This window comes from Malaclemys terrapin, chromosome 1 (genome assembly GCF_027887155.1).
Source record: "Malaclemys terrapin pileata isolate rMalTer1 chromosome 1, rMalTer1.hap1, whole genome shotgun sequence".
Taxonomy (NCBI): domain Eukaryota; kingdom Metazoa; phylum Chordata; order Testudines; family Emydidae; genus Malaclemys; species Malaclemys terrapin.
This window is the reverse complement of record NC_071505.1, coordinates 6,313,256-6,440,799: the sequence shown is the minus strand read 5'-3', so window position 1 is coordinate 6,440,799 and position 127,544 is coordinate 6,313,256. Positions and strand designations below refer to the sequence as shown.

The following is a 127,544-nucleotide window of genomic DNA, read 5'->3' as shown; positions in this document are numbered from 1 at the left end:
GTTCAGTATACATTCATAAATGTTACGCTGTGAGTTGCACTGAACCTATGGATTCTGCAATGCTGGCTGTACCTGTACACATATGCCTGAGTGTTTTCTTGAACCCATGAGTTCTGTGGTGCTGGACACTTACAAGTACTTGGTGCTTTGAGTAACTGCTCTGCAATATGTGTTGAAAACTAATAAAGATGAATTTATTTAAAAAAAAAGAAATGTATTGAGTGGCAAAAACAATGCAAAGAAACAGTGTGCAAATAAAAAAGACAATACAATACAAACTTCTAACATAAGTTAACAGAGCTTTAAAATTAGAAAGGCAGCAAACATTTCTGTCCATTTCAGTGCACAAATGCAGCCCATTGTGGCTGCACGTACACGGACCGTAGCAATCATGGGTCAGTGTATGTGAAGCTGCGGTTGTCCTCACTGTCCCCCAACATGGAGTGGTAGGGAAGGGACGTGGAATGTTGGCTACTACAGTGGAGTTCTCCAGAGACAGCATAGGGAAGCAAGGCCATTGATTGTTGGACCTATAGATCAACCAGAGTCTGCTGCATTTCTGTTTGCTGCCTGAGAAGCCCCATTATGTCCTGGTGCATCTCTCACTCCCTCTCTTTGTCCTACTGGGATTCCTGAGTTTTCTCCATTTTCTCCTGTCCTCTTCTGTCCCTCTCCATGTCTGCCATGCAAGGGCAGCTCTAGGCACCAGCAAAGCAAGCACATGGTTGGGGCAGCCCATTTGCAGGGGCGGCAGGGATCCAGCCTGGGAGCTGAGAACCAACAGGGGGCCCTGGGAGCTGTAGTTCCTTGGTTAGCTCCCTGCCTATAGAGCCAGCCCTGGAGCAGGGAAAGAACTACATTTCCCAGCATTCCCTTGGCTGCTACCAACAGGAAAATGTGGAGGGAGTGAGGAAGCTGAGACCTCATGCTGCTGTGAATGGAGAGCTGCGCTGGGAAGGGCAGGGATACCATATTTTAACATTCAAAAAATAGGACACTCCACAGGCAGGGAGGGTAGCCCCACCCTGCCCCCATCCACTCCCTCCGACTGCCCCCCACAGAAACCCCAACCCATCCAACCCCCCTGCTCCCTGTCCCCTGATCACCCCTTCCCGGGACCCCTGCCCCAACTGCCCCCCAGGATCCCACCCCCTATCTAAGCCCCACTGGTCCTTGTCCCCTACTGCCCCCTCCTGAGACCCCCACCAACTTCCCTCCTAGGACCCCACCCCCTACCTGTCCCCTGACAAACCCCTGGGACTCCCATGCCTATCCAACTGCTGTCTGTCCCCTGACTGCCCCCCCAACCCCTGACCCATCTAATCCCCCCCTTCTCCCTGCCCCTGAGAGCCCCCCCGAACCTCCGCCCCATCCAACCCCCCCTGCTCCCTGTCCCTTGACTGCCCCCCCAAACCTCCGCCCCATCCAACCCCCCCGCTCCCTGTCCCTTGACTGCCCCCCCAGAATTCCCTACCCCTTCTCCAAGCCCCCAGCCCCCTTACCGTGCCACTCAGACCAGCGTGTCTGGCTTCGTGCAGCGCCAGACACACTGCTGCATACATGCTGCCGTGCTCCCCTGCGGAGCCACAGCCCCTGCCCCCTCCCCCCCCCCAGCACCTGCCTTCCAGATTTGAACACCTCAAAATTCAGGAGTGCTCAAGCTCAGTTTGGGGAGCTGTTACTTCATTTCTCCCAAATCAAATATACTGATCCACTGTAACCTGCTATAGAAAAAGTAGGATAAAATTGAGCAAGAAATGCTTCCCAGTGGTTATTAGGACTGGAATTGCTATTTTCAACAGCCATTGCCTTTTTTCTGTTGGTTTGTTTAAAAGGAAGACAGTGATATTGCATTGGCAAATTCCCCATAGAAAGAAAGAGTGGAACAAAATAATAATAAAGACACCTCAACTTTTCTTCATTTATTTAGGACAGTCTTATAATATGCACCCAGATATCCTCCAATCACACAAGCTGAAAATTGTTCCACTTTACTGCAGTTCTGTAACCATATGGGAACCGATCCTGTCTGTGTTCTGTGCACATCTAAAATTCCTGCTGAATGACCTGCCCTGGGAGTGAGTTACCAGTGACCCGGGGCTGCGGTGGAAGGAGGGTGCAGGTTGGGGGGGGGGGTGAGCCCAGGGCTGGGGCGGCAGGAGATGTGTGTGTGGGGCAATGGTGGGGGGTAGGGGGAATCCAGAGCTGGGGCAGCAGGGCGTGTGTGTGGGTGAGAGCCCAGGGCTGGGGCAGAAGGGGGTGCGGTTGGGGGGGGTGAGAGCCCAGGGCTGGGGCAGCAGGGAGGTGTGGGTCGGGGGGGTGAGAGCCGAGGGCTGGAGCAGCAGGGGGGTGCGAGTGGTGGGGGAGAGCCCAGGGCTGGGGCGGCATGGGGGTGCGGCGAGGAGCCCAGGACTGGGACAGGGGGCAGCCAAAATTTTTTTTTCTTGGGGCGGCAAAAAACCTAGAGCCGGCCCTGCTGCCATGTTGGCCTTTTGTTCATGGTCTGAGGCAACACTGACTTGCAAGATCTCAGTGAACGTATCCTCCCTAGTTCTCTTCTTTCTCCTCCTTATCAGGGCCAGGCGTTCTGCGGCTGTGAAGGGGCCCTCAAGGCCACAACGGCAGCAGCTACAGATAAAACAGGCAGACGTATCATTGGATTTGCAGTCACAATGATAAGGGAAAGATACGTCCCTTCCCCTATTCCCGAAAATGTTTTAGTAAGACATGCTTATTGACACTTCAGCTTTGGAGTGCCTCTGCACAGCATCACTGTGTCCCAGCCAGGGTGAGTGGTGTGGCCCACCAGGGGCGAGTGAGGGGCGGAAAGAGGAAGACATTAAGATTCTCGGCTGCATGAAACAATAAGATTTCAGCCCCTATTTCCAGGGGTATGAGTATAGGGCTATGGCACAGGATACTGGCACAATTCTCGGCTGGTGGGGGTTACTGTAGTGGATATCTCACTCATGAGGGTAACAAAGGCACAGAGAACACAGCTGCTGCTGGCATCCTGAAGCCGCAAAGGCCCGTATGCCACTAGCCTGTTGACTGCAATGGCGCCAGCCGAAGTCATCGTGGAGTGGCATGGGAAAGTGTCCTTCTGCAGAAGAAGAAATAAGGCAGCCATCCCTAGAAACCTTCAGGAGAGGATTGCAGAGTCTCGCCATGAAAGTTTCATTGAGATCTTTCAGGATATAAGAGACATCCCTATGTACATAATATTACTCCGGGGGGAATTCTGCACCACTGCGCATGCACAGAATTTATGTTCCCAGCAGATTTCTTTGCTTCCCCACAGAAAAATGACTTTCTGACGGGGAAGCAAAGGCAAGCCACAAGAGCGGTCATGCGACCCTCCACAGCAGTATGTTTCAGGGGGCCCAGGGCAGCCGGCAGAGTGGTAAATCACTGTGGGGCAGGAGGTGGGACTGAGGAAGACTCCTGTGCATCCAGATTCTCCCCCCCCCCGCCCCTGGATCCTGCCTGGCTGAGCCTGCTGCCCACACCTGATGCACCTTGCACACAGGGGCAGGGTCCTGGGGTGTTTCTGGGGCAGGCCCAGTCCTTGCACTGTGTCAGGGTTGGGTGCAGCCTCACCGCTGAGTCCGTGTCCCGGGGGGAGCTGCACAGTGATCTCCCCCCCTCTGTGCAGCCAGTGGCCTGTGCTCCCCAATGCCATGCTGGAGCCTCCACATTGATTTGACAAATAAAATGCACAGAATTTTGCAGAATTTTAAAATATTGTGCTCAGAATTTTTATTTTTTTGGCACAGAATGCCCTCAGGAGTAACAGAAACAAACTGCTCTGCATGTCCCCCAGCCCCCCAGCCTGACCCTCAGGAGAATGAACAGCAGATGTCAACTCTACCACTGTTTGTTGTACCAATACTACTTCTCATACGAGTAAAACAACTGAAAGTCGATACCTGTGGCTTGTTAACTTGGGGCTGAGCTGGGCACCATGTTTACATTTGAACATTATAAGGAAAAATGCACACATACTCTCACCTGAGGTCTCTTCCCCTTCTTCAGGCTCGTCTGTACTCGCTGGCTACACTGTGGTGGAGTCTTAAAATCATAGAATCATAGGACTGGAAGGGACCTCAAGAGGTCATCTAGTCCAGTCCCCTGCACACATGGCAGGACTATATAATAACTAAACCATTCCCGATAGGTGTTTCTCCAACCTGTTCTTAAAAACCTCCAATGACAGAGATTCCACAACCTCCCTAGGCAATTTATTCCAGTGCTTAACTACTCTGACAGGAAATTTTTCATAAGGTCCAACCTAAACCGTCCATGCTGCAATTTAAGTCCGTTGCTTCTTGTCCTATCCTCAGAGATTAAGGAGAACAATATTTCTCCCTCCTCCTTGTAACAATACTGGAAAACTGTTATCATGTCCCCTCTCAGTCTTCTCTTCTCCAGACTAAACAAACTCAATTTTTTTCAATCTTTCCTCATTGGTCATGTTTTCTAAATCTTTAATCATTTGTGTTACTCTCCTCTGGACTTTCTCCAATTTGTCCACATCTTTCGTCAAATGTGGCACCCAGAACTGGACACAATACTCCAGCTGAGGCCTTATCAGTGCAGTATGAGTGGAAGAATTCCTTCTCATGTCTTGCTTACAACAATCCTGCTAATACATTCCAGGATGATGTTTGCTTTTTTTGCAACAATGTCACACTGTTGACTCATATTTAGCTTGCGATGCACTATGACCCCCAGATCCTTTTCCGCAGTACTCCTTCCTAGGCAGTCATTTCCCCTTTTGTATGTGTGCAACTGATTGTTCCTTTCTAACTAGAGTACTTTGCATTTGTCCTTATTGAATTTCATCCTCTTTACGTCAGACCATTTCGACAGTTTGTCCAGATCATTCTGAATTTTAATTCTATCCTTCTAAGCACTTGCAACACCTCCCAGCTTGGTACGGTCCACAAACTTTATAAGTGTACTCTCTGTGCCATTATCTAAATGAGTTATTGAACAGATCCTGGCTTGTGACATAGCTGGACCCCGCCACCCCGCCGCATCTCCCCCCACCCCTTCTCTTCCTCGCCTCACTGTTTACAACAAAGGTCTGTGTCTCGGGCTCCTTGAAGGTATCTATGGTGGTTTGTGGGGTGCTAGTGGGGTCTCCACCGAGTATGGGATGCAGCTCGTTGCAAAAGCACCAGGTCTACGGCTCAACACCAGATCGATTGTTGGCCTCCCTGACCTTGTGGCTGCCTTCCAGAGTGCCTTCACTTTCACACAGCACTGGTGCTGATCCCTGTCCTACCCCATTGCCTGCATCCCCTATGCAAACTTTTCATAGATGTACACGTTTCTGTGGCTGGCCCGTGGCTGTCCTCTCCTCATAGGCCCAGGAGATCCAAAACCTCCTGTCGACTCCAGGCAGGAGTAGCATGTAGTGCATGAAACCAGCATGGGCAGCTGCATGGCAGAAGGAAGAGCTGCTGGTTGTGCTTGCCAACGTGGGCAATCTGGAAAAAGCATTTCAGGAATACGTAGGGTGTATTAAGGGGGAGGATGTGGCTTCCAGTCTCCGTGATCCCTGGGCAGTGGAGTTCACAATTGAGATCCGAGCAGTCACTGTCGCGGGGCGTGGGGCATTGTAGGACAGCCACCAGAGGACTGCTAGGGTTGACACAAGTCACACAGTGTCTACACTAGCACTGCGTCAACCCCAGTAGGTCAACCAGGGCTCAACACTGTTCAGAGAGGTGGTTTTACTGAGTCACTGGAACTGGGTCTTACATCAGCCAGAGACAAATTTGAGCATAGACACATGCACAAACAGGTCGATCTAACTCTGTAATGCAGACCAGGCCAGTCTAGGAACAACAGCTCCCTGAACGATAGTATCTCCATCAATGGAAGCATTCTTACATTGACCTAGCTGCTTGTGAGGGGTTGGATCACAAAACTCCCCTTGGGAGCTGCCACCTGATGTGCCAAGACTACTTCTACCCCTGCCTTCCCTGCCAGCTCGGGACCCCAGCACCCTGTCCTGCTGAGCCAGACACTCTCATCTGCTCCAACACAGACCCAAGGTCTGAATTGCTTGCCCCAAAGCTGCAGGTTTACCTGAAAGCAGCTAGCAGAAGTGTTCCTGTCTTTAACACTCAGATGCCCTACTCCCAATGGGGTCTAAACCCAAATAAATCTGTTTTACTCTGTATAAAGCTTATACAGGGTAAACTCATAAATTGTTCGCCCTCTATAACACTGATAGAGAGATATGCACAGTTGTTTGCTCCTGCAGGTATTAATACATACTCTGAGTTAATTACTAAGTAAAAAGTGATTTTATTAAATACAGACAGTAGGATTTAAGTGAGTCCACGTAGTAACAGACAGAACAAAGTAAGTCACCAAGCAAAATAAAATAAAATGTGCAAATCTATGTCTAATCAAACTGAATACAGATAAGTTCCCCACCAGTTCCAGAATGCTCCCTTTTACAGGCTTATCTCCTTTTAGCCTGGGTCCAGCAATCACTCACACCCCCTGTAGTTACTGTCGTTTGTTCCAGTTCCCTTCAAGTATCCTGGGGGGGTGGAGAGTCTCCTTCCTTAGCCAGCTGAAGACCAAATGGAGGGGTCTCCCACGGGTTTAAATAGACTCTCTCTTGTGGGTGGAGACCCCCCTCCTCCCTCCTATGCAAAGTCCAGCTCCAAGATGGAGTTCTGGAGTTACCTGGGCAAGTCACATGTCCCTGCATGACTCAGTGTTTACAGGCCGAAGCCATTGTCCACATGGTATCTTGCATGTCTCCAGGAAGACTTCTTACGTGGATTGGAGCATTCCTAGATGCATTGTTCCCCAAGTGTTTCCTGATCAGGTACTTAACCTGGCGAATTCCTTCCTAAAGAAGCTGACCAAATGCCTCCCAAAGCTTACTTAGAAACCAAGCAAGCATACAGCCCATATTCTTAACCTCGAGTAGAAAATGATCTATATGTACAAAGAGGATGACTAGATATAGTAGACCAGAACCTTTACAGAGATATGTTACATGGCACAGGCAGCACAAAACATATTCCAGTTATGTCATATTCCCATAAAGCCTTATGGGAGGTACCGTCACACTGCTTTTAAACTAGGGGGTGGGTCAGTGTAGCTATGCCATTGAGGGAGGGAGATTTTTCACACTAATTAACTAACATATTGACCTAAATTTTAGGTCCAAGGACCAAGCCTGATATTAGTGAGTTTTTTGGGACAGGTACCACAAGCCCTATATAGGTACTGTCTAGAATAGGCTATCTATTGCAACATCTATAAGGGGCTCTGTTACCTCAGTCTTCAAATGTACTCCCCAGATAGATAGATAGCATTTCAGTAAATAATTATGAACCTTACCCCAACTATAGTTATTCACTGGAGCAAACACAAGATAGGCGTCCACAGGTACCATGAGCGGCTCAGTAAAGCAAGACCTCCCTGCCCAGTGTATTTTGCCAGGCCCATTCCAGGCACAGAGGAGCAATGAAATCTGCTAATTAAATGTAAAGGGATGGAGAAAGTGGGGGTCAGAGCCAAACCATCCTCCCTGATTGAATTAACCTCGTTATCGCTAGACTGATTCTTGCCTGCATATTTATACCTGCCTCTGGATGAAGTGAGTGTTCACCCACGAAAGCTTATGCTCTAAAACGTCTGTTAGTCTATAAGGTGCCACAGGACTCTGTCGCTTTTTACAGATCCAGACTAACACGGCTACCCCTCTGATACTAGGTCCTACTTCACTCCACTCTCTTTTTATAAGATAAGCAGCTACAAAAATAACCACTCAACTCCAACATGGACTGATACAAGCCGGCTCTTGGTGGTAGAGGGAAATACATGTATTATTTATCTACTGTTTTTCATTTTCACTCAGCAGTCTTACTAGGACAGAATTTGGCTTGATAGAGGTGAATGATGTTATTTATCTGTATTTCTTCATTTAAATATACTTCCCTGGAAGAAGGGCAGCTGAAAGCGGGGGTGAGGGATTGATGATAATTTTCTTTTGAACAGGGAAAAAAATAATTGTGGGCCATTGTATGCTTGATTTCAGCCTACTTCAAGTCTTAGATTTGGCCCAGATCTTCAAAGGTAATAACTTCCATTGATTTCAAGAGAGGTAGGCATCTATAGACCTTTGAGGATCCGGGCCTTTGATCCTAACTTTTAATAGCAGTATATGTAGGGCTGGCAGAATTTGATTTTTATTTTTTTATAATTCAGTCCAATAATATCAACGTTTATTTTTAAGTATTTTTTTTTCAATTTTGATCTATTTAAATGTTCACACTTGCAGGAAGTTGTGAGGGGTCGAACAATTATTTAATTACAGTAGACGCCGAGATTCAAAAAAGTTAAAGCTTTATAAACTGTTCAAACACAAGGTGTCAACATCACATGGCAAAATATACACAGTAAATATGCTTAAATCAATAAATCACACCTGGTTTTGGTATCTATTCAGTAGACCATTTGTAACAAGCCTAATTCAAAAGTCTAGTAAATTCTCAAACAGCAGTTTTCTTACTTTGCCAATTTGTAATGTCAATGATTATCAGTGGAAATATATTTTGTTTGGTTTGTGGGTGTGCACTGAAATCCATGTTTACTGACATTTATAAAAATCTAATCTTTCCCAGCCTAAATATATGCATGTTTTCAACGGGGACATGTAAAATTAAGTGATTCCCTATGATACCTTGACCAAATGTACAGCATTGATTTTCAAAATACACCTTTTTAATAGTCATGTTTCCTGCCTTTCCCCTTTAAACTCTCCTATTCTCTTAAAATGTTAATCCTGACGCGCAGGCCGAAGACTTTAATTTAGATGGAGACTCTAGACTTCGGATTAATGTTATTCATTTACTGTGAAAAGAAGAACAGGAGTACTTGTGGCACCTTAGAGACTAACAAATTTATGCATATATATATATGCATCCGAAGAAGTGGGCTGTAGTCCACGAAAGCTTATGCTCTAATAAATTTGTTAGTCTCTAAGGTGCCACAAGTACTCCTGTTCTTCTTTTTGCGGATACAGACTAACACGGCTGTTACTCTGAAACTTGGCATTTACTGTGCTCACCCACGCCACGGGCTGGGTGGGTTTACAGAGCTGGATGCACCATTCCTTCTAACGAGGCAGGCTTTTCCTGAAACGTGCCAGCTCTCTCTCTTCCCTCCCAATCCCCTCCAGGCTGCCTGGGAAGGCGAAGTGCGGATTCGAGTGTGTATTCAAAGCCTGCGACAACGAAAACCCCGTTCACACGGTAACACCTCTTTCTGATGATCAACTTTTGTGGCGCATGATTTTTTAAGCTCAGCCAACGGGTTGGCTCCCTGCTCCTGCGTGGGGGGAGAAGGGGGGAAACCCCAATCCCTCCACTCCTCAGCATAGATGATGGCCACGGGGATAAACTAAAGGCTTCGTGGCACTAAGGCGCATCAACTCCCCCCCTTGCTGGTTTGCAAGCGCAGCTCCTGGGCGGATTGCGCGGTGACCTTGCGGGAAGTATAACGCGTTAGCTTTCCGGTTCAGTTTTCACTTTCTCTCTCTCCTTTTTTTTTTTTTTCCCCTTCCTTCTCCTGCCTCCTTTTCCTCCCCAGCTCCGTTTTACTTCCTGGGGCTGGCGGATGGTGTGGGCAACCTCCCCGCGTCGGACATGTTTCCCTTTGCTTAGCGATGTAGCTTCGCCTGCCCAGGGCAGGTGATGGAAGAGGAGACCGGGCATCCGGATCAGAGAGGGGGGGAAAAAACCAACCACCTCCCAGTCATCCCTGGCCCTTGCGCCCCGCTTCCCTGGCAGCGTGTGGCAATCCTAGCGCCAGCCTGAACGCCAGGGAAACCCCGGACACCCCCTTTGCCCCGCAATTGCATGAGTGGTTTCCCCAGTCCCCCCCCCCATCATCCCTGGATCTGAGCCCCGGGACGGGAAAAGACCCCCCTGGTTTTTCACTGCCCGGGAAGGCGCAGGTCCAAGCCCCCCCAAAGGCAGCGGAGGCCGGGCACTGCGCTGCAGCGATGCGGAGCGGCGCGGAAGGGCTGCCCGGTGGGCGGCTGCCCAAGTGAGGGTCCGGGAGCGGGTGGGTGGCAGCGAGAAGACGCCCCCTGCCATGGGAGAGCCGCGGGACCGTGGCACCGCACCGGCTGGCACAGGTGAGCTGTTCGGGAGGGCGAGGGGGTTCTGGGCAGGGTCTTGTCTTCCCTTTAGGCCGATCTAGGCAACAGGGCAGGCTACTCCCTGCACAAGGGGGTCAGCGTGGGGGTCATTTGGGTGGGGGGGGGTCAAAGTGTGGAGGGTGGGGGGTCTTTTTTTTTTTTTTTTAATAATATCAAACCATCCACCCAGCTTGGCTGGACTGTTTAACCCTCTGGAGTGCCCAAGGGAGGCAGTCACGTGGGCATGTGGATTTGTTCCCTTCAGAGATAATTATCCTGGTTTGGGGGAGTTTTTTTTTTTGCAGATTGCAGGCCGCCTTAGCCATGGGCACAGTCCAGTCTCCTTGCAGGGGTGGTTTTATCCTAAAATCTGCATTGGTGTATTAAGGAGCCTGTACTATGTGATGCCTAACTCAGAACTATTGCGTGTAAAGGGATTGAAGAGGGAAGAGATTTTTTATTTTTTTTTACGTAAAGCAAGGGCTGTGTGCTCGATGCTGTATTAACCATGCCAAGGAGCCGATCCCCAAGAGGCTATCCTTTAAACAGGCAAACAACGTGGTCATTGTATAAAGAAAGAGAATGGCACTGAGCTACCTGTTGATAATGCAATGCAAGAAAAGGGCAAATATAAACAAACCAAAAAATCTGTGCAAAGGTCACAAACCAGTGTGACCTCTTGAAAAATACACACGTGAAAAAGAAATTGTGTAGCTTCACTTTTTCCATGGAGGAATTGCTCCTTTACTTGAATTATTATAATGTATAGCATTTCCAAACAGACATTTCTCATCTGGAGACGAACAGCAAAATCTTCGTACCGCCCTGCTGTCTCAGGAAGGTTTTTTGTGTGAAGAAAGTTACCTGGTTGTGATAAGTGAGTGGGTTTTGGGGAGAGAGCTCGGAGGTCAGCTTATTTGTGTATTGGACACTTATTATTTAGGTCCCGAATCTGCAATGTGCATTGGCTGACTCCCCCTGCTCCTGCGCTTATTCTCTGCCTCTGGAGAGGCCTGTTGTGTGGATCATGTTGCAGGATGAAGGCCTGAGTTATTTATTAATTTTGCACAATGGCTTCAGATTCTTTTATTATTGCCAGTGCCACTTCCGAGGCAGTAAGACTCAGCCAGCATTTCATAAGAGGTGCTTATAAATTGACATTAAACCAGAAAAAATTGTAAAAGGTCCAATTTACACACAACTCAAGTCTGAAAAATCCATTCTTTGTTTATCATTTGTCACTTCAGTGTTCTGCTTAGGGATGGATTATTTGTTCAGTGCTATAAAGGTACGGGACAGCCAAAGGAGAGTGTTGCGGCCCTAAAGAGTGTGTAATTTGTTATACAGGGGTCAAGTGAGTTTGTACCCGGGTGGCTAGTCCTTGCCACCGTGGCCACACTGCCTATTTTAGTGTGCTAGCTAAAGCACCTACCCAATTAGGGAAATGCACCGCCCAGCTCCTGGGTAGACGTACCTTTTAGAGTCCATATTCGCTCAACCTGATCCTGCAATGTTATATAATGTTTGGTCTGTTTTCCTCTTCAGTTAGGCATGAGATTCCCATTACTCTTAGGACTTCTCTCAATACTCAGGCACATCTAATATATTCAATTGAAAAAAAATTAAAGAGGAAACCGAGTTCCTTACACATCCAAATGACATGGTTTTCTGCAGGTAGGCACAACAGATATGGATTACTTCAGCTACCACCGGAATACCACATCTGGGTTGAAACACAACAGCTGTTTGGTCAGCGAACAGCAGGTTTGGAGGGAAGGTGAAGAATATTTTATCAAATATACACTGTATGTGATAGGTGGAATAAATTACCAGCACTGCAACTGGACGCTGCCGTTAGGAAGGGTTTTCTGCTACTTCACAGCTTGGGTTTTCTGCCTACTTGAAGCTGTAAGTATGACTCAATGATAGCAAAGTAATTTCCTCTGAGGACTTTTAAGCACATGATTATATCTTCACTGTTGAGTCAAGCAGGAAGAGAAGCTGGGCTGTGTGGGAGAAACACTTGGGCCTAGTCTATGCTTAAAAATTAGATCCAGCCAGCTGCGTTGTCGCTCAGCCTTGTGAAAAATTTCACACCCTGAGCTCCATAGTTAGGTCAGCCTGATCCATGGTGCCCACAGTGGAACAGCTTCAAGAGGAGAGAGTGGGGGAGCCCCCACATCAGAATATTCCATAGCTCGGTGATTAGAGGCAGTAGCCTGAGAAGTGGGAGATTTCAGTGCGAATCCTTTCCTCTGTCCGCCCTTCAGGGGAATTGAAACTAGGGGCTGGTCTACACTGGGGAGGGGGGGGGATCGATCTAAGATACGCAACTTCAGCTACGAGAATAGCGTAGCTGAAGTCGACGTATCTTAGATTGACTTACCTCGCGTCCTCATGGCGCAGGATCGATGGCCACGGCTCCCCCATCGACTCCACTTCTGCCTCTCGCCCTGGTGGAGTTCCGGAGTCGACGGGGAGCGCGTTCGGGGATCGATTTATCACGTCTAGACGAGACACGCTAAATCGATTCCCGATAGATCGATTACTACCCACCGATCCGGCAGGTAGTGAAGACGTACCCTATGTCTCTCACATCCCCGGGGAGTGCTCTAACCACTGAGGTAAAAGCTATGAGGTGGCCACCTCCACTACAACCTCCCTCTGCCAGATTGTAAATGGGACCCGTTCTAGTAGGTGGCCCTTAAGCACGCCCGCTGGATTGGGCCCCTCTCACCTCCTGGTTCGTGAATCACTAGGGCTTAGGAGGGAGATAGGTGCCTAGAAGGAGGCAGGAATGCACATGCCCAGAAGCAGAAACTGAGACACTGAGGCAACTGCTATCCTGAAAATGTAGGGACCAAGTGTGTTTAGGCGCCTACGGGGTTCACCAGGAATTTTGTGTGTTGCAGTGAGGCCTAAAACTGGGACTTAGGTGCCTAAACCCCAGACTGAGACACCTAAGGACCTTTGTGAGCCTCACCCAACATGTTCAGATGTGGGTGGCTAAATCAAAGGACTGATTTTTAGGGGTGCTAAGCACACTAGCTCCTATTTAAATTGACAGGGCCACATGGGTACTTGGCACACCTGAATATCAGCCCGCATGTGAATGCCTAACTTTAGGCACCCAAGTTTGAAATATCTGGTGTAAAGACTTGCCTAACGTCACAAAGGATGTCAGTTTCTGAGCCAGGACTAGAATCCAGGACTTTAGACTCCCTATCCTCTGCTCTTACCACAAGAAAATGCTGTTTCATGTTTAATTCAGGTATAAATATTGCATTTTCCCCCTAGTATCAATTCCCCTCTTACATTAATAGGAAGTATAGGCCCCAAGTTTGGGTTTTGTTGTGGTTTTTTTTAATGCAAAATCTATCCAAAATATTTCTTTAAAATATCCTTCTATTGGGCTTAACCTTCCCCTGGCTTCCCTGGATACCCAAATTCTTCATCATTGTGCTTCTGCAGGTGAATCAGAAAGTGAAACTGATTAGACACAAAAATGAAAGGGAATACAATAGAACCTCAGATTTATGAAAACCGGAGTTGTGAACTGTCTGGTTAACCACACATCTCATTTGGAACCAGAAGTATGCAATCAGGCTGCAGCACAGACCAAAAAAAAAAAAAAAGCAAATACTCTTAAGTATAAAACTACTAAAAAAAAAAGGGAAAGTTAAAAAAAATATTTGACAAGGTAAGGAACCTGTTTCTGTGCTTATTTCATTTAAATTAAGATGGTTAAAAGCAGTATTTTTCTTCTGCATAATAAAGTTTCAGAGCTGTATTAAGTCAATGTTCAGTTGTAAACTTTTGAAAGAACAACCATAATGTTTTGTTCAGTGTTACGAACATTTCTGAGTTATGAACAACCTCCATTCCCTAGGAGTTCATAACTCTGAGGTTCTACTGTACTCTAACTTGTTTAACACTGTACCCACATGATTTGGAGGACAGAAAACTGGAGGCTGCTAAAAGTGGTGACTGGATTTTGGTGAGCCATAATCTTAGAAGTGTAGGGCTAGTCCATCTGCCCGCACTGAGACAGGACCAAGTATACCTAGACCATCCCTGACAGATGTTTATCTAACCTCTTCTTAAAAACCTCCAATATCAAATAACTTGTTCCAGTGCTTAACTATCCTTATATTTAGGAAGTTTTTCCTAATATCTAACTTAAATCTACATTGGTGTGATTCAGAAAAATCAGGAGGGCTATATGAAATAGTTTTGTTTTGTTGGAGGAAGATCATAGAGGAGGGGTAGGCAACCTATGGCATGCATGCCAAAGGCGGCATGCAAGCTGATTTTCAGTGGCACTCACACTGCCCGGGTCCTGGCCGCCAGTCCGGGGGGGCTTTTCATTTTAATTTAATTTTAAATGAAGCTTCTTAAACATTTTAAAAACCTTATTTACTTTACATACAACAACAGTTTAGTTAGATATTATAGACTTATAGAAAGAGACCTTCTAAAAACATTAAAATGTATTACTGGCAAGCGAAACCTTAAATTAGAGTGAATAAATGAAGACTCGGCACACCATTTCTGAAAGGTTGCCGACCCATGTCATAGAAGAACCAGAAGGGAGAAAGCTAAATCATGCCCTAAGACATCCAATACAGAGAGCAAGGAACAGGGAAACATTTAAAGTGAATCAGGTGAACCAGAGCAAAAGAGAAACATGAGGCCTGAAAAAGAGTTAGAAATAAGAAATGTGGCATGTTATTTGAGGATCAGAAGATTGTGAGCATACTCTTCTAGATGTGTAGGCTGCAAGGAAAAGTATCACTAATTTCCTAAGTGCCTAAAAGGTCTTTAAGACCTGGTGAAAGTGTGGTAGATTTGGGAATACTCAATCGGATAAGTATTTGCAGTTAAGTGAATCCACAACAGGATAGCAACCAATTACTGGACCATCAAAGGAGATTATCTCCTTATTCCAGCTACAAAAGAATAAGTGAAGCCACCCAGGGAGGTATTTGAGAATAAGGAACTAAAATTCTCCAGGAGTGTTTACTGATTTTGGGTTCCTGACTTGAGACACCTTTCTGCCTGAGCTTCCCAAGTGGTAAAGACCTGCAGCTCCCCTCGATTTGGGTAGTATGGGTGCTCATACATCTGGGTAAAAATAGCCCAAGGAATATCAAAGCTTGGCAATCTAGACCAAAGCCATCCTCTAGCTTCCTAGGGTTATAAAGAAACTGCCCCTATGGACAGGTTAGTTTGTAATTGTTACAGGAATTTGCTAGTGCTATCGGTTGTTGTCAGATGGGATACTGGACTACTGGTCTGACTCATTAAGGCTTTTTTCCATCTTAGAATAGGAGATACCTTCATGCCACAATCACGCCAATGTGATAATTACATATTCTTTTAAAATGCGCCTCACCATGGGCCTGACTCAGGGCACAGTGAGGTAAATGGAAAGACTCCTGTTGCTCAGTGCTTTGCGCATTGGCCTGCTAAACCCAGGGTTATGAGTTCAATCCTTAAGGGGGCCATTTAGGTATCTGGGGCAAAAATCTGTCTGGGGATTGGTCCTGCTTTGAGCAGGGGGTTGGATTAGAAGAAGACCTGAGTTCCCTTCCCACCCTGATATTCTATGATTCTTTAATGGAGGTTGGAATAGGCCTAGGAAAATGTGAAATATAAAAAGACTGTTGGAATCCTCTTCCTTTCCTTCAAAACATCCAGGTGGCTGCAACTACCCTGGCTTCTTCCAGAAATTATAAATGCTGATCTCACAGGCAAGGGCGATTACTCAGGCACGCCCTTGCTCCAGGATCGGAACATACAGCCTTGCAAGTACTCCCATCCCCAGGGTTCACCTCAAGCGGCATGACTGTCTCCTAGGCATACCCTCAATCTCTTATGTCATGTTTATCCCCCTGGCCCTACAGCTGTGATCACTAGGCACTTTAAACCCTACTCAGTGCTACCTGTGTCTGAAATACAATACTAGCACTGTTGCCAGTGTCTCATAGTGGAGAGCTCAGGGAGAGAAGGGGGGGAGGGGTAATGGCCAAGGGAGAGAGAATAGGTCAGGTAACAAGGGAGGAGATGACAAAGGGGAGCTGTAGAGAAAAGAAGAGAGACAGTGGTATTGTCCAATTTGTAGGAAGGAACAATGTTGGAATAGGAACTTTGCTCTCAAAAATCTGTCTCACTCTTGTAAGGGTGGGACTCTGTACCACTCAAGCAAATTTCTTGAAATGAATCCTGCCTGCCTTGGAAAAGAGGGCCTGCGTATGACAAGGCAAGTGCCCCAACTATTGGAGATGCTTGGAGCTTTATCCATCTTGCTTGCTGAAACATTCTGGTGCCACCGAGCTGCATATACAGACTCATCAAAGAAGATTCTATTTTTTTCCCCTATACTGTGATTTGCTGATTCCCTGGCAAGAATCTAACCATGCAGAGCTGTACTTAGAGGTAGTAGACAGTCAATATCGATATGAATCTAGGCTGAAATCATTTGCCTTCCCTGTAATTATAGTGTTTTGTTCTACAGGTAGAGATTCTGACATACAGCAAAGGAATTAATTTCTAAGCATCTGTTCTTTGCAGTGCAGTAAGTGTTTGTTCCAAAACACTGCACTATATGCTTTATAAAAGTAATAACATGTCACCTGATCCATGAAATGATTGGTAGACTACGTCCTGGGTTAGCCTCTGGTGGCCAATTTCCAAGTACCCATAATAACAATTAACCATGTAACAGTCTGTTAATTCTACGCGTATTACTACTCTTGGAGCAATGACCTAAATGAATTTTACATTATCTTACTAATTAGGAATACTTTGTCGTAGTCAGATGATAAAAAGTAGCATCTTTCATATTAACATATCTCAATGCCTTACAGACTTAATATATTTATAAATGGAAGCGCCAGCCCTGCAAACTTTGATGCCTAAGAGTAACTTTACACATGTGAATAACCCCACAGATACCCATAGGAGTAGGTGGGTGAGTAAAGTTACTCACCTGCATAGGTGTTTCCAGGATTGGCCCTTAAATAGCGAAGTATGATTACAGAATATAGCTAGAGACTCAAAGTTAAAAGGATTTAATCAAGTATGTAAGACTACTTACTCATTTTATGCTGCAGAATTCAAGGAACTCTCAGTACAACTTGTATAATAACTGAATGCCTGGGATTACTAAAACAATTAGCGTTACAAATCTAATTTCCTTTTCACCATTTATGCGGTTACTTTTCTTTCTCTTATTATACTCAGCTAAGATCGTGGCAAATAGACAGTTTCACTTTTGTTTCTATTCTTCTCTGTTTCACTTTCAGCTTCTCAGTACAGTGCAGACACTACAGGAGAATGCTTAAAGCTGAAACGGCTGTTTACATTAACATGAAAAAAGCTTTCAATTTTTTAAGTTTTGCAACCTTTTTTCAATGCAGAGTCTAAATTCGGGCCTAAATATGGTTGAAAGTGCCCCTTTAGCCTTAAAGAGAACCTGAGAATTTTACTGAATTTCCAGATTTGTTGCATTTTCTGTAATTGTTTCCTCTGATACATATCTACATACTAACTTTTTAAATTTTCCCCAGTTTTTACTGAATAGCTTATGCTTTAGGTAACATAACTCCTTGTTTCTAGTCAACTATAAATGTTCTGTTTCTGTCACATTTCAGAAAGCTTCCCAGGCTCTTGTGAGGTTGCCTTGTTGAACCTGATCCTCAAAGATGCCAACCACTTAAAATTCTCATTGATTTCAGTCCATCAGGCCCTTAAAATGCATTCATCTGTTCGTACAGGTTTATGACCCTATATTATCTCTCTTTAGGCTCAGTGTGTCATTCACCTGCTGCTTAGTTTATATATAAGGACCACCAGCTAGGTACGGTCTAAGGTTCTCAATGCTGCAAGTACTAACACATACAAGTAACTTTACTAATGCAGCCAGTCTGGTCAAACTCTGATGCTACGCTCAGTAGTAAGCACCGTGCCTGGTAATATTTGCAGGATTGAGACTTATGAGAAGGACACGCAAGGCCCAGTGGCAAACTTGTAGCTTAGGGTTTTTAATAATGAAAAATATCACTCAAAATTCCTTAAACGATTATTAAAGCAATAGTGATTCAAGAATAAATCCACCAACAGGCTAGTAGTGATTGCAGCATATCATTTAAACAGTCATGTGTTTAAGGACAAGGTCTGCCATCAGTTTCACTCTGGTTTATGTGGTTCCTTAGGCCACATGAGGCATTTACCTGGGCGTTGCCACCTCCCCCTCAACACATAAAAGCCTCTCACCTGAGTTTAGTGGTGCTTTCAGCCGGGGCTAGCTGGCTCAGCCAGGGGGTGGGTTAGAGCCTGAATTCTGCTTTTACTTAGGCAGGTAACCTGCCCACTTTGCAGTATAGACACAAGCTAAACCACTTGAGTTCTCAGTCCTCCAGTGCCATCCCATAATTCCCCCCGTGTACCCAGAAGGACGGACACATTCTCCCACAATTCAGTGGGAGCTCAGCTTACTGCTGCACAAAGAACCGTGGGATGTGCCCCCAGAAGTCTGGGGGAGCGCAGCACCAGTGCGGACGCAGTCACTCGGGTAGGGCGTTGCGGGGCGGCTGCTCGCACCAGGGCTAAGCTAACCTGGGTGCTGATCACCTGAGCTAATTCTGCAGCTAAAAGAAGCCAGTGGAGTCTGAACTCAGTGTCTTCACTGTTCACTTGAGTTCTGCTGTCTGCCAAATTGTGTCTTCCAAGCCACAAATAGCCCACATGGGATGTAGCATTTGGCCACAAAAACTAAAAGGCTTGAATTAGCTGCATGCTGCTGCCTTTCCTCCACGCAGACAGTGGAGCTAGTTTTGGACACCAGGGAAAACGTACTGCTGAAGGAATATGTTAATAATTCTGCAAACCTGGGTGATGAGAGAGACAGGCTGAGGTGTTAATGCACCATTCCTCTGGCTCTTTTTTTTACTTAAAAGACAGGTCGTGTTGCAGAGGAATGGTGGGAGGCTCCCCATAAATGTGCAGGGTTTTATTTGGAAGTACGGCAAGAAAGAGGGGATTGAATCTTCAAGCCATAAAGGGGCCCATGATGTTTTTTAGCAGATTAACTCAATTATGTTTCTGAAGTTAGCCAGGAAAAGTCATTCATGGCAGATGCTGTTATCAGTCGTGTAATGAGGTGAGACCAGACCTGGGTGAAGCCTGCAGTTCATCCTCTTACCATCAGCTCCTTTTCCGGCCAAAGACACAACAGTACACGAGGCCCAATTGCTCTCTGGTGAACCTTAGGAGAAGATCTGTTTCTCAGAGAAAAGCCAAACGCCAGGCTGTAGCCACTTGCAGGGCCCAATCCAGCCCCCTTTGAAGTAAGTAGGAAGACGGGCACTGACTTCAGTGGGAGTTGGCGCAGAGGGACTTGTTGGACACGCCCAGTAGTCTCCTGATGTCATTGCTCGAAGTCTGAGGCCTGGTCCACACACTGCTTTTGTATGAGTATAACTGTCAGTTAGGGGGGTGAATCTTTTTGGCTGGTACAGTTAAAGCAATTCAATCGCCCAGGGTGGCTGCAGTTATATATAAGTGTGTCTCACACTACGAGCTCTGGTCTATGCTTAATATTTAGGTCGACATAGATATGTGGTCAGGAGTGTGAAAAGTTCCCACTTCTGAGGGCTGTAACTGTGCCGACCTAAGTCCCACCCCCCAGTAAATGCAGCTAGGGCAACAGAAGAACGCTACCGTCACTGGGGGGGAAGGTGTTCCTATAGCAACGGAAAACCTGTTCCAATGGTGTAGGCTGCGCCTACACCATGGGGTGATGCTGGCATGGCCCCCGATCCCTTCCCTGTGAAAACTGCCTCCACCTCCTGAAAACTGCCCCACTGACCCCAAATCCCACCCCCTGTAAAAATTGCCCCCTTTCTCCCAAAACTGCCCCCCAGATCACCCTCCCCCCACAAGTGGCCCCACTCTAGCCAGTCTCCGTCGCTAGGGGCATGCACTGCTGGCACCTCTCCCAGCACTTAGCGTCGCCGGTGTCACCTGCTCACTCGGGATTGCTGCCCACAGACAGGCCAGGCTACTCAGAGAGAGGTAAATTTAATTTAAATTTAAGCATCCTCGGCTGGGCCTGAGTGGGAGAGGAATCAGCCTCCGGGGAGTCAGCCAGGCCTGCAGTTGAGGGGAAGGGGAAACCCCCTGCCCCACTGCCTTATCGCCTCCAGTCTCACCCTTCTCCTTCCTTCAGTGCCCTCACAACCAGCCTCCCTCAACGCCCTCTGCCCCCTCAGCCCTACCCCCAAATCCCAGGCTCCACCCACACACTCAGTCCTGAGCCCCTTGACCCTACTCCCAACCCTCCTAGCCCCCATCTTCTCCAAACTCAGCCCCCTCGTGCCCCCAACCCTACCTCATCCATCCTATCTTCCCTCACCCCACCTTTCAACCCTACCCCAAACCCCCTAGTCCCCATGCCTCCACACCAAAACCACTTAGCACCCCATGTGCCCTGCTCCCAGTCCCAGCCTCCCCCACCCACAACCATAGCTCTCCATCTCCCCTCCACACTCTGTCCCCAGCCTCCCCCACCCTAGGACTCCATCTCTCCCCCCCCACCCCAACTACCTCCCACACCCTTCTTCTTTTGCCCACCCAGCCCCACATACCTATCTTCCCAACCCCCCTTTCAGACCTCGTTCCCTCAATTTATTTCCCCTGCCCCCACCTTGTCCGATGAACCCCTACATCCAGTCCCCAGCCCCAAACAGACATCTTTCCAATTCATGGGCATTGGAAGCCATCTTCCCAGTCTTCTTTCACACACAGTCCCAACCCTGCCTCTGCCCTGTTTTACAGATGGGAAACTGAGGCCCGGGTTGACTTTTGCTTGGCCTATGTCACTCCGGAAGGTTGTAGCAGAGTTGGGGACCACCCTATCAGAAGGAAGGGGGAGGAGAGCACGGATATGCTCTGCGGCTAGAACTTTTATGGCTTTGTGGCATTTCTGTGCTTTGTTTAGTTTGAGAGAGCTGGACCTACGCAGGTGCTCAGAGGATAGAGCTAAACCTCCCCCCCACTTGCCCCCTTGTCCACAGACACACCAGAGAGAAAGTCCAGTAGGGAGTAGAGTGCAGGCAGCCCAGAGGATTCAGAGGACCTGGGGGCTTCGGCGGCGGGTCCCGGGGCGGAAGAATCCCCCGCCTTGGGTCTTCAGGGCACTTCAGCGCCGGGTCCTGGAGTGGAAGGACCCCCTGCCGCCGAAGACCCGGAGTGGAAGGAGCTCCGGGGGGGCCGGGTCCCACGAGAGTTTCCAGGGCCCCCGGAGCGAGTGAAGAACCCCGCTCCAGGGGCCTCGAAAAACTCTCGTGGGGGCCCCTGCAGGGCCTGGGGCAAATTGCCCCACTTGCCCCCCCCTCTGGGCGGCCCTGGTAGAGTGCACACACACTCCTATCCCACGGATCCAACATGGGAAAGCAGAGTCTCATGGGAGTTTGGGGTTGAGCATTGGGAGCAGGGATAGCTCAGTGGTTTGAGCATTGGCTTGCTAAACCCAGGGTTGTGAGTTCAATCCTTGAGGGGGTGATTTGGGGATTTAGTTGGGGATTGGTCCTGCTTTGAGCAGGGGGTTAAACTAGATAACCTCCTGAGGTCCCTTCCAACCCTGTTATTCTATTCTATGATTTAGAAAGCCACATTCCTGAAGATTAACCCCTCAGTTGACTTGCCCCTCAAATTCTCTTCCACTGCCCCCCAACCTCTTTATGGGGTCTCTGGGCCCAGTTGACCCCCCATCTCTTGCAAAGCACTGTACAAGGCTTCTCACCCCTAATGGGCTTATTTTCACTAGACTTGTGGTGAAATACAAATGGCTGCATTTCCCCCTGTGAATTTCAGTATTGAGTCCCGTAGGCTTATGCCAACGACCCCCCCTTTAATGCCCACCACCTCTGTTGATTAGGTTCTGAGAATTATAGGAGCTTCCTGCAAGTGGCTACCGCTGGTCCTGAAACCAGGTGTAAATCCAAAGTGTTTAAATGAGAATTAGAGAAAACGCGAGAAATATAATTACAAAATGTGGCATTCAAAAGAGATTGTTTTACAGGCAGACAGAGAAATGCCATCGAGTTGAGTGTAAGGTCTAGCTTCCCTCAGCGAGTAATACCTGAGTATCTGACATTTTAATAGTGCTTTCTATTCCAAAGGATCCCGAGGCATTAGACAAACACAGGTCCCAATACTGTAATTGGATCTATGCAAGCAGACTCTTAGATCCGTGTGGAGTCTCACTGAAGCCCCAACACCCCAATCTTACAAACGCATAGGTGAGTGACTCTTGTGAGTAGAATCATAGGACTGGAAGGGACCTCGAGAGGTCATCTAGTCCAGTCCCCTGCACTCATGGCTGGACTATCCCTGACAGGTGTTTATCTAACCTGCTCTTAAAAATCTCCAATGATGGAGATTCCACCACCTTCCTAGGCAATTTATTCCAGTGCTTAATCACTCTGACAGTTAGGAAGCTTTCCCTAATATCCAACCTAAATTGCCCTTGCTGCAATTTAAGCCCATTGCTTCTTGTCCTATCCTCAGAAGTTAAGGGGAACAATCTGTCTCCTTCCTCCTTGTAACAACTTTTTATGGACTTGAAAACTATTATCATGTCCCACCTCAGTCTTCTCTTCTCCAGACCAGAACCCCAATTTTTTCAATCTTCCCTCATAGGTCATGTTCTCTAGACCTTGAATCATTTTTGTTGCTCTCCTCTGGACTTTCTCCAATTTGTCCATATCTTTCCTCAAATGCAGTGCCCAGAACTGGGGGGGAGGGATAGCTCAGTGGTTTGAGCATTGGCCTGCTAAACCTAGGATTGTGAGTTCAATCCTTGAGGGGGCCACCTAGGGATCTGGGGCAAAATCAGTACTTGGTCCTGCTAGTGAAGGCAGGGGGCTGGACTTGATGACCTTTCAAGGTCCCTTCCAGTTCTAGGCAATAGGATATCTCCATTTATTTATTTATTTATAACTGGACACAATTCTCAGTTGAGGCTTAATCAGCGCGGAGTAGAGAAGAAGAATTACTTCTCATGTCTTGCTTACAACACTCCTGCTAATACATCCCAGAATGGTGTTTGCTTTTTTTGCAACAGTGTTACACTGTTGACTCATATTTAGCTTGTGATTCACTATGACCCCCAGTTCCCTTTCCGCAGTATTCCTTCCTAGGCAGTCATTTCCTATTTTGTATGCGTGTAACTGATTGTTCCTTCCTAAGTGGAGTTATTTGCATTTGTCCTTATTGAATTTCATCCTATTTACTTCAGACCATTTCTTTAGTTTGTCCAGATCATTTTGAATTTTAATTCTATCCTTCAAAGTACTTGCAACTCCTCCCAGCATGGTATAATTTGCAAACTTTATAACTGTACTTTCTATGCCATTATCTAAATCATTGATGAAGATATTGAACAGAACTGGACCCAGAACTGATCCCTGCAGGACTCCACTCGATATGCCCTTCCAGCTTGACTGTGAACCACTGATAACTATTCTCTGGGAACGGTTTTCCAACCAGTTATGCACCCATCTTATAGTAGCTCCATCTAGGCTGTATTTCCCTAGTTTGTTTATGAGAAAGTCATGTGAGACAGTATCAAAAGCCTTATTAAACTCAAGATATACCACATCTACCAGTTCCCCCCATCCACAAGCCTTGTTACTCTGTCAAAGAAAGCTATTAGGTTGGTTTGACATGATTTGCTCTTGAGAAATCCATGCTGACTGTTACTTATCACATTATTATCTTCTAGGTTTCTTCAAATCGATAGCTTAATTATTTGCTCCATTATCTTTCCAGGTACTGAAGTTAAGCTGACTGGTCTGTAATTCCCCAGGTTGCCTTTATTCCCCATTTTATAGATTGTCACTATATTTGCCCTTTTCCAATCTCACCCATCTTCCATGACTTTTCAGAGATAATCGCTAATGGCTCAGACATCTCCTCAGTCAGCTCCTTGAGTATTTTAGGATGTATTTCATCAGGCCCTGGTGATTTGAAAACATCTAACTTGTCTAAGTAATTTTTAACTTGTTCTTTCCATATTTTAGCCTCTGATCCTATCTTATTTTCACTGGCATTCATTAAGCTAGATGTTCAATTGCTACTAAATTTGTTGGTGAAAATTGAAACAAAAAATGTCATTTAGCACTTCTGCCATTTCCACATTTTCTGTTATTGTTTCCCCCCTCTCATTGAGTAATGGGCCTACCCTGTCCTTGGTCTTCCTCTTGCTTCTAATGTATTTGTAGAATGTTTTCTTGTTACTCTTTGTGTCTCTAGCCAGTTTAATCTTGTTTTGTGCCTCGGCGCCATTAAAATCACAGGGACGACCTGTGTGAGTAAAATGATTTACGAGCTTACTTCCTTCACCAATGAAATTCAGCCATCACTGAGGTGGAATGTAAAATTTTGGACAGGAAGGGAAGAAAGCTAGTGTATTTCAATTGAAACCACTGAGGAATTTTATATAGGTAGAATAAAATTACCTCATCTGATTTACAGAAATAAGTCTGACCTCCCATGTTATCTTTTTAATATCTTCAAGATGTGAGAGGAAAAGCTATAGACAAAGCAAAATAAAGAGGGGGCAGGAAAAAACAAACTAATATATTCCTCTTTATCATCATCATTAGGTTCAATAAGAGAAAATACATTTAATATCTTTCAGATGTTTTTCTTTAAGCTGTTTATATTTTTCATCTTTGTGTGTTTAGGAAAAATAGTTCTGCTTCTTACTTTTTTACTTCTACTTTTTAAATAATAATCCCAAGAAGAAGTGAGGTTTATACTCACGAAAGCTTATGCCCAAATAAATCTGTTAGTCTTTAAGGTGCCACCAGACTCTTTGTTGTTTTTGTAGATACAGACTAACACGGCTACCCCCTGATACTTAATCCCAACAGAGTGATTAGTACAATACAGGATAGATAAAGGGCAAATGTGAGCAGGGAAAAAAGAGGTAACTTTCCCACAGGAAGGTTAAAAGAGAAAAAGGCAGTTCCGAATAATTAATTTCCATAATTATACACCTGATGTCCATTCTTGTCTGTCCTCTAAATGCATTTATTACAACAATTATTTAACTCTGGTTTTCTACTGATATAATTGCCTTTCTTCATACCTTTCATTTGATTCACATAAAACTAGAGTTTATCTCCCTTTTATTGTTGTAAATCATATGCTGCAGAAATGCAAAATCAAATAACTCAGAGGCTATAGACAACATTGCCCATGCTAAATAAATTAAAAACTTGCCAGTTTGGAAGTGTTGGGCTATTATTTTCCTTATGTTAGATCTTTTTGGATCTGAGTAATTGACAGGGATAATGGGATTTGAGGACTAGGGAGGTTTTTTATTGCAAAGAAGCAAAAAAGAAAAACCGTCAAACTCACTTGAAAAAAAACGAGATCATAAAAGTGAAAAATGTGGTGTGACAGAGACTAATTATCTCTTACTTAGTCATAGCTATGATGAAGATAATACTTTTCACGTGAGATCTAACCCCTTGTCTTTACAGATCTCCTGGTATCTTTCTTAAAGCAGCACTGTACACTGAAAAATTACTCTCAAAATGGCATTGTGAGCTTTCAGTGACTTCGAGCTCATGTTCTATTTTCAGTTCACAAGTCAAAAACGTCTTTTCTAATTTGTCTGTACTGCAAACTAAATCTGTGAACTGAAGCCCCCGGCTTGTGCACCCTCACCGGTAATAAAGATTTGTAAAGTCTTAGGACCTTAATTCAGGATTTCCTGTCTGTTAAGTGTTTGTGTTTTCTCTGAATGGATTTTAGCAACTATAGCTCTATAATAATACACTGTTTTTTCCTAGTCAAATATATTTACGTATAGTTTGTAAAGTTTGGGATCTGTTATGGCATGAATCACCAGTTGCTACTGTTACACCTGGGTTTGCAAGGGCCTTTTCTTAGCAGGTGAGCAGTATACAGTCTGAAGAAACTGTATTAATGTTAGTTTTGTGACTGGCTGTTTACCACAGTTCTTTTGGGGGAGCTGTGGTAAACAATGCGTTTTTCTGCTTTAATCATTCTCTCTAACTAGAATTAATTCTTACTGCTGAAGAGTGGCTTCCTGGGAATGGGCAGTGGTGTTTGGCCTGAGATTTCTTGAAGGGGGATTGGGATTGCCTGCGTGTGGTTAGTGACCTTTGTTCAATGACTGGTGTATATAATGTAAATAAACAAGTTACACAGAGAAAATACCCTGACTCCACATCGTTGATTTCTCTTCCAAGACAAAGCCGACCCCCAAGGTCCAAACATACACTGCTGCTCAGCAGAGGGACAACAGATCTAAGAGATTATTTGTAATATTATGATCAAATCTGGCATTATTAGGAATCACAAACATAATTTGCTGTAAGGTCTCATTTGTCCCTATTATTTAAATGTTATTCTCTTTGGTTTTGCATTTATATAATTTGCACACAAAAAACCAAACAAACAGGGCTGTGAAAAGGAATTTGAAGGTGTGCCTGGTTGGAATAAAATAAGTCTTCCTCAGCTTCATGTCTCTTTAGAGAGGATTGAGAGAAGGGGTCCTGTGAGAAAAGTGTGAGGCCTGAACTCAGTAGTCATTAGAGATTATTAATGTAGCTAGAGGAGATCAGTGAACTCATGTTCTTCCTGTTTGATAGTAGTTTAAACTGCAGCTACAAAGTATTGTAGATTGCATGAATTTGAGGGTAGTTGCTACCAAGAGACTTCCCAATTCAAATAGAAACTAGAGAGAGATTGATATACAAGTCCGACGTAGAACTGAGTTGCATGCACCAGGGAAATGAGTTGAGACCTCACTTCCCCATGGACTCAATTTTATTTTTCATTTTTAATTGTAATTTAATGTCAATTTAATGTATTTATCAATACATTAGAAGCAAGAGGAAGACCAAAGACAGGGTAGGCCCACTGCTTAGTGAAGAGGGAGAAACAGTAACAGGAAACTTGGAAATGGCAGAGATGCTTAATGACTTCTTTGTTTCGGTCTTCACCGAGAAGTCTGAAGGAATGCCTAACATAGTGAATGCTAATGGGAAGGGGGTAGGTTTAGCGGATAAAATAAAAAAAGAACAAGTTAAACATCACTTAGAAAAGTTAGATGCCTGCAAGTCACCCGGGCCTGATGAAATGCATCCTAGAATACTCAAGGAGCTAATAGAGGAGGTATCTGAGCCTCTAGCTATTATCTTTGGAAAGTCATGGGAGACGGGAGAGATTCCAGAAGACTGGAAAAGGGCAAATATAGTGCCCATCTATAAAAAGGGAAATAAAAACAACCCAGGTAACTACAGACCAGTTAGTTTAACTTCTGTGCCAGGGAAAGGGTGTCATAAGGAGGAGGGAGAGAACTTGTTCACCTTAGCCTCTAAGGATAGAACCAGAAACAATGGGTTTAAACTGCAGCAAGGGAGGTCTAGATTGGACATTAGGAAAAAGTTCCTAACTGTCAGGGTGGTTAAACACTGGAACAAATTGCCTAGGGAGGTTGTGGAATCTCCGTCTCTGGAGATATTTAAGAGTAGGTTAGATAAATGTCTATTAGGGATGGTCTAGGCAGTATTTGGTCCTGCCATGCGGGCAGGGGACTGGACTCGATGACCTCTCGAGGTCCCTTCCAGTCCTATAATCTATGAATCTATGAATCTATGAGTCAGGGTTTGTTGAATTATCAATAAGTTTAGCAATGTTTGTTATTGTTTTGCTCAGCTGCTACCAAAATCAGAAGAGACTCTTGTGGTGATCTGTATCAGAGGGGTAGCCGTGTTAGTCTGAGTCTGTAAAAAGCAACAGAGGGTCCTGTGGCACCTTTAAGACTAACAGAAGTATTGGGAGCATAAGCTTTCGTGGGTAAGAACCTCACTTCTTCAGATGCAACCTCACTTCTTGCATCTGAAGAAGTAAGCTTATGCTCCCAATACTTCTGTTAGTCTTAAAGGTGCCACAGGACCCTCTGTTGCTTTTTGTGGTGATCTGTGTACACATATTGTCTTCATGAATATTTTCACTTCTTTATTGTTTTACTTACAGCTTTTCACCAAATGCCAGTGGATTCAAGTTCCCTTTACCAGACAGCAGTTTCAGTGCTGCATAACTCATATCTGGATTCCACATCTCGGAATGGCTTTCAGTACAGTCGAGTGACTTTGGTGAATAATGATGTCTTTTTAAAGGAGGTAAGTTTCGTGGGCGAGGGGTTTAGTTAAAGGTTTTGCAAAGGAGGGAATTCCTTCCATGTCTTCCAGGGTTCTGTTATGTTCCATTGTTTTTTTGCCTGCCATTTGTGGCAGATGTTGGATTCTTTCGTTTCCAGCGTTAAGTTAATTTATACATCCCATTGTGACCTTTGCCCAATTTACAATTCCTAAATGAGTCGAGCAGTTTCTTTCTTTTCTCTTCTTGACCCTTCTGCTCCCCACCCCGCTCCTTCCTTTGACTGTGGAATAAAGGCTGCCAAACCTGCAGCTGCAGGGCCTCCTCTACAAGTCATGGGGGGCCCTCAGGACTGGTTGAAATGCTAATGCGATGCTTGCTGCTTCTAGGGCTTTTCGTATGGAGCGTGAGCTGTTTCCCGCTGACTTGAGCCCCAAGTTAAATCAGGATGTCTTTCCTGGCCCTGGCTTTCCAGTACCATCTTCATTTGTATTGTGCTTGAGGCTGTATTCTTTGAAGACTGCAGATGACTCTTTTTTCTGAGCCCCCAGGAACCAGGGCTTCTGTTGTCATTCACTAAAAATAGAGCTGAAAACTTAGTCAGCACGTCACAGGGCAGGGTTCCCTCACCCTGGATTCCTCTCTGCAAGCAGTGCTCATGTACCCCAGTGGCAAGTTCAACACCAAGTGCTTTATTTACGGTAGACAAGTCCTTGTCCCTCCAACAACATAAAACTTTTACATTCCCTCTAAGCAGGGGGATGGAGGGGAAGGAAGAGACCTCACCTCCCTGAGATCCTGGGCTTCACTGGCTCTTCCTTCCTGTCTACCCCTCCCTGCTCTTTCCTCTTCCTGTCTCTCTTTTAACTGTCCTCAGCTGAGGAGCTGAATCGCCTTGTTAACTGGTTAAACATCCTGTCCTTAGCCAGTTATCTCCTCAACTGGACGCGCATGGGGATGATTGCCAAATCAGGCTTAGGCCGCTCTCATGCTGTCACACTGCATTACAGTGGCACAGCTACGCTGTAGAGTGCAGACGTTTCCTATATCGATGGAAGGGGTTTTCCATTGATGTAGGTAGTCCAAGGCTCTGAGAGGCCTGCTCTACACCTAAATCTTAGGTCAACCTGGCCATATGGCTCAGGGTTGTGAAAAAATATCTGTTTGCCAGAAATGGGACTGAGCGACAGGGGATGGATCACTTGATGATTACCTGTTCTGTTCATTCCCTCTGGGGCACCTGGCATTGGCCACTGTCTGAACACAGGATACTGGGCTAGCTGGAACTTTGGTCTGACCCAGTAGGGCCATTCTTATGGCCTTATGCCCTCTGTGACATAGTTAGATCGACCTAGCCCCCACCGTAGGTGCAGCTAGGTTGCCGGCAGAATTCTTTTGTCAACCTAACAACAGTTTTCTCTTTTAGATGAATATTATTATTTATATTATTGTAGCCTGGGAATCCCAGTCATGGCCTCCTAAACTAGAAATCAGTTCATTTGCTATTTAACAATAATTTAGCAAACATCCACGTTTGTTTTAAAATCAGATCAAACCGTCTTCAATGCTGCAGTCACACTTGGGCGTAAGTACAAAAACGAAAGCGTGCTATTCAGCCTACTGCTTTTCTAACTTGCAATCTCATCTTAAATCTTTTCTCTCCTCCCACAATTTTTAAGGAGATCTAATAAATCAATTCCATGAGAAGAGAAAAGCAATGTGAAAAAATTAGCTCCCTGCCTGATCACTTAGGCTCTGGTACCATTTTCTGTAGCATGGGGCTCAATTTAAAGCATCCTGTGTTGGAGTTATACAAATACTAAATCACTGGAAAAAAGGAAGAGCCTGAAATAGGGCTTTGGAGCGGAGCCTGGAGTGCAGAGCAGCTCCGGAGCAGTGGAGCTGCAGGTTTTTGTCTGGAGCTGGAGCGGAGCCGGAGCACAGCTCCAAAGCCCTGGCACTGAAATAAATTTGTTTTAAAAGAATAATATATGAAGATCAAATCTATATAATCAAACTATAAACACCCATAATTGCATTTGGCCAGTAGAAAGAATCATAGAATATCAGGGTTGGAAGGGACCTCAGGAGGTCATTTAGTCCAACCCCCTGCTCAAAGCAGGACCAATCCCCAGACAGATTTTTGCCCCAGAGCCCTAAATGGCCCCCTCAAGGATTGAACTCACAAGGCCAATGCTCAAATCACTGAGCTATCCTTCCCCCGATGCAATGCTGAACAAGTCCCTTTGTACACCTGGACCAGGGTTCTCACAAGCCTTGACAAACACACTCCTGTGCTTTCTACTGGGGAGTCAAACCATGCTTTCAAACGAAGTGTTGGCTCAGATGCCAGTGAAGAAATCCTTCCAGATGTGAACAGATGCAGCACCGTTTTCCTTGTTCTCTAATGGTAGGAGAGTCCTGTCGACTGGGCACCAGCATTTAACTATCCTGTCACCTAAACCTTCTCCGAGAATAAACAGATGAGACAGTGGTAAAAATAACTGTTCCTTGCCTCCTGCTACTGATACCACCAATGGTAATGCACCGCTAGGAGATTTTGAGAAAATCGCTAGAGTAGGCACAGCCACGCTTGTCTAGGGTGACCAGATGCCAAAGATGAAATATCGGGACGCCGGGTGGCGGAGCAAAAAAAAAAGAAAGCCGCTCGGCTGCTCCTCTGCCCTAAAAGCCAGCCTCCCTCCTGGCACAGGCTTGTCCCTCCTCCGCACGGAAAGCTGGTGCAGGAGGCAAAGTCCCGGGGGTTGGGGCCGGGAAGGCCGCAGGAGCAGGGGGCAGCGAGAACGCACCCGGGGCTGGGAGTGTGTGTGGGACTGCCGAGCCGAGCTGCTTCCTTCTTCCCTCGCCGCCTCCGCTCCACTCACGGGCGGGAGGTTTCAGGTTACAGCGCCCGCACCCCGGACCCCCCACAGCCGCCGCGCCAAGAGAAAGGCGCGGACTCGGAGCAACTGCCCAACCCTCTTCTCTCCATCCCTCCTCCGCTGGCCTCCAGGCGCTGTTGCTGCATCGCACCACCTTCTTAATCTTCATGGCGGCCGCGCCACACATGCTGGAGTCCGGCCTCCCTCCAGTGCTTGCGCCGCCGCCATACAGCTGATCGGCGTGCAAGCCGCATGCGTGGGGAAGAGGCGGGGCCAGGGCAGGGATTTGGGGAGTTATCCGATGGGGGAAGAAAGGGGCGGAGTCGGGGTGGGGGGGCGCGTGAGCCGGAGCAGAGGGCAAAAATTGCTTCTTTGTCCAGTGTCCCGACCAAACATCGGTCGGGACGCGGGACAAACAAGTAAATATCGGGACAGTCCCAATAAAATCGGGACGTCTGGTCACCCTACACTTGTCTGTTAAAACCACTCTCTCATAGTTTCACCCTTTAAAAGTGCTGTCAGTCTGGAACATCAGGGGGACTTCAACAATCCCCTGGATTTCCCTTCAAACCCTGCGCATACTTTGAGCGCTAAGAAGTGGGGTAGATCAGCTGATCTGCTGCATGATTCGTCCGTGATTACATGTCCAGATAGCGAGTCGTGAAAGAAATTTTAATACTGGATACAAAACCTTCACACCATTTCTGTAAAGGGGCAAGACTGAAGAATTCTTTGTTTTGGTTTGCTTAGACCTGGGAAATGTTTTAGTTTAAGCAGGTCAGTTTGAATTCTGTCCGTTTTAAATATGTTTTATGTCCTAGAGAGGGAGTATGTTTAGAGCAGGGGACCGGAAGCCAAGATTCCTAGGCTATACAGTATTCCAACTGCCCCATGCCTCAGTTTCCCCTTCTGTGAAACGGATATAGCATATGCCTACATCACATGGAAGTTGCGAGGGTAAAAAATGGACTGCTGCAATTCTTTTAATAATAATAAAAAAGGCCTCAAGCAATTAACAGACTATGATGAAGAGATGAACAAATAATACAAATACACTGCTGCTGGGTCTTGCCCACATGCTCAGGGTCTAACTGATCATCGTGTTTGGGGTCGGGAAGGAATTTTCTCCTGGGTCAGATTGGCAGAAACCCAGAGGGCTGTTTACCTTCCTCTGCAGCATGGGGCTCGAGTCACTTGCAGGTTTAAAATGGTGGATTCTCTGTAACTTGAAGTCTTTAAATCATGATTTGATGACTTCCATAACTCAGCCAGAGGTTATGGGTCTATTACAGGAATGGGTGGGCAAAGTTCTGTGGCCTTCCGTGTACAGGGGCAGGAGGTCAGACTAGATGATCATGATGGTCCCTTCTGGCCTTAAAGTCTTTGAGTCTATAAATACTTGTGTTGAAAGGCTTTTTAGGCATTCCATGATCTGTTTCCCCTGCACCAGCAGTTGTGCATCTTACTAGCATCTAAACAATGCAGGTAGATGTTTCCTTGCATTGCTTTGGGTGTTAGTGATGTCACTGATATTTGTAGGGAAATCACAGACCCTGAACTTGGGTCTTGCTACATAAATAAAGGAGGAACTAATTATTAACTACCATATTTTGATTTATAAAATATAATTGTTAATACATATTAAGTATGTATACTTTCAAGACTGTAAGACCTTAAATGCTTTTTTTTTTAATTAAAGAAAAAAGCATTTTAGTTACCTTTAGTTAATGTTTGTAAAGCACTTTAAGATCTTTAAATGAAATGTGCTATATAAATGCATAATATTCCCTGTGTCACAATATTAATATGAGTCTAGTACTTGGAATATATAAAAGAAGCAGCCTTTTTGTGTCTTCTGCAGTACAAAACTTTTAGCCAAGAAAAGGAAGCGAGTGGCTATACCAAGGAGGAACTTGACGAGACCTATGCATTTCTTCTGTTTGATAGTGAAAGAGAGGTAACGTGGAAAAGTTGTTCAGCATAACATATTGAGATGCTGCATCTTTGAGTACTTTCATTTTCAAAGAGGCTCCTCCCCAAGGAAGTCCATCAGAATTATTCTTAAATGGTTTAGTTTCTCTTTGTAATCTGCACTGCCTCTTCATTGTGATCATTGCTGTATAAATAACCCAGAGGAGAATTTATCTGATAAAAAGGATTTGACAGTGACTCCTGATTTTTTTTTTAAAACTCTGTTGTTGTTATTGTTTGAGTGCTGACAGACTGTGCAAACAGAGGGAAAGGCATTTTCTCTCCCCCAGTGAATTTACAGTCTAGTTTAGACATGAGCAAAACAGCTCAGATACATTTAGAATGAAAAAGAACCTCAGTGACAGAAAACAGGAGTTTACAAGCATCCTTTTGAAGAAACTCTGTAGGTTGTGGAAGTAAAGTGCTAGAAGATTAAGAAAGTGCAAGACGTCAGCCATCTGTCTGCCAAGACTTTTCTGAGGGGGTGGAATTTTCCAAAAACTTCCAAAGCATTGTGTGTTGCATGAATATAAAATGTTCATTAAATGTCATAGCCAGACCTGATAAGTGGCTCTCAGCATTTAGGGCCCTCTTTCCCCTGACTTCAATGAACATTGGATCTGTCCGTAATTATATTCAGATCATAAGTGTCTTGTGGATGTGAAAATAATTAACTTTTTTGCAATACTTAAATACATTTATTACCTGAAAGTATGTTTGCTAAGTGTTGTAATAGTGACATGATAGCTAAACATCTTATCTTTAAAATAAATAAATGAGGCTATAACTTATTTTGAAGGCAAAAGCGGTGTGTCAGAGTGGACTTCGTATAAACACCAGATCCCTTACCACGCTAGGTGATCCAGCGAAAGGTAAGATTTAAGTACAGAGGGGGAAAATATCTGACTTGTTATAATGAACTGCAAGCAGTTTCTTGAAAAGAAACATACAAATGAACTTTTATGACATTTTGTTCACTATGAAGTAAAATAGTACAAGCAAATCTAGATTATTAGGGTCACTGATATTTGTAACTTGTTTTACACACCCAACTGTATAGTTGATCAAATGCATAATTCAGAGGCTTACATCAATTTTACATTTTCAAGTTCAAACAAACAAACAAACAAAAACACGCTGAAAAAAGCAACATAGACTAACAGACGTATTAGAGCATAAGCTTTCGTGGGTGAATACCCACTTGGTCAGTCGCATGTGGTGGAAATTTCCAGAGGCAGGTATAAATATGCAGGCCAGAATCAGTCTGGAGATCTGATACTTGACACCCTGAGAAGTTGACTTAAAATTTTAAAATAAGGTGACATATTTGTTAGCATTATATCTTTTGTTTTAAACTACTTTTATTATTAGTATCAGGGAGGTGAAATAGATTTTTGGTTCCACCGAAAGTGATATTATTGTAACTACATCTCCTTGCTCAGGAATCGTACATTCTGGAATCAGTGGAATCAAACGGGCGTAAAACTGAAGTAGTGTGGCAGTGAATCACACACACATTTCTGAGAATTTAGACATGCATTTTTGTTTTTTTGCGGGAAGGGGGCTACATGAAAGCAATGCTAAAGTAGAAAGTGTCTGAAGTATTTTAATTTCTTAGTGTTTTTTCTCCTGCTTGACCTAATATTTTTGAACATAGCTCCTTCTATTGAAAGTAATTCAAGATATGTTGTGGTTTCATTTTTTTCTGATGTTTTGTACGCTAGCAGCTGCCAAGAAATTGTTGCCTATATGAACTGAAACACATAATCTCACTCCCTTCCCTTGCCACCCTTTTGTATATGGAAATCAAGGGATAAATGCAGCCAATGAACTGGAAGATATCATTTTTGACTGTTGCTGGTAGCTATCTGTGTTTTTGGTTGTAAGCACTGTTGGATTTTCCCCACAGAGAAAGGGGGTAGGAGGTGCTGACTTTCACATAAAGCTCCCTTGTATCATGAAATACTTTAGAGTTATTTCATCTGGAAGTTGAGGGGCATGTAGAGGTTACAGAGAAGGCGTAGGAAGGTGTGGTTGTAATCTGGTCTGAACCACAGACTGTCCCGCTTTAGTTAACCCAGGTGAAAGCTGAATACAAACAAGCCCTCAGAAAACACCACATATTACATCTGGTCTGAGCTCTCCTACTTATGTAAATTCCAAATTGATAACCCCAGCATCTATTAACCCTCTCAACGCTAGGCCAACATACGCAGCTCTTTCTGACCTTTCATCAGGTTTAATCCATAGAGCGTCCTGATCCTACAAATGCGTACTGTAAGTACTCCTACTAAGTCAATAGGACTACTCACAGGAGTAGGCCCTAAATTTGGTAGTGCATGAGGTGCATTGTAACCAGTCATATCTAAAATAAATCCATAGCCCTTAGTTTTAACTTTGAAATGTATTTAAACACTTCTGACTTGGAAAATCTTATAACATACACATCTTCTGTGAGGCTTGAGGGTCTTGGGAGGGGTGCGAAGTAATCGTGCGGTCTTAATGGTATGCTTGGGTATCATACAAACAATATAATGCAGAGCCCACAATCTACAATAGCAAACACTGAGCCGTCAGAGTTTCAGGCCTTTAAGGGACACTTTCAGGTAGCTTAGGCTCAAAATTAAGGTTTTACTCAAAAAACAAATCATACAGTATAATACTAAAATGTTTTTCATCGGGATTTTCTTATTTAGTCATTATTTATAATCCAGAATTCCAAAAAGAATATTAAATATATTTTTATTTTATTTTTTAAAGGGGCTTATGTTTCCAAGTACTCAGACTGCCTTCATCCAAGGCCCTGGTATCATGGAAAATCTGGCTGTATTGTAATTTTTAAACTAATTAAGGTAAAACTCAAATCTTTTTTTTTTCCCCACAGACTAGTTAATGAAAGTTCCCATACAGCAGCAGGCAAGACAAAAATGTTAATATTGGTGTGTTGTCTTAATATTGATATGATATAAAATCAATACTATATTGATATCTTTTTTTGGAATCCAGGTATTTAGTACATATTGATTAGGGGCACGGTGCACCATGAAAGTATGGTCAAAGGCCTACTTTCTCGAAAGGCGAGATCAAAAAGCGCCTTGATATTACTCCAGAAGCATGGATATCACTGAGGGTTTCATCTGAGAAAGGCTTTCAGTATTTGTTCCACGATGCATTATTTACTACTAGGGTTGCCAACTTTCTGTTGGAACAAAAGTGAACGCCCTAGCCCCGCCCTTCCCGGAGGCTCTGCCCCGCCCCTTCCCTGAGGACCCGCCCCCCCAGTCACTACATTCCCCCTCCCTCGGTGGCTCACTCTCCCCCACCCTCACTCACTTTCACTGGGCTGGGGTTGGGGTGCGGGAGGGGGTGAGGGCTCTGGGCTGGGGGTGCGGGCTCAGGGGTTGGCCCAGGGACGAGGTGTTTGGGGTGCAAGAGGGGGTTCCGGGTTTGGGAAGGAGCTCAGGGCTGGAGGTGCGGGCTTTGGGGTGGGGCCGGGGATGAGGGGTTTGGGGTGCAGGGGGGGCTCAGGGCTGAGGCAGGGAGTTGGGGCTCGGGGTTGGGGTGCAGGCTTACCTTGGGCGGCTCCCTCTCAGCGGTGCAGCGGGACTAAGGCAGGCTGCCTGCCTGTCCGGGGCACCACGCTGTGCCCCGGAAGTGGCCAGCAGGTCCGGCTCCTAGGCAGGGGGTGGGGGGCAGGAGTCTCCGTGGCGCGTGCTGTTCTCGCCCGCAAGCACCGCGCCCCCCCAACTCCCAAGTGCGGAGCTGGTGTATGGGGCGGGGGCAGCACGCGGAGCCCCGTAGCCCCCCTGCCTAGGAGTTGGATCTGGTGGCTGCTTCTGGGGCGCAGCGCAGTGCCCCAGGACAGGTAGGGACTAGCCTCTTGCCTCCCCTCTCTGTGGTTCTCCAGGTGGTGCTTGGCTCTGCAGCACCGCCGACTGGACTTTTAATGGCCCGGTCAGCGGTGCCGACCGGAGCCACCAGGGTCCCTTTTCGACCGGGTGCTCTGGTCGAAAACCAGTCACCTAGTCACCCTATTTACTACGCTGTTAGACTTAAATGACAAACTCAGCTTTTGGGTGCAAAGATGGGGCTTCCATGGAAGCTGATTGGAGCGGCACACATACTCCTATCCAAAGGCAGAATTACATCACTTCCAGATGTTAAGCATCTGGCGTGACACTGATCCCTCCGGCAGCCGTGTCACCATAGGTGCCAACTTTTCCCGGCACCAGTGGGTGCTCGCGCCCCCCGCCCCAGGCCTTGCCCCAACTCCACCGCTGCCCCGCCCCCATTCCAACCTCTTCCCCCAAAGTCCCTGCCCTAACTCTGCCCCCTCCCTGCCCCTATTGGACTTCTCCCCAAATCCCTGCCTCGGCCCCGCCTCTTCCCCCGCGCACTGTGTTCCCCCTCCCTCCCAGCGCTTGCCGTGCGAAACAGCTGTTTCGTGGTGCAAGTGCTGGGAGCTAGGGGGAAAAGGTGGGCACGAGGCACGCTCAGGAGAAGAGGCTGAGGCAGAGGTGAGCTGGGCGGGGGGGCGGGGAGCTGCCGGTGGGTGCAGAGCACCCAGCAATTTTTCCCCATGGGCGCTCCAGCCCCAGAGCACCCACGTGTCACGCAAGCTTGCAGCCCTGTTACAGTGTCACATATCTGGCTGTGCCTGCGGCACAGCACTTTGAAGTTTGTCTTCCTGGCCACTGGGCACTGCTGTGGTGCTGGATTTCAGGCATCCTCTCTTGCCTCCCCTCTCTGTGGTTCTCCAGGTGGTGCTTGGCCAGCATTCTCTGAGCCCTCCTGGCAGCAGGGAGGTGGTGGTGGCAGCGGTGGGGCATTGGTGGCAGAGCAGTGGTGGGGGGGGTATGGAAATAGGAGAGTAGAGTGGGAAAGGCAGCTCCAAGTTCCTTGCCACTCCCAAGGCTCCCAGCAATCCACCCACGCTTTGAGCCAGACTCTCTAATCCCAGCCCCCCTCCACCCCACACAGCCCCAGACTGCCTCCAGTCCCCTGTTTCTGGTTCTTCGCCCCTGCACTCACCGCAAGGAGTGTGCGGTGGAGGACATAGGCTCACTGTCTCCCCACCATCTGCTTGCCTTGCTCAGCAGGACCCCGATGTGGAGATCGATTTGTTGGTCTCCCTCTTTCAGGGAGTTGTGGAGGATGTGCATGCAACACCTTTTATAGAGAGCTTTGAGATTCTGGGAAGGATGGCAAAGTTATCTTCAAATTCGCGGGTGGTTTGCTTCTGTTTAAAGCATTTTTACCAGCGTTATTTTTTGGCAAATGTGTTTGTCACAGGGAAAGGTCAAGTTCATGCCAGAGAATTACACGGCGAATTACACCAATCCGACTCCTGGCTATGACTGCCACATCTCTGTGAATATAAACAATATTTCCTTGGAGACTAGTCATTTTCGGGCCTTCGAATTGAGTCAGGTACAGTGGCTGGCAACGAAGAAACGGCTTGAAGAAATATTTCTGAACTTAATGTGAGATGGGGGTGGGATGAAGGACGGCATTAAGGCACTGCTGAATGAAGTCATTCTCTTTCATCTCTTTTTCCTTTGTTTTCTTTCCAGTATTACGTATATGAATTTTCCAGTGACAGTGTTGTTGAACGCCCGAGACAGATCTGTCCCTATGTAATAATAGCCTTTCAGTACACGGAACCTAAAATAATGTCAACATTAAATCATAAAAGAATGTAAGCGACTTTACATTATTGTACAACATTCAGTCACGTGCCACTTTTCCTTGGCCATTTTTAAGTATTCTTCTTTTCTCCCTCCCTCCCCTGCCCTTTTTTCTCTAGAATTGAGCTTGAAAATAAAGGTAAGAGAACCTCTTGTTGGTTTGAAAAGTTGTATTTAACTGTAGCTTTATTTGCATTGTTTTCATTTTCACATGACAATTCTTTTTCTAATTTCATTTTTAGTATATTATTGCCCATGGAGAGGGCAGCTTTCTATCCAGGGGCACCTATTGTGTGATATAGCCCTCAGGTCCCCGTATAGTGCTGTGATTCCAGCACAACTGTAAGTATAAGTATATTTTCCCTTTTTTTTAATGCTTGGGGAGCCGCAGAGTGAAATGGAAAAAACCCCACAATTTGAGGCTTTATTGACACTGATGCTGGGAATCACAGATGTATCCTTTGGCACCTTAGCTAGAAAGGCAGTTTCCAGCAGATGTAAAAGCTAAAGGCTCAGTCATAAACTCAGCTTTCCCCCCTGCTTAGGGGGGTAAGGAGCCCCTCTTACTCCCTTACATTGGCTTAGGATGACCAGACATCCTGATATTATCAGGACTATCCCAATATTAGGGGCTTTGTCTTATATAGGCAACTATAAACCCCCACCCCAAAAAACTGTCCTGATTTTTCACACTTGCTATCGGGTCACCCTACATGGGCTCCCCTTAGAACATAAGAACGGCCGTACTGGGTCAGACCAAAGGTCCATCTAGTATCCAGTATCCTGTCTGCCGACAGTGACCAATGCCAGGTGCCCCAGAGGGAGTGAACCTAACAGGGAATGATCAGGAGTCTCTTTGTCCCTTATCACCTGAACTTTCGCAGGGGGCGTGTTAGGGGAGAGCAGCCACTAGCGTTTCTGAGCTGCCGCTCCTCCGACTTCCCTCCCATGCACTAGGGTGACCAGACGTCCCGATTTTATCGGGACTGTCCCGATATTTGCTTCTTTATCCCGTGTCCCGACCAATGTTTGGTCGGGACACGGGACAAAAAAGAAATTTTGCCCTCCCGGACGGACTCTCGCCCCTCCCCCTGGCTCCGTCCCCTCCTTCCCCCATTGGCTCCCTCCCCAAATTCCTGCCCTGGCCCCGCCTCTTCCCCAACCACGCAGCATTCCTCCTCCCTCCCAGGCTTGCAGCATGGCGGCGCAAGCCTGGAGAGAGGGGGTGGCGGCGGTGCCTGGAGCTGGTGAGTCAGCTCCGGCACCCAGGCACCAGGCGGGCAAAGGGGGGCTGGCAAGGGAGGGAGATGGGGGGGCTCAGCTGCACCAGTGGGCTCCTGCCCAGCCCCCGGGCCGCTGCACACTGGGGCCGGGAGCGCAGCCTGGAGGCTGCTCCAGCCCTGCAGCCCGCGGGGCAGCGCGGTGGGTCCGGGCGGGGGCAGCGTGGAGCGAGCAGGGGCCAGGTGGGCGGCGCGGGGGCGTGGGCCGAATCCCCACTGCTGCCGGGGAGCCCCGCGCCTCTCCCTCCCGCTTGCGGCTGCAGCTCCTTCCCGGCGGGACGCGCCCCCCAGCCCGCCCCGGGCACATGCGGCGCGCATCCAGCGGCTCCCTCCCAGCGGGAGGGAGACTAGGAGCGGGGGACGCGCGCCGCATGTGGCCAGGGCGGCGGGAGGTGCGTCCCGCCGGGAAGGGGCTGCAGCCATGAGCGGGAAGGAGAGGCGCGGGGCTCCCTGGCAGCAGCGGGGATTTGGCCCGCGCTGCCCACCCAGCCCCTGCCCACTCCGCGCTGCCCCCGCCCAGACCCACTGCGTGCCGCATATGCCCGTGGCGGGCCGGGGGGCGGGAGGCTCCACGGGGAGGGCAGCGCGTGCGGCCGGGGCCTGCTAATGCCCCCGACCCCTTTTAAACTCCCTTTTTTTTTTGGTCCCCCCCCCCTTTTTTTTTTTGCTCCCCCCCCCATCCCGATATTTTATACTGCTGATCTGGTCACCCTACCATGCACAGAGGTAGCAGTGGCTGCTCTTGCCCCCCTCTACCCTCCCTCCCTCTTCCTTCCTCTCCCTTCCCCAGGCTCTGCTGCCCCGCCCCCCTCCCCCCCCCCGCCAGATGAGCTGGCACAGCGAGGAAAATGAGCTGCATCAGGGAAAGGGCATATTTTGCTTGTGCTACATGAGGTGTCTAGTTTTGAGTATTGAGCCCAATACATTATTCCTGGTTTTTCCTTTTCTTTTTCCTATGGCAAATAGACTTTGTTGTTATACTAATAAAGTCAAACTGCTGAATTGTAGCTTGGGGAAATGGTGAATAAGATATTAAAGTAAGTGTTTAAAATATTTAATCAGAATTAGATAACAGTGAAGAATTTAACAAGTTAGAGGGTTTGTAGTCTGTTTGGTGCTAGGGATTAGCTAGTCACTCATTTTCTTCTGATCATACTTTCCTCCCAGTTTTGCTGTGGTTTTTATGAATTTCGTGGGGAGTGTGTGTTGGCCTCTAAGCTAAAAATATATTTTTAAAAAGTTTTAAAGTGGGAGAGAACAGAATAAATTGTCTTCTGCTTTACGTAGGTTCTTATCCAGTATCCAGACAGGAAGGATACTGGCTATAACTCTTCAGGTCAAAAGCTGTTTTTTCCAACATATGCCCTATGACTTGCAGTAACATGCCACTGTTTAAGGTCCCTTTGGGTCAGTAGAGACCACTTGATGCTGGTCCAGGCCAAAGTCTGGTACAGAACACACAATGCCAGCTTTCTGTTCCTGCAGTAGGCACCCATGTGGCTTTGTATACTAACCGTTTATACCTCACGAGGGACATGCTTTTATTTTTGAGACATCTGATTGGACACTTCACTATTAGGTGACATCACCTGTATCCAGGATTGTTAATTCTTTCTGATGTCTGCTTTGGTCTTTGGAGACTATTACTCATTTGGCATCATTGTCAAGCTAGTCAAAGAAGCCATAAATTGGTATTATTTTTAAAAAGTAATTTTTGGGAAGACTATTCTGTTTTGTCAACTGAAACTAATTAATTCCGTTAGGTCCACTTCAGTATTTTTTCTCTGGGAGCCAGTAATCAATAGGAGAGAGACAAGTGGGTGATGTAATATCTTTTTATTGGACCAGCTTCTGTTGGTGAAAGAGAGAAGTTGGTCCAATAAAAGACACTATCTCATCCACCTTGTCTCTCTCAGATCCTGGGACCAATACAGCTACCACACTGCAAACAATAAGCCATATGTCAGAGCTCGGTTCAGTGGAATGAGCAGTTGTCCACTTTTCAGTTTTACAATGGTATAATAACCTCAAATGAGGAATCTAAGTTAGAACTATACATATATTTCATCTTGACCACTTTTGCTCTTCTTTTGATAGGCCAGCCAAACTGGAAATGAAATATATCATAGGCGTGTCTGATTTGAAAAAAAAGCTACCGGAAGCTGCATTTGGAAAAAGTAATTACACAAAAAACGAAGGTACGTGTACAATCACTCACAGTATGAATGAGTAATTATTTCATAGTTTTTCATATGTGGCTTGTTTTCTTTTAAAGCAGCCCTTTTTATAGGGTGACAGAGGGTAGCACAAGATACTTCTGCAGTTGCTTATCCAAACTCGGAGCCTGAATCTGCCCAGTGTTGAGTATCCTCATCGATCGTTGATCTCAGGGTACTTTACATGCTGCCTGATCAAACCCATAGTCACTCGCTTCTGAGCCAGCAAGGGGCATTCAGCAGCCAAAGTGTAGGCCTCATGGCACAATCTAGCAACCTTCGGTAAGCCCAAAGAACACAGTCTGCAGGGAGCAGCATCCGGCTGTCTGCTAAGGGAGCGCTACCGTGACTTTGGCTGTCCGTGAGAGGGAGAAATTAAATGGGAAGATCTGCAGGGCTCTGGGAGAGGCTCGGAAGATACCATTTTAAGTCAAGTGTGAGGAAGCCTCATATCAGAGCAAATTTAGGAAGGGGCTAGAAAAGATATTGACTAGACTAGTAATTTATACTGCCCTTGTCACTGTGGTATAAAGTATACGCATAGGGATTTCTTCTTTTCTCTCTCCCTCTGCCCTAGTCAATGGGGTGGGTGGAGGGAGAACAAATGTGAAGAAGAAATGTGTTCCTGTTTTCAAGTTTGGGTCTGTTCGTTTATATTTCTTTTGGTATGGAATTTTGACCATTAGGATATGGTTTATGGAATCTTACGACCAATTTTTACCATGCCGAATGACAGATTTAAACATTAATTTGTAATGGGGAATTCTGCTATTGACCTCAGTAGCTGTTAGATAGTGTCCACTAGACCGCGTATGGAATCCAGGATATAAAATAGGTGTTGTTGATAGCATTCACGAGCATTTTATGACAACTTGTTGTATTTTATATTGCATCCTACATACCTCTGGACACCTCCGCAAAGCGCTGCAAAATCAATGAAAATACATTAAGTTGCTTTTGTCTGCTGCAGTGTTTCAACCGTGAACTTCTTCTTAAACTGGTGGATAGCAGTAGATTGCTCCTGTGATGTGAATTCATGCAACTGTTTAGAAAATCTCTGCAGTATTTACTCTTTTAAAACCCAGGATTTTCATTCTCTGAATACTAATCATGCTGGTCCATGTGTAGTACTACTTTTTTATTTCTGTTTTCTATGTCAGAGGTTCATTTAAGTCAGTTATTTAAATATAAAGTGCTCTTTGTTTCCTTCCCAGTCTGTTATCAAGATATTTACTTCAGTTTGTATGAAGTGGAAATTTCAAATAAAGACCAACATAAAATGGATCCATTATTAGAAAACCTAAAGGAAAAGGAGTTGGTAAGAATTATTTTAAGTGATTGTAGTCCAGGGAAAAATGGTCATATTTAATTTTTATGTTCAGATTCTTAGTTTTTAAAAGTGGTTTACAGGCCTCTTCCTAAATAATGCAAATTGGCATCTGAGTTACTTAACTTTGAAAAGTGGCATGTTGTATATTTTGAGGTGAGGGACTGCAATTTATGGAGTGTTGACAGAAGATTACAGGGTACAAGTTGTGACCTGATTGCTAGCATGAATTAAACACAGCACTGAATACAATGCATTTTTCAAGGCCTTTGAGTCTTCCTTTATGTCTTGCCGAGATGTTTTTTTTTTTTTTTTACTATTGCACACTAAATCATATAGTTAAAGGGCTCTTAATGCATTATATGTATTAAGCTGGTGGAGACTGATTGCTGCAGGGCAAGCAGAATGCCCACTTACTGAGCAAAGGATACCAGGTGCCCCACTCTCAGAGTTCTCCTGTATGGCTGATAGAGAGCCCCAATCTAACCAGATATTTGGCAGCTGCCCTCTAAAAGCTTCATAGGCTTCCTGAGTTGTGAAATTGTGGAGGCTATGCTCTGATCTGAAAAAGAATTTCTCCCCTGCAATTTCTCCTCCTGACTCAAAGCTAGGGGGCGAAATCCTCACCTGATGTAAACTGGCAAGGTTCTGTTGACTTCAGGTACGGTATGCTGATGTATACCAGCTGAGGCCTGGCCCAAGGTCTGCAGCCTTCTGCAGCTTCTCATTGTTCAGAAAGGCTGAAGAGGTTGATAGCTGGATTTCGATCTTGTGTGACATGGGTAGAATCAGTGCTTAATTTGTGCCGGGGTTTGCCAGGGCTGAGCCCTGGTACCTCTAGGCTTGGCAGTTCATAGCCCTGGTACCTCTAGGCTTGGCAGTTCATAGCCCTGGCACCTCTGGGCTTGCCGCATCAGTTTTGAATGTAAAAAAATTGCTTGAGCCCCGGCACCTCTTTCATTATAAATTAAGCACTGGGTAGAATGGAATCTCAGAGGAGCCTATGAAGTCAAGGTTTCACAGTGTCGGTGAATGGGGATTGGGTAGAATGGAATCTCAGAGGAGCCTATGAAGTCAAGGTTTCACAGTGTCGGTGAATGGGGATTGGGTAGAATGGAATCTCAGAGGAGCCTATGAAGTCAAGGTTTCACAGTGTCGGTGAATGGGGATTGGGTAGAATGGAATCTCAGAGGAGCCTATGAAGTCAAGGTTTCACAGTGTCGGTGAATGGGGATTGAGTAGAATGGAATCTCAGAGGAGCCTATGAAGTCAAGGTTTCACAGTGATGGTGAATGGGGATTTGGAATTGAGTGCAAATAAGAAGATTTCATAATTGTATTTAAAGTATCAAAAAATAGTCAAATTGGGCTGAAAAACCTCTTCTGTGTTTCAAGGAGGAGGCAGCAAGCATTGCCCCGCTCTGCTTTGTGGCTTTTTATTATATGATTGTTATTTACCATTTATTTATGTTAGTTAATTGCTGGTGATTTTACTTCACTGGCACCTAATTGAAAGTGAAACTAAAATGACCAGCATTATAGTTTCACTTTCAACTGTGTGTTTCTAGGGTACTCTTCTTGCAGTCTAAAAATGAAAGTGCCATTGGGGTAATTTGTGCTGCTTGAAATCAAACTGCACCTATTTTGTTCAATATAAATTTCTGAACTGTATTTTAAACTCTGATGTCTAATTAGAGTTTGGCTTTCCTCATCCTTCCTGCTTGCAGCCTTTAGACTGATAAGAAATGTCATTGTTTTATTTATTTGGACGTGCATTGTAATAACTTTGTGATTAACTTGGCTTTTATTCTTTTCCTGTACAACTATAAAATGTTTTAACATTAATTTGTTTAAACATTAAATAGTGAAATTATTTAATGTTTCTAAATTACTGTATTTTCATTGTGAATGTGGTTTTTTGACAGTTCCCATTTTATATTGCTGATATTAATAAGTCAAACGTATGTAATCTTTTATTTTCACTTTAGTTTGGTGATGTGGGTGGAACGGTTTATTGTATGCTAGTAGGATAGTGGAGTTTTATTTCGCTCTTACTCTTGGCTTTATTTGGACACGTTTTTTTAGTTGTGATATATTTACAACTATTTCTTGTTAAGGTGCTTAGAGGCTTGTGGACCTGAGAGCCTCAAACTATGATGTCTTTTTAATGATTACATGCCTTTTGGATAAATAATATGTTATTAAGAAATAAGGGGGAGTGGATGAATTTGGGGGATTGATAATAGACTATATGGAAGATTTCATCTATGGGTCACTAGCTCAAATTTGCACAGGCTGGTACTGACTGAAACGTTTTTACCATCTGACTGTGGTTCATTGACCTCATCTATAAGAAATGAGTTGATCGTGCTGGTCTATTTCTTTGAGCAGTGGTTCTCAAAGCCGGTCTGCCACTTGTTCAGGGAAAGCCCCTGGTGGGCAGGGCCGGTTTGTTTACCTGCCGATCCGCAGGTTCGGCCGATCGTGGCTCCCACTGGCCGCGGTTCGCGGCTCCAGGCCAATGGGGACTGCGGAAAGCGGTGCGGGCTGAGGGATGTGCTGGCCACCCTTCCCTCTGAACTGTTGCCTCATCTCTAGAGGTGGTACTGCTAAGATTTTGTTGAGACACATTGGTGGGGAAACCTGCAGTGCTGGTGACTATGCAGTATGTCTTTAGCGAGTAATGAATTTGCTTTAAAGGAAAAGAAAACACTCACTATAGTTTCATATGCACTTATTCTAGGCAATCATCAAATATTTACAAGATCAAGGGTTTCTTATTTTACTTTCATCCTCTGCGTTAACAGGGGACAAAGGTAAGAATTTATTAAGGTCTAAATAAATACTTCCCATTGTACGCCTTTTTTTAAATTATAGAACATTCTCTTTTTTATAAATAAACTGCATTTTCTTTTTTTACAGATTTTGACCTAGACGAGCCCATCAGTCTCCAAGCGTTGTTTTTATTCACTTCATCTAGATCAGTATGTTTGACAGGTAGGGTGTTCTGTTTGCATCTATTATCCGTGTGAAAATATTGAAGCAGTATAAAACATAGCATTTATATTTTGATTATATGATTCCCTTTAGGTCTCTTTGTCAGCAGATTCTAGAACTCTAATACTGATGGAATTATAAACAGTGGTTTACCTATTATAAATCTCTGAATGATATTCTCAGTAAGAACTAGAAGTTATCTAGGAGCTTTGTTGAGTAAAGCATTACTTACATTACTGCTGTTTGTGGTCTCTAAGATTTGCCTTTGAGGGATAGCTCAGTGGTTTGAGCATTGGTCTGCTTAAACCCAGGGTTGTGAGTTTAATCCTTGAAGGGGCCACTTAGGAATCTGGGGCAAAATCAGTACTTGGTCCTGCTAATGAAGGCAGGAGGCTGGACTCAATGACCTTTTGGGGTCCCTTCCAGTTCTAGGAGATAGGATATCTCCATATATTATATTATGTAAAAAAATCAAATGAATGGAAAATGAAGATTGCAAATTAAAACACACACAAATCTTGAAATATAATACAATTTCAACTTCTTCGATGTTATATTCACATAACATTTTATATCTGTATATTAATTTTATACCATGCCTTTTAGAAGGTGATGGCATTAATGTGTAAAGTTTATTTATTTAATCATGTGAAAAAATGGTTATTCACTTTTTACTGCCCCACCTGCATTCTTTTCACTAATTCACCTCATTAGGGAATACTTCTAATATTGCAAACCTCTGAACAGTACAAGGCAAGCAGCAAATGGGGGGACACATGACCGCACATCCCTCACACACACACACACACCCATATCCTCTCTGGTGGCTCATAAGATACTGGACTATAGATCTGTGTAATCCCAATGAACAGTAAAGCAATTTAAAGTCACGTGTTTAAAAATGTATTATAACTTTTCTCTTCCTCTGAGACCTGTAGAGTTCATTGCGTAGTAACGAACGGTATGTCTACACAGCAAAAAAAGACTCTGGCTCTCAGGACTCATCCTGCGGGGTTAAAAATAGCCAGGTAGATGCTTGGGCTACATCCCAGGCTGCAAGACCCTCCCCTGTCACCGGGTTTCAGAGCCCGGACTCCAGCCCAGGGCCAAACGTGTAAACTACTATTTTTACTGTTGCAGCACGAGCCCAAGTCAGGTGACCCAGGCTCTCAGACTCGTTGCCGTAGGCTTTTTTCTTGCTGTGACGATGTACCGTAACGCGACTAACTGGACTGTACAGTTGGAAGGATACAAAAAAATCGTAGCGCTAAAAACGTTGCAATTCTAAAATAGTTTCTGAAACGACTTTTTCTTTTAAACATAGGGAATGTAATACATGGTGCTGGTAGAAAAGTTGTATTTGCTTCTCCTTTTAAATGACCTGTATAACTTTTGGCTTTGTTTTTGGTGATTCATTCTAAACTCAAGCCAGTAAAACATTAGATCAACACACACTATCAGGTTTTTTATTCTGTTCTTGTTTTAGTGATTGTCAGCACAATTCAAATAATGTGCTTCAGTGCCATATAGCACACAAATAAAAATAAACCAGGCCTTAAAGAGCTCATAATTTAGAAAGTAGACAGGACCCAATTGGAAATCCAGACGTGGGGGGAGTTTAGCTTGTATTTATAATTTGAACTAAACTATAAACTCTCTTCCTTCAGGCAACTGTGGCAGAAATAGGCGTTTAAAAGTACACCTCTACCCCGATATAACATGAATTCGGATATAACGCGGTAAAGCAGTGCTTCGGGGGGAGGGGGGGCGGGGCTGCGCAGTCCGGCGGATCAAAGCAAGTTCGATATAACGCAGTTTCACCTATAACGCAGTAAGATTTTTGGCTCCTGAGGACAGCATTATATCGGGGTAGAGGTATAATTTGGATGAAAAGACGATTGTAGCTTGGCACACTGCTTTGGGAACGGCATTCCATGCATAGGGTGGGAGGAGACATACGGAGACGGATGTGAGAGAAGGAAATCACAGAAAATGGCAGAACAACAAGGGGGAAATGTGATCGCAGACAAGATCCAAGAGGTAGCCTGGGGCAGAATTATGGATAGCTTTGAAGATGAATGTGAGAATTTTAAACTTGATGTGTCTCCAAAGGGAAGCTACTGGAGGGATTCAGAATGGGGAGTGAGATGGTCAGTCTGTCAAGGAAGATCATTTTGATGGCCATATTTTGGAGAGACGGGAATGAGGATGATGTGTGTATCACTGAGGCCAGAGGGGAGGATTTTGCTGTAGTCAAGGCAGGAAATGATTGGAGCCCAGCGCTGCCCAGATGAACGGGGCAGAAAGGACAGAGATTTGATGTGTGGTGGAGAATGAAGTGGCAGGGTTTGAGCACAGCGTGGATGTGGGAAGGAGTTTGCCATTACTTCCTGGTTCCAAGCCAGGAAAAGAGGGAAGAGGAGAGGATAATGTACAGTAATTAGAGCAGGGGTAGGCAACCTATGGCCCGTGTGCGGAAGGCGGCGCACGAGCTGATTTTCAGTGGCACTCACACTTCCGGGTCCTGGTCACCGGTCCGGGGGCTCTGCATTTTAATTTAATTTTAAATGAAGCTTCTTAAACATTTTAAAAACCTTATTTACTGTACATACAACAATAGTTTAGTTATATATTATAGACTTATAGAAAGATACCTTCTAAAAACGTTAAAATGTATTACTGGCACGCGAAACCTTAAATTAGAGTGAATAAATGAAGACTTGGCACACCACTTCTGAAAGGTTGCCGACCCCTGAATTAGAGTATTAATTATATTACAGTTCTTAAATTATTTTGATGGTGTATTTTCAATTAGATTGCACTGTAGGATTTTAACATTTAGTAGCAGAGGGTCCTGTGGCACCTTTGAGACTAACAGAAGTATTGGGAGCATAAGCTTTCGTGGGTAAGAACCTCACTTCTTCAGATGCAAGAAGTGAGGTTCTTACCCACGAAAGCTTATGCTCCCAATACTTCTGTTAGTCTCAAAGGTGCCACAGGACCCTCTGTTGCTTTTTACAGATTCAGACTAACACAGCTACCCCTCTGATACTTAACATTTAGTAGCTTCCAGTTGTTGGTTTCAACAGGGCTCCTTTTTAGGTTGCTGTTTAATTTCAGTTTATCTGAATGAGCTATTGTAGACCTGTGTTAACCCAGTTCAAATCTTGCTTTCCTGCCAGAACTGGACTTTCTCCTTCCCAGTGTTCAAAATAATGTTGTTATAAACTCTCTCCTAGCTCTAAGGGGAAGAGTGCAGTGCCTTTTGGTTGGCTCTGTACTGGGGTTTTGTGAGACTATAAAGATAGCAAGATGGAAAAGGGGAAAAGCAGGAAGGGCAAAGGGAGAGGAGGAGAGAGGTGGGCACTGAATTTACTCAGTTGCTGTTTCTCACTTTAGAATTCTAAGAATTAATAGTCATGCCAACTATACACATACAATGTTGGGGGATAAATTGGTTATTACCACTCAAGAAAGAGATCTTGGGTTGTTCTCTGAAAACATCCACTCCATGTACAGCGGCTGTTAAAGCCGTGAACAGAATATTGGGAATCATTAAGAAAGGGGTAGATAATAAGACAGAAAATATCATATTGCCTCTATATAAACCCGTGATATGCCCACATCTTGAATACTGCTTGCAGATGTGATCGCTCCTTCTCAAAAAAGATATATTGGAATTGGAAAAGGTGCAGAGAAGGGCAACAAAAATGATTAGGGGTATGGAATGGTTTCCATATGAGGAGAGATTAATAAGACTGGGACTTTTCAGCTTGGAAAAGAGATGACTAAGCGGGGGGATATGATTGAGGTCTATAAAATCATGACTGGTGTGGAGAAAGTAAATAAGAAAGTGTTATTTACTCCTTCTCATAACACAAGAACTAGGAGTCACCCAATGAAATTAATAGGCAGCAGGTTTAAAACAAACAAAAGGATGTATTTCTTCACACAAGGCACAGTCAACCTGTGGAATTCTTTGCCAGAGGATGTTACGAAGGCCAAGATTACAACAGGGTTAAAAAAAGAACTAGATAAGTTCATGGAGGACAGGTCCATCAATGGCTATTAGCCAGGATGGGCAGGAATGGCGTCCCTAGCCTCTGTTTGCCAGAAGCTGGGAATGTGTGACAGGGGATGGATCACTTGATTTCCTGTTCTGTTCACTCCCTCTGGGGCACCTGGCATTGGCCACTGTCAGAAGACAGGATACTGGGTTAGATGGACCTTTGGTCTGACGCAGTACGGCCATTCTTATGCCCTTGAAGATCTGAGGGTTAAAGGCTTTGAAAATCAACAGTGTCTATTGTGAGCTTACCTGAGGGTTTGTCTACACCGCATTTGGCAGCAACCCTCCCATCCCTGGTCAACAGACTTGGGCTTGCAGGGCTGGTGCTAATCTCTAAAAATAGCTGAGTAAAGAGCGCTTTGAAGTTTCGGCTCAAGTTGGAGCTTGGGCTCTGAAGCCCACCCAATGTGAAGAATGTAGGGTAAGTGTAATATGATTGGGATTGCTCAACCCAGCGAGCAGTTGTGCTACTGCATTCTTGAACAAGCAACAGGCAGCAGAGCGGCACTGCTGGGAGCCTTGCTAAGAGTGACAGATGTCAATCAAGACGTGTGCTTACAAGGGCTTGTGTTGCAGTTGTGAGATTGCAGCAGGCTAAATGATGAAGCAGTTTGCACAAACTGTGCATCTGGAAAAACCCGGCCAGCCATGTTGACATTGGTTATTCATGGAAAGGGTGTGGTTGAAAAACATCTGACTCTATGCTCAAATTAATTCCCTCGAACAGCAGGGACACTTAACAAATGGAGATCCGTACCTTCAGCAAGACATCTGTTTCCCTAACGTTGAAGACAATGGGTGGTAAAATTCTGGCCCCATTGAAGTCAATGGTAAAACTCCCATTGTCTTTAATGGGGCCAGGATTTCACCCAGTGTGTCCAGCTGAGAGTAGCATTCTGGCATTATTATTATTTATTTGTATTACTATAGCACGTCCTGTTTATACCCTCTTTTCCCTATTCTGCACAACATGCGATATGTCTTTTGTTTAATAGAACTGTAGTTTCTAAGCCAATTACTTTCTCCAGTGGTCTGCATAATAAAGATGCAAATACTCTTGAAGGCAGCATCTAAACAGGGAGATAAACAACACAGGCCAACCCCCGTTAACTGAATTTTGAGATATCTCAAATTTTAAATTGGTCTGGAACCAGAAATTCATTTATTCACACCTCTGTTTATCCCAACATTTCAGATTTCCTTGGAAACATTCAGATAACTGAATCTGATCTGTGTACGATATGTAATGTTACACTCTTTTCTCTAAAGCCTCTGGAATAACTTGCACAACGGGGCAAGCTAATGAAAGAGTATTAGCTTAGAATTTCTTTTTTGACTCTGAGGGGTCTAGTCTATGTTTGTTATCCACGTGGAACTCTCCTTATCTTTAGCAGGAGTTAAAAGCATCCATCAAAGTGGGGAGAATGTTTTGGGGATAACTTTTTGTGTGTTTTTCAGACCTTTAACGTTACTTTAGCATTGATACGTTTGTGTGTCTGCGTGATTATATTGTTATATTATTGAAGTACTTTTTTTTCTTTACAGTAAAAAATCAAGAATTGAACTGTGAAAACGAACTCAGCGAGATCTCTTTAAAAGTAACCTCTATTTTGCCTGGCCTTCGCTATGCCATACAGGAAGCTACAACATGTCCACCTGAGGCAGGAATCCATTCCAGCATTTTGGTTAAGCGGTTCTTCCAGAAATTTGCAAAACTCGATAAAAATTCACTTGCAGCTTCTGGCAAAAATGACAATTTGCCCCTTTCTTGTGATCCAAATAAGTCTGAAAGTGTTTCTCCTTCTGAAAAATGCCAAAAACAGTCATTTTCCCAACTGCAGTCTTACATTTCTGACCCCAGCAGCTATTCTTTGGAAATGTCCGTGGCCTTAGACTGTTTGGCGGGCAATCCTCAGTCCCTGTGCAGCATTTCTGACAGAACCTGTGAGGCTGACTTTTCTTTCGTTTTGCCACCGGACTCGGTGCTTCCTGACATAGCAGCAGAGATAAGAGTTGAAACTGAAAAACCTAAGAATACTCCAGAATTGAACCAGTTCCAGGAAGATACCAAGATAGAAATGAACCCAGCAGGTAATCTGAAGATGCAGCAGAATAAGAGGAAATCCAGCAGAGCCATTGTGTCTAGCACAAAGAAGAAATGGGCCCCTTTGAAAATTCTTTCTGTGGTGGACAGCAACAGAAAAGGGACCAAAAAGAAAAAGATGAATGTTTCTTTTCCTTTCCCCAAAAAACAAGGACTCACAACAAATTCTAATGAACCCACACTTAAATTAGCAAATTTGCAGTTTCCACATAAAAGGAAAAGAGGTAAGCACCATATAAACCAACTAGCTCAAAAAAACCTATCATATATAATCCATGTCTGAAGTTTAAAACTATCACAATTGTCTTACCTTGTTTGTGTGCAGATATACTTAAGGAACACCACTCGATTCCTGCCTTGGGTGAGAATGTTAACAATAATAATAAACAGGTTTCAATATCTCAAGCAGGTAGATCAGTTGCTGAGTCATCACTTGTTGCTAGTTGATTGAAAAACTTCCTTTCGTGGTTTTCCTTCTGGCTTCCTTACAGGGGACTCTCATTCTCACTATGACCCTGATGACACTAGGTGAAAACACATGGTGATAAACTTGCAGCCAAAACACCTTGGGCATACAAAGCCATTGTCATACATGTCCACACACAACAGTCGTTCCAGACGTTTTACAAGTGTTGTTTGTATCAGTAGCTGCAACACCTGGAGCTGGTCTTTAGTTCGGGTTGGGCTGAATTTGTGCAGTCTACAATGGTTTCTCCCCCATGTGGATTGGAAACAATGGGCTGGTCCACACTAACCCCCCACTTCGAACTAAGATACGCAACTTCAGCTACGTGAACAACGTAGCTGAAGTCGAAGTATCTTAGTTCAAACTTACCGCTGGTCCAGACGCGGCAGGCAGGCTCCCCCGTCGACTCCGCATACTCCTCTCGCCAAGCTGGAGTACCGGCGTCGACGGCGAGCACTTCCGGGATCGATTTATCGCGTCTAGACAAGACGCGATAAATCGATCCCAGAAGATCGATTGCTTACCGCCGGACCCGGAGGTAAGTATAGACGTACCCAAAGAGTATGGCTGCACCCAGGGCCGGCTCCAGCATTTCTGCCTCCCCAAGCAAAAAAAAAATTGCCGCAGGTGCCACCCCTCTCCCTCGGCCGCCCCAAGCACCTGCACCTGTTCAACTGACATGCCAAACTCCTTCCTGCACTGCGCTGCCTTCCATTTGGCAGTTACCCAAAAGCCTCTGCTCCTGGCAACAGTTCTGAGCAATAAGAGACAAGCACTCAGAAGCCAGTTGGGATGCTAAACAGATACATCTAGGCTTTACCTCTAGGTGTGCCAAGCTGGAGGAGTACAGTAACTTATCATACGGGACCTGATCAAGTGTTGATTCTTGGACAGTGAAAGTGTTGAGAAATAGTGCACTAATAAGATTGTGAATTGAAGCTTAAATTTTAATAAGCATTTGCTGGTTACTTTCAATCATATACGGTACTCCTCTTTATAAAATCAAATATTTTAAACCAATTGTCATCAGGATTGTGTCGTCACCAGTGCTTATTTGTCAGCAGTATCTTTTACTATTGAAACTAGTGTTTCTTTTAAAAAAAAATGTTTTTAACTAACCCCCTTTAAAAAGACCTTTCTTTATCCAAGGTGCTGAGGTACTATCTGCAGAATTTGTACACAGAACACAATCTGAGCCTATAACTAAAGGAACGTCTTCGCCTGAAGATATTAGTTTGGATACCAAGAAACCAAGGAAACTGAAGCAACCAGATGAAAAAAATGTTCAAACTTCTGAGAAAGTCGCAAAGCAAACAAAAAGTAAGACAATAAAAACCGTACCTAAAGGGAGCTGTAAGCCTAAAGCCATAAAGCAATTGGAACCTGGTAAGAATGTTGTTCTTTGTGTAACTTTTCGTCTAAAATATTAGGGCTATCATGAATATCTGATTTGATTTGTAAATAGTTCCGGCCTCTTCGAGACACTTCGTAATCACTCAGATAGTAAGCTTGGAAAATGTGCAGTTCTCTGATCATTCAAACTGCCCTTTTCACATCTCAGAATCGTTCATGCTTTTAAACTGCTTTAAGGCAAATTGTGTAATGTGTTTTATAAGCCCAATTTATATTTGGCACCTGACCAGATTTTTAGCTTATTACAAAATCCATCCAGTGCTTTTCAAAATAGTGAAATTGCCACAACCCAAAAGAATAAACTAGAGAGAGTTTAAAAAGCAGCGTGGAAAGCCTGTTGATACAGCATGTGCAAATGTTGGCTTGCAAAGACTCTCTGTCTACAACTGAGAACTAGTATTAAAGTGCCAAAATAAATGATGGAACGGGAAAGCCCTTACATTTTTTAAACTCCGCATGTTTTACAACATCCTTCTCTGGATCTCTCTGTCTCCAGTCTTGCTTTCTCTCTGGCCCCTTTGCCAAGTGGAGAGGAGGTTTTGGAGAGTAATCTCACTCCCTGGACTCAAATTATGAATCGTTATTCTTTTACTCCAGACCATAAAAAATAAGCCGTGCTGTCTGTGGTGTAAGCAATATACTTCATTCAGCGTTTGTTAGATTAGCATTCTTCTCCCGCCTGTGGACTGGCTGTGGCGGAGATGAGGTGGCATCTCAAGGCTGAGCCCCGAGCCTCTCCAGTGTCTTGTTTATGTCCTCAGAGGGGACATCCTGTTGTTTTGGTTCGGTTACACAATACGTAGGTATGTAATATTTTAGGGAAAGAAGCTGGCAGCAGAGTCCCAGCGTGTGCCAAAAAAAGGGGAAAATGTTTAGAAAGAAGAAACACAACTTAAATGCCTTGCTACAGAGCCAGCGCTTAGCCCCCAGGACACTATACAGAGCTTATCTTTCCATGGCTTTGCATGAAGAGTGGGAAGGGATATTTTTTGTACTGTTTTTTATTATGCGTCTACTTTATGTAATGTTATATAATTTTTGTATTGTTTTTCTATGCACACGCCCAGGGACGTGGTGGTGGGTGCATTTTAAACATTGGGAAAATAAATAAATAAATATTCCTGACGCTCAGGAGTTTTGTGTCACTGGCTGACTTCCAGAGGGCACCCTAATTGTGCCTGGGTCTGTATAAAATGCAGTCTTTGAGATGCATGTATCTATTATGCACTTGGAAGAACTGATTATGCACTACTTGGAAGCATGCATCAATGGGGTTTGTTTCCTCTTTTTAAAGACTTTACAAACTATGTGGAGAATTAAAAGCAAACCACTGTTAATGCAACATGAAGATTGCAAATTAAAATGAAAAAAGAGAGGAAGTGTAAAAGTAAGGTTCACAGAGCCGTTACATTCTATATATGTAGTATTTTTCCTTACTGGCTGGATTGTTTAAATGTATACTTGAATATACACCCTTACCTCAATATAACACTGTCCTCGGGAGCCAAAAAATCTTACCACGTTATAGGTGAAACCGCGTTATATCGAACTTGCTTTGATCCTCCGGAGTGCGCAGCCCCGCCCCCCCTCCCCCCCCCCCCCCCCGGAGCACTGCTTTACCGCGTTATATCCGAATTCGTGTTCTGTCGGGTTGCGTTATATCGGGGTAGAGGTGTATACGGTATGTACATGTGCTCAAGTTAAGGTTCTGTTACATTGTAAACTCACAGCCTCTCTCTGTATGTACAGCTCCTTGCACAACAGAGCCCCAATCCTACAATGCTACTGTAACAATAATAATAGCAAAATTAACTTTTGTATTTCTTGAACTTCATTTTAAATTTGCAAACTTGCCATTCAATAAATATCTTTTTACTTGCAAACGGGGTATATTTGATGTGGAAATAATTGAGAAGTAATAAATCCCATGATGCCATTTTGGACAGTCACTTTTAAGAGCAGAACTCTACTTTAAGTATTTCTCATGATAGAAATCTGTGGTTCAGTATATATTATCTGATTTTATTTTTCTTATGCAGTAAGGAAAGAGACTTTGTCACTGTCATCAAATGAAATTCCATCAGAAAGTCAAGGGACAGTCAGTGGTGCAAATGAGACTTACACACAAAGTGTTTCTGCTCAAGATGTCAGCCTGACTCTGAAAGGAAGTAACTGTGAATCACATGGATTGAATTTGTTGGCTGATCTAGCTCTGAGCTCTTGCATTCCTCCACTTGATCATAAAGAGAGTAGAGTTGCCTCTCCTTCTGACCTGTCAAAAGAGCGACGCTCTCTTCGGAAAAGGAAGCCTTCGCGAATTGCTTCAGATCATGAATACCACAGGGTGGATAAACATCTAAAGGGAGGATCCTCTTCTAGCAAAACAGAGAATCAGAAACTTCCTTCTCCTGCAAAATCTGATTTAAGAAAAGACTCAGCTGCTATCCCAAGAGAGAAAAGCCCTGTAATTTCCAGCAAGAAGAACAGCACAAGCCCTAACTCTGCAAAAGCCCGGCCATTGCTTTCCAAGGAGGTGCTAGATACTTTAGATGTGAACAAGCATTCTTCTATTGTCTCTGAGCACTCTTACGCCTCACAGACGTCAGAACATTCTAAAAAACACACCCTCCCAAAAGGAGCACAGGGTCCTGCTGCCTTCAGAAATGGAGCTAAAAGTGCTAACTCGGGTCCTCTAGTTGGGAAAGTTCTGCCTTTCCGGCATCAGCAGAACAATACTCATATGCAGAAGCCATTTGACGACTTGGTAGTAAAACGCAGAAGAGGTGTCCTTTCTTCCAGGTTGAAGGAAGACTTCTCCAAGTCTCACACAGTGAAGAGCTGTGATGGAGCTGTTACGGTGACATGTCAATGGGAAGCTGACTACCTCTTCAATTTAGACAGCAAATACACCAACAATTCTTTAGAGAAAACTGTAATTCGTGCTCTGCATGGGTAAGTGGCTCAGTGGTGGGTAAATTTCTTTCCCTAACTTCTCTACAGTACTTCTGGAGCACTGTTGAAAAGAGGTTTCTTTGGCCTGCTCTACACTACAGAGATAGGTTGACAAAAGGCAGCTTATGTTGACCTAACTATGTCGGTATCTACGCTACAGCCTTGCTCCTGACAATGTAAGGGCCCTACTACACCAACATAATAACTAGGGAAGTCAATTAATCGCAGTTAACTCACGTGATTAACTCAAAAAAATTAATCGCGATTTAAAAAATTAATCGCAGTTTTAATCGCACTGTTAAATAATAGAATACCAATTGAAATTTATTACCTATTTTTGGATGTTTTTCTACATTTTCAAATATATTGATTTAAATTAGAACACAGAATACGAAGTGTACAGTGCTCACTTTATATTGTTATTTTTATTACAAATATTTGCACTGTAAAAATGATAAACAAAAGAAATAGTATTTTTCAATTCACCTCATACACGTACCATAATGCAATCTCTTTATCATGAAAATGCAACTTACAAATATAGATTTTTTTTTTTGCTACATAACTGCACTCAAAAACAAAACAATGTAAAACTTTAGAGCCTACAAGTCCACTCAGTCCTACTTCTTGTTCAGCCAATTGCTAAGACAAACAAGTTTGTTTACATTTACAGGATATAATGCTGCCTGCTTCTTATTTACAATGTTACCTGAAAGTGAGAACAGGTATTCGCATGGCACTTTTGTAGCTGGCATTGCAAGGTATTTAGGTGCTAGATATGCTAAACATTCGTATGCCCCTTCATGCTTTGGCCACCATTCCAGGGGACATGCTTCCATGCTGATGACGCTCGTTACAAAAAAAAAGTGTTTAATTAAATTTTAACAGTACTCCTTGGGGGAGAATACTGTGTCTCCTGCTCTGTTTTACCCACTTTCTGCCATGTATTTCAGTCTCGGATGATGACCAAGCACATGTTGTTCATTTTAAGAACACTTTCGCTGCAGATTTCACAAAATGCAAGAAGGTACCAATGTGAGATTTCTAAAGAGAGCTACAGCACTCAACCCAAGGTTTAAGAATCTGAAGTACCGTCCAAAATCTGAGAGGGACAAGGTGTGGAGCATGCTTTCAGAAGTCTTAAAAGAGCAACATTCCGATACGGAAACTACAGAACCCGAAGCATCAAAAGAGAAAATCAACCTTCTGCTGGTGGCGTCTGACTCAGATTATGAAAGTGAACATGCATTGGTCTGCTCTGCTTTGGATCGTTATTGAGCAGAACCTGTCATCAGCATGAACACATGTCCCCTGGAAAGGTGGTTGAAGATGAGGGGACATATGAATCTTTAGTGCATCTGGCATGTAAATAACTTGCAATGCCAGCTACAACAGTGCCATGCGAACTCCTGTTCTCACTTACAGGTGACATTGTAAACAAGAAGCGGGCAGCATTATCTCCTGCAAATGTAAACAAACTTGTTTGTCTGAGCGATTGGCTGAATAAGAAGTAGGACTGAGTGGACTTGTAGGCGCTAAAGTTTTACATTGTTTTATTTTTGAATGCAGGTTTTTTTTTTTACATAATTCTACATTTGGAAGTTCAACTTTCATGATAAAGAGATTGCACTACAGTACTTGTATGAGGTGAATTGAAAAATACTATTTCTTTTGTTTTTTACAGCACAAATATTTGTAATAAAAATAAATATAAAGTGAGCACTGTACATTTTATATTCTGCGTTATAATGGAAATCAATATATTTGAAAATATAGAAAACATCCAAAATATTGAAATAAATGGTATTCTATTGTTCTTCAACAGCGCGATTAACCACAATTAATTTTTTTAATTGCTTGACAGCCCTAATAATAACTCCACCTCTACGAGAGGCGTAGGGCTTGTGTCGGTGTAGTTAGGGTGAGGCAGTGACTGTGTAGACATTGCGTTCCTTACAATGGCTGCTGGCTAGCTTGTACATTTCATGGCTCTCCTGGGGCTTTGAAATTGACAAGAATACCAGCTCCCCCGGGGGAGGTCTCAACTCCAAGCCAGGCTGCTACCCAGGCTCCCACAGGAGCACGGCAGCCGACCAGACTCTGGTCAGATTCCTCCCGGCTGGTGTCCACAGCCAATGAATTGAAAATCCGAAACTGTAGCCACTGATTTATGGCTACAAATTCCACCCTTTTCCAGACAAGGAAAAACAAAAACAATCAACCACCTAATTTATAATTTAGACCTCTGCTAAGAACTCTCTGCATTTGAGACTTCTGAATCCATTGAGCTGATGTGACTTAATTTTCCACAACCAGCTAGAGAAATTACATTTATTTGTTTTCCCCTCCAGGCCTTGGGACCCTGATATACCCGATGATGTGGAAGAAATGAAGCTTATACTTCACATGTGGGTGGCTCTGTTTTATAGCAAACCAAACAAATTCCTAAGCAGTACGAGAAAGGTGGTAGAACACAGTAACCCTGAAAAATATGTATCAATAAACAGTAGCCTGGATGCTTTTGAATTAAGTGATGATTGTGAAGGAGCTTTTGATCTAGAAAAGTGCCCTGCAGACTCTCAGTCTGAGGCCAATCAGACTTCCAGCACTACTCTGCATCCTTTTGAATTGAGCGATGACTGTGAAGGAGCTTTCGGCTTGGAAACATGTCCTGCAGATTCTCCGTCTGAGGTCAATCAGGTTTCCAGCAGTATCCCCAGCACAGTATCGTATTCCTCTGAGCAACTGCTTTCTTGTGACGAACCGTCATCCACGAGTTGCATCAAGAGCTTTTCAAACGACGACTGCCGTGATCCGAGCAGCCCGCCTTTGAAGGATGGGCCACAAGAGGTGATTATCGATGGATGCGTAGATCTCGTCCAGGCATTCAATAAGGTAAGATGATGGATTTCAGTTGGTACCGTAATGTAAGAAATACAACACGAGAAAGACATAGGGAGTTTTTGTAACAAACGCCTGTCTCTAAGGCCCATACTAAGTAATGTAAAAAGGGGGCACAAGAGGGCCTTGTTTCCCACACTAGTGACCCTTGCTCCTTCTGCTGGGTTCATAGACCACCAGTGTGCGTGGGAGCTGGAAGTAGCCATATCCATCCCTGTGAGGGGAATGTTGTCACAACAGTGAATCTGTTGATGGAGAGGAAGGTAACAGAGTGCGGAGGAATGTGAGGAGTCCTGAAGGCTCTGAGCATGCCCTGCAGGTGGGAGCTAATCATATGGTAGATTCCACTGATTAGCAACCCTTCTGTTGCCAGCAAAAAGTTGCCATTATCCAACAATTGCTAATAAGTGGCAGGCAGGTTTGTACAGCAGCAGTCAGGGAAGGAAACACAGGGATGAGCCTACAGACAGGGCAGCAGCGGGGAGGGGAGCTGCAGGCCAGATGCTGGGGCTTTCTACGGGGAGCAGAGGTGCTGGGGGCCTGCATCCTACCTCTCCCTGCATTCTCCACCATCCCAGCGCTTTGTGCAGTCCCCGCAGCAGGGTGCAGCCTGGAGAGTGCAAGGAGAGGTACTCTGGTATCCAGGCTGCACCCTCCGCCCTGCCCTGCCCACTGCCTCCCCTCCCAGCCTGCAGCCCTGCCCACAGCCCCTTACCTCCGGCATGGTCCCTGCGTGCCAGCAGGTTTGCTGGGTTGCAGCCCACCAGGAAGTGCTGTGACAGGCTGAGCACCAGCTGCAGGCAGGTTTGCGGGGGCGGGGTTGGGGGGGCAACCAGAGCAGGCACCCAGCACTTCCTTCCCTGTCTGCAGCTGCACAAGCCTGCCTGCAGTGCGGCCATTCTTAAAGTAAAAAAAGGCTCGTAAGCGGCCTGCCAGTGCCAACATCCGAACTCCATTATCATTGATGTTCATGGGCTGGGGTCCTGGGGGTAGTTCCCAGCAATACGTTGCCGTGAAGCAGACGTTGCTAATACCAGGATTCTATTAAGTGGAATCCACTGGACTTAGAGCACTCCTGACAGGCAGTCAAGTCCCCCGTTCAGGCGTCAGTTTCTCCTAGAGCCTCTCCTGACCTCACCAGGGCCGGCTTTAGGACGTGCGGGGCCCGATTTGAATAGTTTTGACGGGGCCTTGGCAGGGATGACTTTAAAAAAAAAAAAAAAAAAACACGTAAAAAAACACGTGGGGCTTGTACCCACTGGGCGGCGCACCTAGTCTTCGGCGGTGGGTCCTTCACTCGCTCCGGGTCTTTGGCGCCTGACGGATCTGCCACCGAAGTGCCGCCGAAGACCCGGAGCGCCTCTGGGTGAGTAAAAATTAAAAAGGAGCCTCTAGCCAGGGAAGGGATTCTCGGCCACTTCTTCCTCCCGAACCCCCTGGCGGCCCTGCCACTGGGCGCGGGGCCCGATTCGGGGGAATTGGTGGAATTGGCCTAAAGCCGGCCCTGGATCACAGACACCTAGGCAGAGGCTGGGAGCATGTTCACCCCGATTTTCATTGCTTAGACCCTAATTAAGCTGTTCGCTGTTGCACATGAAGCACTGTGGACCCTGATGAACTCATGACCTGGCTGACAAATGAGGACGGATTGGCAGAAGGCGTGTGGGTGATGGTTTTGTTCCTTTTTAAGTCTATAGATGCTGATTTCAGGATCATAAACCATCCTTTAAAAAAAAAATAAAAAGCTTTACAGGGCCTCTTTAAGCTGACCAGCGTTTCAGTCATTCGTTCATTCACTGCTGAGACAAAACTGCAAGTGGCTCGAGACTTGCTTACTCGAGAGGCACCCTGTCTCCCCATGGGATACGGCCACGTTGTGCTCAGCCAATGGAGTCCCCATCTGTTTATAAGTACTCTGCCCAGACATACTCCATTCATGAAGGCCCTTTGTGTTTGGAATTCAGTCACCCTCAGTCCAATACAGCTGGACTTTGTTGTCCCCTTGCAAAGGCTGTCTGTTTGCAGGGGTGTTTTGGGCTGGGGGGTAGGGGTGGGGACGGGGACGGTGGTTTAACTGTTGAGGTTGGGATAGCTTGTTATGTTTGGGGTGGGGGTGGGGGTCTCTCTAGGGTGTGTGTCATGGGGTATGGCTGCCCTGTAATGCCCCCTACTGGCCGAGCATGGCACTCCCTGCGTCAGGTTCTTTCCCCAGGGTTGGTATCCTCAGCCTTCCAGACACCAGTCTGTGCTGGAGATGTGGCGAAGCCCCCTGGGCAAGTCACTAATAAACATAACCTGTTCCATGGTAGCAAAATTCCAAACTACAAAGATCCAAACAAACCAAAGGGCTCTTCTGCCCTTCAGGGCGTCTCTTCAGCCCACCCTGTGGGCCCTGTTCCCAACCTGTTTCTGGGCTACCTTTTGATAGTCTTTTTGGCTTTGGGATAGAGCACCCAGCCCCTAGACTGGGTCTCCTGGAGCATCTTGAACAAATTGCGAAACTATAGAATGGGGTCCCCTTTTGCATTTTAAAGGACGTACCAAAGGTTTTTAATACACGTTTAGAATTGTACTATAAATTTAGAAGTACTTTGGGAGGAACCCAAGGGCTTGTCTACATGGTGGGATAATGTGTTCTATGGGGGTGCGATTTCTACAGCTCACGAATGTCTTGCACAGTAATTGGTCCATACAATGTGTAGACCCTGCTGGGTCTACATCATACTACTTTTATCCACCGGCGCTTGTTTACATGGTAGGGTAATAGGCTTTCCAGGGGAGTGATTGCTAAAGCACGCTAACATGTTGCACACTAACTGGTCCATGTAGACCCTGCTGGTGTGCTTTAACATAGTGCTGTTTGAAACAGTACTACATTAAAGCACACCAGCAGGCTCTATCTACACAGACCAATTAATGTACAACACATTAGTGTGCTTTAGAAATCACTCCCCTGGAGAGCCCATTACCCCACCAGGTAATCAAGCCCCACGTGGACAAAAATCAGAGCTTTTACAGCCAAATTCAGCTCTCAGATTAATGTAAACAGTGTCTGTTGATTTCACTATTTCTTGTACTGCAGTAGCACCCAGAGGCCATAATTGGGATCAGGAACCTATTATGCTCGGTGTTGTACAAATGTAAGAGGCAGTTCCAGGCTCCAAAGAACTTGCATCTAATTCCAGACAAGACGCAATAAGGGAGAGTAAAGTTGGAAAGAGAGGATGAAGGTGATAGAGATAAGAGTGTGAGGTTAGATTAGCTATGTGCCCCATGAGATGGTTTCAAGGCAGTTTTTTATAAAATAAATATTAAAATACAGATAAACAAAACAAAAAATCAGGAATTCCTACTTGCCATCTCCCTAGCTGTTGTTAGCTGCCAACATCCTATAAGTATGACAGAAGAAGCAGATGTTAAGGGGGAATTGGAAGGATAGGGGACATGAATGGGCTATTTGTCTATTTTGAAGACAGAGTTTGGCAGTAAAATGTTTGGGATGTGAATTTAAAATCATTTCTCTAGGGTTTTTAAACAAGATTGGCTTATGAAAGTTTGAGGCTTTAAAAAGATAGATCTCTGCAACTAGAGAATGTTTCTCTTCCTACATTTGTCTTTCTCAGTAGTTGAATTTTGAACTTTGTAATTTCAGGTTGATGAAGAGAAGAGCAAAAGAGAGGAATTGCTGGACCCTGTAATTTCCGTCAGTAGCTCTACCTGCAGCCCTTCTGGTAAACCCAGTGATACAAGGATAAGACCTGAAGAATTTTCCACTGATGACCCCGATGAAGCACACCAAGCCCTTGATTTAAGTAAAGTTTCACAGAGTGACTCTGCGTTTTCACAGACTGAATTTCCAGAGAAGCAGGGAGATGAACAGCCAGCGATTATTAGTGATGATACTGTCATTTCCGAGGAAAGAAAGACACTGGACAACATCACTCTCTCTGCAGAGGATAAAGACCATTGCCAGGGTGGTGGTGATGAATCACAACGTCTCTGTGAAGCAGTTCAATTAGAAGGGACTATGAAGAGCACAGAACATGATAGCCCATGTGGAAAAGGGAGAGAAGCGTATGATCCATTAGAAAACCCGGGAGAGGAGGAGGAGGAAGATTTTGACTATGAAAGTATAAATGTAGAACCAATTGATTTAGCACTTTCTGAAAGTAATGATGCAGATCTGGAACATGAAGATATGGACCAGGATCCAATCAATTTAGTACTTCCTAAGGAAATTTGCATACCTGACGAGAGCAAAGCGATCAGTCCAGTTGACTTGGAAGAACCCTTTGATAGTGTATTAACTCTGTCATTATCACCTGGTGCAAGTCCTGTCCAGGACGTACCTTCTGATGAAATAACACAATCTGCAGATACACTTCCAGAGAACCAAGAAGTCACTGTCCAACCAGCTGAAGAAATTAATGATGCAGCTATGGACCAGGATCCAATCAATTTAGTACTTCCTAAGGAAATTTACATACCTGATGAGAGCAAAGCGATCAGTCCAGTTGACTTGGAAGAACCCTTTGATAGTGTATTAACTCTGTCATTATCACCTGGTGCAAGTCCTGTCCAGGACGTACCTTCTGATGAAATAACACAATCTGCAGATACGCTTCCAGAGAACCAAGAAGTCACTGTCCAACCAGCTGAAGAAATTAATGATGCAGCTATGGACCAGGATCCAATCAATTTAGTACTTCCTAAGGAAATTTGCATACCTGACGAGAGCAAAGTGAAAAGTCCAGTTGACTTGGAAGAACCCTTTGATAGTGTATTAACTCTGACATTATCACCTGGTGCAAGTCCTGTCCAGGACGTACCTTCTGATGAAATAACACAATCTGCAGATACGCTTCCAGAGAACCAAGAAGTCACTGTCCAACCAGCTGAAGAAATTAATGATGCAGCTATGGACCAGGATCCAATCAATTTAGTACTTCCTAAGGAAATTTGCATACCTGACGAGAGCAAAGTGAAAAGTCCAGTTGACTTGGAAGAACCCTTTGATAGTGTATTAACTCTGACATTATCACCTGGTGCAAGTCCTGTCCAGGACGTACCTTCTGATGAAATAACACAATCTGCAGATGCACTTCCAGAGAACCATGAAGTCACTGTCCAACCAGCTGAAGAAATTAAGTCATCAGCACAGAGTGATTCAGTAGAGGACAGCTGCATTTCTCAGGAAGACAGAGGAACTGATTCTGCTGATTGCACTTCTCTGAGTATTAAAGAATCAAATCAAGTACAAAGCAATACAGCAACTCAAGGAGAGCAAAAGAGCCCTTCTACTGACACAACAGAGCTGCTGAACAAATCTTCAGGAGCAAGTGAAAGCTCATGCCTAGTCTTTGAAAATACACATTTGGAAGCTGACTCTGAAGCTGAGAAAAGCTGTGACAAATTTAAGAATACTGGAGTCTGTTCTGTTACTAAAAAGTCACCATGTAATGATGAATTAAACCAGATAACTATGCTTATTACACATGGAGAACATGAGGCCTCTCTTTGCAAATTGGTAGAATCAGCTTGTATCATATCAGCGGATAATGAAAAATCTTTTGTTAAAGAACATTTGGACTTGAAACACATTCATTTGGCAAATCATCAGCATACGCACAGTCTTATTTTGAGTGAGGAAGAGACAAGTCCAACTGACAAGCCCACTCGTACTGACCCAGAATGGATGACTGGCTCTCCTTTCCAGCAGCACAGCAGTCCTATTAGCAGAGAGACTGAACTGCACAAAAGTATATTAGAGCCAAGTGACCATGATCCAGTGCTCTGCAAAAATATGAATTCTGACCACACTGATCAAAGAGATGTGACGGAAATGTGCTCCATCTCTGAGAGTCAAACACCCTTGTCTGCTGGGGATGACTCCTCAAGTTCTTGTTACGCCGAACGACCAAAGAAAGACACATTTCTAGAACACGAAACCTCTGTAGTTAAAAGAGCAGACTTACTGGGGAGTAAGGAAGAGATGTCTCCAACTGACGAGCCCACTTGTACTAACCCAAAATTGTTGACTGCTGTTGCTTTTCAGCCACATAGTATCCCCATCAGCAGAGAGACAGATGTGCACACTAGTTTATTAAAGCAAAGTGAGAAGAATCCAGTATTTTCCAAAAGTATGAATTCTGACCACACTGATAAAATAGCTGTGATGGAGATAGCTTCTTCTGCTGTGGAAGACTTCTCAGGTTCCTGTTACACAGAACGGGCAAAGAAAGACATGTTTTTAGAACATGAAATCCCTGTCGGCAAAGTAGCAGACTTAGTAGAGAATGATGACAAAGAAGAACCCACCTCATGTGAGGAATTTGATCTACGAAGCACTAGTCCTGCTGCGAGCCCTGCATCTATCTTAGAAGAGGAGGAGGAACAGTTCGCAGAAGCATGTGACCAGAGTTCTGTTTGTGAAATAACAGAACTGCAGAGTGATTGTACGATAGAAGAATCTAATCTGTTTGCTGATTTACATCAGACCGACTCCGATGTCACTAGGGAAGAAATCCCTGGTTCCTCTGTTCAAATGCCTACAACATTATGTGCACACCCAGACTCTAGAGAGACTCTGGAGCCTAGTGATACTGAGAATATTTTGGAGGAACATCTGGCCCACCAAGGTACAGAATTCCCTAACAGAGAGAGAGGTGTGCATTTGACTTTTGAAAGTTTATCATATGAATCTTTTTCTGGAGACTCTGACCAGGAATACTTTGGAGGTACGGTCCATCCCACAGCTAAATGTAGGGGCTCTTGTGGTACAAGAGCCATTGGTGCGATCCGTGCAACAGCAGTTACAAGGACTAATTACAATTATTCACGTATAAGCTCAGAGAATGAAAACTGGAAGAGGGATGGCTGGGACTCCTTGGAAGCAGACAAAAGATTTTCAGTTGTGGAGTCAGGCTGGCCCATTGGGTTTAGGGAAGACGATAGGTATGTGCCCCCGTTTGTCAATATTAAAGATGATCAGGGCACCCTGAGGGATTACACCAACTTTATTGTTACCAAAAAACACAAAGACAAAACTAGACCTTTACAGTCTTCAAAGAGACATGACCATTCTTTGGAACGATCGGACTTAATAAGCTCATTGATTAGGACCTGGAAGGTTATTGATGATCTTACCCAGAACACTTTAGATATGGAATGTCTGCGTTTCAGTTATAAGCTAAAACAAGTCATAAAGAGCCAGAAATCACAACTTTCTACCTCCAACAGTATGTTTCCAAAAGAGTTTTCTGCCCAAGTAATGCCTGAGACTTTGCCCCTGAGAGAGGCTCCTGAAGCCCCTAGTCTAAATGCACCACCCAGGAGTAGGAGTCCCCTTCTGGTAACTGTTGTGCGTTCAGATACAAGGCAGCGTAGTTCAAGTTGGCACCTGAGAAACGATATATACACAGATTTTGCCGCACCACCTCTCTTTGTGCCATGGCAGGATAAATTTAGCAATGAAAGAAATGCTGCAAAAGTCAAAAGCCAGGGCCGTGACTATGGTATTCCTTTACATCTCAGCAAGTTAAAATATGATGATAAACTAAAAGAATCCCGGGGGGATATTTCAGTCATTTTAAATGAATATGCTGAGTTCAACAGGGTGATGTTGAACAATGTACATGTGGGTAACAAAGGAAGAGGTCAGAGCACTACCTCAGAAGAGACTGCAGGCAAAAGGAAAAAATGCACAAATTTCCCCAAAAGAACAGCCTCCTATGAGAACATGATTAGTGACTTATGCAACACTCTACACTACAGACTGAAAAGTGTTGTTAAAGAGGCTTGCAAAAATGCTTGTATGTTCTACCTGGTTGAAACAGAAGATGATCCTTTCTTTGTGAGAATGAAGGTAATGTGGCAATTTCTAAATCTTCCTAGTTCGTTTAAAATTGTGAGTGACCTTAGTGCTTCTTGTAATGTTGAACTGGTACCAGTGGCTATGACACAGGTGGTCTCTATGCAAGCTTCCTCACACAATTTGGCCAATGCTTCTTAATGCTGACCTGCAGTATCTTCCTGCTGTGTCAGTCCTAGAGGATTTCAGTCCTGATCAGTAACACCTTCTGCTACTTCATCTTGGCTCTCTGGAGCTGTAATTCAAACCAAATTATGCCAAAGTGTGTGGTAGTTTAGTGATGCATACACAGAGGGAACTAGGATCAGCGATCACTGATTCATTTTCACTTGTGATCAAAGAAAAGAGGTGGACTTCAGGCATTAAAGGCTAATCCAGCTCCTCAAATTTTTTCTGTTCATAATAGTAAAGAATTGGCAAACCACACAAAACCATGTGCCAGATGAGTACGGTTTGAGTTTGCCAGGCTGTACCGTGGCAGTCGTTTGTGTATGCTTCATCATTTTTTTTTTAAATGTTTATACTGGGAAGAATGTGAGGCAACCTTTGCTCCTCCTTTGTCATGGTTTTGCACAGTTTAGGAATAATCCTGGCTCCTTGATTGTCCCGGAGTCTCAGGTGGCTTCTCTGGCTTGAAATGCCTTTTTTTGTTTGCATTTGGCACAACTATGACTGTTTGTGATTTAGGTTTTGCTTACTTGCTCCGGTGACGTGGTGGCCAATTCTTTCCATAGAGAGCACATTGCACCAGTGGTCCATAAACTGCACTGGCGTCTTCTGATTGCTTTTGATCACAGTTCAAGACATTTATAATGGTGCTTTTAAAAAAAACCTTACAGTCCATGGTTTGATTCCTTTTTAACCTGAGAAACCGGCCTATCTCACTGCACCTGATTGTGACAGCCAAGTTTAACCGAGAGTCCGAGTGTTTTGAACATCTGTGTGCTACCGTAAGGTGGTTTTCAGTGGGGGGTCTTTGACACTAGAATTTGTTTCCCCAATTAGACTCTATCTATTCTAGAGTTTTGGCGGGGAAATCTCTCCGTCTCAGCTGCATTGGAAGTGGCAACGTTGCAGAGCTAGTGTAGACAGTCACTGGCATCTTTACCACGGTTGTTATCTATACCAGCTCTGAACTGGTCTAGAAAACAGGTGGTAAAAACAATGGTGTGTGCCAGGGCCTTCTCTGTGCTCCCAGTTGTGTCTTTTCTGACCCAAAAAAGGGCTTTTTCACAAAAACAAAATTTTCCACAAGAAAATGTCAGTTTTGCAGGGGGAAAAAAGAGACTTTTTTTCCATTGGGAAAATCAAAATAAGGGCTCCCCAGCTGCCTGACAGCAAGGCCTTGGTCAAGTGCCCTTTCTACCCGTGACTGACGAAAGGTTTCCTGGAGGGCTGCCAGACTACGTCACTTGGAGACTCTCTCCCTCTCCGGCAGGCAGGCTGGAAGGCTCTTGCGAATTTCGTTGACAAGTGTCTTACAAGTGGACAGCCAGGAAGCCAAAAGATTCTGTTTCAGTGCTCCCGAAAGAGAATATTTCCTGAACACCCTTCCCCTGAAAAATTTTGCATTTTTGGCCTTTTGTCCCAGAGTGGGACAAAAGAAAAATTTCAAACATGCAACATTTTACGCAGGAAGGTAGATCTGTTTTCCGGCCAACTCTCGTAGACAGCCACAGAACCATAGCCTGACTTCCAGGATGTGGTGGAAAGCCCATCTGCTTACTCATGCTTTTCTATGTAGGTGATTGACTGGGTGCATTTTCTTTTTTTTTTTACCTCAGCAACTTAATTCTGCAGTGGGGTTTGTCTATAAAGCGAACTTTAAACAATGTAAAATTAAATCAGCTAGTATGCTGTCTCAATACTGGGTTATCTACTCTCTGCATTGTGGCTGCAGCGTTCTTCCCCGAGAGCCCATGTAATACACAGATGGAGATGTTTATCTAACCAAGAGTATATTAGCATACGAAAATAGATTTTGCTGTGCTGATGAGTTGAGATGATATAGGTGCTGGCCGTTCTGAATCTCTCTTCACTGCAGACTGGTTGGCACAGGGAGGGTCCACTGCAAAACGCTTGCCGTTTTTTCTTATTCTTTCTTTGCCTGTGTGGTGTTTGAGTAAGTGATCAATTTATTTTTAAAGTTTTTTGTTGATATTTACAGTAAGTTGAATGTTCAGATAATTAGATTATTTTAGAAACAAAATCATCAATAACAGAAATACACCTTAGGCCAGTGGTTCTCAAACTTTTGTACTGGTGACCCCTTTCACATAGCAAGCCTCTGAGTGCGACCCCCCGCTTATAAATTAAAAATACTTGTTTATATATTTAACAAACACCCTTATAAATGCTGGATGCAAAGTGGGGTTTGGGATGAAGGCAGACAGCTCGCGACACCCCATATAGTAACCTTGTGACCCCCTGAGGGGTCCTGACCCCCAGTTTGAGAACCCCTGCCTTAGGCATGTTGATAAAATAGCTTACTCTTTCCAGTCCTGACTGGTACTCTCACCAAACAAGCCTGGATTATATAAATTCAAACTTCATATACATTTGCTTGCAGGATTGGGGAGAAAACCCATCTAATAGTAACTAAACAAAACAAGATTTATTTTTCATGCTGGGCTTTAGCATATCCAGGGTCTGAATATCCAGGTTATTTGCAGATAAATCATCGCTTTCATACACAACTGGAAATCATTTTAAATGGCCTATTTTTGGTAAGGTGTAAAATATGTTGGCCATACAAACATTCTTACTTTATTGCAATGATTTATTTGTGTTTCAGAGCTTATTGAAGAAAAGTGGCCACACTGAAATTGAACCTTTGAATTTCTGTAAAACACAACACCTGGAGACAAACGGACTGATGGTCATTATTAGAAATGAGGACATATCTTTGCATATTCATAAAGTAGGTTCAGAAGTATCTTTCTTGTGCCAAAACTGGAAACGCCATTTCTAAATACGACAGTCCATTTTTAAACAGGTTTCTAATTGTGCACCTATCCAGAGTTTTATTTTTAATTGTTCATGTCTGCATACCTATTGGTGATGTCCTAAAGATGTTGCAGTGTAAAACTAACCTAATACTTATGCAAGGTACATGGCTATGGAGTTGTAAAAAAAAAAAAAAAACAGAGGGCCCATTTCTTTCACTGCCATTGCTCCACTTTAGATCACAAAATAGCTAGCGACCTCAGAAGTCAGTACAAACCAGGCAAGGCACCAGTCTGGGTTGTCTGGTTTAACCAACTTTAGCTTTTCCAAGTCTGCACAGTAAACTAGTTTGAGCCAGGGTTAGAATGCAGGAATTCCTGACTCATAGGCCCCGGTTAAGATCCCATCAGCATTCCAGGAGCACCAATCACTGCAGAGTCTAAGTACAGTAACTCCTCACTTAAAGTCGTCCCGGTTAATGTTGCTGATCAATTAGGGAACATGCTTGTTCAAAGTTGTGCAATGCTCCCTTCTAACGTCGTTTGGCAGCCACCTGCTTTGTCCACTGCTTGCAGGAAGAGCAGCCCAGTGGAGCTAGCTGGTGGGTAGTTGGAACCAGGGTGGACCGATAGCCCCCCTAAGTTCCCTGTGCAGCAGCTGCCCAGCAGGCTAGCAGTTGCAGCTGTCCCTCCCCGCACTGCCATGTGCTGCTCCTCCCATCTGCCTTGGAGCTGCTCCCCGAGACTCCTGCTTGCTGTGCGGGGGGAGGAAGCGGGGGGGTTAATGTCAGTGTGTCCCCCTCCCCCCTGCACCCCGCTTACCCCATCTTCCATAGAGCAGGGGGGGGGGACACGACAGAGGGAGCTTCCAGGCAGCTGCAGCTGCCCTCAGCTTGCTGATCTAATTAACAAGGCAGTGTACTTCTGACCCCCCCTCTTCGTACTTAAAGGGGCAATGCACATCTCTCTTTCACACACACAGGGTGTGTGTCTCTGTCTCCCCTCCCTCCTTTCCTGCTGCCTTGTACAGTAGAGTGAGTTAACTCTTGAGGGCTCAGCCAATTACTAGTTCATCATTTAGCAGTAAGGCATTCCCTGGACATATCCCACCCTCTGACTCCACCACCTCAACCAAGCTTCACAATCATCATCACTGTGTACCAGTATTAAATTGTTTGTTTAAAACTTTGTGTGTGTGTGTGTGTGTGTGTGTGTAGATAGATAATATAGTCTTTTGTCTGGTAAAAAAATTTCCCTGGAACCTAACCCCCCCTCCCCTTTACATTAATTCTTATGGGGAAATTGGATTTGCTTAACATCGTTTCGCTTAAAGTCGCATTTTTCAGGAACATAACTACAGCGTTAAGTGAGGAGTTACTGTTCTGTACATAAGGTATAAGACCCAGGTGAGGCTTTCATTGAAGTCACTTTGCACTGAATAGACACAGGAATTGCCACTTTCTGAAATTATGTTATCATTATACTAGGGCAGAGTGGCATTTAGAATACTTCTCTGGGGCCTGTGTGGTAATTGTAAACCCTGCATTTCCTCAGTGTTACCTGTTAGCCTATCCCAGTAGTTGCTAATTCTAAGATGTGACCAGAGACTATTTATCAAAGTACCCCCTTCCTGTCCACAGCTCCAGCTTTTCAGCTTGCATGTTTTAAGACGTACTAGAGTTCACTGTACCCTGTGACCCAGTTTTGATTACTCGACCCGATCTCATGTCTATATTGTACACTAAGCCCAGGTCTGTGGACTCACTGTTCTCAAGCCCATGCTTACGCCTCCACACTGCATTGTAAATCTGGGTTTCAAATTGCTGGACCCAGGTCTCATGGCCGCGCCAACGTTCATACTGCACTGCGCAGACTTTGTGACTCAGATCTGCGGCTTGGGCTGCGTCCGCTCTGCAAGCCGATAGAACATGGACCTGAGTCACGGCAGGACTTGGGCTCTGACACATCCCCTTCGCAGGCTCTTTGGACCCAGGTTCTGAGTGCTCGCTGACCTGAGTCAGGCTGCTTTGTGTCTGGTGTCTGTGGACAGAAGGAGGCAGGGCCTGGGCTTCGCATGCAGTGTAGACATACTCGTCGTTCTTGAATTGCTGCCAGTGCGCTGGAGCAGTGTGGTGGGTTCAGCCCTGTGGCTCAGAGTGAGAGAGAAGTACCTCATATCCTCACAGTGATCACCACTGGGGGGAGCGATAGCTCAGTGGTTTGAGCATTGGCCTGCTAAACCCAGGGTTGTGAGTTCAGTCCTTGAGGGAGGCCACTTAGGGATCTGGGGCAAAATCAGTACTTGGTCCTGCTAGTGAAGGCAGGGGGCTGTACTCAATGACCTTACAAGGTCCCTTCTAGCTCTAGGAGATACGGTATCTCCATTAATTAAATTAAAGAGAGGCCTAAAAGGCTCCTACAGACTCCCATTGAGTCATCCACAGCCCGGAGGGGCTATGCTGTGGAGACTTGAGGATGAAGTGTATAAAACAGGAGAAAATGGGCAACATCCTCAAGGGTCCAGCAGGGGGGGCACCGTCTCCTGGAAAAAGAATGAATGAGAGAAGTCCCTGGTTACATGGTGTGAAGTCTCACCAGTTAAAAGGTACATATTGTACATGAAGAATGTTTTTGCCTTTAACAGATCCCATCCTTGCTGAGATTAAAGCACTGCCCAAACGTAACCTTTGTTGGAGTGGACAGCCCAGAGGACGTAACTGATCACACTTATCAGGAGCTGTTTCACATGGGGGGGTTTGTGGTGTCTGATGATGAAGTGTTAGAAACTGTAACTTTAGGTGAGTCTTAATTACCCCAACCCCCTTTATACCCATGAAAATCATTGGTATTTGTTACAAGAGGATGATTACAGCACTGTAATAACTGTGACTTAAATAGAGCACAGGCTTACGATGGCTATCTAGGGAAACATGTGGCTCTAAAAGGCTTTGGCATTGTCAGGAGCCTGTCGAGAGATGTTGGTCGGTAGCAGATGCCAATATTCCCAAAGCCAGTCAGGATGGAGCATTTTCGCCCAGAAGAGAACTTGCCAGAGGCTTTTTTCTTTCTGTGTATTGAATTTAATGCTTGTGAAAGGCATCAGATTGGCTTCCCTCTGTCCACAAAATGGGCACCATCACCAGTTTTCCTTAACCATGACAATGCGAGATCATCTCTAGGGCTGAGAGGGTAGTTCAGTGTCCGTGGCCGGTCACGGGCATTAAGAAAGGGATAGACAATAAGACAGAAAATATCATATTGCCTCTATATAAATCCATGGTACGCCCACCTCTTGAATACTGCATACAGATGTGGTCGTCTCAAAAAAGATATATTGGAATTGGAAAAGGTTCAGAAAAGGGCAACAAAAATGATTAGGAGTATGGAACGGCTTCCCTATGAGGAGAGATTAATAAGACTGGGACTTTTCAGCTTGGAAAAGAGACAATAAAGGGGAGATATGATTGAGGTCTATAAAATCACGACTGCTTTGGAGAAAGTAGATAAGAAAGTGTTATTTACTCCTTCTCATAACACAAGAACTAGGGGTCACCAAACGAAATTAATAGGCAGCAGGTTTAAAACAAACGAAAGGAAGTATTTCTTCACACAACGCACAGTCAACCTGTGGAACTCTTTGCCAGAGGCTGTTGTGAAGGCCAAGATTATAACAGGGTTCAAAAAGAACTAGATAAGTTCAGGGAGGATAAGTCCATCAATGGCTATTTGCCAGGATGGGCAGGGATGATGTCCCTAGCTTCTGTTGACCAGAAGCTGGGAATGGGCGACAGGGGATGGATCACTTGATGATGACCTGTTCTGTTCATTCCCTCTGGGGCACCTGGCATTGGCCACTGTCGGAAGACAGGATACTGGACTAGATGGACCTTTGGTCTTACCCAGTATGGCCGTTCTTATGACAGCTGTGATGTCAGTTCATTCCAATGAGAATGGGAGTGTTTTGTGGTGTGAACATCTGTACACTAGAAACTAGGCAGAGATTCTCACTAATTGATTTTACATAGGCCAAAGGACAGAGTTTAGTTGGTTATGTCTTTTGGCCGATACCAACTTCTCTGGATCCACTGGCGAGTTGGAGATGAAAGGTGCCTCTGTTCTAATAACCCCTTGAACTCTCACTGAAAATACAAAACTCTGACTTTTTGCTCTTTAAGAACACGATAATGTGCCTTCTGTATGTAGTAATACTTGGACATCTGATTTGCTGACACCACCTGATTCTCAGACTCCATACTGAAATGTTTTATTCCCACAGGTCAGCTGAAGGAAATAGTTAAAACACTGGAAAAGCTGAACAGTCATGGAAAGTGGAAGTGGCTGCTTCACTACAAAGAAAGTAAAAAACTAAAAGAAGACATAAGGTAACAGTCAGCATGAATCTGTTGGGGGGCTGGGGAGCGGTAGATGTGGTATATTTTGACTTTAGTAAGGGTTTTGATACTGTCTTGCATGACCTTCTCATAAACAAACTAGGGAAATACAGCCTAGATTTAGCTACTATAAGATGGGTGCAGAACTGGTTGGAAAACCGTTCCCAGAGAGTGGTTCACAGTCAAGCTGGAAGAGCGTAACGAGTGGGGTCCCACAGGGAGAGATCAGTTCTGGGTCCATTTCTGTTCAGTATTTTCATCAATGATTTAGATAATGGCACAGAGAGTACACTTATAAAGTTGGCAGATGATACCAAGCTGGGAGGGGTTGCAAGTGCTTTGGAGGATAGGATTAAAATTCAGAATGATCTGGACAAACTGGAGAAATAAGTCTGAAGTAAAATAAGATGAAATTCAATGAGGACAATGCAAAGTCCTCCATTTAGGAAGGAACAATCAGTTGCCCACATACAAAATGGGGAATGACTGCCTAGGAAGCAATACTGCAGAAAGGGATCTGGGGGACATAGTGGCCCACAAGCTAAATATGAGTCAACAGTGTAACACTGTTGCAAAAAAAGCAAACATCATTCTGGGATGTATTAGCAGGATTGTTGTAAGCAAGACACGAGAAGTAATTCTTCTGCTCTACACTGCGCTGATTAGGCCTCAACTGGAGTATTGTGTCCAGTTCTGGGTGCTACATTTCAGGAAAGATGTGGACAAATTGTAGAAAGTCCAGAGAAGAGCCACAAAAATGATTAAAGGTCTAGAAAACATGACCTATGAGGGAAAATTGAAAAAATTGGGTTTGTTTAGTCTGGAGAAGAGAAGACTGTTACAAGAAGGAGGGAGGTAAATTGTTCTTGTTAACCTCTGCGGACAGATCAAGAAGCAATGGGATTAAATTGCAGCAAGGGAGGTTTAGGTTGGACATTAAGAAAAACTTCCTAACCGTCAGAGTGGTTAAGCACTGGGATAAATTGACTAGGGAGATAAAAATCTCCAATGATAGAGAGTATCAGAGGGATAGCCGTGTTAGTCTGAATCTGTAAAAAGCAACAGAGGGTCCTGTGGCACCTTTGAGACTAACAGAAGTATTGGGAGCATAAGCTTTCATGGGTAAGAACCTCACTTCTTCAGATGCAAGTAATGGAAATCTCCAGAGGCAGGTATATATCAGTATGGAGATAACGAGGTTAGTTCAATCAGGGAGGGTGAGGCCCTCTATTAGCAGTTGAGGTGTGAACACCAAGGGAGGAGAAACTGCTTCTGTAGTTGGATAGCCATTCACAGTCTTTGTTTAATCCTGATCTGATGGTGTCAAATTTGCAAATGAACTGGAGCTCAGCAGTTTCTCTTTGGAGTCTGGTCCTGAAGTTTTTTTGCTGTAAGATGGCTACCTTTACATCTGCTATTGTGTGGCCAGGGAGGTTGAAGTGTTCTCCTACAGGTTTTTGTATATTGCCATTCCTGATATCTGACTTGTGTCCATTTATCCTCTTGCGTAGTGACTGTCCAGTTTGATAGAGATTCCACTAAGAGCCAGTTAGACAAACCTATCAGGGATGGTCTAGATAATACTTAGTCCTGCCTTGAGTGCAGGGGACTGGACTAGATGGCCTCTCGAGGTCCCTTCCAGTCCTACGAGTCTGAGAGTCTAAAGTAATGACAGCACTGGCTGGCTGGTTTCCCAAGGCTTGTCTACACGGTGCTGCAGTGTGGACTACAGGGGTGTGGTTTCTAGAGCACTCTGCCCTATGTAGCCTCTGCTGGCACGAACTACAAGATCTCTTGTTTGTGGGGATGTAGTCCTATTTCAAACAGGACTACATTCATGCACATTAGGTACCTTTAAGACCACGCCAGCAAGGTCTATGGAGAAGTCTGAGCGCAACATGTTAGAGTGCTCTAGAAATCACACCCCCGGAGTCCGCACTGTGGCACCTTGTAGACCAGGCCCCATCAGATTCATTTAGCTTCCAGCCCCTCTGCATGGCCTTTTTATCAGTTGTATAAGTGATACAGCCTGACATCACAGCCTTCAGAAAGTCCAGTACGGACTGACAGGGCTAGTTAAGCATCTAAAACTTTGTCTTGGTCCCTTATTGGACTGATTCGAGGGTTTTAAGTTCTGCTCATGTTCCTTTATGTTTATGTGAGCAATTTTTTGTTAGACAAGGACCAGTTCCAGCAAGTTTATAATTAAAATCTTAAATCCAGACCATCTATAAATCAAGTAAAGGTTATAAAAAATCATCTATCAGGGGTAGCCGTGTTAGTCTGTATCCACAAAAACAACAAGGAGTTCGGTGGCACCTTAAAGACTAAGATTTATTTGGGCATAAGCTTTCGTGGGTAAAAAACCCACTTCTTCAGATGCATGCTGAAGAACTGGGTTTTTTACCCACAAAAGCTTATGTCCAAATAAATCTGTTAAAAAAATCATCTGATACAGATTAGCAAAAACACTTCTTTAATCTGTTAAACCTGGAGAGTGTGAAAAAAGGCCTCATTCAGTGAAAGCATACACACAACGGTGGTAAAAGAGATTATGCTTCCAAAGTCAAGCACTCTCGAGTTAGAAAATGCCAGAATTAAGGTTGCTTGTGCATATGGTGATAGTATGTGATCATTTAATTAAAGACTATCTTTCCACCAGACCTGCCTCATCCAGTGCACATACAAACTGTGCAGCTACACTGAAAATAAAGTTATATTGTGTAGGTAATTATAAAGCTACATGCTGTACTGGAGTTACTGGCATTGGGCCAGATCCTGAAGTCCTTATTGAGCAAAGCTCCCATTGAAATCTTTGGGAGTGTTACCTGTGGAAGGACTTCAACGTTTGGTTTATTGAGGGCTGTTTGGAGTGGGTTGTGGTTTTTTCAATTGATATTCAAAAGGAAATTATTAATTTTACAAATTTCCCTTAAGCGGTTTCAGATAAAGTGGATTGGACTGTATTATTATTAAACTGTCAGATCAAATTAGGCTCACCGTAAGTTTTGTAAAGGCAGAGTTTTACAAAAGCTAAAGTTAAAGGGACATTGTTAACCTGAAATCTAGTCGGTTTTCAAAAAAAGGAGTTCCAAGTATTTTGTGGTCCTAGGTCAGCCACTAAGTTTCCGGAATAATGTTTGTGGCTTTGTGTTTTTTGTTGTTTTTTTTTTTAAACATTTCCCCCTGTTGCTGTGTGAAAGACTCACACAAACAATGAGGGGACTTGACTGTGCCAGGAAAACAGTGACACCAACCATTCAGGAAGTACTGTCAAATGGACAAAGTTATGCATGCTGGAAAAAACATCTCGATCAGTCAGTCATTTTAGGTGCTACTTGTAAGTAGGGTGACCAGACAGCAAGTGTGAAAAATCAGGACGGAGGTGGGGGGTAATAGGAGCCTATATAAGAAAGAGACCCAAAAATCGGGACTGTCCCTATAAAATCAGGACATCTGGTCACCCTACTTGTAAGACCCATACGTTTTTTAAAAAGTGATTTGTTTTAAAATTTACAATGTCCATTTAATAGTATTGCTTCCATGTTTTTTAAAATGAAAAGTTTGTTTGGATTTGAACATTCCCCTACTGTGTTTTTTCCTGCTAGTGAGTGAGACAGAAAGTGAAACTTACTAGAATCAAAGGTGAAAACTGAGCAGTCTGTTTTCACTGCCCGAGCAGAGAGAAGTACAGAAAGGAAAATTGGTGAAAAGTAAATATATTTTTAAAATTCTTTCACCTTCAGCGACCTAACGCGTGAACACAGGGCAGGAAATGTGATTGGTCATTGGACAGTGCGTCCCTTTGAATCAGAAACTTTGGGTCTCCGACGTCTGCACTCCAAAAAGAACAAAACAAAGGCCACGGCCGCACGTCTGAGAACCTGGGTTTACAGACTTGAGCTCGCACTCCAGTGATGAACATAGCCATGTAGACGTTCCCGCTCGGGCCCAGGTGGCTTTCAGAGCCCGGGCTCTTGCCCTAGTGGGAGCATCGAGGCTGCTATTTTTAGTGCCGTAGCGGGACGCTCATTGCTGCAGTGTTTTATTTGCAGCATGGACGTACCCTCAATGGGCTCTCTCTTCAGAATCTACTAGACCAGGATCCTGCAGTGTGTAACATGTGTAGGTGTTCGCTACATCGATGGAACCATTACTCCAATTAGACTCAAGCAGCCCTTCTCAAGTCCTGTTCCGGTGCTGGTAACAAGACACCTGAGCTGACAATAACAAGCCACCCTAAGACCAGCTAAGCAGTGGTCAGCTTTGGAAGCTCCCTTGGGGAACTTCCTTGCAAGGTGGCGGGGTGGGGGTGAGCTGGAGTGACAATTACTAACGGAATTGCATTGGCACAGGTTAAAAAGCAGGAAAGTCAAGGGGAAAGGAACAGGTGTGTAGAACGAAGGCTTTAAATATTATCCAGGGTTATTCTGTCTGAACGTAAACGGACGCCATGATTCATAAGTAACGGACTTATTAGATAAGGGAAATGCGGTGGACCTAATATACCTGGATTTCAGTAAAGCGTTTGATACAGTACCCCATGAGGAACTATTGGTTAAAATGAAAAACATGGGGATCGATATGAAAATCCAGAGGTGGATAGGGAATTGGTTAATGGGGAGAATGCAGCGGGTCGTATTAAAGGGTGAATTGTCGGGTTGGAGGGAGGTTACTAGTGGAGTGCCTCAAGGTTCGGTTTTGGGACCCATCTTATTTAATCTATTTATAACTGACCTCGGGACCGATTGCAAGAGTGGGCTGATAAAGTTTGCGGATGATACGAAGGTGGGAGGAGTTGCAAACTCGGAGGAGGATAGGGATACTCTGCAGGGAGACTTGAATGAGCTTGTGAATTGGAGTATCAGAAATAGGATGACATTTAATAGTAAAAAGTGTAAGGTGATGCACTTGGGGACGAATAATAACAATTTTAGTTACAAGATGGGGACGCATTGGTTAGAAGTAACGGAAGAGGAGAAGGACCTAGGGGTCCTTGTGGACCGCAGGATGACTATGAGTCGGCAATGTGACGTGGCGGTGAAAAAAGCCAATGCGGTCTTGGGATGTATTAGGCGAGGTATATCTAGTAGAGATAGGGAGGTCCTGCTTCCGTTGTATAAGGCGCTGGTGAGACCTCATTTGGAGTACTGTGTGCAGTTCTGGTCTCCAATGTTTAAAAAAGATGAACTTAAACTGGAACGGGTGCAGAGAAGGGCGACTAAGATGATCAGAGGAATGGAAAACCTGTCGTATGAAAAGAGATTAGAGGAGCTTGGGTTGTTCAGTCTGACAAAGCGAAGGCTGAGGGGGGATATGATTGCTATCTTTAAATATATCAGAGGGGTTAATACAAGGGAGGGAGAGGAATTATTCCAGTTTAGTACTAATGTGGACACGAGAACGAATGGATACAAACTGGCCGGGGGGAAGTTTAGGCTTGAAATTAGACGAAGGTTTCTGACCATCAGAGGGGTGAAATATTGGAACGGCCTTCCGAGGGAAACGGTGGGGGCGACAGACCTGTCTGGTTTTAAGATTAAGTTGGATAAGTTTATGGAGGGAATGGTTTAATGATAAAACATAGTAGCCAAGGAAAACCAAGCAATGGTACATGAACAGCATAATGGCCAACAAGGGTCAGGCTAGAGACTCTTGCCTATATGCTCGGGGTATTACTGATCGCCATATTTGGGGTCGGGAAGGAATTTTCCTCCAGGGTAGATTGGCTGAGCCTCTGGAGGTTTTTCGCCTTCCTCCGCAGCATGGGGCAGGGATCACTAGCAGGAGGGTCTCAGCCGATTGAAGTCACTAAAACACAGGATTGGGGACTTCAACGGTAGAGTCCAGGGAAGGGTCTTGCGGCCTGCAGCATGCAGGGGGTCAGACCAGATGATCATAATGGTCCCTTCTGACCTTAATGTCTATGAGTCTATGAGTCTATTCATGGGGTAAAACTTGTTTCTGTTCCAACAGGGTGGATTCGACTGCGCACAAAAAGAACTGGCTACTGAAATCGTGCCAGGAAGCTAATACCATTGAAGTTCTTCACTACCATCAGTGTGACTCCAAATCGTGCACAAAATCCGAGCATCTGAAGTGCTTGTTGAACCTGCAGGTTCAGCAGATCAGTGCTAGGTTTGCTGTGTATCTCACAGGTAAGAGCTGAGCTCAGGACACCACGAATGATTTGTTTTACAGTAGCACCCCTTAGCCCCAGTCGGCATTGCGGCTTCATTGTGCTGGCTGCTTTACAATCGGCAAATAGACAGTGACTGCCCTCAGATTGTTTATGTGCTAACGGTAGGTGGGTGTGAAACACAGCACGAGGCCAGGGTAACAAAACAGGGATGTCCGGTTGCACATAATTCTGGTGTCCCTGGCCTCTATTTGCCAGAAGCTGGGAATGGGCGACAGGGGATGGATCACTTGATGAAGACCTGTTCTGTTCATTCCCTCTGGGGCACCTGGCATTGGCCACTGTTCGAAGACAGGATACTGGGCTACATGGACCTTTGGTCTGACCCAGTAGGGCCATTCTAATGTTCTTATGGATTCTATTAAACATTCCCTTTTTATGACAAACAGATTTTGACATGAATTATAATTGGTGAAAATAAGAAAAGATTCCTTTGGGAGTTGAACCGTAATTAATTCAAAGCTTGTGAGGCAAGCACCTGTAGCGTCCTCTTATCCTGATAAAGGGGGATGTGTAGGGTGACCAGATAGCAACTGGGAAAAATGGGGATGGAGGTAAGGGCTAATAGGCGCCTATATAAGAGAAAGTCCCAAAAACCGGGACTGTCCCTATAAAAATGGGACATCTGGTCACCCTAGGGATGCATCTATAGCGTAGGGGACCAGAAGCACAGACATCTTGTCCTCCCAGCTTTGTTACTGTCTGGCTTTTTTACTGGAAGGATGCATCTGACCTCCGGGCTTCCATTCACCCTTCTTCCAAAGGAGCGTGATGATGTGATAATGCTAATACTGATCTGCCTTGCCTACGTGCTCAGTGAGCTTTACGTAGCCGAGTGGTTGCTTGTAAGCACAAAGCGTTGTGCCATCTTTCAGTCAAGGAGGGTAGATGGGTCCGTGGACCAGGCAGAGCTAATAACTATACTTGGTGTAGCATACTCTAGAGTCCCTTCGCTCAGATAATCTCACAGTGCTTTACAAGCATTTAAGGAATTAAAGCGTAGAACAGCCTCGTGAAGCGATAGTGGTGTTACCTGCTCTTTAGAGCTGGGGAAGCTGATGCATAGACCAGAGTCACACAAGGAGAGCAGGAATATGAACCAGGTCTCCCATGCCAGCGCCGCTCTCGGGACTGTTGTACTGTATTGCAAAATTTCATTTGCTCAGTGCACGTATTTTTTTTTTTTTTTTTGGGTCAGGCAGATAAAATGTGGTTTCATTATCATTCGTCACAGTAAAGGGCAAGGGAATTTTCTGCCTGCTTTGGTAAATGTTGGGTGCCAATTTTTCAAGGCTGTTTAATGCACTGATGTGTTTCCTTATAATTGATCATTTTATTATTGGCTGCGCAGCATCTGTTTACAAAGCACTTGCATTAATCTGCTGAAATTTGCAAAACAGCAAATAATAATGGGAATCCGTCACCTCACCAGGGAGATGAACATGAGGAAGGTAATACCTGCTGGTTAGACATGTCCGTTTGACCTTGCTGAATTACTTGAGGTTTTCCATGAGCAAAGAGAACGGTTTCATCTCATCAAGGGAATTCTTCTCACGGCTGCTTTTCCATTTGCAGATAAGCCCAGTGTCAGCAGAGAAGTCTTCGAAAGCAAAGGGATCCTAGTCACGGATGTAAATAACTTCACTGGAACGGTGCAGAACGTGGTTGCCCCATTTCAAAGTAGCTATTGGTAAGAGCAAATGAGTGCTTACAATGTGAATCCCTCCATCAGGAAGTGCGCTAATGCCCATGCTAGGAATTGCAGAAGCAGCAAATCTAGTAACAGACTTCTCAATAATAGAGGGAATTGATCAGTGCTCTGTGGGGAGAGAGTGGAGTCCTGGAGTTTAGAAAGCAACAGAGGGTCCTGTGGCACCTTTAAGACTAACAGAAGTACTGGGAGCATAAGCTTTTGTGGGTAAGAACCTCACTTCTTCAGATGCAAGTAATGGAAATCTGTGCATCTCTCTCTATCAGTGTTATAGAGGGCGAACAGTTTCTGGGTTTGCCCTGCATAAGCCTTATGCAGGGTAAAACGGATTTATCTGGGTTTAGACCCCATTGGGAGTTGGGCATCTGAGTGCTAAAGACAAGCACACTACTGTGAGCTGTTTTCAGGTAAACTTGCAGCTTTGGGACAAGTGATTCAGACCCTGGGTCTGTGCCAGGAGCCAGACGGGAGTGTCTGGCTCAGCAAAACAGGGGGCTGGAGTCCTGAGCTGGCAGGGAAAACAGAAGCAGGGGTAGTCTTTGCACATCTGGTGGCAGCTCCCAAGGGGGTTTCTGTGATCCAACCAGTCACAAAGTGAGGTTCTTACCCACGAAAGCTTATGCTCCCAATACTTCTGTTAGTCTTAAAGGTGCCACAGGACCCTCTGTTGCTTTTTACAGATTCAGACTAACGTGGCTGCCTCTCTGATACTGGAGTTTAGAATTACTCAGATGAGGCAGATCTAGCCTGTTCCACAAGGGGGCGATAGGGCATTACAGCTTGTCATTGTCTTGTTCTTTTCCTCCCAGTCACTGCAGGAGCTTGACTACTCAATGGCTCCATCTGGTGCTTTGGGAGAGGGAGAGGGAGTTACCTTTGGCACCTTAGAGACTAACAAATTTATTAGAGCATAAGCTTTCGTGGACTACAGCCCACTTCTTCGGATGCATATAGAATGGAACATATAACGAGGAGATATATATACACACATACAGAGAGCATAAACAGGTGGGAGTTGTCTTACCAACTCTGAGAGGCCAATTAATTAAGAGAAAAAAAACTTTTGAAGTGATAATCAAGCTAGCCGAGTACAGACAGTGTGATAAGAAGTGTGAGAGTACTTACAAGGGGAGATAGAGTCAACGTTTGTAATGGCTCAGCTGACTCTATCTCCCCTTGTAAGTACTCTCACACTTCTTATCACACTGTCTGTACTGGGCTAGCTTGATTATCACTTCAAAAGTTTTTTTTCTCTTAATTAATTGGCCTCTCAGAGTTGGTAAGACAACTCCCACCTGTTTATGCTCTCTGTATGTGTGTATATATATCTCCTCATTATATGTTCCATTCTATATGCATCCGAAGAAGTGGGCTGTAGTCCACGAAAGCTTATGCTCTAATAAATTTGTTAGTCTCTAAGGTGCCACAAGTACTCCTGTTCTTCTTTTTGCGGATACAGACTAACACGGCTGCTACTCTGGAGTTACCTTTGTAGCTAAACCCTTTGTGTGTCCAAGACCCAGGAGCTGGGACTCCCGCGTGCTGCTGTCTTTTGCACTAGTGCTTTGCATCAAGGGCTAGGGAGCCACAGCCAAGCCAGGGATTGCTCGAGTGGCAGCTGCTTTCCAGCAGCTGAAAAAGGGAACAGCTGCAGGGTCCAGAACGCAAATAAAGGCATCGTAGGGCTCCGGAAGGGAACCTGCTCGCTTACCTGCCTTGTCACGTGCTCACTGTTGACTCCAGTGCAGTTTTTTAAAGCTTTGAGGTCAAGGCAGCTCCCCTCATACCCAGCCTGCATGTTTCCAGTGGTCAGCGGAGTATCTGTGCTTCCCTCGGTCAGAGAGTTGAGCCTGTCGAAGGGCAGTGCTGACTCTTGGACTGCGCACAAATAAAACTGGTACAGCGAAGTTGTAGCAGCAAACCCTTCCGCTAGGCTCTTGTCTTCTTCCTGAGAAGCCCAGTCTGCGCTCCTTGTTCTGCAACACTTTGCCACGCAAGCCGCCTGGCCTCCCACCTCTTCTGCACCCCACTGCTCTCCTGCCCCTGCATCTCTTCCTCCCCTCGCCACTTCTCCAGCTCCCTGCCACCAGGGCCTTCCCTGCCTAATTGTCTTGCGGCCACAGTCCTCCTGATTGCTCCCCACTCCAGTTTAAAAACCGGGGTCAGCAGGGGTCTTGATGAAAGAACTCTGTAAGACTATGCAACCAAAAGTCAGGCACTTGTTAGCTTGAACTCTCTGATTATTTTGGTGCGCATGTAACGCCGCAGGGCTGAGCTTCACTGCTGTGCTAGCAAATGAACTCCTGGAGCTAGCGTAGCTCTGCGGAGCGTGCGCACGCTGCAAGCCGCTGAAGCGGAAGAGTGACTGCGTCACTGAGTCCCTGCTGGCTCACTTGCTCCAGCGGGAGCCGCCGTCGAGCGTTAAACCAAGGCCCACTCCTCCCAGACAGACCAACTAGCTTCCCAGGAGCTAGAGATTGGCGTGGACAGGAGGCAGATTGGGGTGACAACTCACGCTAACACTGCAGCATAGATAAGCCCTTAGTGCGCACCTTGTGTTAACATGCAGGTTGTTAGTGCACAGACCAGTGGTTCTCAACCTGTTTATCACTGGGGGCCGCAGGTTGAGAACCACAGCCCTTTCCCCCCTCCCCCTCCTACAGTTCCCTATGCCCAGCGTCTGCCCCCCAGAGAACCCTCCACAGAGGGGACCAGAAGGGGAGCCCTGGGAGGCAGCTGGAACCTGGGACCCCACTGTGGGGAGCTGGACCAGGACCCCGTGGCGTGGGGCCGGGCAGCCTGACCCCAGGATCCCGCCACACGGGGCCGGGCAGCTGGGACTCCTGCACCGGGCCAGGAGTGGAGCGCCAGAGGTAGGCCGGCAGCCGAGTCCCTAGGTGCAGAGCCCCATCTAAAAGCTGGCACCCCGCAAACCTCTGGTTCCCAGCGTCCTCCACTCCCTCACAGCCCAGAGACCCATTCACTAGCCCCCTGGTGGCAGGAGCCCTCCCTGAGCCTGCCCTGCCCGCTATCAGACTAGAGCGGCAAATTTTGAATTTTTTTAGCGCACAGCTGGGCCAAGCTGCGTGCTATTTGGGCCACATGCAGCCTGTGGGTTGAGAACTGCTGGCACAGACTTTCCAGGGATGAAGGGTTGTCATGGTAATTATATGGGGGGGGGGCTGCAGCGTGTTCCCCTTGAGCTCGGCTGGGACAGCAGATGTGGAATAGCAACAGCCTCTCCCTTGACAGCAGGCAGCAGCCTCTGCTGAGCTGAGGGCCTGTTTTGCTGGCTGTGATGGTCAGGGTAGCAGGAATTGATTGAGGGGGGTTGTCGTGCCCTGAATGGAGACCTGGAATCCAGCTCACCCTCCCCTACGCTGAGCAGTGGAAAGAGAGGGATGGGGGGCAGGGGTGATGAAGCCTGCACTACTGTGGCCAAGCAGAGACAAGCTGCACCTCCCCCTTTCTCCTGCGCTCCCAAGGGGAAAAAGGGATGTGGGGTCAGAGCCCTTTGTGGGCAAGGGGGGAGCCCTGGGCAGGGAGAATTGAGCAGACTGCCTGAAAATGTTTTCCCATAGTTTCAGAGTAGCAGCCATGTTAGTCTGTATCCGCAAAAAGAACAGGAGTACTTGTGGCACCTTAGAGACTAACAAATTTATTAGAGCATAAGCTTTCGTGGACTACAGCCCACTTCTTCGGATGCATACAGAGTGGAATAAATATTGAGGAGATATATATATATATATATATACACACATACAGAGAGCATAAACAGGTGGGAGTTGTCTTACCAACTCTGAGAGGCCAATTCAGTAGGAGAAAAAAACTTTTGAAGTGATAATCAAGCTAGCCCAGTACAGACAGTTTGATAAGAAGTGTGAGAATACTTACATGGGGAGATAGATTCAATGTTTGTAATGGCTCAGCCATTCCCAGTCCTTATTCAATCCTGAGTTGATTGTATCTAGTTTGCATATCAATTCTAGCTCTGCAGTCTCTCGTTGGAGTCTGTTTTTGAAGTTTTTCTGTTGTAAGATAGCCACCCGCAGGTCTGTCACTGAATGACCAGACAGGTTAAAGTGTTCTCCCACTGGTTTTTGAGTAGTATGATTCCTGATGTCAGATTTGTGTCCATTAATTCTTTTGCGTAGAGACTGTCCAGTTTGGCCAATGTACATGGCAGAGGGGCATTGCTAGCACATGATGGCATGTATCACATTGGTAGATGTGCAGGTGAACAAGCTTGATGAATGCTTGATAGAGATCTTGTAGGTGCTTGTCTCTATCTGAGGGATTGGAGCAAATGCGGTTATATCTTAGAGCTTGGCTGTAGACAATGGATCGTGTGGTGTGTCCTGGATGGAAGCTGGAGGCATGTAGGTAAGTGTAGCGGTCAGTAGGTTTCCAGTATAGGGTGGTATTTATGTGACCATCGCTTATTAGCACAGTAGTGTCCAGGAAATGGACCGCTTGTGTGGATTGATCTAGGCTGAGGTTGATCTCTATCAAGCATTCTTAAAACTACAATACCCACCTGCTGAAGTGAAAAAACAGATTGACAGAGCCAGACAAGTAGCCAGAAGTCACCTCCTACAAGACAGGCCCAACAAAGAAAATAACAGAACACCACTAGCTGTCACCTTCAGCCCCCAACTAAAACTTCTCCAGCGCATCATCAGAGATCTACAACCTATCCTGAAAGATGATCCTTTACTCTCACAGATCTTGGGAGACAGACCTGTCCTCGCTTACAGACAACCCCCCAACCTAAAGCAAATACTCACCAGCAACCACACATCACTGAACAAAACCACTGACCCAGGAACCTATCCTTGTAACAAAGCCCGATGCAAACTCTGTCCACATATCTATTCAAGTGACATCATCATAGGACCTAATCACATCAGCCACACCATCAGGGGCTCGTTCACCTGCACAGCTACCAATGTGATATATGCCATCATGTGCCAGCAATGCCCCTCTGCCATGTACATTGGCCAAACCGGACAGTCTCTACGCAAAAGAATTAATGGACACAAATCTGACATCAGGAATCAATACTCAAAAACCAGTGGGAGAACACTTTAACCTGTCTGGTCATTCAGTGACAGACCTGTGGGTGGCTATATTACAACAGAAAAACTTCAAAAACAGACTCCAACGAGAGACTGCCGAGCTGGAATTGATATGCAAACTAGACACAATCAACTCCGGTTTGAATAAGGACTGGGAATGGCTGAGCCATTACAAACATTGAATCTATCTCCCCTTATAAGTATTCTCACACTTATCAAACTATCTGTACTGGGCTAGCTTGATTATCACTTCAGAATTTTTTTTTCCTCTTACTTAATTGGCCTTTCAGAGTTGGTAAGACAACTCCCACCTGTTTATGCTCTCTGTATGTGTGTATATATATATATATCTCCTCAATATTTATTCCACCCTGTATGCAGCCAAAGAAGTGGGCTGTAGCCCACGAAAGCTTATGCTCTAATAAATTTGTTAGTCTCTAAGGTGCCACAAGTACTCCTGTTCTTTTTTTCCCCATAGTGAGACTCTACTGGAGGTACCACCAGCTGGTAGTTTCAGTCATTTGACCAGATGCCTGGATGTTGTTCCGCTTTGATAGCGTGGCTAGCCCACGTAAACGTATAAAACATCCTTCCTGTCACACAGCATAGAGCGGGTAGCCAGTGCCATGGAAACAGCTACTAAACACTATTTGTGAAACTTCATGTGTTGCAGGTGATGAAATTCAAGGACAGCACCGGTGGTTCCAGTGACAAAGAATGAAGCTTCTGTGAAAATAGTTTAGATAAAGGTAACTTGCTGGGGTTCTGCTGTTACAGACTAAAGCTCTCGGCACCGAAGGCAGAGGTAGTAGTTTTCCCTTTTTTAGTAGGATGTTAATTATTTGAGGGTAGCCAATGAGTATTAGTAGAGGAGCAGATGCACCCCACTCCAGCTGCATAGGAAGAGAGCTATTTTAATGTATACAGTATTTTAAATTATTTGTTTTCTGAAGTTAGTACAGCTGCATATGGAAACAGTAGGGGGAAGAACAGTTTACTTGAAGCTTAGAGATGTTAGTCCATTTTAGCAAGTGCTTTTTATAAATGCGTGTTTATGTACATAAGATACACAACATGCATGTGGTATATGAGCAGCAGGATTTTTGTACATTTTCAGTGTGTTCAAGATTACTTCTCCAGATCACTACGTCTGCGACTGGTCAATCAACACTACATTAAGTTCTCACTGGTTTTCTAATGGTACCATTTGACTTGTGGGACTTCTGTTTTCCACTAGATGGAACTCTTGTAAATAGCAGAATGTCAGGATTCTGGAACAAAAAGCATATTTATGGTATTCTAAAAACTAATAGATTTTAAAAGGAAACTTCAACACTCAAACAACATTTGTAAGATACCTAAGGTATCTACTGGGAGGAAGTGTTTTGTAACTAATCATTTTTTAAAATAAAGCAGACGAAAAATAAAGCTGTCATGTACAGGATGACTTTGTATGATGTTTGACTAATAAAACAAGACAATTCAAAGTCTCGTGCATTGCTGTTGGTTTAGGACTTTACCAAAGCACTCAAACTTCCTTCCCTGTAAATGAGTATAGCTTCCCCCCATACAAATCATTCTGGTGAACTGCATTGACAAACAGAGTTGGGCGGGAAAAGAGAAATTCCATGTCTTTAGCGGGGCTGTAATGTTTCTTATCTGCCAGCTCGCAGGATCAACGCTGCGGTGTGCCAAAGAACTTTGGCCAGGTCCAGCAGGGCCTTATTGATAGCAAAGAGAACCTTCCCTGACATAGAGATATGCAGGATACCAAGCAGCTTGTGCTGTTGCTCTTTCACTTCCTCCAGAGGCAGGGTTGGCTCCCGCCACCAGTGCAGCAAGCAGGTGCTTGGGGCGGCCGACGGAAAGGGGTTGAGTAGAGTTAGACAATAGTTCTAGGAAAGACCTGACTTTTTCCCCGCACTGGGCAATGGAGTGATCCTACCCTTCCTGGTGTATTTAGTGTCTTCAATGAAAGTTCACTCTTCTAGTCCTTTGTCATGGCAGGGTGCTGCCCTGCCCCTGCCTGGCTGTGGTTTTGGATGGCTCATATAGTCTGCAGAAATCCATGAATCTCTCACATTCCATGATTAAAAGGGTGCTAGAAGCAAGGGAAACCAAGTTGAGATGGAGTTCTAAGCCTACATCTTTCAAGTAATAGTCCAGGTGGGCACCTCTCCCCCTAATCATACCTTAAAAGATGAAGGATTTCATGAGGAAGATACTCCTCATGGTATTGCAGGGCAGGGAGAAGACACTTCCCACGGAGGACACCCACATGAAGCAAACACTATACTCCGATACTACTGATGTAGGCTTCCAGGGCCGTCCCCTACTCCTTCCCCAGTTCTGGGGAGAAGGGAGAGGAGAGCACTAATCAGACATAGCTTAAGAAATAATCCTCTTCACTTAATACCTCCAAACAGGAGTTGAGGCTGCAGCCAGACAGCACTTATGAAAAAGGTTTCATGCCAAAACCACTAGCTGAGAACCATGAGGGAAAAAGGTTTCTTGGCAGCAATGGGAAAGTTCAGGGTTCTAACAACTCTAAAAACAAATTCTGGAGCACAGAATGGCCAAACTCCAGTTCACTGTTTGAAGCTGCAAACTAAATGGACGGATAGCAACAGCACAGGAAACGCACTGTTTTTACTACAGTAACATTCCTTGTCCACTATCTATATCCTGAGCTTTCAGTGGAAGACAAATTAGGTCCATTAACTTACCTTTACACACTCCTCTGCAGTTGCATAGGTGACCAGATGTAGGGAAAGGCAAGATTTACTCTTCCCATAGCTTGATCACCACCTAAGCGTAAGACCAGACTCCAAAAGCAGTTGAATCAGACAAGAGATGAGACTCTGGCTGCTGAAAGGTGAAGAGTGTGGCCAGCTCTGACAGCATCCAAAAAGAAATTAGTCTATTGAGAGTAAAACCAGACTAGTTGGACATCAATCTCTCCCCTCAGTTAGTGGCTGCAATGTGATAGTAAGAACTAACCACTCATGCAAGTTCTCAGGGTGCATTAGTTCAAGTTAGATACACTTGTGCGAGTGTACATCTGGAAATGGCTCTTGCTCTACCAAGCACAACTGTTACTACCTACCTATTAGGTGCTAGAGGCTTCCAACCATGCACAGATCTCCAGAGAAGCCCTGTCTTCAAAGAGCACGGCAAGTCACTCTATTCCTTGTTCATCTCCACCACATCGATGGAGGAATGCCCACTTTTAGCACATTACTGGAATACCTAGGAATGGAACAGACAGCCTGGTCCCTTGGTTTACAACTAAGCACATTAGTTTTATTGTGGTGCTATGTCAGAAACAATCATTTCTGACTTTTTCCAAAAGCACTGCGAGGCATTTGAGAGGTACTGGTGAAACTCAGAATTTTGTTCCAATTTAGCATGCAGCAGTAGGGGGTCTTTGCACTTCTGGCTCGGTTGTGCAGTTGGCCAGTCACTAATGCCACGTGTTGCCTCCACAAGCATTTTGGCTCACCTTTAGGGCGGATAGCCAGCACCACTGTCTCAGTGGCACAGGCCTAAGGACTCCCTCCCTCCCTCAGGGGGTCCCACGGAAAGGCACATTAGCATTGTATGGTGTTATTGTGGGTGTAAGCATTGCAAGGCATTTTGGGGGGAGGGAAGGTCAAAGGTAGCAAGAGGTCAAAAGGGGAAAGGAGACTACGAAGGGAGGGGTGCGCACGCGAAGCAGAGCTGTGCGTCCCTGGAGCTGGTGTGTTTTGGGGAAAGCTAAGGTGGTCACAGAAAGCGTTTGGACTGGTACAAAGAGCACCAGGAACAGAGGGCCCTAAAAGGAACACCCCCAAAAGAACCCAGGACTTAAAAACCCTCCCGAAAGGGAAAGCAAGTCAGAGATTACAGCGGACCCCAGAGGACCTGGGCCCAGGTCAGAACTCCCATCCACCCTATCCCCTCTTCTTCTTACATTACACCCAGGCTTGGCCAGCTGTGGGTAGAGTGTGTGAGAGTATGAAAGAGTTAGGGCTTGGGGCACGAACGCTTTTTTCCTTCCTCTGAGTGATGTGGCGAGCTCCCATCACCCTCCATTGTTATTTTAAAGCTTTATTAATAAAATAATAAAACTCAGTCACTTGGTGTATTTCATCATCTCCTCCCCTAAAAAACCCTGTGGCTTCAGCCTGATCACCTGCTGCCTCAGGCAGACTGGTAACAGAAATCTGTTACGTCAGTGACAACCTCCTATCACTTCCTAACCTACATATCCACTGAGTGTTCTGGTTCAGCGGCCAGTTACCAAACCTAGGTCAGCAATTGCTTTACTACCTCCCATTGAGGTCTGAGTAGCCGTATAGCTTTAGTCCAACACGTTGTGCTGTACCCTGCAAAGCTTGTTCTGGTAAATGCAGGATTACTTTGTGTGAACGCTGAAATGAGAAGTACTAAAGAGATCTGGCTAAAGTTTGAAGTACCCCCATCAAAAGGAGAGACCCATGAATCTTTAAAACGGCCAAAGCTAGGCTTGTTAATGGGCATCAAGTTAGACAGGAGTTTGCAGTCCAGAACCAAGGTGATGCTGTGCCGTTTTCAACTGCAACAGTGGTACTTGAGGGGCAAATGAAAGTAGGCAGCCCCGGTGAGACTGGATAGAGCGTCTAGGAATCTGGCTGCACACCAGCTTGAAACACCAAGCTGTCAAACTTCCCGCTTAGAGAGTGAGGATAGGGCCAAGTAAGGGCTGACGTGTTTAGCCCAGGTGCTACAGTGCCCTCCATGTATAGCGATTTATCTGCTCTACTCCCCTACTGCTGGTTAGTAGGGACAGATTGAATGTCCATGAGATGGACTTACAGCTTACATGGTCGTCAGCTGCTCTGAAAGGAAGTGCACAGCAGCTTTGAAAGTCAAGCCACGGATGTTTAAGTCCATTGTTTTTCCTTGTATTTGAATGGTTGAATTCCAAGCCATAGAAGCGTCCCTCTCTGGCAGGCATGCATCTTTTAAGAGCTCAAGCAGACGCTATCTGTACAAAGTGGAGTGAATCAGACCAGAGCAGAGGACTGGTTTCCAGAATTTGGCTTTACTTTGCAGTACAGAAATCATTTGAGCCTTTTCAAGAGACATCAGAAGCAGAGGCTCTGTCATATCAATACTGCAGTGCAGTTTGGTCCATCCAAAAAGCCACATGGGGTACAGAAAATACTTTCACATCATGCCTGCTTTGTAATTTGTTCTCTCAATTTTATTAGATTGACACACAAAGGAACCTTAGGCACAGTTGTCCCAACTGATGTAAACAGTTTTAGACGCTTAAGGGTGGGTTAGGTTCTGTGCCTAAAACTATGCCAACATTTGCTGCTACAATAGATGTGGGCTTTGTCCATAATACAACTTGCCACAAAGTTAAGATTGATGGGAAAGACTTTAGGGATGCTGTCCACAATAATGGAGTGCTCAGTTTAGAGTTTTCTTGGTATCAGGTCTGACCGGCATCTGTCAAGTTCACTGATCCACCAGAAGCACATCATTGGGAAATGGTTTACAAATGATTAAAAATACAAAGGTAACGTATCAATGAGTTATTTCAGTTTGCACCAAAGTCTAGGTCTGCAAAAAAAAGTTCAGTAGTCTGCTTTTTGCTTATAAGGTTAGTGAACAGTTAAATCAGTGTCAGTAATTAGCCAGATTCTGGACAGCAGCCCTACTAGAATGAAATTAACACATGATATCCAAAAGGGGAGCATTTACCAGTGCAGTACTCTTCAGTCTCTCAGATGTGATTACAAAAGCAGGCCTTACAATATTGAGTTTCATACAGTGTTCATTAAAGTTCCTTATATTCATATTAGCCGATTTAATTTCTCCTAATTAGACATTAGCTCATTACTGCTGCTCCTGCTCCCCATAGATATCGTTTTTCTTGCGTTTCATCTCTTCAAAGTCGAACTCTGATCCCATCATCCTCTTATAAATATCTTTGATGTCATCACACGTCGTCTCAAAGTGAGTGGTAGCATCATAGGTGCGAGAAATAAAGATCTGGAAAATAAGTTTTCAGGCTTAGTGTCTGGAGATTCTCCCCTTACATGGGCACACCAATTTGATTGTTTGCCATTTCATACTAACCTGGCTTTCGGTTCCCAAGTCAGTAGGTGCAAACAGATCACTGATGCTAACAAACCTATGAGAGAAGACATATTTCAGAATGCTTAAATGTTACCCAACCTCTCGAAACCCAGCACCTCAACGAAAGGTGAACCAATACAGGAGCCAGGTAACTTGTAATATGATCAAATGCCAAAGCCCTAGAGCAAGAAGCGCACATGAGGAGGTTTTTGGTGCTAGGACAGAGCATTGGAGCAGTTGTCTTGGGTGTGAGGGAGTAGGCCGAGTGAATATTCCAGTAGGGGTGGATGTATGTGTCATTGGCCTTCCGGCCTCCCTCATCTGCCCCATGACCTCTCAAGGTCAGAATACAACCAGAAGACACCCAGATTTGTCTTTGTATGGCAAGTAATGGTTAACTGGTCCACTGTGCTAGTTTAGTAGTCACTAATGCATGTGTGCTGCTAGATTGCTGATGCAAGGTGGAAACCTTACTTCTGGTCAATGGGCTCCAAGAGATCTAAGGCAGGTTTGATTTCTCTCTCTGGATCGCCGGTTTCCACAGTAGTACTAACAATGGCGATGTACTTCCCTTGCGCTGCCACATTGTGTGCAGAGGAGATCATGCAAACGTAGATATCTAGAAAAACATGAAAGTAATGAGAGTTGATCTACACCACATGCCAACTGAGAAGAGCTAGGAGATGCTGACGGTGACTTCGGATGTGAGCGGACTCACCCCTCTAGCTGCACACATAGCTGGGCCATGTGGATGGGCATTCACATTTCTGTTTCCCTCTTTTTCCTCCTAGAACTTGTTGCATTTGAATCTTGTCCGAGATCTAGTTTTAGTTCGTTGGGACAAGGATTTACATGTAATTCAGATCTCTACATACATCAAGCCCTTGGCGTAAGTGTAGCGGTTTTCATCTAAAATCCCACTGTAATTTCAAGGAGTTTTTACACCCAGTAGAGAGATCTCTGGCCACACAAACCCCCATCAGCTGATTGCACTAGGAACAGAATTCAGCCCTCTGCCTCCACTGCTTGAGCAAAGGAAGACAATAATTGACAGCATAAGCGAAGAGGTGGCCCCTTCTCATCAGGCCAATCAACTGAGTTGCAAACTGGGCGGATCCAACTACATCCAGTATTGGACAGCTATGTAAAGCACAAGCCTTCAAGCAAGTTTCAGGCATAAAAAAGTGTTTCCAGATCCAAGCTGGATTACAAGCAGCAAGTTTCACATTCTGGCTCATGCCCTTGCACAGTATTGGACTGCAAACACTTAAATCCCTTGTCTGAATCCAAAGCCTAGGTTTGGGGCCTAAATCAGTCTGAAATACAAACTTCACCTAAACCTTTTAGTTTTTCATGTAGCACTATTGGCACTTGGTGCTTCAGATACAGAGGTCCCTGCCTAGATTATCGGAGGGCAGCAAGCAGCTCAAACTTGGGTCCATAAAGCACTTGGACATCTTTGAGAAGTGTGGGATTAGGAAGGGAGCTAGATGAAGACACTGAGGACCCCAAGAAGCAACATTAAAAAGGAAGGTGATCTGTTCTTTGGGAGGGTGGCTTCCTGAAGTGGTTTTATTATGAACTGTTTAAATGTTTTCCTTGATGATTGATAAAGCTCATTACTTCACAGAAGCCTAAGACTTTCATTTGGCCCAGCGGAGGCAAGTCCACTTACTATGGATTTAATGAATATGCCAATTTAAGTGCAGTCTATAGCAACACCTACTTATGCACGGACATGCTAAGTATTTAACAGCCACTCTTCCCCACACACACCTGATTTCCGGTTGACCTGATTCTGTGGAATGATGATCTGGCAGGAATTGGCATCATTTGTGTTCTTGATTGGGTGGTTTAAGATACAGATGACTCGAATCACTAGGCCAACTTTTGTTACACGATCTGGGACATAACTGGGATCACAGATGAGTTGTTTGCAGCGAGCAACCTGCCAAGGATAGACAAAGTAAAAACTTAAACTCCTCAAACTGGAAGAATAGTTTTTTTCCAGATGTTCTCAAGCACAGAGTAGCCTCTTTGCATCTCTAGTCAGAACTGATGAGATGCACTGCTGCTCACCAGCAACAAACAAAAACTATTTTAGATTTAGTTCCATGAGGTGGTTGTTTCCAGTAGATTAGCCTGACAGTTTAGTGTCGTGTCACATTTTCACAGCAGAGAAGTAAATGCTTAGAGCAATGAAGCCCCCAGTATGTTTGTCTAGTGTACATAAGAACATAACATAAGAATGGCCGTACTGGGTCAATCCAAAGGTCCATCTAGCCCAGTATCCTGTCTACCGACAGTGGCCAATGCCAGGTGCCCCAGAGGGAGTGGACCTAACAGGCAATGATCAAGTGATCTCTCTCCTGCCATCCATCTCTATCATCTGACAAACAGAGGCTAGGGACACCATTCCTTACCCATCCTGGCTAATAGCCATTAATGGACTTAACCACCATGAATTTATCCAGTTCTCTTTTAAACCCTGTTGTAGTCCTAGCCTTCACAACCTCCTCAGGTAAGGAGTTCCACAAGTTGACTGTGTGCTGCGTGAAGAACTTCCTTGTATTGGTTTTAAACCTGCTGCCCATTAATTTTATTTGGTGACTCCTAGTTCTTGTATTATGGGAATAAGTAAATAACTTATGATTTTATACACCTCTATCATATTCCCCCCTTAGTCTCCTCTTTTCCAAGCTGAAGAGTCCTAACCTCTTTAATCTCTCCTCATAAAAGACCCGTTCCAAACCCCTAATCATTTTAGTTGCCCTTTTCTGAACCTTTTCTAGTGCCAGTATATCTTTTTTGAGATGAGACCACATCTGTACGCAGTATTCGAGATGTGGGCGTACCATCGATTTATATAAGGGCAATAATATATTCTCAGTCTTATTCTCTATCCCCTTTTTAATGATTCCTAACATCCTGTTTGCTTTTGACCACCTCTGTACACTACATGGACACCTTCAGAGAACTATCCACGATGACTCCAAGATCTTTTTCCTGACTTGTAGCTAAATTAGCCCCCATCATATTGTATGTATAGTTGGGGTTATTTTTTCCAATGTGCATTACTTTACATTTATCCACATTAAATTTCATTTGCCATTTTGTTGCCCAATCACTTAGTTTTGTGAGATCTTTTTGAAGTTAGTCAGTCTGCTTTGGTCTTAACTATCTTGAGCAGTTTAGTATCATCTGCAAACTTTGCCACCTCACTGTTTACCCCTTTCTCCAGATCATTTATGAATAAGTTGAATAGGATTGGTCTGAGGATTGACCCTTGGGGAACACCACTAGTTACCCCTCTCCATTCGGAGAATTTACCATTAATTCCTACCCTTTGTTCCCGGTCTTTTAACCAGTTCTCAATCCATGAGAGGACCTTCCCTTTTATTCCATGACAGCTTAATTTACATAAGAGCCTTTGGTGAGGGACCTTGTCAAAGGCTTTCTGGAAATCTAAGTACACTATGTCCACTTGATCCCCTTGTCCACATTTGTTGACCCCTTCAAAGAACTCTAATAGATCAGTAAGACACGATTTCCCTTTACAGAAACCATGCTGACTATTGCTCAACAGTTTATGTTTTTCTAGGTGTCTGACAATTTTATTCTTAACTATTGTTTGGACTAATTTGCCCCGTACCAACGTTAGACTTACCGGTCTGTAATTGCCAGGATCACCTCTAGAGCCCTTTTTAAATATTGGTGTTACATTAGCCAACTTCCAGTCATTGGGTACAGAAGCCAATTTAAAGGACAGGTTACAAACCTTAGTTAATAGTTCCGATACTTCACATTTGAGTTCTTTCAGAACTCTTGGGTGAATGCCATCTGGCCCCGGTGACTTGTTAATGTTAAGTTTATCAATTAATTCCAAAACCTCCTCTAGTGACACCTCAATCTGTGACAGTTCCTCAAACTTCACATTTATATTGTGCAATCTTATGGATGTATCAATAGTAAGAATGTAGGGACATTGAACAAAAGTTGCCTCATCAGCATCAGAGGGATTATGGTTATGAATGCATATGTCTAATCAGTGAGGTCATCTGGAGATTTGGAAACAGAATTTGAGCACAAGTTAGATATTTGGTCTATACAGCTTTCAGAGTAGCAGCCGTGTTAGTCTGTATCCGCAAAAAGAACAGGAGTACTTGTGGCACCTTAGAGACTAACAAATTTATTAGAGCATAAGCTTTCGTGGACTACAGCCCACACAGCATCCATCATTTGTAGAGTTTTATTTGGATTCACCCTGGTATGAACAGTGCCATTTTTTAATGATTTGAAGATTAAGAGGCATCTGTATTACAGAGATGGTTAGCCAGTGTGACAAATTCAACTCGCCCTGTAAAATTGCAAGCAAACCGGCAGATGAGTGAAATGTTTTTAGAGCTGTCGTCAGATATGGGCAAGTAGATTTTCTGCTTGGGCTGGTAAATTCGGATAGTTGTGCAAGGCTGATTTACTGAGTATCTGGGGAAACGGTAAGGAAATTCAGTGCCAGAAAAATACAAACAACTAATGCATCTTAAGGCCAAGGCCAATTTTATATTTCGGTTAGATGCACTGACAGCTGCAAGGAAAGGTGTCTTGTCTCGATTGACCTGCCTCCTCAGCTTTCAAGGAATACAACAATCCTGACATACATCCAGAGTGAAGATTTAGGCGAAAATCCCTCTGAAGTTATTTTCTAAGTCTGCTTCAAATAACACGTGAAGTTCACCTGTTTAGATTTTCTTACTGTCTTTTTACCACATCACTCCAGTGGCACAGCTTTGGGAGCTTAAAAGCCACCTTAAGATTGAGTCAAAAATCCTGACAAGTTTACAATCTGATGGCTCAACCTCGTTTGTGTGTGTACCAACCCAAGCCTGAGTTCCTCAGACACCACGCTTGCTTTTGCGCTAATTGACGCACACCCCCCAAAGACAGCTTAGTCAGTTCCTGTAGTATTTCAGATGCCATGCTAACTTAAGTTAAGCCAATATTAACTGATGGGGGTTAGCGCAAAAGCAAGTGTAGCGTTTGAGGAACTAAACTGAGGAGGAGATCTCTAACCGCAATTATTTGAGAAAATAATCTAAAGCATTACTGTACCTCTCCTTCCGATTTCACACCAACCACTTTGCCATTTTCTATCACAATCTCTTCAATTGGCTTGTTCAGCATGTAGGTGCCTCCGTAAATAGCACTTAGCCTACAAGAGTGAGGAGACTTTAGCATAATGAAGCTTCATGTTTGCTACGGCCTTCTTAGAGCGGATTGTTCATTTCCTCTGCCTTAGCAGGCAGCTGCATGCGCTGGAAGTGACCGAGCTTCTGGTAACAGTTCCCTGGCCTCCGTAAGGAGTCCGAGCCAGGAGGGTTTGGAGAAGAAAAATCCCCTTCACCCCCACCCCACCTCGCCCAGGGAACACATGCCCTGCCCAAGTCTAGGTGACGGACTATTCCTCAGGCGGCCATTTAAACGGTCAGTGAACCTTTAGTTTGGAGTCAGAAGCGTCTTATTCCTGTAACTCAATCTGGGGCCATAGTTTTACTGCCCAGGATGCCATTAAGAATATACTTCAGTGACTTCGAGAGACTTGCTCCCAAATCCTACCAGCCCCCAAATATCTATTTTACAATTAACTTTTAAGAGCAGTTGCAGTTCTAGCCAAGACGTGCATCTTATTGGAGCAGTTGCTTATTACAAATATTAGGAGGAGAGGCCAATAATGTGGTAACTTAAGCAACTTCTTTTGAAATTGCATGGGAATTACTGAAAGCAGAGACTCAACATGTGCAGTCACTACTTACTTCTCTGATTAAGAGTCAAGACTGTCAACTTAAGGCCAAAGGAGGAAACTGAAGTGAACTATCAAGACACCAGCCAGTGCTTGGGACTAGTCAAAGCCATGATTTACATCTGCTGACTGGTCAGAATCTGCTACTCATTGGCCAAGTAACTCAACTAGGCTTCAAGCCACTAATAACCCCAAGACCTGCAGCATTCAGGGAACAGTTCTGTGGCGGAAAAGCCAAGTCTATTCCAAAATGCTGGATACTGTTTCAGCTTTAACATTTGGCCTTTGAACAAATTCTACTCTGCTTATACGGATCTCCCCGTGTCCCTGAGAAAGGTTTAGTAATTCTGATCAGCCGCCAGCAGGGCCTCAGTTATGAAAACGCTGGAGCGAGATTCCACATCAAACACTGGCACATTTAGAGTAGAAATGCTACTAACTGCATTTAATGTCGTTTCCAGTGTTAGTTAAAGACGCCCCGCCCCCCCAAGACAGCTTGGTCAGTCCCTGTAGTATTTCAGATGCCTGCTAATTGCTAAGTGAAGCCAGTATTAACAACCTCTGCTTCAGCACCTCGGACACGACACAATTAGCTTCGACCCTGGCTCAGCTCTGCAGAAAAGTTTAGTTGGAAAGACCTTCCCCTTTCAAGTCAGTTTAGTTAACCTGGGGCCAGAGAACTAAGATGTGACCCACTAGACCCTTCACCCTCTGAGAAACACCCCCCCCCAATCCACACTGCTTAGTCAAGTACCATCCTGCCCTATCCCTCCCGCAGAAGCACTGCCCCTCCCAGCTCCTGGCTGATGCTGCCCATCCCACAGAGGGATTTACCTAGAGAAGAGAGGGACGCTAAAGAAAATGCTGTTTAATAGTTAAGAGGTTCTCAGCAGAGTCTGAGACTTAGATTTTAACAGAATCCTCGAACACACTTGATGCATTTGAGACAAGTTATTCACACCACCACCACCCCCCAGTTCTCACCTTGCAAACCCCTGGGGCAGCTCTCCAAGGCCATAGAGGGGATAAAGGTAAGGGCTTTTACCATATCTAGCCAGAGACTCGCTGTAAAGTTTAATCCTGTTGATTGTTTCTTGGCATGGCTGATCTAGGTAGCTGCAAAAAGAGAATCGAGACTGTACAATGCATTTGGCGAAATGAGTTGCTGTTTACTCAGACCCAAGATGGCCTTGGATTCGGGTGTGCTTTAAGAGTTAACATTCATCCCCATGAAGTTATGTTTCCCATGCTTCCCCCGACTCCACTGCTTCCCCTTAAAGGCTTATGCTTCAGAAGAGCTCTTCCCTTTCCGCCTGACAGAGAACATTTTATTCAGTGTACCATTGGAGAACCCACTTAGGCGCCAAGTAACTCTGGAGGATATTTCTGCTTGTGAAAGAAACCCAATCAGTATTGAAGACGCAGCATTTAAAGGCTCCATTCCAAAGTCAGCACTAAAGGATGCTGCATGAGATTTACTTCAAGAAAGGTACATTTGTGGCTAACGAAGGTGGTCCATTACTCTGAAACATTCTCTCCCAACTCCCTGGCTACTAGCTTAGTTTGGGAAAAGCCGGTGAATAGTGAATACTTACTCATCAGTTCTGTAGAGTGCAAGGGCATGGCCTGTGAAGTCTATGACATCTTGGCCCAGGTCAAACTTTTTATACACATCTCTCATGGTGGTCTTCTTGGGATCAACACCTTCAAAAGTCCGGGGGTCATTTTCATCAAAGTTGGCAACATACACTAAGAATTTCCTGAATCGGCGTTTCTCAAACAAGCCCATTAAACCTACAACACCAAAAGAATTAGTCAGATCAGAGGTCAGAAGTGAGGAATTTGAGCTACTTTGAAGGTCCTTTCAAAGTAAGATTTCCTCCAGTTCCACGGCAAAGACCATGGAGTATTGAGAGATGAAGGGCTTTGTTTAGGACTCGACAGCAGAAGTTTATACTTCAATCTTTCCCCAAGGAACCCCTAAATTAACTGTGCCAGAGTATGAAGTAACCATTCAGGCTACAGAGGCCAAAAATCCAGCTAAGCATGGAAAACCAGTTTGCTTAATACCAGCAGCTGCCATAGTAACTGCCTATTAAGAGCTTGGAAGATGTGCCAGACACGACTCAGAGGCAGGAATAATGACAGCCACACCCAGAGTTCAGAGACAACCTACATGTAGCCTGGCTTCCAGTCACTGGAAGAGGGGCAGGGACTGACCTGACCATGGTTAGTGAGCTTTTCTGGATCAGCCTCAGACTAGCAGAAGGCTACGTTAAGCTTGATTACCCTCTAGCTAAGGGAGAAGGAACTTTCTCTCCTATCCAATAGGGTGGGAACCAGACACCCTCTTCCACCACATTTGGCTCCTCCCCAAAAGACTAGCAACTGCCTGTGTTGCTGCCAGCTTTCCCCAAATTGAAGACATGAAGCAGACAGGATCACTCCACTGCTGTTCTGAGCAGAAGCAAAAGGTAGTCAGTCAACCGATAGCAATGCTGAGCTAGACAGAGCAGCAGCATTTGAACAGGCTGCAAATTTAGGCAGACATTTCATTGGTTGCATTCAGTTCCCATTTGAGAATTTTTTACAACAACTTTAAGGAACTTTATGACTTAGTTCCCCATACTTGCCAGAGATGGCTATGCAATGCTGGTCCATGTAAACAACTGTAGTAACTACAGGGATATGATCTGCAAGCGGGAGAGTGTCTTGCTCCAGGATAGATTATTCAGGTGTGTTCCACAATAGGAATGCACAAGGACCCCGTATATGATCGCAAGTGACTAGACTGTCATTTTTTTTGCAATGGGTACAAAAAGAACTAAACGGGCTACCTAAATAACTCTTCCTCAGTTTATGCATCTTGCCTGCTGAATGCCATTTAAGAGTCTGAGTGCTGGTCTACATTACAAAGTTAGGTCAACCTAGCTACCTTGCTTGGGGGTGAGAAAACTCACCAGAGATGAAGTTAAGCCACTTAAGCACCAGCATTCACACTGCTAGGTCAACAGAAGAATTCTTCCCTTGACCTAGCTACTGCCTCTTGGAGAGGTGCATGTACTACAGCAGTGCAAGACTATGCCCATTGCTGTAGTGTCTACACTAAAGTGCTTCCAGCGGTGCCATTTCTAGTGCCCACATACCCAAAGACTCGAAGTGCCAAGACATGGCATTGCTACTGAGCAAGAAGCCAAATACACCAATTTCCTGGAGTCTCAGGAGTTTACATGTCAGTGAAGCTGAAAAAGTTAAATAGGAACTTGAACCAGGGGAACAGCAAAGAAAACTTTTCTAGAAGGCCAATTAATCAGGACAAGAAACTAGCCACAAAGGGCTGATTTGACAGGGTCACCAAGGGATACAGTTTTGCATCTGGACTTTCTGGTTTGCTAGCAGACATGTCTGCTACTGACAAAGAGGTCTCCCCTGCATCATGCACGAGATGTGCATCTGGGGAGCACGTGCAGCGTCCTCCCTGGCACATTCAGAGCCTCCCCAAGCTTGCCATCAGGAAGGGTATTTCTGCACCTGTGAAAGATTCTGGGCTGTCTTGTTCCTCTGGAGAGGGCATTACTAGAGCCCTGCATGGATACAAACATATCCGATCCATATAAATGGTCTGCAGATTTGCAGGGCTCTACTGACAGCTCCACAGGTCACCGCGCAACAGTGACACAGGGCTGTGCCAAACCCCCAACTACCGCCCACTTCTCCCCAGAGACCTCCCGCAGCACCAGGGTCACCTGGGGGGAGGAGGGGGTGCACAAGTGGGGCAATTTGCCCCAGGCCCCGCAGGGGCCCCCCCACAAGAATATAGTATTCTAGAGTATTGCAACTTTTTTTTTAATGGAAGGGGCCCCTGAAATTGCTTTGCCCCAGGCCCCCTGAATCCTCTGGGCAGCCCTGCACAGCACACTCCACCCCCATCATACCTCCTTCCCAGCTGTGGGCAGGGAGCCTACATCCTGGGCCCTCATGTGCCGCACAACCCTCCCAATGGGGGGCTTGAACACCCCCCAGTGCAGCTGCCGCAGCTCTAACACAATGTGCTTGACTCACTGCACAGGAGTGCATGGCCACGCTCCCTTCTGGAAGTTGTATTTTATCACCTCCGTCTGAACAAACTGGGGGACTACAACACCCAGAATGCCCAGCAGGCTACTGCTGCTACTGTGTGATGCAGAGAACAGAGCTGCAGCCTCAGGGCTGGGTGACAGCCACTCGGTTCTGCTTCGCGTGTGCTGCAGAGCCCTGCGCGGATACAAAGTTTGTATCTGCATTGGAGCTGCGATCCGCAAAAAGGGATCTGCTGCTATCAGTGGATTTGCAGGGCTCTAGGTATTACCCCAGCTTTAATATTTGGAGAGATGCTGGGAGTGCCTGACTGTCTTAGGCCATCCTAACAAGTTGTACTGGACTGTGAATAATCTCTAGCATGCTATTTGGAGACAAAACTGTTCAGTCATTAACCTTAACTGTTGCTAGCTGATCCCTAGTTTGTATTAAAGGAATGAGAAAGTTCAGGTTTGCCAGGTGAAAAGGTATTTAACACATTCATACGAGGAAGAGAATTTTAACATTAGTTTGCCTACAATAGAAGATAAGCATCTCTGCTCCTAGCGAAGAAACTTGGGGATGGGAAGATTAAAGCTACAAGGTAAAAAGTCTATGGTGGAGCCAGAAGTAGAGTTTGGTCTGCTAGTCCTGTACTACAGCAGAGGTGGGCAAGCTATGGCCCATGGGCCAGATGTGGCCCACAGGACCGTCCTGCCCAGTCCCTGAGCTCCCAGCCGGGGAGTCTTGCCCCCACCCCCTTCCCCCGCTGTCCCCTCCTCCCCCGCAGAGCCATGCAGCCACACGGGCCATGCACTGGGCGGCGGAGCGGTGCACTCCTGCCGAACAGAGTGGCAGCGTGTCTGGCTCCGGCTGGCGCAGCAGCCAGACATGCTGCTCTGTTCGGCATGGCTGGGGGGGGTTGTATAAGGGGTGGGGGGCCCTGGGAGGCAGTCAGGGAACAGAGGGCAGTTGAATGGGGCGGAGGTTCTGGGCAGGGGAGGTGCAGTCGGATAGGCACAGGGTCCCAGGGGGCGGGGATGGGGTCGGGGCAGTCAGGGGACTGGGAGTAGGGAGGTTGGATGGGGGGTCCCAGAGGGCGGTTAGGGGCAGGGGTCCCAGGAGAGGGCAGTTAGGGGACAAGGAGCGGGGGTTGGAAGTGGGAGGGGGCAGAGGGTCAGGCTGTTTGGGGAGGCACAGCCTTCTCTACCCAGCCCTCCATTCAGTTTTGTAACCCCAATGTGGCCCTCAGGCCAAAAAAAAAAAAAAAAAAAAAAAAAGTCTGCCCACCCCTGTTCTAGAGAGAGACCATCCCTCAGAGACCCAATGGGGGCAGAGCATGTCAGAGCCAATTAGGACTTGGCGTAATGACTTGCATGAGGTTACACCACCATTCAAATTTGTTCCAGACATTCTTCAGTCATGACGAGGTGGGGGGGAAGGGAGTCAGACTACGATGGGCATGGGGCCTAGTTCCCCAGGAGGCTCACCTTGCTCTGGTTCTGTGCGAAGCATCGCCACCTGCATTCAGCCCTGCTGGCACTGGCCTCATACTTCACCCCAGATATACTTCTGCCTCTGCCAGAGGAGGTGAGCCAGGCCTGCTCAGCAGTAGCAGCTCGAGCGCACCCTTGAGGGCTGTGCCTTCTACAGCTGCCCAGCTGTGCCGGGGAGAGGGTGAGTGAGGGTCTAGTAAGTGGGGCTAGGACAGGGGAGGCTGGCAGTGGCAGCCCCCCAGAGGGGCTTAGGCTCCCCCACCCCAGTTATGGCAGAATGGGGGGCATGCAGCCCCGAGGGAGGGTAACAGCTAATGAGTTACAAAACTGAAATGTAGGTCCTGCACCTGCCTGCAGCCACCCGCCTGTGTCCTGAAGTCCTCCTCGCCCCACCACCTCTGCCTGGAAGGCACTTCTCCACACACCTGCGTTTGGCTATCATGGAGGGGATGTGGATCAAATCTGAATGGCACTGCAACCCCACATGGCAGGCAGCATCCTTACTGCTACTGTAAGGGGGAGGGGCTCCAAGCAAAAGAGTGCTACGGTGGGGTGCAGTTCAAAGCTCTGCGCTAGCTACATTGACCACGTCTGGTGTTCGCAGCAGAAAGTAGATTTCCCATTTGGAAAGTGAGCAGCTGAGGAGGATCCCCATACGCAGGCATAGCACGTGCTGCTGGAACAGAGCACGTTCTAAACAGCATTGCTAATGTGCAGCATTACCTTGACACATCAATCAACTCGTGTTACCCTTTACTAGAGTGTGGTTGCAGATGAAATGCCAAATATTTAAGCGTACAGCTATGAGCTCTCAGAAGGACACAAGCAATAGTATAACGACGTATAACTGCTTACTGGATGCCAGGGCTTCTGCCTCAGTGGAAGGAACTTTGTAGATTTTTCCTCCCTTGTAGACGAAGCTTCCTTCAGTCACTTTGAAGTCTAGGTAGCGAGTGACTTCTGTGTAAAGCAGCATCTTTACCAACTGACCTGCAATTAAGACGTTTCAGCAGAAAAGTCAGCCAGCAGTCTGTGGCCAGGTGAGCATTTACTCTGTCTGAAGGACAGAGGACTGTTCCTCTTTTTGCAGGGCCCCCATTATGGTAGAAGAGTGCTTTTGCAGTTTAGGATGAGCGCCCGCAATGCTAGGAGCACTGCTCTGCCACAGCATTCCCAGATTAGCACACACAGGGTAGAGATTGCACAAGTTGTAGAGATTTATGAAAACGTTGACATTCTATTAATTTTAGCCAGTTTACAGCAGTTTAACAGCTTCCTTGGATACAAATTACGCTCACTATAGCTTTGGTAAGTATACAGGAATATTACAAACACTATCCCCGCTCTATTAGTATCCCTGTCATTTTATTATGGAGCCTGCTACATATAGCAACATTTAGACAAGTTTTAACTTTGCAAATAATGTTACCTAGAATAGACTGTAGTAGCTCAACTAAATACTCCAGTTTTATGGACAAGTATCCAAACAAGTTAAACAAAAACTTGTATGCAGTTGTAGGGTGGGCCCCCGCCCCGCCCGCTCCAGAACCTATGAATACATCCCTGGCAGGAAAGTACATACTACTACCTAGCCTACTGACAGAAAAAGTCACATCCCTAGTTGATTTCATGTGGGTCTGCGGGATAGTTGAGTTTAATGTTCTGCACACAAAGTAGTTTCACTATGCAAAGACAAGCTTTATGCTTAGTAGTGTCTTACCCCTTACATATATTTCAGCGACAAAAAGTCACCAGAAATAATACGCTGTCGGACTGAAAGTATTAAGTACCCAGGGACACACCACAGGACAAGTTGCTGACCAGTCAATAAGACAACCGCACCCTAAAAATTCTGCAGCTGCCAATGAGAGAGAGGAAGCCATTCCAGAACACTTATCAGTGCCAGTAAGGACTGAGGAGCAGGAAACGCAGTATTACTGAAGTTGTCAGTGGTTATAGAAATAAGTTTTTGGAAAAGTTGGGAAGGAATCACTGGAGTCAAGAACTATGCAAGCCACTGACAGGCTGTTATATAGTCTATTAACTCAATATTTTCCCACCCTACACAATTGCAGTCACTGTTTCTTCCTACAATTTTTAAATTAGGCTGCAGTACTTATGGCATCCACTCTACCTAAAAATTCGAAAACCTCGCTTTAGTAAGCACAGAGATTTTAGAGTGTGTTTTTCCATAAAGTCTTCACTAGTCATGGCTCAACTTTTCCCCTGATTAACTGGTGTGCAAAACAGGTGTTAATTTGTCATCTACAGACTTCCCCCCTCACACACACACACACACACACTGGATTTTCAGTTGTGTTTTTAGGATTCCTTTAGAGTAGCATAGCATGCTACAGCGCATCTACTGGAGACAGATCTTCATGTGCAACATCTCAGTTGGAAAGACAGCTAGACCCGTGACACCTGTGTAATTAGCCATTGGAGGATAGATGGGTATTACAAGTAACGAGATCACACTCTCGTATCTGGCTGGTTTGGATGGGCAGTATTTCAAGCCCTGGAGTAGATTCAGCAAGAAACCAGTCCTTAATAGTAGCTGTTAGAGTGACTGATACGTAGAAAGTTTACTAGCTTGGGACCTTCGGTCTGATTTAAGTTAAGTTACTTACCATTAGCCATAAGGAATTTTGGAATTAGGTCCACGTTCCAGTCTCTTCCTCGGCCCATTGATTCTGGTGGAGATCCTGGTATGTTAAACCTTTTGTAAAGCTTTAAAAAAGGATAAATGTTCGTATACAGTGGAGAAAACAGGCACTATTCATTAATGAATCTGCAAGCTTACAATAATCTCATCAAAATACATGCTTATGCTCCCCAGAACATGCCAAAACTTCTGGTGCATTAACCTATAGCCCTCCCACTGCAAGCCTGGGGCCAGCCAGATTTTAGTTTGTCGGAAACTGGACTAATTGATGCCATGTGAAAGTCACATCAAGCTGTTACTTTAGGTATAGCATCAGGTAGCCTGCTTGCCTCTGTCTGATTTTCCTCTAATACAGAGCCCTTAAACTGGAGACAAGCTTGTCAGGTTTGTGGCCTGTTGAACTGAAGTTGCAGTTGTAGAATACTGCAAGAATAATTTCACTCCGCTGATCAAGTTTGTTGCCTCACTGAGCAGAAGGGCAAAGAATACCCGTATTTGTGAGCCTGATTTTTAAACTAAAGTTTCCATATGAATTAGTGTTTGTCCATCTTATATTGTAGGATTATGTGTTGAGATTGCCGAGACCAATTCCGAATAGGATATTGATCAGTGATTCGCAGCAACTGCAGCTTTGGGGCTAGGATGTTGAGAGCGCTTTGCAATCCTCATGCTGTAAATGAGCTAAACAATTAAGTCTATCCCAGTCAGTGCCTTTTGGATTAAAATGCATTAGTGCTTTTACTTTTGATCCTATCGGAGTGATCGACATCTTGACACACTGTTGCGTTTTCATGACAGTCACATCACTCAGTAAGCGGGACAGCAATACAAAAGACAGCCAAGTCATATCCATGACAGTCGAAACGAAGCTATTTTGGATCAAGTTGTTTCTAGAGACATGTTTAAAAATACTAGCTATTAGCATAAACACTGAACAACTGACACGTGACGCTGAACGAACTGTCCTTAGTGTTAAGCTCCCCAAGTAGCGCAGGAATAAAGACCAAAGGCTCCTTGTTTTAGGTGTCAGCTACATTTTTGGTCTCTTCCACACTTGTATTAGCTGCACTCCTGGTAAGATGTGCAGTTAATCCTCCCCTTAGGAACAGGGGCAAGATTCAATCTTCAGTTAGGAAGAGGACACAAAGATTTAGAAGCAAGACCATGGAGGTACAGGAGTGAGTACAATAGAGTGCATTATTCTAGGTACTTACATCCTCCAGTGGTGTTATAGATGCACTTTCACCTCCATAGTAAGAGTTGCGATCCATGTGAAGGACCTTCTTTCCATTCACTGACATGATGCCAGAGAGGATGCATTCCTGTACAAATAAGAGGAGGTTTTAAATGCAGGGAAAGTCTTTTACTTCAGTTATAGGACTGGGTCATCCCATCCCCCAACCCTCTTTCCTTCAATTCTTTGAAACAGCATGGAGCAAGTCATGCTGTTTTAATGAAAGCACTAAGGACAGGAGCAGCACCTGGGTAGAGTTTAACAGCACCCAAACCACTTTTGACCGTTTTGCCCCATAAATACAAGTTGGATGGGCAAAGCAAGATGGCTGGTAGGGACAATATGGGATAGACAGCAAGAGTATGGTAGATCTTGGAGTATGTAGCCACTACATGCCAGAAAGCTGTAGTTTTTGACAACATGGCCACCAGGCAGACGTGAGGAATGGGCATCTTTTTAAGATGCTGTTACAAAGAGTATATGCCGAAGTAGTTATTTTACTATTTATTGCAAGGCAACTTATAAGCAGCAAAAATTGAACAGATGCAAGCAATCCAAAGTCCAATGTTGATTTGACAAGTCAATACAAGCCTGCTAGTCTTGAGCATTTTTGTTCGTGATAAAAGCCATTGATATCAAGTGTTTCAAAACAGCTGTTCTAGATATTCAGTCTGAAGTATCACTCCACGTTGTGAACATCTCTTTTTCAGAGTGAAGCTTGTCAACCTGTTATAGGCAAGTGACTTTTGGCAGACTAGGAGATATACAGAAATGTAGGGCTGGAAGGGCACTCAATAGATCTAGTCCAGTTCCCTGCACTGAGGCAGGATTAAGTAATGTTACAAGACCATCCCTGACAGATGTTTAGCCTGTTCCTAAAAACCTGCAGTGAAGTCTATTCCAGATCTTAGTTAGAAATCTTTTCCTAATATCTAACACAAATCTCCCCTGCTGCAGATTAGCATGTCCACTAAAGGTAGGACAAGTAGTAGTTGTCCCCACACTCCCCCCATCAAATTAGAAGGAAAGCAGTGCCTGGCATCAGTGTTGACATGGACTGTAGAAGACCCAAGCTGTGTTACAGTTTTGCTGAGCTTTGTTCAAAACAGAAGCTACAGTGGCTCTCCCAATAATCTTTGGGAAGTTTTACAGTGCATGTGTGTCAAGCCAGGAAAGCTGCCTGTTGTGGGGCCACAGGTTACAGTTTAAAGATGTCCATCTTATGGGGAGATGCAGCTGCTGCTATAACAGCCCTAGACGTGCTAGCCAAGCTTTGAAGGACTCAAGGTCTTGATATTTCCATAGTAAGCTTCAGTTAAAACTGAAGGCTTATTTTGCCATTTGTTTCTGTTCAAGCCGATTGATGTGCAAAAGAGCATATCAACACACCACGGTTCTTATGAATTTGACTTAAAAGCCAACACAATTTTTATACTGCTGCTGCATGCGCCCTTTAAGAATAGAGATGTTACTGAACATTAGACCAAGGACTCCACTAGTCATTTAACATTGACCCAGTTGTGGCCCTTCTTGCCATTCACATGTTTGAAGTTAGAACACATTTACATTGGGCCTGTTGAGAAATAGCTGAAGTGATAGGCTGAGCATATCAATGAAACTGGGTTCCTCCAAGAGAAATGTTAGCTCTGAAAGTCTCAATGTAACTAGATTTAGCTATGCAACTCCCATTGAAGATAGCTGGAGTTGTGGCTAAACCCCCAACCAGCTTTGAAAAAATTCATAGCCTTTCTGCTCCAACTAACTGAAGTATTTACAGCCCTGAAGCAATTGTATAGACAAAGACCAGCACAGAGAGCAGCAAAGGCACATGCCCCCTCTGTGCCTCAACCCTGTTCAACAGGGACCACCTCTCAGAGTAAGAGCATAAGAACGGGGGTCAGACGAAAGGTCCATGTAGCCCAGTATCCGGTCTTCTGACAGTGGCCAATGCCAGGTGCTCCAGAGGGAATGAACAGAACAGGGAATCATCAAGTGACCCATCCCCCGTCGCCCATTCCCAGCTTCTGGCAAACAGAAGCTAGGGACACCATCCTTGTGCATCCTGGCTAATAGCCATTGATGGACCTATCCTCCAAGAATTTACCTAGTTTTTTTGAACCCTGTTATAGTCTTGGCCTTCACAACATCCTCTGGCAAAGAATTCCACAGGCGTTGTGTGAAGAAATACTTCCTTTTATTTTAAACCTGCTGCCTATTAATTTCATTTGGTGACCCCTGATTCTTGTGTTATGAGAAGGAGTAAATAACACTTCCTTATTTACCTTCCCCACACCAGTCATGATTTTATAGACCTCAAATCATATCCCCCCTTAGTCTCTTTTCCAAGCTGAAAAGTCCCAGTCTTATTAATCTCTCCATTCCATACCCATAGTCATTTTTGTTGCCCCTTTTCCGAACCTTTTCCAAAATATCTTTGAGATGGGCGACTACATTTGCATGCAGTATTCAACATGTGGGCATACCATGGATTTATACAGAGGCAATATGATAATTTCTGTCTTATTATCTATCCCTTTCTTAATGATGCCCAACATTCTGTTCGCTTTTCTGACTGCTGCTGCACATTGAGTAGATGTTTTCAGAGAACTATCCACAATGACTCCAAGATCTTTTTCTTGAGTGGTAACAGCTCATTTAGACCCCATCATTTTATATGTATAGTTGGGATTATGTTTTCCAATGTGCAGTACTTCGTATTTGTCAACATTGAATTTCATCTGCCATTTTGTTGCCATCACCCAGTTTTGTGAGACCCTTTTGTAGCTCTTCGCAGTCTGCCTGGGACTTCGCTATCTTGAGTAGTTTTGTATCATCTCAAAATTTTGCCGCCTCACTGTTTACTCTTTTTCCAGATCACTTATGAATATGTTGAATAGGACTGGTCCCAGAACAGACCCCTGGGGGAACACCACTATTTACCTCTCTCCATTCTGAGAACGGACCATTTATTCCTACCCTTTGTTTCCTATCTTTTAGCCAGTTACCAATCCACGAGAGGACCTTCCCTCTTATCCCATCACAGCTTGCAGAGTGAAGTGGTAGTTCTCCACATTCTATCCTTGACTTCTACATCCATGGTCAGAGGCATCAATAGTGATGGTAAGTCTTTTGGTCATGCCTATTAGCTTGGCAGATGAACGCTATCTGACCTGTATCAGGGGGTAGCCGTGTTAGTCTGTATCTACAAAAACAACAAAGAGTCTGGTGGCACCTTAAAGACTAACAGATTTATTTGGGCATAAGCTTTCGTGAGTATAAACCTCACTTCTTCGGATGCATAGAGTGAAAGCTACAGATGCAGGCATTATATACAGACACATGGAGAGCAGGGAGTTACTTCACAAGTGGTGAACCAGTGTTGACAAGGCCAATTCAATCAGGGTGGATGTAGTCCACTCCCAATAATAGATGAGGAGGTGTCAATTCCAGGAGAGGAAAAGCTGCTTCTGTAGTGAGCCAGCCACTCCCAATCCCTATTCAAGCCCAGATTAATGGTGTTGAATTTGCAAATGAATTTTAGTTCTGCTGTTTCTCTTTGAAGTCTGTTTCTGAAGTTTTTTTGTTCAATGACAGTGACTTTTAAATCTGACCTGGAGCTGGATATGCTAACAATCATCCTTAAGACATTCAGATGTCAAACGTTGCCCTCTAGAATGGCCAAGGGTTTAGTTTACTTCTTTAGTGAAACTAATGCCTCTTCTCCCAACTTCCTGAAAACCTGCTGCATGCAGCTGTCAGCCAAAAGCCATCATATCTAGCCAGGCTCTTTCACCAACATTCACCTTATGTTGTGATTAGTTTGCTATTTTCAGCATTGTCCACTGCTCTCTCTCTTTTTCCAGAGTCTGGTCTACCACAATGCTAAGTGAACCTGTTAACCCATATTGGTTAACAGTCCAAACATCTGCCCATTGTGGGTCTACATTTTAGTGTATGGTTCTCAAAAAAAAAAAAAAAAAGTTACAGAACTAGAATGTTCTGCTAGTCAACCCTTGTTTGCTCTTAAACAAGCCTTGTAGACAGAACATGGATATGTTGAACTAGAACACATTAAGGGCTTGTCTTCACTTCATTTTTAGGTCAAGCTGTAACTGGAGTGTTGCCTCTAACCTGACTCCCACCCATACACAGTTTCAAGCTCAAGTTAAGCGGTACTTTACTCTTAAGATACTAGCTTGTGTTGGTTGGGTTTGGGGGAAGGGGACATTGGTTTTTTCTTCAGCCTTGGCAAAACACACTAATTTTTGGCTAACCAAGTAAGCATATTCCTGACAGGAGAGGAAGGTACAATAACACCCAGAGTTCTCAAGTAACTACATAAACATTCTTAAGAGATGGTACAGGAACATACCAATCCCTTATAAGATAGGGATGGGATGACAGGATAAGGATGTTCTGTTCAAATTAGCAGATACAAGGAGAAGGTGGTAACTAGCAATATCTGGAGCGTAAGTAACTTGTTTGTATCAATGTATAAAAGGAGAAATCATAGAAGGGGCATCTTTGGCCAGCCAAGGGGGCAGCATCTTGGTATACTCACTGAGCTGGTCCCATTGTTGTGGTCATACATGTTTCTAGATCTGTAACCATGGAGCCAGGGCACTAGTATGGTGCTTTGTCAACAATAAACCCGGCTGAGTGTCTTCGCCACCAAATCAAGCCTGTGGTCTCTTTATAGTAAGATCAAGGTCTGCTGAATTCACATGTTAGCCACACTAGCAGATGGAGCTCTGATGTTGCACTAAGAACAGTAACACTGCAGCAGCAACATTCCTCAGCACCTACCAGTGCCAGAATTCAGGAAGATGTGAATCTCTTTCGAGTAAAGTGAAGTTATTGCTGGTTAGTTACATAGCACCCAAATGGAATGCATAACTACATGTCTAGATTGCCTTTGTCCTGAAGGAGGGTTAGCCTAGCTACTGCTCAATCCAGAAAGAAAAGCCACACTGATTGCCAGCTCTGCTTCTCTAAGATTAGTGATCCCTACCTGAGAGAGGGTGCCACCAAGCTGTATTCTGACAGTGAACAACAGGATTTACCAAGTGCAATTAATTCACTGGCTGATTTGAAGCCCTGGACTCTGTTCACTAAATTAACCTGCAGAGTCTTCATTTGTTGTCTTGTGGATTTGGCTTGACAGGTCCTCATTAACAGAATGGCTTGTCCGCCATGTGCCTACACTGACTTATTTGAAAAATTAAAATCTGCCAAAACACTGGCTTGTCAGGTCTGGCAGATGGTGGTACAGCACTGATCATTTCCATGAGAAAGCGGAGTAGGATTGCAAAACAAAAGAATAAAGTCAACTTAACATATCTGAGTTATTCTAATGCCTTCAATAACTAAATTCCTGAAGCCAGATGACTTCCTCTCCCCATTAGTGACACAAATGGGCATTTTAGGTATCTTTTGCCTCATCTCTCTCAATTCACAGGTGTATGCCACTTCCAGCAAGATAATCTTAAGAGGAAGCAGCAGAAGATTAATTTGGAGCTTGGCAGAACTCATAGAAAGTGTTCTAGTTGCCTCATTCCTTCAGTTCTGTACTTGTCTAACCTGGATTCTTCTTGTAGTTCAGGCTTTAAGAACTAACACAATTTTATTTAAGATCCATTTGTAATAGATTAAAATCCATGCAACGAACGGCCTGCTACACTACTACCAAAAGCAGGTTCTCGCACACAGCATTGGAGTTCAACTTAAGCAGTTTGTACCCAAATGCCACGAGCCTATGTCAGATGGAGAAGGTGAAAGAGGCAGCAACATACTGTATGAAGCCTTGTTGTGTCCTGTATCAGGCTGATAGGGCATCTTTTTTCTCTGATAAGATAGCTGCAGATAGAGACTGTCCAAAGGCAAACTTGTTGGCTGACCAGGCTTTTGAGGCCACATCCATGCCCCAGGTGCAGCAGTTCACACCTGGGACCTCACTGCTGAAACTTTATGCCCATATGACAAATTGAGATGGGGAAGTTAGTCAGAGAACATAATAAGAACCTCCCTCCCCAGAGGCTGAAGATGGAGCAGTTTGTGGCCCTCCACCCATTTTATTGGTAGAACCAAATCAGGCCCTTCAGCCTGCCACATGGAGTTTTTAAAATAAGTTAGAGCGGCTGCTGGAACACAAAATATTGCTGAAACTGCATCAAGGCTTCTGCCAGGGAAAGGGGCCCAGATAGCCCAGGGAATCTTAAAGTGTAAGAAAAGAATGAATAAGCAATGAGAAAGAGTCTTAGCACGCTCACTCTGCATATAAATCAGGATGAACACCCAAGGGATAGTTTGAATAATCAGAAAAGTGAAAGTTAGTATTAACCATACTCATTGCAGCAATGTGCCATTGAGCATATGCAGTCAATCAGTGATAAATCCTTTTAGACTGCAAGCTCCTTGGGGCATAGACTGTTTGTCCAGGGCATGGCACACAGGTTTCAAAACAGGTTGAGGGCCTTTCGGTGCTAGTTGTCAGATAGCTGAAAGCAGATTCCCTTTGGCCTCATGCTTAAGTATCCATCCAAGAGCCCAGTTTGTGATTCAGTATAGTCTGATACAGTAACAGGCAAGGAAAGATATGAACCCATATCAACAAAGGGACCGAAAAAGATAACTTAAGCCCCAGTGCCTCTGAGCTAAGCTTCCTAGTGACAGCTTTTCACAAGCAAGGACACCAAGTGACCTGCCCTGTTTACATGAACAGGATTTGCTTCTCTCTGCTGGTGCCAACATGGTAGGAGTCTCACTCTCAAACAGAAAACCTTCAAGGAAAAAAAAAAAAAAAAAAAAAGGTCTGAGTTTGTATGGATTTTCTCCTAGAGCTTAGTGCCAAGTATGACAAGTTCAGAAACAGCCTCAAACTGCCAGAATGATCGAAACTTCAGCCAATTGTGTCATTGTCTATAGGGGGAAAAGATTCTGTATTCAAGTGATCTTGTGACACAGCCTCTAGTTTAGAAGATTACGTATTAATTTTAAGATCCACTCTAAAATACACATTGAGGCGTAAGTGTTCTAACCTAACAAGTTGGAAGCCAGGTGATCCTGACAGGCAGTGTATCAGTAGGTGAAGATCTTCACTTACTAGAGAAAATACTACTCATCTTTAAGTTACATATACTAGCTGGCTGCATGTATATTAAAAGCTCTCCCCTCCCGCCCCCACAAAAATCTCCAGGAAGCTCACAGCACTATCATTAATATATTCCAACCAATGGATATCAAGGTAGAAGAGCGTTAAGTCAGCTAATGTTAAAGCTCTGATTAATGGGATATCCCATCTCATAATCAGCTACCAGAAGAGATGACGTGCACAAAACAGTATGCCATCCATTTGGAAATTACATTCCCTCAGAGGTAGATTGAGGTTAATCAAGGAATCTAAACCAAAGTTGTTACCTATGCAGTTGCAAATCAACCCCAAGATGCAGATCAACTGACAGGCTGAAAAGTTGAGTTATCTTGAATTGTTTTCTATAGGACCAGTATCTACTGATGTGTTTGTATAGCAATTTAATCTGTGGTTACAATTTAGTTATATAATTTTTGCCAAGGTGGAAAAAAAATCTAATTTGGTGTATTACTATATGACACAGAGTGAAGACTTACATGGAGATACTGTTATGACTAGGACTTTGTTTGAATGTATACTGATTTGACAGGCAATCAAACCAGACTTCTCCAGCCCCAACTACACTTTACTTTCTGAAGTGAGCTCAAGCCATTACATAATTTCTGATTAAACTAAGAAAATAAGGAGAGGAAAACATTAGTAACAAGAGGTTTGGGATCAATTTTGTTTAAAATAATATTTTCCAGATACTTGAAAGGCATTAGTGAGACATGTTCTTTCGCAGTGTTTAGAGTAAGCCTATCTAGACCTTTTCAACCAAGCATGCTATGGGAATATTTTTGACAGCGAACCCTGGCCAGCAAAAATTCATTCTTTAGTCTCTCTTTCACTTCAACCCATGCTCTTACACTCTGAAGATCTATCACATTCATTTAATGGAATGACACTGCTATCCATCCCTACGATGCCAACCAACACCAGGCTGGAACCAAGACATAGGTTCAATCTAACATGCACTCTAAGCACGTAACTTCTAACTACAATAACTAAGGTTTAGATTTTATTAGGGGCCTACTGACATGCAACTTTGAAATGCCATTCATCACCAGGATTTCTAGGACATAGTAAGAAAACTGCAGGGCATGTGGTAGCTCTGGTGTTGTACTGCAATCATAGTTTGCAGCAGTCAGCTCTGAAAATACAAACTATCCTTTTGGTACACATGTAGGCAGAAAGGCACCACATCTTAAGACAGATCAACATTTCTCCCCCACCATCCTCATACATGTTTAATTTGATAGGTCACAAGTAGCATCTAAGTTTTAATTCCTACAGACAAAAGATCTGTGAAACCTGTCATGAATGAGGAGTTCACATGTTCAGCTGTACTTTTAACTCTAGGAACACCAAGTTTCCTAGTAATTTAGGGTTGCACAAACATCCCAGCACCTCTTCATCAATACCATGACTAATTAGCATTGCAATTGATCCATCCTGCACTAAAGTAACAATAAAAGAACTACCAATTTGACTTACATAAGTGTATAAGTGTGGGTTTACTTTTCATAGGCTACCAATGCCACCAGGCTCCTTGGAAAATCAAACTCTGGAATTAGCTTGTTTTAATTGACTAGCAGATGTAATCGGTTTCTAAATGTTTCAACTGTTAGTGATGTGATGCCTTTGGATAGTCATAAGAGAGGCTTTTTAAAAATTTGTACAGCAAGTTTTCCCCCAATGTGACATAAGACCTCAATTGAGTAAGTATCAAAACTAACTATTTGACAATACAGTAGGTTAGCAGTTCTCCACAACATTTATGTAACAGTGAACTTATGGACCTGTCTAGAAAGATCACCACTAGACAATGCATGTTTTTTATGCCCCAGTATAAAGGCTTAGGCGATACTAAAGCTGACAACTTATTGATTTTATTTCACATTTGATGTGAGTGACAAAAAGGGGGAAGCAGCAAGTGCCTTTAGAACAATATTTGATTTTAAATTAGTAAAAAGAAAAAGGTGGTGGGATGTCATAAAGGAAGACATGTTAGCATGTGGTGTGATAGAGGATATGGCATTGAACAGAGTACTTTGGAGGGAGGACTCATTAAGCGGATCCCATTTGATGGGATTAACGCAAAGATGAGGATTTTATATATTTTGTTTTATACAGACTGGAATGTCAAAGTTCTTGACATCACCGTGTTGAGAGTTCAGCAACATTAGGTAAGTCCACCAAAAGTTGTGCTGATATGATGGCAATCCGAAGGACAGGTGCAATATAGCAACACTGTACTGTACAGACATCCGAGTGCTGACACACTTCACTAGTCCTAGGGATACAAGTTATTCTACAGTTTACTTCTGACAAGCAGGTTAAGCGTATTTCCATGTAGAATATATTAAGGTTCCTCATCTCTAGGAGCTCTGACATCTCTCCATTCCCCCCAAAACACACACACCAAATGTGAACCCCCAGAGACTCTTACACAGCTTCTCAACCGTCCCATAAAGCACCCTCCTCAAGAAAGTTTAGAAAACATGCCTTACTCATCTTCCTACCTCGGCCTCTGAAGGGAACCCTATCCGGCTTCTCTCAGATGAAGATTCCTTGAGGCTAAGGGGATGTGGCCAGCCAACATGTGATGTTTCAATAGGGGTTTGGGGATCAACAGGGCAAAGAGGTTATTCATGTCATTCTGTTGTAGCTTTACTCTCTAAGGGCTAGTCTACACTGGCACCGCTTTAATGTGGCTTGTGTGGTCGCGGCAGAGCTCTCCCAGCACTCTAAAAAAAACCACCTCCACAAGAGCCATGCTCCCAGCACTGGTGCACTGTCTACACTGCCACTTTACAGCGCTGAAATCTGCTGCGCTCGGGGCGGAGGGTGTTTTTTCACACACCTGAGTGAGAAAGTTGCAGCACTGTAAGTTGCCAGTGTAGACGGGCCCTAAGCCTCTACCCCAAGTAGTCACTGGACTCAAAGCCACATTGACCATAGGACAACAATTTCAAGCTTCTTGTTTGTTACCTCATTTATTTGAGGGAGCAGAAATCCTGTAGTCAAGTCTGAATTAGATTACCAGCCAAAAGTAGTGGTAAACATCAAAGCCGGAATCTATTTCCCTCTCAAAGTTGCAGTGTATGTTTATTGATCCCAATCCCTTAGCTATACCATTCCTCCCCTTGTTTCCATGCATTCACTCCCCCACATTTGAGTCTGTTCTTACAAAAAAAAAAAAAACTCAATTTTATCTCTTCATAGTATTGTTTTGAAGAGGAAAGTCTTTTAGAAGAATTTTCACAATTAAATCCAATACCTACTATGACTGGAGCTCCTAGGCACTACAGTACAAAGAAATAACAGTTAAATTCTACCCTTTACCACAAGCTAAGTTTCATTCAAAGCACTTTATAACAATACAGCCAGTTACTCAAGTATACCCATTCAAATAAAACTGTTGATCACCTGTAGCTCTTAAGAGATCACGTTGATCTTAATCCATTTAAGATGTGTGTTCATAAGATGAACACAAGGATGGTGCAGCTGGACAACCAGAAGAGAAGAATCCACTTCGTCTTGTAGCTCAGTCATGTAAGTTCACAATGAATGCACTAGATATGTAGGTTAAGTGCTTAGCTTGCCAACTCAGCTTTACCATCCTGTGTTTCAAATGCAACAATCACAGGGAGCTGCATTCAGGCATTAGTAGTGTCAAACTATTGTAGGCGGAAGAACCGAATACAGAAGTGTTTCTGAATAGTCTCTTGTTAGTTATTTGGAACTTGAGCCATTTCCCTAGTTTTTAATACCACATAGTACTAAAGTCAGTCAAAATATAAGACAGAAGCCCTATTTCCCAAGGAAAATAGAGGGAGCAGCTTGTGTTGCTATGATCCCCTCTTGCTAACAGGGAGATGGAGAATGAAACCAACTAGGATTGTATCAGTTTCACTCACCACTTTTAGAAGGTGGGACAAGTAGCAACTGTCAAGGTATCTCCCCCAGGGAAAGGGGTGGAAAGCCTTGGTTTCACACATTTAGCCAGACTAAGGCACACGTACTGTAGGAATAATCCTGTACCAACAGGGAATGGCCTACAGGAACAAATAGGCCATCTCAAATGGCAAAAATATGGCTATTTATCACCATAGGTAAAGCATCAGTCCCCAAAGCACGTAAGTGACAACAGCATTTAGCCTACGGTAGGAAGTGCATGCAGCTCTTTATAAGGTATTATCACAACCCTGACTCTGAGGTGCAGGGGAAAGAAAATGGGGGAATGCCCACCCACCTCAAAATGCAAAATTGTGTCTCTGTCCAGATTAGCAAGAGCAAGACAGACAGTTTTTAACAGTAAAGGAAACATTCATTCACAGCTATATTGTATTTTCTTTCTCCATTCCTGGAAAAGAATCATGTCTCTCTTATTCTGTGCAACTCACAATCCATCTCAGACTTTTTTCTCACTAAACCTGCATTAGCGAAAGTTAAGGTGGAGGGAGATTTCTCCCCCCAGTTCAAAGAATGAATAATAGGAAGTCAGTAACAGCAGACCCTGAAGCAGCAGCATTGTTACGTCTCATCTGCAACCTGCAAAGCATCCTCCTCCACCCCAGACGGAAGAGATTACCAAGGATTTTGTAGAGCACCGAGTATTACCAATAGTCAAATTTCAGCAGGGGAGAAAAAAGGGACAATTTATGAGCAGAAGCAGAAAAAAAAAATCCCTTGAAGGGATTGGTTGACTGTTTACAACTCAGTCACGCAATTGCTTGTTCTTTTCCCCACCCCCTGCTACTGCAGTCAGGGATTGACAGAGCATGAACGCTGCATTGAGGAAGGGAGGGGGGAAGAGAAAGACTGACTGCCTCCACCCTAAAGCTAGGCTTGTACCTTTCCAGCTCCAACCCCCGGAGATCAGAGTCCCAACTGGAAATCCTTAAACCCCAGCGCGTGCATTTTTTCGGGGGGGAAGGGGGGGAGCAATCAGCACCAGGCAATAAAGCCCTGTTGGGGTTGGATTGTTTTTTTCTAACAATTGCATTTCCTGGGGCCTCCTAGAGGCAGCTTCAGGAAACCTGATTTCCCAGTTCAATATTCAAAGCCCCCTCAAGCAAGGGAGACCCCACTACCGATCCTAGCACCGCAGTCGCACGGGAGACCCCCACCCACCCACGGGGCTGGGCAGGAGACCAGCCACCAGCTCAGGCCCCTGGCGGGACCCACCCAGCCCCGGCTCCTGGCCTGGGGATGAATGAGAGCGGCGGCAGGGCGGGGAGATGCGAGGAAGGGGGCAAAGCGGAGGGGAGGGGGGGGGGAATGGCGCAGGAGCGGGGGGGGCAGGGGGCAAGAGGCGGGGGGAGGGGCGGAGACGGGAGGGTTGGTGGGGGAGGGGAGAAGGGGCGGGGCCAGGGGGAGAAGTGGGAGGACGGGGGGGTCGGGGGGAATGGGGTAAGGGGCGGGGCGGGGGTGAGAGGGGACGGGGCGGGAGCCCGCCGCAGCGCAGCCCGGCCCGGCCCGGGGGCGGGAGCGGGGACGAGGCCCGGCCGGGCGCCCCCTCCTCACCGTGAGGCCGGTGCCCAGCACGATCACGTCGTACTCCTCATTCATGGCGGCGGGGTCGCGGGCGGGTCCGGGTCGCGGGGCTCGGGCGGGTCGGGCGCTGGAGGCCGCGGAGACAGAAGCAGGATAAAATGGAGACGCCGCCGCCGCCGCCGCCGTGAAGAGACCGCGCCAGGGGGGTGGGCGGGGCCGCCGCAACGAACCGAGGGGGCGGGGCCGAGCGCCAGCCCCTGTCAATCGCGCCCGTTCGGCTCCCCCCGTTGGGCCGCTCGACTGTCAGTCGGGAGGCTCCGCCCTCAGCCGTCGCTAAGGGGCGGGACGCCGGCCTTGCCAACGGGAATGCCACCGTGGTGCTGGGGGTGTGCGCCTGCGCGGACGGAGGCGGGTGCTGCGCTGACCCGGAGCCGCCGCGAGTGCTGCAGCGCGAGCCGCCCTGGGCGCCGCTGGTGCAAAGACAGAATTGCACTTCCTGAGCCGCCTGCTGCCGGGCGCGGAGGCATGGGGGGGGGGGGGGGGGGGGGGGGGGGGGGGGGGGCACAATGCATTTGCAGGGATGCCTGGCAATATATTGATTGCACCGCCTGTCTCGCTCCCAAGGCCCAGCAGAAATAGGGTGACCAGGTGTCCCGAGTTTATAGGGGCAGTCCCGATTTTTGGGTCTTTTTTCTCATATAGGCTCCTATTACCTCCCACCCCCGTCCCGATTTTTCACACTTGCTGTCTGGTCACCCTAAGCAGAAATCTCCTTCCCTGCAAACGCCCTATCCCAAAGCCCATGGGAATGAAATACCGGCTTGGGCGCTGAGATCACCGGCCAGCCATTCATAAGCGCCACTGGGGTAGATAAGGCGTTCCAGTTGGCTTTGAAATACGGCTTTGCAATGCACCACCTCTACCCCATCAGAAATGCCTTCCTTGGCGATATAGTAGAATCCTCGCTCAAGTGGAGAGTCCATTTTCCACACGAAGTAGCTGGCTTTGTTACAGAATCAGACGTAGGGCTGGAAGGGACTGCAACCCACAAGAAGTCATCCGGGCCAGCCTTCTGCACTGGGACTATCTCTACACTATTGATCTTGCAGTGGCACAGTTGTATCGGTACAGATGTGCCACTGTAATGTCTCCCATGTAGCCGCTCCGTGCCGGCAGGAAAGCCTCTCCTGCCGACATAGCGCTGTCCACACCAGCACTTTTGCTAGTGAAACTTACCTTGGTCACGGGGGTGATTTTTTCACACCCCTGACTGACAAAAGTTTTACCAACAAAAGTGATAGTGTAGACAAAACCTAAGTTAGGACCAAGTAAACTTAGACCTTCCTTTACAGTTGTTTGTCCAACCTGTTCTTAAAAACCTCCCGATGATGGAGATTCCACAATCTCCCTTAGAAACCTATTCCAGAGCTTAATTATCCTTATAGTTAAAAAGTTTTATCTAACATTTAATCTAAATTTCCCTTGTTGCAGATTAAGCCTATTACCTCTCGTCCTACCTTCAGTGGACATGGAGAACAATCGATTACAGTCCTCTTTATAACAGCCCTTAACATATTTGAAGACTGTTATCAGGTCTTCCCTCCAACTTCTTTTATCAAGATTAAAGATGCTGAAAAGAGCCATTTTTAAAAAGTCTCAAACACATACAATTAAAATAAAGTGGCAAATGAAACTGCAAGAGTCAATTCAGAGAATTTCATTTTAATTTTTTCTTTATATAATTTTTACTGGGCAACATCCAGAGCCATAGGTAAAGAACACAGGTTGGGTATTTGAAAGTCGAAGGGAGATGATGGACGCTAAATCCTGGGACTTTTAAAATCAATATGAAAGCAGGACTTAAAATGTGTATATTTTGAGTGTACAGTATATTAACAACCATCACCTGGTGAAATTAAAGTGGAATAATAGACAATTCTTGACTGCAACTCCCCATTCAGGCACTCGTTTGTGCATAAAGTCGGCTTTGGCTGTAGCGTAAAGGCTGATATTTACAGATGGTCGACATTTTTCAAAATTGCAAAGAAATTTTTTTGCAAAAACATTTGTTTTTGACCAGTGGTTGAAATTTTCAGAAATTTGGGACCAGAAAAAAATATCAACCAATTCTGCAGATTATAGATTAAGTGCAGACTGCAAAATATTATCTGTAGCTTCAAAGATACCCCCAGCCATCAGCTATTCTGAGAGAAAAAGATGAGACAATCCTTTTTTTTGAGATGGACAGGCACCCAGATCTAGAAAGACAGACGCATTTGCTATTTCACAAATGGATGGCTACATGGACAGATATATTTAGCTAGATATTATTTATGATTTGTTAAGTGATTACAATGTGACTGACACCTTTGTTTTACTCGCACTTGTTCTACAGTTGGACAGACAGAACTACCGTCCAAATCAACAAAACACTCGCATGTATTTAACTTGAAGCATGTGCTTAAATCCTGTTGAACTGGATATGACTTAAGCATGCACTTAAAATTAAATGCATGCTTAAGTCCTTTGCTGATTCAGGGCCCAGGTCTAAATCAAACCAGTCTATCTAGCCATTCACACATTTTTACATCATTGGTAACTGCAAGACTTGACTGATATCTGACTGCATAGTTTTGCTGAACTCATCTGCTCAGGGTTTTGTTTTGTTTTGATTTTTTGTCTGTTTTCTGCATACACAGATGTGCTTTGTGGAGTGGGTTTTTTTTTTTATATAGGAAACAGCTGCAGTGGGGGGCAATGACAGGTTATTTCTGCTGAGGACATGGCAAAAGTATAACCATATGGTGAATAATCAGAGTTAGTTTTGCAAATTTGCCTATCCTTGTGTGAAGTTATAGTATGAAAAAGCAAAAGAAACAAACAAAAAAAAAATACCCCCTTGTGCTTAGTTATACTTCCCTGTTGAAGAGCTCAGCACCTCAGCTAGTCTAGCCTGTATTACGGTATAAAAATCTCTGGCCTAGAACTTCCCTTATCATAAATCTTGCTTCCAGCTCCTGGCATGGTCAACAGCACAAACATTTATTTCCTGTGTGATTTATACTGAGTAGAAGAACTGGTTAGAGCACAAGACTGGGAATGCAGACCCCTGTTTCTATTACCTGCTTTCTGGGTGACTCTGAGGAAGTTCCTTAGCCCCAATTTTTCAAAATGTTGGTGCCTCTGTTTCTGTGTCCAGTGAGGCACCTTGGGCCAGACAGTCGTGGGTGCTGACCACCCACAACTCCAAATGATGATAGCACAAGCTTTGGGTGCTCATTGCTGCTAAAACACAGGGTGTCTCCAGTTAACAATTTTAGAAAATGTTAGTCTTACCAATGGTGCCTCAGTATACAGTACTAATCTGTACAACGGTTACTATTTATAAGACATGGCAGAGATACAGGGAGCTCTGAAATACAAAATACTCAGGTCAAAAGAGTAGACAAAGTCTTGATTGAAAACAGTGACACTTACCTCCCTCACAGGAGGTCTGTGGGGCTTAACTTATTAATTAGTGTTCGTAAAGCATGTTGGTGTCCTCACAAGAAAGTGTCTCGTGTACGTGTACACCACTCGTCACTGCTGGATGGAGTCATCTACTTAAGCGTGTGTTATAGACCCTATACTACTAATACCTGCTAAAACAGCGGGTCTCAGACTTTTTTACTGGTGACCCCTTTCACATCACTGGCCTCTGAGTGCGACCTCCCTTATAAATTAAATGCACCTTTTAATATATTTAACACCATTATAAATGCTGGTTTGAGGTGGAGGTTGACAGCTCGGGACTCCCCATGTAATGACCTTGCGACCCCCTGAGGGGTCCTAACTCCCAGTTTGAGAACCCCTGTGCTAAAGATATTCCTTTAGAGGCTCAAAGTTTTTGGGTTCAATCCCACAGTCACAATGCAGTTATGAGTGGCTGTGCTGTGCAGCATAAACAGAGGTAGCAGAGATTTAGCTGTTGCAAAATTGATGATGCAAAAGTTAGTTTATTGTGCTTATCATTATGCAAAAGTTAGCCAGTTGTGAGAAGCTGTTGCAACAGTTTCCTCTAAAGACTGACCTTAAATTAGAGAAATACTTTCTACTATCATGAGTCATCTAATGCAGATCCAGGAAAGTCCTATATTGTTTGTAATTTAAGACACCCCCACCCCTCTCTTTTTTTCTTTACAGTATGAACAGCGGCAAACCTGGATGCTAAGAAATATGACAGAAATGCAGCCCATATAAATTCAACAATCAGTATCCTAGAAGAATGGAAAGTGGTGGCAAGGCTCATCACTGCTTTATGTCTCACTGAGGCAGGGATAGTGGAGAAGCAAATTCTGTACCAAAAAAAATGAATGGGACTATTGGGCCTGGGTTTTGTTTGATGTATTAACTCATCTCTCCACAGAATATGCCAAAGGGGATTTTCACTTCAAAGTGATAGATGTTCTTCGGGAATCATTATGAAAATGTTCCGGTGATTGGCGGAGGTTGGCACTAAAATAAAAATAAGGTTTTTGCTGTAAGACATCAACAGTAAGGTCTTGTGGGGAAAGGCACTTGACTGGCCCTCAGAAGATGTAGGGTCGATCACCCAGTGTGACTCTCAATAAGTTATTCAGTCTCTTAGGCCTAGTCTACACTGGGCCGGGGGGTGGGGGTGGGGTGTCGATCTAAGTTACGCAACTTCAGCTACGTGAATAACGTAG

At 44.9% G+C, this 127,544-nt stretch overlaps 2 protein-coding genes across 3 annotated transcripts; one reads left to right on the top strand and one right to left on the bottom strand.

Moving 5' to 3' along the window:
* The first annotated feature begins 9,226 nt into the window (after positions 1-9,226).
* On the top strand, positions 9,227-90,339 carry TASOR2 (transcription activation suppressor family member 2). 2 transcript variants are annotated; one of them, XM_054015498.1, is made up of 24 exons: positions 9,227-9,293; positions 28,268-28,413; positions 33,134-33,229; positions 34,043-34,115; positions 36,004-36,095; positions 38,536-38,673; positions 38,817-38,941; positions 39,050-39,069; positions 39,173-39,272; positions 42,308-42,408; positions 43,641-43,744; positions 46,496-46,568; positions 46,675-46,749; positions 52,364-53,146; positions 54,538-54,774; positions 56,841-57,753; positions 60,105-60,648; positions 64,307-68,518; positions 71,319-71,444; positions 74,114-74,267; positions 75,746-75,851; positions 81,837-82,018; positions 83,635-83,749; positions 89,522-90,339. In XM_054015498.1, exons 2-24 carry the CDS (start codon positions 28,279-28,281, stop codon positions 89,523-89,525), a joined length of 8,508 nt encoding a protein of 2,835 aa, XP_053871473.1. In that variant the 5' UTR covers positions 9,227-9,293; positions 28,268-28,278; the 3' UTR covers positions 89,526-90,339. The 2 variants fall into 2 exon arrangements, with proteins under 2 accessions (XP_053871473.1, XP_053871462.1); XM_054015487.1 differs by lacking the exon at positions 9,227-9,293 and adding an exon at positions 9,639-10,180.
* Positions 90,340-93,894: 3,555 nt separating this feature from the next.
* GDI2 (GDP dissociation inhibitor 2) lies at positions 93,895-123,025 on the bottom strand. Its single transcript, XM_054015461.1, has 11 exons — positions 122,869-123,025; positions 110,188-110,295; positions 108,939-109,038; positions 107,164-107,298; positions 102,352-102,550; positions 101,741-101,872; positions 100,069-100,168; positions 96,736-96,907; positions 95,434-95,578; positions 94,960-95,014; positions 93,895-94,872 (listed from the first exon to the last, which is right to left on the bottom strand). The coding sequence occupies exons 1-11, from the start codon at positions 122,911-122,913 to the stop codon at positions 94,717-94,719; spliced, it is 1,347 nt and encodes a 448-aa protein (XP_053871436.1). The 5' UTR covers positions 122,914-123,025; the 3' UTR covers positions 93,895-94,716.
* Between the last annotated feature and the right edge of the window lie 4,519 nt (positions 123,026-127,544).

What these genes read in the sequence shown, in the direction of transcription:
- GDI2 (XM_054015461.1), bottom strand. Translation starts at nt 122,913, where the DNA reads ATGAATGAGGAGTACGACGTGATCGTGCTGGGCACCGGCCTCACG. An exon ending in CTATAACACCACTGGAGGAT is followed by an intron (nt 109,039 to 110,187) that starts GTAAGTACCTAG and finishes CCTTTTTTAAAG; the next exon opens with CTTTACAAAAGGTTTAACAT. An exon ending in AAAATTCCTTATGGCTAATG is followed by an intron (nt 107,299 to 108,938) that starts GTAAGTAACTTA and finishes TCTTAATTGCAG; the next exon opens with GTCAGTTGGTAAAGATGCTG.
- TASOR2 (XM_054015487.1), top strand. Translation starts at nt 10,138, where the DNA reads ATGGGAGAGCCGCGGGACCGTGGCACCGCACCGGCTGGCACAG. An exon ending in AATTGAGCTTGAAAATAAAG is followed by an intron (nt 39,070 to 39,172) that starts GTAAGAGAACCT and finishes TTTCATTTTTAG; the next exon opens with TATATTATTGCCCATGGAGA. An exon ending in AAACTAAAAGAAGACATAAG is followed by an intron (nt 75,852 to 81,836) that starts GTAACAGTCAGC and finishes CTGTTCCAACAG; the next exon opens with GGTGGATTCGACTGCGCACA.